This window comes from Tenebrio molitor, chromosome 3 (assembly GCF_963966145.1).
Source record: "Tenebrio molitor chromosome 3, icTenMoli1.1, whole genome shotgun sequence".
In the NCBI taxonomy this organism is placed as follows: domain Eukaryota; kingdom Metazoa; phylum Arthropoda; class Insecta; order Coleoptera; family Tenebrionidae; genus Tenebrio; species Tenebrio molitor.
This window is the reverse complement of record NC_091048.1, coordinates 16,990,214-17,118,849: the sequence shown is the minus strand read 5'-3', so window position 1 is coordinate 17,118,849 and position 128,636 is coordinate 16,990,214. Positions and strand designations below refer to the sequence as shown.

The 128,636-nt window shown below is 34.4% G+C and overlaps 6 protein-coding genes, 6 long non-coding RNA genes and 6 other non-coding genes across 22 annotated transcripts; 6 read left to right on the top strand and 12 right to left on the bottom strand.

Moving 5' to 3' along the window:
* Positions 1 to 9,330: 9,330 nt before the first annotated feature.
* Positions 9,331 to 17,218, bottom strand: LOC138126458 (uncharacterized). Of its 2 annotated transcripts, none has more exons than XR_011157830.1 (3): positions 17,136 to 17,218; positions 9,891 to 10,168; positions 9,331 to 9,673 (listed from the first exon to the last, which is right to left on the bottom strand). It is a non-coding gene; the product is annotated as an uncharacterized lncRNA (long non-coding RNA). The 2 variants fall into 2 exon arrangements; XR_011157831.1 differs by lacking the exon at positions 17,136 to 17,218 and adding an exon at positions 17,007 to 17,134.
* Positions 17,219 to 37,313: 20,095 nt separating this feature from the next.
* LOC138126738 (actin-binding protein IPP-like) lies at positions 37,314 to 60,697 on the top strand. Its single transcript, XM_069042510.1, has 17 exons — positions 37,314 to 37,465; positions 37,519 to 37,586; positions 37,640 to 37,730; positions 37,795 to 37,982; positions 38,033 to 38,129; positions 38,189 to 38,353; positions 38,944 to 39,170; positions 49,157 to 49,277; positions 49,328 to 49,457; positions 49,509 to 49,950; positions 50,000 to 50,288; positions 50,618 to 50,671; positions 50,730 to 50,824; positions 50,874 to 51,133; positions 51,182 to 51,560; positions 51,615 to 51,919; positions 60,337 to 60,697. Exons 1-17 carry the CDS (start codon positions 37,436 to 37,438, stop codon positions 60,429 to 60,431), a joined length of 3,036 nt encoding a protein of 1,011 aa, XP_068898611.1. The 5' UTR covers positions 37,314 to 37,435; the 3' UTR covers positions 60,432 to 60,697.
* On the bottom strand, positions 39,195 to 39,267 carry TRNAA-AGC (transfer RNA alanine (anticodon AGC)). The gene has a single exon. It is a non-coding gene; the product is annotated as a tRNA-Ala (tRNA).
* On the bottom strand, positions 39,345 to 39,417 carry TRNAA-AGC (transfer RNA alanine (anticodon AGC)). Its single transcript has one exon. It is a non-coding gene; the product is annotated as a tRNA-Ala (tRNA).
* On the bottom strand, positions 39,496 to 39,568 carry TRNAA-AGC (transfer RNA alanine (anticodon AGC)). The gene has a single exon. It is a non-coding gene; the product is annotated as a tRNA-Ala (tRNA).
* Positions 48,088 to 48,160, bottom strand: TRNAA-AGC (transfer RNA alanine (anticodon AGC)). The gene has a single exon. It is a non-coding gene; the product is annotated as a tRNA-Ala (tRNA).
* Positions 48,251 to 48,323, bottom strand: TRNAA-AGC (transfer RNA alanine (anticodon AGC)). Its single transcript has one exon. It is a non-coding gene; the product is annotated as a tRNA-Ala (tRNA).
* On the bottom strand, positions 48,403 to 48,475 carry TRNAA-AGC (transfer RNA alanine (anticodon AGC)). Its single transcript has one exon. It is a non-coding gene; the product is annotated as a tRNA-Ala (tRNA).
* A 4-nt stretch (positions 60,698 to 60,701) lies between the features above and the next one.
* Positions 60,702 to 69,117, top strand: arm (armadillo). Of its 3 annotated transcripts, none has more exons than XM_069042511.1 (8): positions 60,702 to 60,841; positions 61,169 to 61,226; positions 65,633 to 66,648; positions 66,721 to 67,332; positions 67,412 to 67,724; positions 67,838 to 67,989; positions 68,192 to 68,288; positions 68,550 to 69,117. In XM_069042511.1, exons 2-8 carry the CDS (start codon positions 61,193 to 61,195, stop codon positions 68,738 to 68,740), a joined length of 2,415 nt encoding a protein of 804 aa, XP_068898612.1. In that variant the 5' UTR covers positions 60,702 to 60,841; positions 61,169 to 61,192; the 3' UTR covers positions 68,741 to 69,117. The 3 variants fall into 3 exon arrangements, with proteins under 3 accessions (XP_068898612.1, XP_068898614.1, XP_068898613.1); XM_069042512.1 differs by lacking the exon at positions 60,702 to 60,841 and adding an exon at positions 60,935 to 61,096; XM_069042513.1 differs by lacking the exon at positions 68,192 to 68,288 and having other exon boundaries at positions 68,550 to 68,698.
* On the bottom strand, positions 68,787 to 71,574 carry LOC138126745 (uncharacterized). Its single transcript, XR_011157942.1, has 2 exons — positions 70,242 to 71,574; positions 68,787 to 70,187 (listed from the first exon to the last, which is right to left on the bottom strand). It is a non-coding gene; the product is annotated as an uncharacterized lncRNA (long non-coding RNA).
* A 2,015-nt stretch (positions 71,575 to 73,589) lies between these two features.
* Positions 73,590 to 88,878, top strand: LOC138126740 (armadillo segment polarity protein-like). The gene is made up of 8 exons (XM_069042515.1): positions 73,590 to 73,812; positions 74,074 to 74,125; positions 74,181 to 75,151; positions 86,777 to 87,388; positions 87,437 to 87,728; positions 87,778 to 87,926; positions 88,060 to 88,156; positions 88,305 to 88,878. The coding sequence occupies exons 2-8, from the start codon at positions 74,092 to 74,094 to the stop codon at positions 88,517 to 88,519; spliced, it is 2,370 nt and encodes a 789-aa protein (XP_068898616.1). The 5' UTR covers positions 73,590 to 73,812; positions 74,074 to 74,091; the 3' UTR covers positions 88,520 to 88,878.
* Positions 88,879 to 89,006: 128 nt separating this feature from the next.
* LOC138126744 (uncharacterized) lies at positions 89,007 to 98,433 on the bottom strand. Its single transcript, XR_011157941.1, has 4 exons — positions 94,271 to 98,433; positions 92,548 to 92,580; positions 91,209 to 91,311; positions 89,007 to 89,205 (listed from the first exon to the last, which is right to left on the bottom strand). It is a non-coding gene; the product is annotated as an uncharacterized lncRNA (long non-coding RNA).
* On the top strand, positions 89,518 to 105,267 carry LOC138126741 (atrial natriuretic peptide-converting enzyme). 2 transcript variants are annotated; one of them, XM_069042516.1, is made up of 11 exons: positions 89,518 to 89,709; positions 93,101 to 93,457; positions 99,021 to 99,207; positions 99,517 to 99,730; positions 99,781 to 100,376; positions 100,443 to 100,649; positions 102,085 to 102,298; positions 102,350 to 102,495; positions 102,547 to 103,079; positions 103,137 to 103,849; positions 105,020 to 105,267. In XM_069042516.1, the coding sequence occupies exons 2-10, from the start codon at positions 93,398 to 93,400 to the stop codon at positions 103,320 to 103,322; spliced, it is 2,343 nt and encodes a 780-aa protein (XP_068898617.1). In that variant the 5' UTR covers positions 89,518 to 89,709; positions 93,101 to 93,397; the 3' UTR covers positions 103,323 to 103,849; positions 105,020 to 105,267. The 2 variants fall into 2 exon arrangements, with proteins under 2 accessions (XP_068898617.1, XP_068898618.1); XM_069042517.1 differs by lacking the exons at positions 89,518 to 89,709; positions 93,101 to 93,457; positions 105,020 to 105,267 and adding an exon at positions 98,563 to 98,617 and having other exon boundaries at positions 103,137 to 103,570.
* LOC138126743 (uncharacterized) lies at positions 104,012 to 105,267 on the top strand. The gene is made up of 4 exons (XM_069042519.1): positions 104,012 to 104,416; positions 104,480 to 104,582; positions 104,636 to 104,707; positions 104,761 to 105,267. The coding sequence occupies exons 1-4, from the start codon at positions 104,280 to 104,282 to the stop codon at positions 105,136 to 105,138; spliced, it is 690 nt and encodes a 229-aa protein (XP_068898620.1). The 5' UTR covers positions 104,012 to 104,279; the 3' UTR covers positions 105,139 to 105,267.
* LOC138126742 (syntaxin-1A-like) lies at positions 104,994 to 106,979 on the bottom strand. The gene is made up of 7 exons (XM_069042518.1): positions 106,344 to 106,979; positions 106,229 to 106,282; positions 106,010 to 106,169; positions 105,631 to 105,959; positions 105,445 to 105,582; positions 105,287 to 105,391; positions 104,994 to 105,233 (listed from the first exon to the last, which is right to left on the bottom strand). Exons 1-7 carry the CDS (start codon positions 106,374 to 106,376, stop codon positions 105,165 to 105,167), a joined length of 888 nt encoding a protein of 295 aa, XP_068898619.1. The 5' UTR covers positions 106,377 to 106,979; the 3' UTR covers positions 104,994 to 105,164.
* Positions 106,980 to 111,815: 4,836 nt separating this feature from the next.
* On the bottom strand, positions 111,816 to 114,886 carry LOC138127122 (uncharacterized). The gene is made up of 2 exons (XR_011158106.1): positions 114,646 to 114,886; positions 111,816 to 113,822 (listed from the first exon to the last, which is right to left on the bottom strand). It is a non-coding gene; the product is annotated as an uncharacterized lncRNA (long non-coding RNA).
* A 6,383-nt stretch (positions 114,887 to 121,269) lies between these two features.
* LOC138127380 (uncharacterized) lies at positions 121,270 to 121,990 on the bottom strand. The gene is made up of 2 exons (XR_011158202.1): positions 121,859 to 121,990; positions 121,270 to 121,808 (listed from the first exon to the last, which is right to left on the bottom strand). It is a non-coding gene; the product is annotated as an uncharacterized lncRNA (long non-coding RNA).
* A 393-nt stretch (positions 121,991 to 122,383) lies between these two features.
* Positions 122,384 to 126,991, top strand: LOC138127379 (uncharacterized). The gene is made up of 2 exons (XR_011158201.1): positions 122,384 to 122,478; positions 122,528 to 126,991. It is a non-coding gene; the product is annotated as an uncharacterized lncRNA (long non-coding RNA).
* The last annotated feature ends 1,645 nt before the right edge of the window (positions 126,992 to 128,636 follow it).

Here is a 128,636-nt window from a genome sequence, read left to right as displayed (position 1 = left end):
CACAAGTAAAAGTAGTACGCTAGAGAAATTTTTTATTTTTATCACTGCGATAATACGTGATGACAAAGAAAGTATGTACATATTTCTTCAAACATGGAAATTGCGGTAAATGCGTCCATTGTCAGCAAAATCATCCCAAAAGCACGAAAATTATGTTTTATTTCAGTTTACCACACTAGCGTGGTAAAGTATGTCATTACGACATGTAAGGAGTTATTTTCCGGTTCTCGATAGATACTCTTGGCGAAAATAGAGTAATTAATAATTAAACAAAATACGAATTCCATCTGCTGGTTGGTATACAACTAAATATATAAATTAATTTTACCTCTTTTTCCATAACTTAGTCGAGTTTGTATGTTTGTAAAATTCTTCCAGTTATTAGGTATAATACATATTTGCAAAAAGAAATAACTCCTCATTAAATGCCATTTCATTGGATGTAAAGTGGAATAAAACATAACAATAATACTTGTGTTTTTCCTTGTGTTTTGGCAACATTCTTGAAAGTGTTTAGAGACAATGAATCAATAAGTGCTATAGATAATTAAGTGATATTCCTGTAGAGTAACGAACTGATGATAAATGATTGAATCATAATATTTCACGAAATTACACACTGTTACGGTATCTTCGATAACAATAAATTTAATATAAGGGTGAGTAATTCAGAGCAAATTTTGACATATCAAGGTGTTATTATTTTATACGACTGTATAACTAGGTAGTCAATATTTTAAATATTCGAATATTTACTTATGAAATATTTTGATACTTGATGAAAATATGTTATATTTATTGCCGAAGCAATAAATCTCTGTCTTCAAGCTAAACGTTTCGATGTCATAAAATACAAATACAAACTTTACATGAAGCTAACATTTATTATCAAAGGTAAATAAAATTGATTGTTCACAAAAGTTGCGTTGAAAAGATGAAATCGCTGTACACAACTAAGACACCTACTTCTGTAATATGACAATTAAAAGACTATCAGCGATGCCTTAAGAGTAAAATGGACGTGCAGATGATTCCACTTTACATCAGTAATTACGGTCCTTGTTAAACGTCAAGATATGAAGCCCAGAATTCCTCTAAAGGTCGCACGCGTAAAACCTTTTGCCCTTTCAAAGTACAAGCAATGAAAATTACCCCTCCAACCCCATCATCACCCCTTATCAGCATTGCTTTATCTCCAGCTTTAATCCTGCCGCGTCTGTAGATGAGTTGAAAAAATGAGCTCTCCTGTGGTTTGCATTTTTAAACGTAATTAATAAAGTTTCTACATCAAACGGTTCACCGGATAAAGACTGCAGTTCCCCTGGGAACTTTCCGAATATTAATTTTTGGCACTGACCGTGATTCTGCTGCCAATTCTGTTCCACCGAAAGGCCAAATTTCATTCGATATTTTGCCAGTAATGCACAGTCACTAGTTTGCGACAGGTAATTGTTGTTTTCAAGCGACAAAATCCGCGTACCTAGTAATGGAACTTATCCACTGTCGTCGTTACATTCATCAGGTCTATTTACTTTTCTTTACTGAATCGATGAGATGACTGTTACAATAAATACCTAGATACCTACCAAATAAAATAAGATAACAAGCACAATGGAGAAAATGACTCAGGGATTGACTACTCTGTTAGCATACGTGGAATTTTTAATATCACGATGACGTTTCACTATCTTACATGGCCGCCACCCGCCATATTTAATTTCTAGTCTTTGGCAGACAATTTAAACATGATGTGCCAGTTTGTGTGGATGTAAAAGGAAGCTTCATACAAAGCACATTTTTGTAGGAAACAGATGATCTGAATGGGTGTTTTCTCTGACGTATGTACCTATCTCCTTGAAATCGCTGATGGCAGAAGCCACGTGATCCGTCGTCGTGATTATATTTGGTCGGCTTGACAACTTCTTTTTATATCTCGAAATACGTCACAAGTTTCGTTATATACGAGGATAATTATTGTTTGCGCTTACGCACCGAGTCTGTAAACGACATTAACGATATTTTCTTTAATGTTAATTAAATCGCGAGGGCTTGCTGTTGTTATAGCAGCCAAAAAAGCGAAGGGAAATATAATAATTTAGTTTGTTTGTAAACATGAACGTTTTATGGTTATGGCATCACTTACATTTTCACTCGTAATTTTTATAAAATATTTGGCAAGATCAGATCGTTACTCCAAGAAGTTTCTTACTAAACAACTCAATTCCACCACGCATTATCAAACATTCAGGAGCATTATTGATTAGTGTCTCAGGGCACTGATATTTTTCCGGATATTTTAACGCCTCCGTCTCTCCGGTTTTTAAAATAACTCGGAGAGAAATTAAGCGGGATGTATGCTCCACCAACTGTGTGCCATTTTGAGCGGAAAACAGATGATGTAAGGCTCGGGCTTGAGAGAACATTATTTTCATTAATTTCCTAGCATTAAAACTATCAAATAATAAAGGATTAATGAGGATTTTTGATAAAGAATATGTATAGTGACACTTATAAATTAATGGATACATTTTTGTCTTTGTCAAAACACCAATCCTAAGATGTAGAAAAATTCTTTTGTATGAAAATGAAACCCTATTGTTTCTACAGGATTATTATAAATGGTTTTTATATCTTAGCTGGCTGTGAAATTTGCCACCTACAATACATAGCGTAACGATGCTATCCTAAAGGTCAGTCGATGTGATTACTTGGTTGCCTGAAAATGAGGGGCTACAAGATAATCTAAAAACATTGTAACAAACATAAATAGATACCTTCCTTCCTCGTCTACCGTCTACTATTGTAACGAATAATTAAAATTAAATCACTCTACAACAATTTTGTTTTTTGAACGTAGAACAAAACAAATGTATTGTTTTCTATCCTTCAGATACTTGATTACTTTCATTTATTTAATTGTGTTGTCACATTGTCAGAATATCCTAATATTGCAAAGTCTTTGTCGGTTGTGTTCTAGTCATTCTTTCAATTCTCAACAGCTGAAAAGCTTCCAGTGGTTTTACTTTTGTTTGCACTTCCAATCTGAACAAATCTGTTGAAGATATCTTTAATATGGGTTATCAAAGACGTTTCTTAGTTTAGAAAATTGAGAAAATTTTTATTGTTGCTAAGATAAGAAAGTGTTTAGGTTCATATGTACATAGAATGTTTAGTATTGACTACAGTCCTACTAATGTCCTCTACGAGATAGCCTTGAAAAACTTTTTGCTACCCTAATTTCCTCAGAAAACCTTAACTAACACTTTGAAAACATAAACAATGAAAACTACAAAGTGATAAGTGTGAGGTATCAAATATCGCATTTACAAATCCAGTACAGGCAGCCAGACACTATGTAGAATATCTATATTTAATAATCCTGTAAACTTCGTCCAGCGAGAGATTGGGAGATTTTAAATTGTATTAAATTAACCCAACACTACAAAATCCACTAGAATACATTAATTAGAGCATAATTTCAAGGCAAAAATGTTACTGCTTGAAGGATATATTTCAAATTTTACGTGCGCTAGCTACTCCTTGCTCTACGTAGAATTTAGTGACTTTTATGTCAACCAATCTCTCGCTGGACAAACTATACATAAGTCATCACTGTGCAATCTCGCATTTAAGGTAAAAACAGTCTGACACTTTCGTTCTTTTTAGGAGTAGAGATTTCAATTTTTGCACAATCGTAAATCATCATGACTTGCATTTTTTGAAATACGGTGCGATCAATTAAAAAATAAATCGAGTCGGCGTGTTACCTATGGCAACCCATGCTATAGCATAGGCTCCAAAACAAACTCGATTTATTTTTTAAATGATCGCTCGGTATTATAGGTACATGTTGTAAACGCAGCCAACGGCAACCTCGCAAATAGAGTTAGTTCTCGAAAGAAGTGATTAGGAATAGTTGTTTAAAACTAAATTCTGACTCCCTGTACCGAGTTTTCACGCAAAATGTTTCATATCATTTGTTTCAATATCGTTTCAATTCCTTTTGAATGGAAAATAAATCGTTTTTATCGCAAGTGAAAATTAAAATTTGGTCTGTGGACTTTCGTCACCATTACTAAAAAATCAGAATCCGAATTTTGCACGGAAACTTGGTACATACATGGGACCAAAATTGGATTCGGAACAGGTTTTCTCAATAGCTTTTATGATATGTTCAACATTAAGGAAAATATTGAAAATTGCAGTTGGTTGTTGGTTAAAAAATAAAAAAACAAAACTCAGGCTCTTTTCATCTCTAATGCGACACGCTGTATAATATGACCTTTTTTATATACTCAATTTTTGAATTATAGTGTAATGTTCTATACCAGTGGCTCTTAATGTGTGATACGTGGATTTCCTGTGATGTCCGGAAGAGGGTACGTGAGGGCTTAAATGAATGTTATGATCTTTTACAGTTGCAATAAAAAGAAACTTAAACCTTAAGTTAAGCTCTGAACATGTACCTAAGTTATTTTGGAAAAAAAATTAGAGAAAGGTTAAGAAACACTGTCCTATACAAGAACATTATGTTTTTTAGTTTGTTTAAATTAATTCAAAAGTGTTGATTTCTTTTTAAAAAACGAAATGATTTATTTTATTAAGAAACGAAACAGAATAGGTGTGACATAAATGTTGTAAGTTGTCACCTACTAAAGCAAAATGTATTTGTGGGTTGCTTGTCTATAAATAATTTAAATGTAACAAGAACTATAATTATGTGAAACTCAACCTTCTGGGTTTCTGATATACAAAAATTGTGTTCTGGGTCAATAATTTTTACAATTCTTGTTGTTTTTTTTTAATCTAACTTGTCTCTAAATAATTATGCAGTCTTCGAATATTGTAAAAGTAAAAGTGTGTGTGTGGTATTGAATAAACAAAATGCAATTTCAGGAAGACTCGTATTTTAGAATGTTTTGTTAAAACTTCTTGTGGTACTTGGAGGTAGGTACTGCGAAGAGCGGAGAACATTTGTAATTTCGTTGACTTGTGATCTAATAAATTCGACATCCAAAAGGAAAACATTTCTCAACTTCACCAACAGAATTTTCTCTTGTTTATTGTAAAAAACCCGCCTCCGCTTAGGTAAGAAAAATAAAGAAAATTTCTTTTCTATTTGTCTTCCATATCCCCGTCCCGTGCCGCTAAAACAACACAACTTCGCGTTGTCAACTCTGGGTCGTTTTTTAATGAAAGTTCAAAATGCGGATCATGCACTCGAATAATTCTTCCGGAGGCCATTGTTGTTCGCCGATATTTATCTGTATTTTATGATGGCATTAATTGCAATGTGAATCCGGGGGTCGTTCGGGCTTATAAATCAAACGGGGTGGAAAAAGTTCCGTAATCTCTCGCATTCCCTCCGCCCGCTTCCCGACCAGTTTGAAAAATAGGCCACAAAACGGAAGAAAATCGATTTGGCCTTGGTGAATTTCGGGATGTGATAAACGAGGGTCGATGTCAGGAGATGAGCACAGTAGAGCTTCCCGGCGGGTGAATCGATTCGCTTTGGGCGGCGGCGTTGGCGGCACAAGCACTGGGACTATAGCCTGGGCCAATATGACCCACTTCCCGATTTAACCCCACCCTGAATTCGTTCTAGCCCGGTAATGAAATGCCCAAATACTCGGTTATTAACGCGTCTCTCTTATTCAGGAAAAGATTATCCTTGTTCGAAGTTAAGCCTCTCTGATGGGATTTTTTAAAGGAAAATCTACTGAAATATTGCATGTTAAGAGGATGAATTAAGTGCTGCGATGCATTATTCTCAGAAAACTGTTCATAGAAATTTGTCAGCAATTCAATTTCTGCTGTTGGCGTGAGAATCATCAATATATGTACAGCTGATCCACCACTATTTCGATCAGATACACGAATTTATTACCAAACGACTAGTTTGCAGGTTGTAAAATTGAGAGAAAATATCTCGCAACTCTCTATTCCATCGATCGATATTCGTCGTTAATTATTACCTTATTATGCTTTTCCTTTAACAAAGATCTCTCTGGGTTAGTTTCAGGATTAACTTAACTGAATTTAACCTTATTTAGTTGAAGCAAATTAACCGCAACTACTTTAATCAAGCCAATTTAAATCAAATAATGCTAGTTCATTCAATTTACATTTTATTTTCTATTTAGCTTCGTTTGGAAGTTAATTCCAGATAGTCAGCATAAGATTATAAAGTTTTGTTAATTACTTTTAGTCTAAATTAAAGAAGTTTGAGTAACTTTTAAAATAATTCCAAAGAAATGCGTAATCTCATCAGTCATCACTTTAAAACTCTAACAATGAAATAAATAATAAAGTAAAGAATAAAGAATAAAAATGTAATGCTTACTTTTCAAAAGATTTATCTCTTAGTGTGTTGCTTCTTCAAAGTATTTTTTACACAGACTTCGTGATCATAATGATATGTTTTTGTATATTCGAATAAGAAAAAAATCTGTTTCAATTTTAAAAATCTTGTTACGAAGAAGTAAATATGTATGTATTTACAAACCACAAAAAAATATACTACGTTTTTTATTATTATTTATATTTTTTAAATTAATGTTGATAATAACTTACCATAAACTAAAAAACAAAAAATTGAAGATTGGTCGTGGTGGAAGGATTCATTTAAAAAATTCTATCATTTCAAAATTTAACGCTCATAAAAAATGTTTATGATCTGTTGTTAGTAAGTATACTGTTGCAATTGGTTGAATATTATTAAAAATTACAAATAATCCAAATCTGGTGGTTTACGGAATATATGAAAATGTTTAACTGAACGTGTGCTGTAACACTTACTATTATATAATATTATGAAAGAATAGCCCCTGGAAAATATTCCGGATGAAAGAAATGTAGTAGTGAAAGGAAATATACTTATGGCTTCCGTAATTAGTGCAGATCAAGATTTAGACAATGTTTACGGAAAATATAGCTAATAATAGCTTCCCACATTCATTCATAAAAAAATCGAAACAGTAAAAACAATTCCACAGGTTTTTCATTAGTACATTATCTTTTTTAATCAATTTGTGGTGAAATATAACTATTGTATGTATTGATTAGGTATACCTATTGGTAACAACAAATGCTAACAACAAAATAGTTAGAGTACTGCTTCGTATTTTCCAGTTGTCCTTGGAGTGGGGGAAAAACGATTTCCCGCACGCGGTGTTTTTTACTTTGCGGCAGAAACTAGGATTGACTTGCATTGTAAGGTTGATATTTAATGACGTAGACAGACGGAAACGTCAATTCACTTTAAAGAAAATCGACGTTTCGTCACATTTGCAATTGTAACATTAATTCAGCAAACCCAATAAACACGTATTCTATCAGTTAAGAATACAATCAAAAAAGGTAAGAGTAATAACAGGGCCCTGAAAATAATTATTGTTGTTTTTCAAGTGAAGAGGTAGAATTTGTTCAATATGTGATCGTGGAAGACGCCACCCACGCTTTAAATTTTAATAATCTAGAAATTAGCGCGGAAGGTGCTACCAACCCAATAAGTAAATAAAAAAGTTATTAATGTTAAATTATTTACTTTTTTAATTTTATTTTTGAATATTTTTGAGTTATTCGTTACAAAATAAATTTTAGACGATTTCAAAGCGTTTGCAATCAGAATGATTTAAATATTTTTATTCCACTCTTTTGAACCTATTCTCTTTTCTAAAAATGTATTTTTAATGATCGGACATTGTGTTGTTGTTGCGTTGATAGATTGGACCCTTAATCCAGAACAAAACAGTTGTCCAGGGTCGGGATGGAATTACAGTCAAACGAAATCTACGATAAGATTGTGTTGTCCAACTTCCATGATACTTTAATTGATTTATTGTGTTTTTTTTTCATCAATAATGTTCATAATGATTTATTTCTTTACAAAAGTGTGTAACCTATTCTAGCTTGTAAACTTAAAATCTACACGTGATGTAGACTGATCGATAGTCGTATTTATATATTTGTTCCAGTGTTATTAAGAAAATTACACGTGCATATCGTTCTATTACGATCGGTTTGATTGTCATAACACGACTATTCATAAACTGCGTTATTTCCGCTAGCTTTGAATCGATGTAACCTCAAATAAACTGGTTTTTCATTTTAGCAAAAGTAAAAATGCGGGCGCGTACCCGAATCAACTCATTTCTCACCTTGCTAATTCGGTAACAATTACACAAAGGCGATGCATAAATAAAATTATATTTGCTCGCATGAGCGCCCTTGGGTTATTTTACCGTCGTAATTTAAACCGTGTCATATTTGCAGCATAAAATACAACGTAACACTTTACACATTCGGGCAAACTTGGCCTATTCCTCACAGCTGTAAACAAAACCAGGGATGTTTGTTTGCTGCAGTCATTGTGCAGATATATTATTTTATGAATTAGTGATGGAGGAATTTCTGCTCTTGCAGACATTACCACATCGGGAAATTAAACCGCATCCAACAATTAAGATTAATTTGTTGATAATTTACACAAGATCAACAGCCCTCGAAACACTCGGTCGGGGGGAGTACCGCAGGCGCCATTTTGATGGCCTCGTCAGGAGCTCAACGGACGGCATATTGGGTTGTCTGATTACGAACAAAGTTCATTGCTTGTGGTGTGTGCTGTACGATTACGCTGTACTCAACGGTGCTTATATCTTCATGCGAGAATATTCTTCCGGATTATTAATTTTGCCAACCTACTTATCAAAATTTGACCCATAAATAGTGTTTTCTAACTGTACCACGTGAATTCACCAAGGTCTATTTTAATATTTTTGAAATAAAAATTATGCAACACATTATACATATTGATAAATGTTTTTTAACATCTTAAAGAAAAACGCACATTTCCAGTAAAAATGCAACTGTAGAAATTCAAACAGTAGCGTGTTAAAAGGTTGTTTGCGTGTCAATTTAGACTCCTTGCCTTCGACCTGATATTATTACGTTATTAAAATTTCATGTAATATTTAAATTTCATTTTTCTCAAACAACTACAAAATGCGAATGAAATCAAAATTGCATGTCCGAAGTTCAGAAACCATTAATTACACTCTTATTTATTGGTGTGTACAGCAACTAATGAAAGCTAATTTACGTGGGATTTTAATGAATTTTAATCAACCTCCCAAGCTTATCTAATAAGAAAGTAGATGTGTAAATAAGATTCAATTGTATGTCGAGTAAATTTGTCGATAACAATAATAGAGTATCTACTGTTGATTCAACCTGTTCTAGAACAGTACCATAACCATAGAGAGACTTTAAACGATTATGACAAGACGGCACCATGTTGGAAATTACGGAGCATAATAAAACTAATATCGCTTTGGCTGTTTATGACTATGTAATAGGTTCTTAACAACTGGGTTGCTAGATGTGTTTAATAAAGCGAGGGGCGAGTAAAAAATCAACAAGAAATAGAGATATAATTAATTTCTTTTATGTGGTATATCGGGGTGGTATGTCCTTTCATAAAATCCAAGCCTTCAGGATGACCGGTCCGTCCTGATTACTCGCCTTTTCAACTGAAGCCCAGACATGGTGGTAGCCATTCTGTTAACGGCGTGTTATTGTATCTGGTGGGTTTTTCGAATGGTCGACGTTCCAGTTTCGATAAAATGCTCGGCCGGTTGCACCACTAAGGGCCATCAGTATCATCGAACTGCCTCTGCAACATTTAATTAAACACAATGTTCATGCAGACCGGCTGGTAATTGAGGCGGGAGATTATTGAAGTGTTCTCGGGAATTCGTCGGAGAGTGAAGAGACAAACAGGGAAAGCCGAGAGGTGGTTTTACGTGAGACCGGAGAGTAATTAACGAAAAGAAGATGATAGGCTGGTGGGTGGCTGCATGTTTTAAAAGAGGGAATTTCTGGAACCTTACTGACGGTGGTGGTGGCTGAACGAAGCTGGCACGAGGGCCCGGGGTGTTGTGTTGGCGCTATATCGATTGCTAGACGCGCTACAGGACGAACTCTGACATTTCAACGCCCGATGGTGACGTCAAGGTAGTTCGTGCTCCAGTGCATCCTCCTGCAGGATAACAGGTCATACTTCGCATAGCTTCCTGACGGTTAGACACGTCCCATTGCACCTGCATCGCCGATCGGGCACAAACGCCCACGCGCCGGGCCTAGCTGCTAGCCCGGCCCAGGCCGACTACTGGAACAAGTGGATTATTTTATTACGAAAAAAACACCAATTAAGATAAAGCTCTTAGTCGACAATGGAGAGCTCATCCCTAATTTAGGAGATTCGCGTGAATCCGCAAGGGTCGCCACCGCAGCCTATACTTTTCACCATATGTGTGCCACTGAAAAAGTAATAACGTTTCACACAAATTATTCAGAACGTGGGTAATGTGGATAATAAAAAATTCATGGATTAACGTGGCCTAGATGTTATTATTATGACATTATATCCTTGGTGCGATACTATTTCTGTTCAAACAACATGATTTAGTTTATTTACCTAATATTCTTCCATTTATCTTACGTCTGATTCATATTGTACAGCGATACGGCTCGTTAATTTATTTTTTGCACTAGACTTTAGTTGTGTGAAACGGTAGCACATGACAATTTGTTCAAATAAATAAAGTATTTCCTTGTCGCTCTCACGATCTGTCATGGGATTTTTTATTAAGGTTTAATAATAATTTATACATGAACGAAATAAAATTTAAAACAAGGGTGATAAAAATGGAAATTCTTGAATGAAATAAGTATTTGAAGCGAGACTTGGCACAGTGATTTTATTAGGGGAATCGTCGCGATTCAAAAATTATTTAAAGTACCAGAACAAAGTTCATAATTTATTTGTTTTCTTAGTTTTCTACATTTTTATTTTCAATTTACTTAATGTTAAACTGAGCCAATTTAAGGTATTACTAATAGAAATTGCTAGTTTTAATACATACATACAGGTAATTTTGAAAGTTGTGCAGATATTTTAATCTGTGATAGAACCCCACAGAAGGTAACGATTGAGTATGGAGTCGATAATGTCCTAGACAAATGTTGATATTTAAAATTTACATTTTTTCAAAAAAAGTTTGGGGGCCACTCAATGTTATTAAAAAAAATAAATAAAAAATCATAGTACAATTCAAAATTAAGTCACTTTGAGAAGAACTTCAATTTAAATCACAAATGGCTTTCACCAACACGAAGAAAATCTATATGGTTTAGATCTATGGCGAAGCCCGTGGACATTCAGAACTAGCACAACGTTTCATCAATGGTCCCAGTGCACGAACCATTGTAAACGTTGGGCAGCATCTTCGCGATTTTGAATATTTGGAAATGAATAAACGTGATTTTGGCCGCCAACAAGATCGCATTTTAGTTACAGAAGAAGACATTCCTCACGAAATCCAAGAGCGTCACTTCCAGCAGTCATTTTCGTATGTGTTGGGATTGTTGAAAATCCTTTCGTAGGTCCCTATGTATTATCTCACCGTTTGAATGGAGACGGTTACCTCTAGTAATTCGACAAGAAATGTGGTACCTTCACGATGCTGCACCGCCTCATTATACTTGGCAGGTTAGGGCAAATCGTTAGGTCTTGATGGTCCAGTTTTGTGGCCTGCGAGGTCCGTATGGGGAAATCTGAAGCAACTTGTGTATGCCAGTCCAGTTAATACCATTGAGGAACTTCAGATATGAATTCAAAATGCCACACAGGAAATTCGTCAAAGCAGAATTATTCTGAATCGAGATCGGTTTTCTTGGACACGTTCTACTGAAGCTTGCGTTGCAAACGATGACAAGCATTTGAGCAACTTCTTTGATGTTTCATTTCATGTTTTTACTCACAATTATTAGTCTTTCTATTTTGTTGTTTAAACCTTTGTTGTTTTCTGAATAAGGGTAATTATACAGTTTAGGTCGACAAATCTGACGCATGCGCAAATGAAACTCCGAAATTCCGAAACTGTGAATCTAAAACTGGTTTCAATATATACGGGTCCAGCATGAAGCATTGTCTGTTTTTAGGTACTTTAAATATTTAAAATAAATTGTTGTTAAACAATCTGGTAACATCGCTAGCAAAATCCGCGCGACATTCAATCATTTGCGCATGCGTCAGATTTGTCGACCTAAACTGTATAATTACTTGAATAAGTTTCAGACACTTTACAAATTTTATCAAAAATTCATGATGCAATTCAAAAACCTAAACAATAAAAATCAAGCATAACCTCAAATGACATAAAAACTTTGCTTTTTTTGGTTGGTCATACATCAAAACTGCCCGTCAAATTTGAAATTTTTCAGGGGTTCCCAAACAAACTGATTTCTTTGATTCTCTTATAAACCATTATAATTAATTTGAATTAGGCATGTTGGGTTATTTTGTCTTCTTTTAACACATTCTACCTCAGGTTGAAATATCTGCACAACTTTCAAAGTCACACTGTATATCTATTATTTCATCTCCCGATTTTCATCTTCTGTACGATTACTTTAATTTTTTTTTATTGAAAATGATTCTTTAGATGAACAATATAATATAAAATAAGACACAATACAAACTTCTGTTGCATGTGATGTCTCTGAGAAATTCAGTAAATATATTTCAATTTTTGTTGTTTGATAATAAATAACCTTTATGCTTATTACAAAATATATTTTGTTCTTAAATTGTTTGCTTTAATTAATCCGAAAGTAAACAATTTTAAATTTAATGGTTATAACTTACGAGTACTTATCAAGTTATACCTATTAGAGAATATTTACTGAAAATATATATGAAAATAAAAAATATATTACATATAACAAAATGTTTTGTTGAAATTTTTTACTAAAGCAATTTACTTTTAATATTTCTAAGAAAAATGTCGACGTATAGAAGCCACAATTATGTATTACATTTTTTAAAGTGTTATGAATTCTTGGAAATTTTCTTTATGTTTATCATAAACTACGCGAGTAGGTTGTCTGGAGATTTATTTAAATTTAAATTTAATTTTTTTCTCAATAACAAGCTATAAAGAGGGAATTCTTTCAAAATACCTTTACAGAAAATTAGAGCGAGTCACAAATGCTGTTGTTGTTATCTTTAGCTTATTTTTACCTTTATAAATAAACAAAAACCTAACTTCACTAGTTTTTGAGACATGTAGAAAAAAAATTCACATTAGGAGAGTTCCCTCTATAAGAGTTTCTTTTTTAAGAAATTGTGAAAGAATTGAAAGGATACGACACATGATTAAACACATCAAAGTTGACTGAAGAGTTTTTTTTTTTTGGTTACATATAAAAATTCAATTACAATATGACAATTAACAGTATAACAGTCAATCAACATTGAAAAATATTTACATTTTAATTTTATACTACATTTTATCTAAATCACTAATTACTGCAATATTATTTTCACAGCAATATAACAAAATAGAGATGAATGTCCCAATCCCACATCTAAATGACACATACGAGGATGGTTCATATTTTTTTTTCCCCGAAATGGATGCTAAAGTCTTAAGTCTAAGATAATTTTAATTTTCAACATATCTTGAACTATCCTTGGAAAAAAATCGTTTGTTTATGCCTCGAAGCATTCTTTTTCCTACCTTAAAACTACAGTCGCTGAGGACTAGATCTGGTCCATGAGTCAGTTTCTCCGATATTAAAACCTACATTATGGATAGCAGCCATTAAAAGTCAGTGTCTGTGAATCGGAACATCTCAGTTTCACCGTTTCTTACTCTGTCTACACGGTAAATTGTCAATCAAAAGTGCTCCATAAAATCCCAAAAAACATTCATCAAACGTTTTCTAGTGAGGTGGTTGCAACATTATACAAAATTTTTGAGGAGGTGATGAACTTCACTTGAGCATTTTGACTCAAGGTCATACTGGTCTATTTAAATTTCATACACCGTAACAAATGTTTCAAAAAATTTGTATTAGTGATCAGCTAAGTTCTAAGTTTAAAATCTTTTAAATATCTACAGGGTTATTACAAATGATTGTCCCATCGCAGTTGGCGTTGAAAACCCACACGAATTTTGGATGTGCCGCAGCCTCGCACATTCAACTACGTCACCAACCCCTACTGCGATGGGACAATCATTTATAATGACCCTGTACATTACTCATAACGTCATAGCCTAATGCATACAGTGCATTTTTTTTAACTGTTGCCATAGGGAATTGCATGGTAAAACTTATACCCCCTGTTAACTTTTGTTCTGATGAAAATATTCAAACCATTTTTGGAACAAAGTTTGAAGATTTTTTAAACTATCGGACAGAATACAATTCAATATCCTAAACTGTCGAAAAAGTTGTGAAAAAAATATTTTCTAGCGCGCCGGAATGATAGTAGGTCGAGCGGTCGCCAGAATAGCGTCCCTGTCGGCTCAACCAGCACCTTACCATCTCCACTTTTGACTTTTGTCACTTTCATTTAAAAAATAGCGAGATCTCCTGGAGGCTATGATTAAATTAGCTTTTGGAAGGCAGAACATGTAAACATTTATTAATTAAAAAAAAACAAAACGTTAACGCACAAATAACTCAACAAATTAACAGAAATTATTAAAGGAAATGTTCAGTGTGTTCCTTCGACTGCTAGACAATGTCCCAAGCGATCTTGAAAATTTCTCCGCGTGTTATTCTTGCCCTTAATTCATCCACAGTTTCTGGTTGACCTCTTATGCGTTTTTTTTTAACTGTTGCCGTAGGGAATTGCATGGTAAAAATTATACCCTCTGTTAACTTATCATCCACTGCAGATTTGGTGCAAATCTTTATTTTTGTAATAAATCATTAATACGACTATGTAATGCATACTGTTTGAACAACGAACGACAAACAGTTTTATTTTACTAATTTTACTCTTCAAAGTTGAAATTAATGAACGTAAATAATTTGACAAAAAACGTAGTAGGCGATATGGGAACAAAAATTAGGTTTTATATTTTAATTTATTATTTATTTTAATCATAACCTCGAGGAGATCTCGCTATTTATTTTTTAAATGAAAGTGACAAAAGTCAAAAGTGGAGATGGTCAGGTCTCAGGTGCTAGTTGAGCCGATAGGGACGCTATTCTGGCGGCCGCTCGACGTACTATTATTCCGGCGCGCTTGAAATATTTTTTCACAACTTTTTCGACAGTTTAGGATATTGAATTGTAATCTATCCGATAGTTTAAAAAATCTTCCAACTTTGTTCCAAAAATGGTTTGAATATTTTCATCAGAACAAAAGTTAACAGGGGGTACAAGTTTTACCATGAAATTCCCTATGGCAACAGTTAAAAAAAAAGCACTGTATACATAGTTAATAGTAAGCATTTTATTCTTTCCTAAACAGGACAAACTTTAGCGACTAATTAAAAAAGGAACTAACCCAATTTCACAGATTTCACTGACAAATGTCCATTCGTTAATCATCACTCAACGACTTGTGCGTGCGGCGTACTAAATAACGATCCACCCTCGTACACGGAACTTAGCGACCAATTTAAATGGAGATGTTTGTTCCGTGATTCATTTTTTTAATTTTGAAAACTGAAAGTGTGTTATTACGATAAAATTATTACAAGTTTTATTACATTCAGGACATTACTGCAACAACGCATCAATTGAATAAAGTTACTGTACACATTGTTAAACGAAATACAATCGTTAAAATTTATTTTAATTTCTGTTGGTTCCAACTTCTTGCATGTGCTTTTACGTGGAAAAAAATGCAATCTCCTTATAGCACAATCGCATTAAGTGAAAAACATGAACTCACAAAGTAAAGGATGGACGGCTATATTTAGCAAACCTTTTTCCCGAAGGACTTTCCCCTTAACATACACACGCTAGGATCTTGTTTTGACCTCACATGCCTCCATTAACTCCGTCGTGCATGCACCAACCTGTATTATAATTAATAGTAGCGACATAAAATACCAAGTTTGTCTGCTTTTCTCGCTATCTTCACTACAAAAAGTAGCAAGTCGTATGTGGTTTTTCTATTCTGTTGAGTGGATTTCAAGTTTAAGTCGTTCCAACCGTTCTGCGCGTTATCCTTTCATTTTTATTGAATAAAAGTCTACGGTCACAGAACTAATAATAACCCTCTCCTTCTCCAGTCTCACCTCATTAACCTTATCCACGTTGTCAGCGGTGGTCGATGTCGACAGGCGTGCAATCACACTTGCTGAGTTATTTTAAAACATTTCTATTTATTCGCATTTTTGCATGGTAGCCGACGCAGGAAAATAGAATAGCATGCACCTGCCTCGACCATCTTTAATAACATCCCGTAAAAATTATTTACCCTCTCTTTACGAAAATATCGCTGATATTTAAAGAAAAGTAAATTAAGGAAACAAGATGCCGAGGGCTGAAACATGTTTTAATAAAAATTTTAAACGTACACGTCCTACCCGCGAGGCCCCTTTTAATGAACCGCTCTCGCTCTCTTTTCAGATCATTTCACAAAATATGCGAATTAGGTGTACAATTAAAATAAAGACAGAGATTTACCTAAACAGTTTATTCTAAAGAAATGAGTTACTTGTATGTTTGAACACGAAACTGCATTACCTCCATTAGGTGGTTTCAAAAAGTAGATCCGGTAGCTCTCCTCCTTAATTATTAGTTAGTTCAGTTTGCCCTGATGGCGCATAAAAATGGTTTCATTAAGTTAATGGAGTGCGTCAGCACTTCTTGTTAAACGGGCGAAATTAAGGAAAAACTACACAAAGCGTGTGATTAACAAGGAAAAAACAAACACATTACGTGTGGTTTTAATTAAATAGGATTATTAGCAGGAGGACATCAATTTTCAAAGGCGGCGACTGTGAGGGCGTTTTGTCGATTATTATCACAATGTAATTAAAGTAGAAGTTGGCTAAAGGATGGCGAGTATTGATCCTGCCCGGACTTTATCCTTTATCTTAACTCTTATATCAATATTTGCGGGCGAATCGGCTAGATTCAGTCTAGATGTAAATTTAGATAATTTTCCGAAATTTCCTAGTTCGTGATGTTACCTTTCAAAGAACCAAATTGGGTCATTTCGAATCCCTGCAAAACCAGCAAAATTGATTCACATTGAAAACGTTACACAGCGATTTAACGAAGGAACGCCATTTTGTATAAACCGAGCATCAAATATTTACCACTAATTACAGCCCCGAATGACAAGCACCATCGAGAGATTCAGTCAAATCTGCAACTTGCAACTGAATCTCATCTACGAAAATCCCATTGGAAAAACAGTCTATTTATAGACCATCTGAATTTAAATTTTAAAGCGTTCGTGTTCTCCGCCAATTAATCACACCACGGTTAAAAATAATTACGACACTGAAATTATTACGCGCAAAATTTTTCTCTTTACCATCTCAGGATTGCTAAATTACCGGACAACTCGATAGCTCACGCTCAGCCGAGTCGATCGTGCCCAGGATCTGAACTTTTCACTTTTGACCTTATAAAATCTAATCCCTGGGCCATTTTGCTAACGCAGATTGACACAAAACGTGCCGTCTCTAATCATATCCCGCCTATTTTTCACCCTTGAGGAGTACTCTCAGATAACGAGTCCAATTTTCACAGAAATCACACCCACATATTGGAAAAGTGGGGATAATTGTGCTTTCGGATGCATCTGGATCTGCAACCGCACGATATGTCGGGAAATTGTCAAGCACACTTTTGCGCAATTGATTTATATTATCGCAGCGACCGATTCTAGCCCACAAAATTCATTCGACCTACAAGTTTCCTAAAGGAAAACTGGCAAGCCGGAAATATTCCCTTCAATTAAATTTTCCATGAATGGTGGATGCGCCGGGATACGGCTTCATTAATTTTTCAAGCGGTTACACATTATTAATGAGCCGCTCACAAATTCTAAAATCGCATTAATTATGTCCGAGAATAACACTTGGTCGCATATTGCTTCACGTCTAAAAATGGTGGATGCGCCGGGTTCATTTTACATGTGACGAGTGGGAGGTCTATCTAAGCCTGCGGATTCATTTATTTGGATGGTGGTTTGTTCAACCCCACAGAAAGGTTATGAATAATGTAATAATCGTAAACAACGCAAAAATGTAATTGAATTTCTTTCCCTTTTCCTTTCGCAACAAACACCTCCTAGCAAATTATTTATAGCAACAATACAATCCTACATTTATGTTATTGATTATTGACTGCTTCAGTTTTCTGATTGGACGTTTGGTTTGTAATTTCGTAAAGCGACACAAAAATCAAGACTTTAATATTTATGAAATTACAAGTTATACCAATGAATCCGGCATATCTGAATAGGCAATAGAAATGATTGGTGATTGGTCTTCCTCTCTCTTTCTCTTTTTCTTTTATCAATAATATCAATACTGAATTTTTTTCTTGGTGTGGTGGGTAATTTAGGGTGCGCTTTATTTTAAGGCGATATTTATTGACAGGGGTCATTAATAATCACGTCACTCCCACTGAACATCGATCTGGTACAACATTAATAAAGCTTTGGGTTCGTAGATTTGCTTCTAATCCTTACAGCAAAAGCGATTCAAATTCGATAGTTGTTATTCAGCTCGTGACAGGGCTTAGGTCGTGTACGCCTCTCAAGATTATGTTACGAATCATTTATGTTACACATCCAAAAATTTTGTATATTAAATGAAAATGTTTAATGTCGGCATAAAAATATTCCTGTTTTTGTGGCACTGATGAATGCAAACTTAGGACTCTAACAAAATAAAGATTGAGAGGAAAAATAGAAATCATCAAGGAAAAAGAAAAATATTATTAAAGTCTGTGTGTGTTTCAAAAGGAAACTTTCTCGACGGTCTTTGATAGATGATGGAAAAACAGACGTTTCATTTATGTTTATTATCTTGTTCTTTCACTTAAATTGATGTCTTCTAGCGAGGTGTCTCATTAGAGAAAGGTTTGCGTCAAAGAAGTAACCCCGTTTCGTGACATAATAAAATTACGGTTCGATAATTATAAAAAATGACATTATGGGAAAGAGTTAATCGAACTCAAGTGTAAAACTTCAAATTCGGTTTTCCGGTTTGTTTTAATTGAGATCAAAAGTAATTGGATTATGTTTTCCCACTCACGACGGCAACTTTCCGACCGGGTGCTGAGTTGACACTTCATCTGTCAGAAAATTGCGATATTTATCACGAACCAATTTTCGAGAAACATTTTTTAAACTGATCGTAACGAAAGCAAAAACTGCATATAAATCGAGGAGTTCATCCCACGGCTTCATGTTTATCTGTCATAAATTTTTCAAACATATTATACCTAATACGGTGAAAGCTTTTAAGCTCAATTCTCATATATCACCAGAGAAGACGTTATTATTCTAATTGTTATTATTTTATCGATGTTGGCGTGTGAGAAGATTGGCACGGAGATTATAACGATTGTACTCGTATTTCATTCCATTTCACTAAATGATCTGGGTTAACTTAAATCAAACCTTATTCAATAATTCTTTTATTTAACGCTATGCACTGCATAGATTGCATACAGAGTGATTTTGAAAGTTGTGCAGATATTTTAACCTGTGATAGAACCCCACAAAAGGTAACGATTGAACCAATACTGCCTTATACAAAAACTGCCCGCCAAATTTGAAAATTTTCAGCGGTTCCCAAACAAACTGATTTCTTTTATTCTCTTCTAAACCATTAACAATTGTGTAAGGCAAGTTGAGTTATTTTGCCTAATTTTAACACGTACTACCTCAGGTTAAAATATCTACACAACTTTCAAAATAACACTGCATGTTCCAGATGTTCATATTCTTCTCGAGATATATTTTATTTATTAAATATATGCCAGTTCTACTTAGCATAACTAAAAACTTTCATAAAAAAGAATTCTTGGTCGTGGAATAAACAATTTTGACATTTTAATAGGAATGATTTAATCATCAGCGGTATGAATATCGGTTTTAGTTAGTACAAGCGATTTTAGGGGCTGAAATAAGTGCGACTGTGCTATTGTTATCTCAATCATGAATTAACCCTTTAAATCCCAAGACTGGAAATTGCGGAGTGCTCCCGGTTTGAAACCCGAGGTCTGATGGTGGGCTATTATTAAAGCATGAAAAGACTAAAGATATTGTCACGACAGTAAAAAATCGTGACGTAAGTGGGTGAAGTGGCGGCGGCGGTGGTGGTAGAATTTAGCCCAAGTTTTGACCCTTTATGTTATAGTGGGTCGAGGTCAGGGCTGGCCTGGCCCGGTCGATGGAGCTGTGCGCGCACGAGCGCCTTTCCTTCGCTATTGCGGATGAATCTACCCCAATATACTTTACCCATCGAAATCGTACAACACTATTAAATTACACCCCCATCTCCGCTGCTTCGCACCGGCGATGATTATCTGCTGGGCCCGAAAAGATAATATCTTGCGGGTCTGCTTCGAAAGCACTTTTTCAACCAAGCCGATAAAGAAGAACTGGAAAAATATTTTTTTAATTCGAATGCACAAGTCGGTCGACAGAGCTGCCGACAAAAAGTTGGCAGTGTTTACATAATGTTCGCCCCAAAGGAGTCGAATCTTGCAAACTAGAACTCGATCAATCAATAAATTGTGTAGGAAGGCTTCATTTATTTTCATTCATTTTTAAATTCCGAACGTCTTTGTACTGTCAGTCTTGCTTTGATGAAATTCCCGTTTCAGCTCAAAATGGTAATTTTTTACAAGCTTCTGTTCACAGGGGAACTGTCGTTTATAATTTACGCCAACCTTCAGGTGATTACAGGATTTGTAATGGCTTTGTCTATTTTTAGCTGGCGTGTTAGTTTTAACGATTTTTTACACTATATGTCCTACTCCCCCATAACGTGCCTTTCCTTATTAATGTTAATTCGTCCAAAAATCAACTTAAGTGTCGTTAATGGTTTTCCTACCCATTTTATTTCGCAAAAAACAAAAACAATATCTTCCCTCTTTCTCTGTTGAACTCGTACACATTCAAGTGTTATCTCGGTGCTAATCTAAAGCCGTGTTCTGGTCCTAGACATCTGTCTCCACACATGGGCGGCATGTCGGTTCATCTCTTCCTTTTTATTAAACCCACACATTCCGATTTTCCAGGAGAATTCACCTTTACTTCCTAGCTTGACGGGTTAGATGGATTTGATCCATTATAACGTTTTTCTTGTGCTTTTTGAGCTGATCCAAATTATAATACTAAGAGTTCTTCTACAATTCGCTAGACTGTGCTGTTTTTGATCTTTGTCCGTCATTGATCGTAAAAATGTCCACGCTTTAGCTCGATGATCTCTGGAATGGCTCTTCCATTGTTTCAATTATCTCTTTAACCTCTCCTTTTAAAGCATAAAACCTTTGAAATCTCTTCTATTATACCGCTAATTCTGGTCTCTTTAACTTGGCTTTATTTTCTAAATTCCGGTTATTTTCTAAAATTGCTTAACGAATTATTTAATGTTATGTTTTCGTTTAGAGCTTTTTCTACCGCAGTTAGTAAAACTTTAAACGTGGACGGTAAAAAAATAAGTTGCATATTCAGTTCTGTACAGGGTATTTCACGAGTGATAATGAGCCCGAAATGAAATTAAATTAATTAAAATATCAATTGCAAATGTATTGTGGGTTGCATTTTCAATTCCGTCGGGCTCATTATCACAACACTATTATTATTCTTTTTATCATCTGTTATTGTTATTCGCACTATTAATTTTTTTTGCTATCCTATTTAGGCTTTGAATAATTTATTCACTTGTTTTAGTTGCTCTAACCAAGTCAACTTGATTTTCAAAATCAAAAACGTTTCCTTAAAACCTGTTAATTTTTTTAAAACTTACAAGCTGACAAAAGTGTCTTCTTTCATAATCTATTAGTAAAAAAAATTGGGTGTCATTAAAAATTTTTAAATGGAGATGTTGGGTGCGCCTCAGGCTGAATAATGACTCTAAACTGGGTTATGTCTTCATGCATACTGACTCAGATGCAAAAATTTCAAATTTGCAACTTTAATCAAAAATAAACCCACCCGCGCTTTACAGCGAACACCCGGTACATATTAGGGTGTCCCAAAATTCGCCAGACAATTCAATGGTATGCTGTTTAACTTTAAGATCAGGAGAAAAATGTTAATTAGCTTAGCTTTATAGACTAATGGAATAACAATTTTGAAGAGTTATAAACCAATTTACTATGCCATTTACAGCATTTTCAACAAATAACATTGTGTCGATTTTACCTGAAAAAAGATTTGATAACATTGCATATGAATTCAGTATAAATTATTTCAACATAATAACTCAAGATCAAAATTAGTTACAATATATACTGCTTGTCAAAGAACATCTTGCTGTCAATATGGTCTTACCTTACTTTCTGTTCCCATTTGTATTTTCAGTTCTTTCCTTTGTCTCTACTTATTATTTCTATTCTTGTTTGTAATTTTGTTCAAGTTTTATGGTTCTTTTTTCTTTAGTAAAAATTTTCTGAAACAATGAGTATGTGAACATGCATTTGCTACCGGCGCTGTTACCGTTTTTACGTGACAGGTATATTCATCAAGAAGACGTCCCAGAATTGCAGTTTTTAAAAGACTAGACTGAAGAATAAGAAAACATGAAACGTACCACCCGCGGGTGCATCCATCGGAATAGAAGTCCTCTAAGAACTCTCTAGAATTAGATGACGAAATGCTTTACTTTTTGCGTTTTCTATAAAACGTTACCTAACTAAAACATGTAGATGTAATTATTAGAGTAGCTCTCAATAATATGAAAATTTATCCTCAAAATTAGCATTGAAGATTGTAAACGCATCACTCGTTATAATATAGTCTACAGAGTAAAAACACAAACAACGCAAAAAGTGATGTTAGATTTAAACAGCTGATCCGTGATCTGTAATCCGTGGTGCGTTCACAGTTGACCCTTCAATGCCAACTTTGAGGAGAAATGAACACCGATATAATAAACCGTGGATTTCATGTATCTAATAAAATAAAATTTCAAATTACTGAAATGCTATTTTGAATTAATAATATATTCTTACAATTAGATTGTAGGTAGAAGAAAGAAAATTGAAGTGAAATTATAATAATTAACTTTTAAATCTATTTTGAGAGTACTCGTTTCTAAAATATTAAAACTGTTTCTGTAGTGATAACAAGCCAAACAACTTAAAATTTTAATTGCGAAAGTTTCAGTTTATAACTTTCTGCAAAGTTTGTACATTAAAGTTACGGAAGTTTATCAATTTGCTAATATTTAAATATTTTTTATAATAATGTCATTTTAGATTATGTACTATAAAAGTTTGTTATCACATTAAAACTTTCACTGAACTAGATATTCGGATGGGACAGAATAAGGTTGAAATTGTGGAAATCGCGATGTGTTCCTTTCGACCCCAAATTCCGGATCTCGGTAAGTTTCAGATGTAATTATTATTTAACGAAATTTAAAAAAGTTTCCGACGGAATGTTGGGCTTTTTCGGTGGAATAAATCCACCAGCTAGCGTTCGGTTAGTCATAAAAGTTGAAAAATATATCAACGGTCCTATGTTGGAGAGTCAGAACTTTAATGCTCTGGTGGAAAATCGATCTTCTTTATTAAGGACTTTTCACTACATTTTTCATTCGTTTATTATGTAGCTGTCCGTATAAATGCAAAAGTTCTCGAGTATAATACATGGATCGATGTGCATTATCGTCTCCATTAATAAATTTTGAATTGAAAGAATAATTACGCCGCTATTATCCTGAAACCCCTCTAAAATCAAATATTGGAAATTTCCACGCAGTACGAAACAATTTTTATCTTTTGTATGCAGGTGTTTGGAATTGCCCCCTGATGAGTATTTCACAGGCCGTCTGGAGGTTTGTAACGTTCGTTGTAGTCTAAAATAACAAGCTCTGAAATACAATTCCCGCAATTTCAATACCAGTAGGAGTTTCAGATGTAAATTAGGACGCTCTTTCTTTGATTAAAAAAGCGATACATTGTGTAATTTTATATTATCGTAGTGTTTATTTTGTGGTATTTTTATATGTATACGTCGGAATCGCATTAAGAATATAGAAGTAGAAAAAACTTGTACATGTCAGAGGTAGATCGTTATCAAACACGCAACTTCGACACAATTTCCGTCCCATTCATACTGAAAACATACTTTTCAGGATTCAGGTATTATATTATGAAGATTCATTGAAAGCAACTTGTCCAGCAAACTTCCACGTCCAGCCAATATCGACTCCTTTGTGGAAGCTGCTGACGTCAACGCCGCCACACACAATCAAACGTCATTAGGTGGCAAATCGGTATTGACAAAACCAAGTTCGCATCCATCTTTAACTGCATTTTATTCTCTCTTTGCAACGTATCTACGAAGAAATGCCGTAATGACTGAAAATGTGTCGCGAAAGCTTTAATTCTCTGGGGCCCGACTGTGATCACAATTCGATTTTAAATCCTTCTTCACTAACGGAAAAGAAAATAAAAGTGTTTCTCTGAAATTGCGCTCGTAATTCATTCCATTTCAAGAAATTGGAGCATTATCGAAACGGAGTTTTCAAATTTCGGGTCTCGCAACAAACTCGAGGGGAAATCTCGTTATTCAAGTACAACCGCCAAATTAGGTATTCAAAATTTTTTAAAAGAGCCACAATTTCATTCTTGCGTCGTCGCTTCCTGTAAAAATTAATAATTACAGTTTTTATTATGCAGGTGGTGTGAACCCAGGTTTTGTATTAAAGTGGAAGGTCGCGTGAAAGTTGTGATTAATTTTTGGTGGCGAGGTACTGAAAGTAAATTAGAACGAAATATGTATAACATACAAACGAAAACTTTAAATTAATTTTGAGACATTGAAATTACAACTCAGATTTACCTTTATAGCATTGTAACTAGTCTGAATGTAGCATTTAAGCACCCGTAATTGCGACCGTAAACGTGCACGTAAAGTAATGGCAACGTATATTAGTGGATGCACGTAGAAGTCTCCGTACCTCAAGAGGCTGATATTATAATTTTAGTCTCGTATTACTCTACACGAAATAAAAATCTTGAAATTAAACCAAATGAAAATGATTAATTATGTACAAGAAGCTTCAATTTATTCTCGTCCCTTAAAGTTCTAATTAAAATGTTTCTTCATAAGTACCTAATTGGTTTTCCATATTTTGTTTGAACTATCAGTTCATCTGTCAATCATGAAGAGTAGTTAATAAAGTGGGAATAGTATATTACACATATAAGTGATGAAAGTGCCTGATTTTTCAACGAGCAATATATGATATACTCTCGAGCGCCAGCGAGTGAGGATAGTATTGCGAGTTGAAAAATCGCACTTTGATCACGAATTGTGTATACTATTTTTTCCAACATCGCTTATGAAAATGAGTCTCAATTTTAAATTTCTTTATAATTATTTTACTACCCTATTTTTTGAATTTTCCGGATCTGGAGTTTCAATTAATGCAATTAACAGTGTTTTAAATTTTTATATTAATAAGTATTTGCTTTTGTTACCGTTAACGTATGGCGTAGCTCATCAGGTATGAAATATTTCGTCAAACAGGAAGTGTAGGGCGAAAGAGTGGAACAGTTGAAAGTTTGAAAGAGAGAGAAATAAAATAAATTGAAAACAGCAGTTGTCAGTTATCACAACAAATGAATTAGGTTACTCAGAAGGATTAGTCAACAAAAAAACGACTTACATTTGGAAAAGAAAGAAAGAACAACGGCTTGCTTGACCACAAATTTATTTGAACACTCGTTAGCTGCAGTTAGCGATGTTGGAAAACATTTTTTCCATCGTCGATTATGAAAATGATACTTTCATCATCCAATTTAGTGACGAAAATAGGCGTTTCCATCACTAGTGAGGAAAATGGAGAAAGTAAACTCACTAGTGAGGAAAATTTATTTAACAATCTACTACATTAATAAACTACTACCTACTTATTAATATAAAAATTTAAAACACTTTTATTTGGATTAATTGAAACTCCAGATCCGGAAGATTCAAAAAATAGGGGAGTAAAATAATTATACAAAAATTTAAAATTGAACTCATTTTCATAAGCGACGTTGGAAAAAATAGTATACGCAATTCGTGATCAAAGTGCGATTTTTCAAATCGCAATACTATCCTCACTCGCTGGCGCTCGAGAGTATATCGTCGCCTGAATGTAAGAACTAGGTAACTTTAACTAAAATAAAGTCCTACAAAGGAAGATCGAGTTAATTCATTTAAATCTATTGTTTCCAGATCATTTCTAAGACCTACATAATAATGTTTTTGCTAATTTCTTAAAACTGTATAAAACAAGTTACCGTGTTCTTACATTCAGGCGGCGATATCATGTATTGCTCTTTGAAAAATCACTTATACAGGGTGTTAGGTAAATGTCCTGCCAAACTTTAACCGCGAGCTACTGGCTTTATGTAGACCTCGGAAAAAATATTTAAAAAATTCTATGTCAAAAAATAAATTGACATTTAATTTTTGAGGTAAAATTTTTTTTAACTGCTTTTAGTCTTCTACGTTGTCCCACAACCTCGTAGGTAAAATTTCGGCATATTTTTAAAATACACCCTGTATATCATATTTTATAAAACGTACGCCAATGCGAAGTAACCTCTAGGAAATATGCTTTAAAACAAGAAAACCGCATTGGTGTACGTTTTATAAAATATGATATACAAGGTGTCTTTTAAAAATGTGCCGAAATTTTACCTAGACAACGTAGAAGACTAAAAGCAGTTAAAAAAATTGTACCTCAAAAATTAAATGTCAATTTATTTTTTGACAGAATTTTTTAAATATTTTATTTTTATTTTTGTTTAAATACTTTACTTATGTTGACAGTTTTCATCTCCTAATTATGACGTCATCAATATACACTGACCGGCACAAAAAACGACTCATTATGATTTCTTCAACAAATGATCTTGAAATTATATTTGTGCTTATTTTTTTTTTTTATTATAGTTAAATTGGGAGATTTTCAATGATCGGGAGTGCTATGGTCACCATGGCAACCGAATTGTTTTGTTTAAATAATTTATTAGAAAATTTGCGCTACTTACTTTCATGTTGTTTTTGTCGGTTGATTTACGTGTTAAAAGATTTAATTTAAAAATACGAGATACCCATTCAAAATGCTGTTCAAATTTTGGCAATTTTTCATATTTTTCAGTGTCAGTGTCGCTTTGATGTTTCTCTGTAGTATGTATCGCGCGTTCAAATGAAATCCTGAGCTGAGTAGGCGTTGGGAAAATTAAACTGTTTTGAACAGTGTAAAGTTTGAATTTTCCGCCGTTTGACACGAATGAGGAATGACATTTGTTTATGATGTTTAATCGGGACATAATTGAATTGTTTGTTTTCAGCAAAGGGTGCCCTTAGATATTTGCTTCGAGAATAGGAATCGTTACCTTATTCTATTTTTAATGTAAAACATTGCAAAGAAAGAAAAAAAGAAAGATTTTTGGGCTCTAAATTTTAGGTTAGCTGTCAACATGCTCCAATTAATCTACGCTTTAAAAAATCACAACAATTGACGGTTTCCAACGCCTTCCCAGCCCAGGATTTCATTTGAACGCGCGATACTATAAATATATTTCAATACTGGGTGCCTCAAAATTCACAGAACAACTCAGTGGGGCACTGACAACTTACTCATGTTAGCAAATTATGAGAAACTGGCCCATAGATTGTTTTAATTATAAACATTCTATGGGCCAGTTTATAGAAAGAGAATTAAATATTTAATTCGAATTAAATGTTAATGTGCGATTAACCCATGAATCCGAAACTTCGATTGGTTCAATCTGATCACGTGTTCAGTTAATCTCGCATTTGATTGCGATTAACTTAATTTCGCTTCTGTAAACTGGCCCTATATCTTTTAAATATTTTAATGACTACTTAACGTACTGCTAAGCCGTTCGGCGAATTTTGGGGCACCCAGTGTCTCACCAACGTTAACCTATATGTGACACAGCCGTAACTAAACGATGCAAATTGTATGCAGTTTTATTTGTCCATCGACTGTACCAATTTTTTTCACTCATCGTTTACGAAGGTTTATCACTTATCAGAAAGAGAAGAAAAAAAGTGGGAGTTGTCATTTAAAAAAAATATTGAGGACGTCATAATTAGGAGAAAAGCTGTCAACATAAGTTAAGTACTGAAGAGTATACACTTTTTAAAAACAAAGTTGACCTATTCGAGGATTTTTCTCAGAAATTAGTACTTATAGTTTTATCGAATTTATTCGGAACTTTACGAACGCATTGTACCTAGATGTATGTTTTTGCAATACTATCATCATTTTGATTTTCTAGCCATTAAATTGTCAAATGTATTTCTGGTTTCATTATTATAGTCATTACGCATTGCTTCTTATTATTATCATCCATTTCTGCGATATCATAACGTTTTAATCGTTGATGGTCTTTTAGATTAGTTATCGATTACCCGACGATATTTTTAGGCAAGAATAGATTATTTTCTTTCTTATTCTGTATCAGGCTCTGAAAGTTTTCATTGAAACGAGTGTAATAAATTAATTTATCTGCGATCGTGTCAAAAGTAGGCACTTTTTGCACTAAAAATCGTTGTCAAAGTTGACGGTTAGTAAACTGACGGATTACTGCCATAAAACTTTTAGTGCACGCTTTTATGCCACAGAACTGTCAGAATACAACAATACAATTTGTTCCTTGTTGGAAACATTATTTAGAAATAGGTTGCTAAACGACGTGGTTCTCAAACGACTTTGGTTATTCATAAAATACAGGATGTTTCTGAAATAGGTGCATTAATTTTAACTGGTAATAGAACTCGTCAAAAGGAACAACTTTTCTATGTACCATTTTGCCGAAAAACGATGTTTAATTCAAAAAAAAAATTGGAAAGATTTTTCACTAAAATAGCCCTACGCCACTAAATACTGGAATGGCTAATTGAGATCAGCGCTAATATGAAAAAAACATCCATTTTCATCCAGAAAACGTGTTTTAACGCCGAAATCGAAATTCAAATAAATCTACCCGTATAGCAAAAAATCCACTTCGTAAGAATCTGGTTGTTTCACGTTTTTAGATAGCTCAGTTTTGGAGATACATATAAACGGTTTTAGGAAAATCTTTCCTAGTTTTTTAAGCCATTACGCAACGTTTTTCGCCAAAATGGCAGAGAGAAAAGTTGTTCCTTTTGATGAGTTCTATTACCAGTTAAAATTAATGCACTTATTTCAGAAACACCCTGTATTGAATCAATAATAATTATTTTATGCAAATTTATGTTGAAACCGGTGCGATGATCTCACGATAGTAGATAAAATGTTGTAAGACATAAGTACGTGTAAAAAGTTCCTTTGTTGCACTCACATCTTTTAAAATACTCCCTCGTACCTCGGTCGTATTTTAAACCCGTCCGTGCAATAAAGGATAACTTTTTACTTTTATATCTTAAATAACTATTAATATGATACTAAAATTAAAAACTGCTTAAATATAATTTTTCAAAAATTAAAAGAAAGGGTGTTTTTTTTAAATTTGGCGTTGAAGTTGGCGTTGGAGAGTCGATTGAGAACGCACCACTTGTGTAAAAGCGTAAGATTTAAACAGCTGATCCGTGATCTGTTATCCGTATATATATATATATATATATTCACAATCAACTCTTCAACGCCAACTTCAACGCCAAATTTAAAAAAACACCCCTTACTTATTACTACTAAAGTTTGTCCAGCGAGAACGTAGTACCTAGGGCACGTGAAATCTGAAATATATCGTTCAAGCAGTAACATTTTTCCCTGAAATTATGCTCTAATAAATTTATTCTAGTGCATTTTGAAGTGTTGGATTAATTTAATACAATGTATAATCTCCCAATCTCTCGCTGACGAAGTACACTAATGTTTTCGAAAAAAAACTGCACTTAAAGAAATATATTTATAGGTTAGATACTTCATTCGACTTGAACAACCTGCTTTTGGTTGTATAAGAACTTTACAGATAACAATATAAAAAAAATACAAAATAGTATATTATGTTATGAGGAGCAAAAATGAGGTTTTATGTGCTGCGGCTGGTAGATTGGCTGCCGAACGCAGTGAGGCAGACAAACCAGCCAAAGCACATAAAACCATTTTTGCTCCGAATAACATATACAGTGCATTTTTTTAAACTGTTGCCATAGGGAATTGCATGGTAAAACTTATACCCCCTGTTAACTTTTGTTCTGATGAAAATATTCAAACCATTTTTGGAACAAAGTTGGAAGATTTTTTAAACTATCGGATAGATTACAATTCAATATCCTAAACTGTCGAAAAAGTTGTGAAAAAAATATTTGTACCACGCCGGAATAATAGTACGTCGAGCGGCCGCCAGAATAGCGTCCTTGTCGGCTCAACCAGCAACTGCCTATCCCCACTTTTGATTTTTGTCAGTTTCATTTAAAAAATAAAGAGCGAGATCTTCTGGTGGCTATGAATGCTATGATTAAATTTCTTTATAAAAAAAAACAAAACGTAAAAACGTTAACGCACAAATAATTCAACAAATAAACAGAAATTATCAAAGGAATTGTTCGAAATGTTTTTCTTCGACTATTTTGTAAATGTCGCACTGTAATGGAATTTGGTCAGGTGCTGGTTGAGCCGACAGGGACGCTATTCTGGCGGCCGCTCGACGTACTATTATTCCGGCGCGCTTTAAATTTTTTCACAACTTTTTCGACAGTTTAGGATATTGAATTGTAAACTATCCGATAGTTTAAAAAATCTTCTAACTTTGTTCCAAAAATGGTTTCAATATTTTCATCAGAACAAAAGTTAACAGGGGGTATAAATTTTACCATGCAATTCCCTATGGCAACAGTTAAAAAAAATGCACTGTACTATTTTTTCTTCAAACCTTCATAACAAATTATTTAAGACATGTTAAGAAACCAGGTAGGAATTTCAAATGATTTAGCTAGTTTACTTTACTGCCGCTCATCAGCTCATCAATAAAACTGTAAGTATTAATTTCTGAGAAAAATCCTTGAAGCGGTCAACTTTGTTTTTAAAAAGTACTTTACTTATGTTGACAGCTTTCATCTCCTAATTATGACGTCATTAATGATTTTGATTTAATTTTTTTAAATAAACAACAAAAGCAAGCATATCTTTTAGATATAGCTGTTCCAAATTCACATAATACAGAGTGTCTATAAAAGAACATATATCAAGAGTCCTGTGGAACTCGAATACATTTGATTTTTGCCGCTTTGTAGCATATTGTGTTACCAAATAAAAAAAAAACATAGGTTATGTAACTCCATTAATGACAGGTTCTTTTATTTTTACAATAAAAGTAATTAAACGCCTTCATGAAGCAGCAATCCACACTCCAACCTTTGTAGGATGCAATCGGGTTTCTACAAATGCATGTGGATTTTCTGAACTCCATATTCTATAGTTTTGTGCTTCGTCCAAGAAAAAATACTGACGCCTAATAAATTGCAAGCAAAGTTAAAAAATTAAATGGTTTAATTCAAATTCATTATTAGGAACCTGCCATCATTCAAATTGTTCAAAAACCAATTGCAGTATCCTAAGCGCCCTTCAGAATCACCTGGTCGAAGTTCTTGAAGTGTTGTTATTTTGTGTGAATAGAAGTTCAGGTTTTTTCTAACAATTTTCTGACAAGTAGAGAGTGGTACATCAGCCTGAAGTAATAACTTCCTGAGGGTTTTTTTTGAACTTTGTTCCATTCGTTGGAGTAAATCTTCAACAATTTCTTCATTCACTGGCGCTCTTCCTACACTTTTATCTTTTTCAACAGTTGCCACAAATCTATCCACAATCCTTCTAATGTGTGGAATTAATTTGCTTCCACGATGTTGTCATTTGGAAAATTTGCGAAAAATTCTTCCTTGCGAGCGTCTATAGAATAAATCCACTTTCCATTCTGCAGGGTACCATTTCGGTAATGAAGATATTTTGCTCTAACGATAAAACCATTGCCTTTTACTAAAAAGATTGCTTATTACTTACTGGAAACATACGAAAATAAATGTCTTACCTTCGCTACGTCCTAACTTGTTTTTGGTATTCATAGTTCCCACTTATGCGGAAAAACGTTTTACTCTTGATAAAGACTGTTGAAGAAAATCACAAGCAAAACAACTAAGACGCCGAACTCACAAACCGACGCTAAGATTTAATTATTAATAATTTGACATTTGTCATTTGACATCTAATTTGCCAGCTTCAACTATTCGACATAGTTCTGCCAAAAAAAATATAGAGCCGCACAATTCCACAGGTCTCTTGATATACACTTGCGAGCAAAGAAATCGACCCACCCACACATACAAATTTGAATGCATTTTTTTTTCAGTGGACAGGAATCAGATTGAAACAAATCATATGTCGTTTGAAAGACTGTTTCTTAACGTTTTCAATGAGCCTATATTCTCTGATAATTGGTTATGTCTTCTCAAGTATAGCGCTTTAAAATGAAATTAAACAAGTCTATAGCAACAATTCTTTAATTTTAGTACCGCGTATTACCTCCCCCCGATTTAACAACAGCTTGCCTTGCATGCGATTGGGCATTGACCTAATCAAATTTACTATTCTTTCTTGTGGAATGTTATGCCACTCTTCTTCCACTGCAACCATCATCAGTTCTGGAATGGACGTAGCAACAGGAACTCTGGCCCGAACTCTTCTTTTGAGCTCGTCCCACAGATGTTCGATGGGGTTTAGGTCGGGGCTACATGCTGGCCACTCGAAGTCCCACTTCCGCAAGGTACTCTGTGGTGATTCTCGCAGTGTGTGGCTTTGCATTGTCATGCATTAACATGAATTAGTCGCCCACAAACCCAGCATAGGGCATCACATGGTCTGCCAAAATCTCTCCGACATACCTTGCAGCTGTCAAACTCCTTCTATTGCGACCATGGGCTGCCCCAACGATGAATACAGGTTCAGTTCGCCCTTCTACAGATATCCACCCCAGATCATACAGGAACCACCGCCATAACTGACACGTTCATCGATGCAGCACTGGGCAAATCGTTCTCTGGGTCGCCGGTACACTCGTCCTCTTCCATCGTTGCCGTTGAGACATATCCTGGTCTCATCGGAGAACAGAAGAGACATCCAATGGTCTAAGATCCAATTCAGATGCTCGCGTGCGAAACGAAGCCGTGCTTGTCGATGAGCTGCAGTTAGTTTTGGACCAGTTGCAGGTCTGCGAGGTGTCAGATTCGTCTCCTGCAATCTTTGCCTCACTGTCCACTCACTAACAGCCACCCCTCGGACATCACCGAGCTGTCGTTGAATTTGAATAGCATTCAGTCGACGGTTCCTCAACGATGTTGATACAATGAAGCGGTCATCTCTCTCCGATGTATACCGACGTCTACCTGTTCCTGGTCTCCGATTGAAGGAACCATAGTCTTGAAATCGCTGGTACACCCGTCGAACCGTTGATCGGCTCAGATTCAGTTATTCGGCAACAAATCGCTGACTATGCCCAAGTTGTATGCAAGCAACGACTTGGGCAGCTACCTCAGGTGTGGTATCCATTATATTCACGGATAATGTGGCTAATGGGGCTGCTGATGTCAAATGTCAACAAAAGTAATAAACATTTCCTGCAGAGACTTAATTTTATTGCCGTAGAAGTTAGGGCATGCACATGTCCGCTACCCAACAAATAGCGATAACTTCTGTTTTAAGGCTCTACACTTGAGAAAACAAAAGGAATCTGAGAAAATTTAAGATCATTTAAAACGTTAATAAACGGTCTTTCAAACGACATATTATTTGTTTAAATCTGATTCCTACCGACTAAAAAAAATGCATTCAAATTCAAAAGTGTGAAGTGGGTCGATTTCTTTGCTCGCGAGTGTATGTTCTTTTATAGACACTTTGTATTATGTGCCATTTTTAATACATCATGTAAATATGTATTGGGTGATTCAAAATGATTGTGGATAAGTATGGCAACTATGTACGAAAAATTTTGTGGGTAGGATAGAGTTGACATTTCTTTGACAGTTCTTAGTCGAACAATTTTTTAGGTAGATTCAATTTTAAAATAACGACACAAAAATCAGGTGGAATAAGCCAGTTATTGTTATTACTGTAGTAACGGCATAAACAAGGGCGGCAAAAACTTTTTCTCCCTACCGGTTAGAAATGTAGGCTGTGGATACCTCATTTGAGGTGAGAAAATTCAACTTTCTCGCTAAGGTAAGAAAGTTAATCATGAAATGTTTATGGTAAAACTGTACCAAAATACAAATGTCAAAAGTGTCAAAAGTGAAATAAGTTATTGATAAATGAAAACCAATTCAATGAAGTAAGTTGGTAGGTCAATCATATAATCTGGAAAATAAACAGATAAGCTAGGTAGGTAGATTACTTTACCCTGTTTATATCAAATTTTCGAACAAACCTCAAATCTTCAAATGCGATGACAAGTTAATTAAACAAATAACACAGCCTACTATTCAATTCTCAAAATTTTCGTTTTAATCACGAATATAACCATCTTTTTTGACTTTTTTCAACAAAGTTGTGCCGGTAGGGAAAAAAATTGTATTCAAACCTTGTTAAGAAAGTGTCCTTGCAGACCTTAGGCACTTACAAACCTCGTCTACGACTCGGTTTATAATCTTTGCCTGCGGTCTGCAAGAAACCACTTTCTTACCTTGGTTTGAAATATACTATTTCTCCCTACCGGTTAGAAATGTAGGCTGTGGATACCTCATTTGAGGTGAGAAAATTCAACTTTCTCGCTAAGGTAAGAAAGTTAATCATGAAATGTTTATGGTAAAACTGTACCAAAATACAAATGTCAAAAGTGTCAAAAGTGAAATAAGTTATTGATAAATGAAAGCCAATTCAATGAAGTAAGTTGGTAGGTCAATCATATAATCTGGAAAATAAACAGATAAGCTAGGTAGGTAGATTACTTTACCCTGTTTATATCAAATTTTCGAACAAACCTCAAATCTTCAAATGCGATGACAAGTTATAATTAAACAAATAACACAGGCTACTATTCAATTCTCAAAATTTTCGTTTTAATCACGAATATAACGTTTTTTTTTTACTTTTTTCAACAAAGTTGTGCCGGTAGGGAAAAAAATTGTATTCAAACCTTGTTAAGAAAGTGTCCTTGCAGACCTTAGGCACTTACAAACCTCGTCTACGACTCGGTTTATAATCTTTGTCTGCGGTCTGCAAGAAACCACTTTCTTACCTTGGTTTGAAATATACGATTACAGCCCTACTATAGTTCATTTTTTAATGCTGTAGAAAAAGTCAGGCAGCCAAATATACACTTTCAATAGTTCACTAGATTCCTATTTCAATTTTGTAAATTACTTCAATCCATGATGCCATATGCCACAATAAATGCATTAATGTCAAATCGTGTCACTGTCAATTAGGTATTAATTTAAAGGCTAGTTTGGTCAAGGGTTTTTATACTTAATTATCGATGGGCTGCACAGAACAAATTATGTTCAACGAAAAAGTAAGTCGCCCTTATTCGTATTCGAAAAAACATGATTTTGAACATTTACAAACATGTCTATGATGAACATGCGGAACTTAAGGTTGGGGATACGGTTAAACTAAAGAAGAGCAGATGTGGGAATTGAATGTGCGTATTGAGGTGACCGTGGAACCACTGATTATACACCTTGGAGAGTCTGATGACGATTCGGATTAACCGGAAGAATTCGAAGATGAGAGTTGATTTTTTAAATCCATAATATGTCTGAGTTATCGTTATTTATTGTTTCTATTTACTAACTTACTGCTTTTTTATTCATGAATTCTAGATTAAACACATTATTAAACACGTTTTCTCATTTCAATTAAATTTTTTTATCGAATGTCAAAACCTTGTCAGACTGACGGAGATTTTGACAAACAGAATTTTTAGCGGCATCGTGGATCCATATCAATTATAAATGAATTTAAGGTATCTAGGCAGCCTTGATGACTGTATATTGGGTTGCCTGACTTTTTCTACAGCATTAAAAAATGAACTATAGTCCATAAGTAGGCAAAAAACGCCCGATCGGATATAATAGCTATTTATGCACCAAGGGCGTTACAACGATGATTACGCCCGGAGAACGATGATATCGATATCGTTCGATGGGCGTAATCATTCGGTGACGCCGTGGTGCATACAAGATTTTATTTTTCACTATATGTGTTCTTAAAAAAAAAAAAATTGGCGTCTGCAATTTTGAATTGATGAGGGCGTTATGAATTCATTACGCCCGCTTATTATTACTACGCCCGCTTATTCTTATTATGCCCTGTATTATTCCCCGGTTGTTATGGACATGTTTACGTATTTCGTATCCTAGGAGTTATCATGCAATTATACTAAAGTGAAAAATAAAAAATCAAATGCACGGTTATGAAATGTCGTACAAATGTCAGCTCTACCCCACCCACACAGTTGCCACATAAATTTTCGTACATAGTTGCCATAGTTATCCACAATCATTTTGAATCACCCAGTATTACATAAACCTAGGTTCAAACCTTGTGATATACGGGATGAAGGATTTTACGAATTGGAAATAAAAATTCCACTTCTGAAATTCTGTTGTTTATTTAGCAAGTACCTAGGATGTAAACGAGGTTTAAGAATTAATTAGATTTTTCTTGTCAAAACACCAAAAAATAAGAAAATTCAATGAGTATCGAAAGTTTTCCAATTCCGTTTCATTGCAAGAATGAGTATACATACTCGTAAATACTTCATTACATTTTGAAACATTTTAAAAATCTGATTCAACTCTGTGTATTTATTTAATAATATGTATCTCGATAACAAGAGTATTTTTACCAGAATTTAGTAGTGAAAGACCGGTTAATAAAATAATGACAAAAACTAATTAATTATAACAGTTTGATCTTTACTAGGTACGAGTGTAAATATAGAATATTTACACTTTTCCCTCTATTAAAGCAAAAACTAGCTATTAAACCTCCAGCGTGCAAACACTGTAAAAAGATGTTAAATTCATTTAGTATCTTCAAGCTTTGAATACACCTACATAGTAATTTGCTCTAAATTATTCTGTCTTTGAGTTCCTCAAAGCACCTAAACTGAAAACTATTTTACTTATCGTGATGTGCAAAGTTCAACTTCATCACTAGAGTGCAGTAGCAATACGATCTTTATCTGAAAAACATACTTTGAGAAATTTCGAGTGATAACATGAGTTTCCTTTTAATGTTTAAAAACACCCGACCATGTTTTAGGTAGGTGTGGGTTTGCAGAAAACGTCAAAATTTTACTGACACTGTCATGGCAATATAAATATGTATTGTTTATGAGTGTTTTATATTTTGAAATATACAAATCAAAATAACGACAATATCCTGTAGGAAATTTGTAGTAGCCGCATATAATGCGTAGAGGTATAACCAATACTACCGAAGTAAGTAAACCGAACCGAATTTCTGACTGAAGACATCTTTTCTCTGCTTGCAGAAAATTAGAAACGAGGAGTCTGTAACTGACAAGCACAATTTAGGCAACTTAGATTTGTTAAATTTACGGTAAATATGCAGAAGTGACTTGAAATTTGAAATCTTATTGAAATTAATTTCAGTTTGAATCTCTTACCAAAGAAACCTAAGAAAAATCTTGAAAAAGAGGCCGGATCCGGGGACAATCAATTAATTCCAGCGACTTCTACTAAAGTAAGAACTTCTGTTATTTTCTGTACTTACCTATTTACTTACTGCAACCACTCAACGTACCCAGAGCAATTTGAAACAGTCTCTTCGTAAGCTCAACTTGACAGAACCAAGTTACCATAAACTGTATCAAGGTTATGGTCATTCAAAAATTCATCGTAAATCAGAAGCAACACAAACAAGAATAGACACGACAGGTTCCATTGACGATTTCTTGTTACCTCCGAAGAAAAAAAACTCGAAGGAACTTTGCACGTAAGTACATAAAGACGTCAGTATCCCATTATAAATTTGACGTGCATCAGGAGTAGGTCCACGTTTCCCTTAAGTAACGCAGGCGACGCTGGAAATTTTCCCTTTAGGGTCACACCCAGCGGAAACTTAAAAGTCAATTCACAACAGGTAACGTCGGTTGAATTACAAGAACCAAGAACTGCATAACTGCATAATTTGGTCCTCAGGTAGTGTTCGAATCGAAGAAGCTTAGTGTCCTCGTGGCCAATCCTGAACGCACACAAGTTAAAATATACTCAGACGATTCCAGTGAGAGAGTGGTCACAAAGAGAATGGCGTACGGTTCGGGAGAGTTCTCCAAAAATTCCGCCATGGACGCCATTTTGAGTCAGGTAACCGTTATAGCATAACTATCTGTATCAAGCTTTGTTAATATTTTGAAAATTCCAAGCCAAAAAGGTCTTTTTGAAACAGCATTGGAAAATAAAATAACCAAAAAATATATAAACAAATTTGTAAATTTGCTCGGTTTATGATAAGAAAATTTTGATATTTAAAAACACAATTTCTATGGTGGTGATAGAAAAGTAAAGTGCGTAGAGGACTAGGTATTCAGATTGTTTTTATTTGGATCTCATTAAAATATTTAAGTAAACTTTTACTTTTATTAAATTTTTATTGGGATATTGAAAACACAATGCTCTATTCTTTTATTCATTCTAAGTATTGTTTTACATATATCCTTTTTTGTTCATCTTAGTTTTTTGTTACTCAGTTTAAATGTGGTGAAACTTCCTTCGAGTTTGAATTTACTTATTTAAAAATAGTATATCAAAATACAATTGTTGCAAAAATTGCGTCTCAAATGTTTGGCAATGATAAATTCGATCGGTGGCACTCTTCAGCATTCAGCGCGGAGCCCTCTGGAGAGGAGTTCCATTAACATAATCTGCGCTCACATTTTGGGGTTCTTGCGTTGCAGGCGGGCATCTCTGGCCTAGGCTCTATCATAGGAGACACTCCGGTTCGAAGCACGAATAAGGTGTCATCGGAGTACGAGAGCAAACAGACGTCGGAAATATTGGATCCGGAACTGAATCTCAGCCGTCTGGGATATACAGGAAATGAACCCATTGACTGGAATAAGGTCGCTTTACCAGATAAAAAGGATTTATATTTGGAATTGTGTAGACGCATCACCAATAAGAAGTAAGTGGTTATGTGCAAAAAGTATGGAGGCGCCGGGCATCGATCCCGGTACCTCTCGCATGCTAAGCGAGCGCTCTACCATCTGAGCTACGCCCCCCGTTACCTTTCAATTCATTAAAAAAAACAGTACCTTTTTTTGACATATATCTGGCGTTAAAAAAATAAAATTTAAAATGGAGGCGCCGGGCATCGATCCCGGTACCTCTCGCATGCTAAGCGAGCGCTCTACCATCTGAGCTACGCCCCCTGTTACCTTTCAATTCATTAAAAAAAAACAGTACCATTTTTTGCTATATATCTGGCGTTAAAAAAATAAAATTTTAGATGGAGGCGCCGGGCATCGATCCCGGTACCTCTCGCATGCTAAGCGAGCGCTCTACCATCTGAGCTACGCCCCCCGATAATCAATAAAAAAAGTTTTTTTGAAATCTGATGGAAAATGGTCTAGATATGAAACCAGTTTGCATAATAGCTGGGTGTTGGCCGGGTCATTATGTTTTTGGTGAGAGGAAAGAGCGCGCCCCTCTATTTGAAACTTTCGCTCGCTGCAAGAATTTATTGTGCTGTCCGCATGCTGAATTTTTCTCATAAATGTCAAAGAGTTTTGATTCAAGTTTTGCGTGTAGGTATCACGAATCAGTTTTTTTTTCAGTTTATTATACCACATCATTTCCTACTAGGTTTTATAAATTTATATTTGATGTTCTGTCATGTCAACCTTTTTCAATTTCGTTACTATGTGAATTGGAAACATTGCAATTTTTTATACTTTATACTACAATAATTTCTTTTTAACTTTTCACATTTTTTGAAAAATGAATACATATTACAAAAATAAGTTCATGCATTAATAGAGAGTTTGATTATGCCCGTTAAACTTTAACGACAACGTCATTTTATGTCGTAGAGATGATGTCGTACGTTTTTAAAAAGAGTTTTTGCAAAACGTTTTAACTTATCGGTAAATGTTAACTTATTTAAAAATAAATAAATAATAAATAAAATAAATAAATTTAAATATCAATCACTGCTATGTCCAGGTGGAATTATTATAATTAATAATTCATTATATTAATTATTATAAGCAGTTTTGTAAATGGCCAACGAATTAAAATTTATGGAGATAGCGCCTATCCTTTGAGAAATCATTAATGTTATAAATCTAATCTTGGAACCTTTACTACACGACAGTTTTTCGAAAATTAAATTTCTAATTGATATACGTTATTCGATTAACGTACAGTTGCGGCCGTTGAAATCTCAGACAGGAAAGATTTAAACACTCTGTATAAATTCCGAAATTTGATTAGCGTAAACAGGATTTTCATCAAGGATTATAAAGTCAGTGTCAGTATTTGACATATTAGGTCAGAATCGCGCGTAACTTTTGAAATGCCGCAATTATCTGATTTGCAAAAATGTGTTTGACCGAGGGACGGTGTGAGTATAAGAGCCATTGCGAGAGAAATTAATGTGGATAATATTTGAGTGACATTTTGAGAAACGTCACTTTCAATACCATTTACAAAGGTAAAAGTCTGGCGTTGTCAAAGTGTCTGAGTTTTCAACGGCCGCAACTGTACGTACTATTCCGGACACGGAATCTTGGCCAAGATTTTTTTGACATTTCTAAAAAAAATGATGTATAGTCCATTTTTTAATTATAGTCCGATGTATCAATTAAAAAGCAGAACAACTGTCATACTGCTATCTCTTTTCAACATAATGTAAAGAAACTATTGAATTCTTGTACGTATTGTATTAAGCGTGTCCCACTATGCATCTCGCTTTAGCATATGCGATTAGACCAAGACGCGAATTGTACGTTTATTCCACTAGCGACGTCAAATTTTTAGGTTACGTTTTAACCACGTTATTTGTAATAATTTTGTTTAATTTTGCTTGAAATGTCCTCCGTATGATGCCAACGAAAAGCATGTGGACAAATCCTTTTACAGAATTTGTAAATTGCAAAAATAATATTGGAATTGCGCGGAAACTTGCAAGACTGGAAGTTAACAGGTAAGGGGGTAAACTAATTCATAGAGAGTTGTTTTGTGTTCATGGCGTTGCCGAAACGAAATCTAGGAAGAAAGAAAGACAGTCTAAACGTGGTTGTTTAGTGCTGTTTTCAACAATTTTTAATATATCTGACCTATTAGTTGATATGTAAATAGTTATCAAAAGCGTTCTGAAGGGCGCGGTTTTTTGAAAGATAAAATTAAAACGGAGGAATGAATTTGCAGAAATACCAAGAAAGCACGAAAGTACACAATATCTGTCTCATGTTGCTTAAATAAATTTTCAAATATTGGTAGAACCATGCACTGCTGTCAAATGTCGAAAGCAGACGCAGGTCATGTCGACTTCTTGATTCGGACTAAGCTCATCGGACTATAATAAAAAAATGGACTATAAACCAATCATTAGTGTCATTAATAAATGACAATTATTAAAAATCACTTTGAAGTTTTTCTTGTGACATCACAAAAGCAGGGAAATGGCATTATCGAGTCAAAAGTTGGGTTATACATATTTGTCAGTTAAATGTCAATTGTGGCCAAGATTCCATGTCCGAAATACAGGGTTATTCTAAATGATTGTAGTCGAAGTAGGCCATGCCCATGTTATTACATTTTTGCCGCTTTCATGTGAACTGTCAGTTTTGTCGCTGTCACTGTCATTTTTTAGGTGAAAAGTGCGGTGATGAGATTTTTATTTATTTTTGTTAAATTAACAATTGAATCCAGAAATATTGAGTTGTTTTGCACCCAATTTAACTCCCGTGTGTACTCACTTATTCACATCCTTTTGATGTTTTTTTATGTGGAGCGGCAACCATAAATTTTACATTGAGTTTTTACGCCTACTTCGACTACAATCATTTAGAATAACCCTGTAGTACGACAACGAACTAGAAAAGACGTAATACGTCTTTGGTTTAACGTTTACGACAACGACAAATTTTTCTGCAGCCTAGCGACGAGAGAATAACGTACGTTAAATTCGATAAAACGGTTTGCAAAAACTCTGTAATAAAACGGTGTTCATGTTGTATGAAGAAATAAAAAATTATCTTAAACAATTTCAAATTAAAGCCAAATCAAAACCAATTTCATCTTTTTCGATAAAGATGAGACTTTATAAAATACCTTCATCCTTTTTTCGTCCTCAAGGTAGGCCATTTTAAAATTTTTCAACACTTTCTATTCACTTTTCCACAAAGAGTGTCAGAAAACGTCAACTCCATTCACATTCAATTTCACGTAAAAATCACGGTTGCTAAGATAACCTAGTTACCTTTGAAAAATATGACATGCGAATTAGAGATATTTTCATATTTGATGGCGGAAACAAAAGACTGAGAAATGTCACAAATTTGTATTGTCAGTGTCAAATTTCTCAAAGACGTTCGTGATTTCGACAGAAATGCAGCAAATTGGCAATAAGAAAGTTATTAATCGTCGAACTGGAGACATAATTTGTAATACGTTTGATTATATGAGAATAACTTTTCCTTTTGAACCACTGACAAAAATTGGTTTCCTTTGAATTTATTTTTTCAATCTATTTAGCGAAAATTTAAATTTACCTAGACATTCCTTTTTACGGCGTTTATGAGAAATTTGACACTGACAATACATTTTTGTGACATTTCTCAGTCTTTTGTTTCCGCCACCAAATATGAAAATACCTCTATAACCAAAAATGTCGGTTTTTGAAAAAGTGAATTTGTAATTGTGTAGTTATGAAGCTATAAAATATAGAAAACCCTGCTGCAGTGTTGGTAAGTGCAAACAATGCATGTTCGAGGTTGTTTATACATCAAAATTTAATCAAAACGTCAAAATCGCAAAAATCGTTGATTAATGAAAAATAGTGTATTAATGAGGTCCATTAATACACTATAATTTAGACAAAAGAATTCATTAATATTGAAATTAACATTAAAATTAATATTGAAATTAACGGAAAAAGTAATTAAAGAACTAAAATTTTTAATTTTAAATTTACTTTTTCTCAAAATTTAGGAACTAGTAATTTCTACTTTTTATTGTAGTCCCGGTGTAATTTTGATTTTAATAATTGAAAACAGAAAGCATCCTCCTTTTGTTTTTAACTCAACATTAGGAAATTCTTATAAGTATGTTGTTTGTATTTATTAAAGTTATATTAATTTAAAAAATAACACTAAGATTTAGACGAATCTCTGCAGATCATATTTTTTATGTGTATCATTGTTCTTTTTGACTAAAGCTAGTTTTTCTTGTGAATTATTAGCCTATTGCGTATTGCGTTGGGCTAACCACTCAACCCCACTGGCCAAGAAACGCGAAAACACCCTATACTCCATTGGGAGTGAAAGGATATACTTATAGTTGACTCAAGTTGCAAAAAACCATTTGTCATTTGCAACAGCATTTTTTCAATATTTTTAAACCAAATAAAGGCACAAAAAGGCCAGAAAATCATTGTTTGGATTGAACATTTTCCACAAAGTACAGTTTTAAAGTAATTTCAATTGACTAATGCCATAAAAGTGCTGTTGCAAATGCAAAATAGTTTTTTGCAACTTGAGTCAACTTTAGAGAGAGGTTAACTTATTATGAATTATTAATTAACATGATCGATATTAGACATACGTTGAATTAAAATTTGTCATATATGTATTTTAACAATTAATCATTACACTACAGGGTGTTTTCGAAGTTGAGGCGTTCCTTTTAACATGTGATAGTATGCGTTGTTCTAAAGAATTTTAGCCAAAATTACCTTAGTAAAATGTGTACGGCAATGAAGATACAATAAGTTAATTTTTTTGAAAATTTTGAAATCGGTCCTGCTCAAATTTGCGCTGATTTGTTAGAAATTGGAATTGACAAAAAAAAATCAAATGAGCATGGACGTTAATCAAAACTACTGCCAGAGTTGTCATCTAATTAGTCGAAATGGCTTTATTATTAGGAAAATAATGAGCTCACAGATATGTTGCAAATGCATGGGCAATGTTATCACGTTATCAGCATGCATCTGCAGCGTCCAGAGAGTATTGCAAAGCGATTTCCGGAAAGACACCATTCTGGGCCAGGTTAGTTATTAATCTAGTACAGCGGAGAAATGGACAGGACCGGACTTAAAATTTTAGAAAACAATAAAAATATACAATCAATTATCTCCGTTAATACAAACATTTTACTAAGAAGATTTAGGCTAAAATTCTTAAGAATAATGTGTAGTACCTCGTGTTACAAGGAACGCGTCAACTTCGAGAACACCCTGTATATTTTTATTTTTAACTAGAAGTTTCATTTTAAGCCATCTGATATTTTATGGCCTCCGGATACGTAGCTGCGGTTAAGTGACAGCAACAATTTGCTAAAATTACCTCACCAATGAATAGCGTCCCGGTTCCAAACGATAACAGAAAATAAATGAAGGGAAATTTTTGTCTGTCTTGTCAGCAATAAAAATGTTCGTATTACAGCTACAGTATCCAAATTATATTTCTCATTTTATCTAATAAACTTAAATAATAAATTATACCGGGTGTCCACTCTCAAAGTCGAACATAGGCAATTAACACTGTGTATTCAGTTTATAGATATTATGCCATTATGTATTTCGGTACATCAATAAAATAAAGAATTCAATTATAATATTAAAGTAATTAACAGTTTAAGCAGTTTTTATTATAAATTCTTTGAAAAAATTACAATGCAGTTCCTACCTTAGTTAATAATAAATCAAAATAATTTGCTGAATTAAAATTTCCCTTTATTTCCAATGTTATTAAAAATTCCAGCCCAGGTATCAATTTTTTGAGGATACTGAGTTCTAGTAGGAATATTTACTCGAGGGTTTTCTTGAGCCCAATATCGCATGTTTTCAACATTTGATTCGTTATTTAGTGTAAAAGTAGATTCGTCTGTGAAGCAAATTGTGGACAGAAAGCGACGATCATGAGCACGCTTCTGTATTTCATAACAGGTTTCACTCTTACTTTCTTCATCAACAGCAAAAATCTGTTGATGACACTGTGTCTTTTCCGTAAATAATTATGACAGTAATTTACCGAAATTCGCTGACTTAACCCAACAAATTGCTAAATTTTTTGACAAATGCTCTTCAATTTGAAAATCATGGCATGTCATATTTAAAAATCGCCAAGTTTTAAATTAGTATTTTAAAATAAAAATAGCACCTTTAATCTTATTATTAGTATCATTTCAAGCGCAATAATTTTATCTTTCTATTGGTACCATTACCTTACCTGTAAGTTCAATTGGCGAGCAGGAATCAGCAAAAACGTTCAATTCAATGTTAATTGCCTATGTTCGAGTTTGAGAACGGACAGGGGGTATAAATAGCTAAGCAGTAGTAGTTAATCGTTAATTCGATACAAAAGATGGTAATTATTCTTAATGCAATTTAATAAACATGATTTTAAGATGATCCAAATGTTCATCTGCTACATTTATACAGAGAGTTTTCGAAGTTGAGGCGTTCCTTGTAACACGAGGTACTTCTTAAGAATTTTAGCCTAAACCTTCTTAGTAAAATATTTGTATTAACGGAGATAATTGATTGTATATTTTTATTGTTTTCTAAAATTTTAAGTCCGGTCCTGTCCATTTCTCCGCTGTACTAGATTAATAATAATTAATAACTGACGTGGCCCAGGATGGTGTCTTTCTGGAAATCGCTCTGCGTACTCTCTAGAGTCTAGACGCTGCAGCTGCATTCTGATAACCTGATAACATTGCCCATACATTAGCAACATATCTGTGAGCTCATTATTTTCGTAATGATAAAGTCATTCCGACTAATTAGATGACAACTCGAACAGTATTTTTGATTAAGGTCCATGTTCATTTCATTTTTTTTGTCAATTCTAATTTCTAACAAATCACCACAAATCTGAGCAGGACCGATTTCAAAAATTTCAAAAAAATTAACTTATTGTATCTTCATTGCCGTACACATTTTACTAAGGTGATTTTGCCTAAAACTCTTTAGAACAACGCATACTATCACATGTTAAAAGGAACGCCTCAACTTCGAAAAAACCCTGTATGTGGGTAGATATTTTTTCATACTATGTTGGTAACTATAAATTATGACATTTATTTGATACAAAATTAAATTAAATTGCTTTGAATTTCGTTCATATTGTTTTATTCGCAGCGCGTTTCATTTATTTATTGATTCTTATTATTTTTACTTAAACATGCCCAGAAAAACAAGACACTTAATAAACATTTAACCTCAAAATTACAAGTCTCACCAAATTTTACTCTAGACTAGACGTTTTCCTTGTTTTAAGGCATATTTCCTAGAGGTTACTTCCCATTGACGTACATTTTATAAAATATGATATACAAGGGTGTATTTTTAAAATGTGCCGAAATTTTACCTACGAGGTTGTGGGACAACGTAGAAGACTAAAAGCAATTTAAAAACATTGTACCTCAAAAATTAAATGTCATTTTATTTTTTGACATAGAATTTTTTAAATATTTTTTCCGAGTTCTACATGAAGCCAGTAGCTCGGGGTTAAAATTTTGCAGATCCATTCTGGGTCACCCTGTATACACTGAAAATAATGGTCAGAAGTGGAGTCGACTGAACAACTACAAATCTACCATTAAACCAGTTGCAACAAAATAGTAGTAACAATTCTTGTTCCATGATACAGAACAGAAAAGCAAACAACAAACAATTGAAGTAACTACACATCTGTTTAGTTTAATTTTTTTTTTTATTGGTATTACATAGTAATATTTTAACTTAAGCCTTAGAGCACGACAAGGAGTTCGTAATGATACCATGTCATTACTTTTTATTCCATAAGAATAGTTTTAAAATAATGAACACAAGCTATAAAACAATTGACAATTATTTTAGCTTACCAAAAATTTTAAAAATTAATAAGATACTTGAATTGATTTTAGAAATCATTAAAAAAATCGCTTTTATTATTTATTTAACGGTGAATTCATTTGTAAATTTTCACTTCTAGTACTCAACCTAAATTCTACACATCTGAAATTCGTCCTGTATCGATTAGATTAAAAATACCTATTGTAAAATTTTCCATTCTATAAAAGGATGTTCAAAGGAAAGACATAAAAATACAAAGATCTTTATCCTTTACTTATAAAAGTGCAGGGATTTCCAATATTTTTTGCCTGTTGGCTCTTTTGTCATTTTTGCCCTTTACTCTTTAGGTGAAAATTGTCTTTTAATCTAAGTACGAGTATGTACTTATAACAGTGTATCATGTGAAGTAACGTACCCAATTCGTTTCGAAATAAATTCACAAAAAAAAATAATGCAGAAATATCCCTTCAGACTATTAAATTTCAAAAAGAAAGAAATTATTGTTCATTACTAAAAATTAATAAAATTACTGTTTATGGGACTGCTGGTATAGATAATAATAATAGAAAGCTAATCGCTCCTCAGGGAGTCAGCAGCAATTCCACTGTAAACATCTATTAAATATTTCACTCCTGAAGTACCTATACATATACATTTTTGTTTACAGTTAGTAGTGTACTTTTGTTGTTATAAATTTTTTATGAAATGAAAGATTATGTATAATTAGACGTTCTCATAAATAAATCATGGATAATAAGTTATAAAAAAGATAATGGATATCAATATACCGGGTGATCAAGAAGGACTGTTTAAGTTGGCAGTACAATTAAGAAAATTTTTTAATTCGGTTATTTATAACACTGCAACCGGATATGTTTTGTTGGTTTATTTGACAAATATCTGATGTAGGTATAGCATTAACAACGACAAGCCATCAACAACCGAAAGTTACTCCTGTTATACGATTTAAAATACAATTCAGTGTCACCAACTTAAACAGTCCTATTTGATCACCCCGTAGATATAAAAAAGACCATGGAGGCGCCGGGCATCGATCCCGGTACCTCTCGCATGCTAAGCGAGCGCTCTACCATCTGAGCTACGCCCCCCGTGGTAATACTTTTTTTAGAAATTGTAGCATCAGACCTCTCCCTTCTCTAAATTTAGGACATGAAAAATATTTGGATTGCAAAAAGTGATGGAGGCGCCGGGCATCGATCCCGGTACCTCTCGCATGCTAAGCGAGCGCTCTACCATCTGAGCTACGCCCCCCATGTTAGCCACGTTTGTAACAAACACAAAGAACAAATTTGTGGTCCAGTTTGAAATTTTTTTTCAAAAAAATTGGTCATGGAGGCGCCGGGTATCGATCCCGGTACCTCTCGCATGCTAAGCGAGCGCTCTACCATCTGAGCTACGCCCCCTGTAACAACAAAGGCGCAAAAGAGAAAAAACTGACAAGAACTGATCTAGTTTTAAAGTTGTCTTATTAAGAAAGTCGTAAAATGGGTGTTGGCCGAATGCCCGCAAGCAACTCAGTCTCGATTCCGAACGACCGTCACACGAGGAACTTTCACTCGGTTTATAGTTTTCAGCACGCGAGGACCTCAGTTACGATGCAGACGTCGGATCCTCGAAACTACTAATATTTTTAGATCGAAAGTGATGATATTTTCCCCAAAAGTACAATTAAAAATTAACGTCTGGCGCAGTAATTACACAGGAAATTTCAGTCGACTTGTAAAACGCACAATTTATTCAGAGGCAACAAGAGCTTTATAGTCCGTCTAAATTTGAAATAGAATTAGCTTAATGGTTTTTTTTTCTCGTCGTGTAAAACGTAACATATTCAGCTTTGCCCCTAAGAGGTCACGGGGAGGACCCGTGACCGGAGTTTTAAACCTTTGTTTGCGGGAATTTATCTGATAAACAGATCCGGAAAGTTTCCTACCCGGCCGTTTAAAAAATCTCAGGGGGTGAATATATGTTTTTCATTAGAATGTATGTAGGAGAATTCCAGTTTTTCTTTTTTCTCAGTCAGATTGGACATATCAAAATTTAAGTGAAATCCCTTAACATGAATAATGCATCCACTTTTGTCACAGAAATACAGATTGCAAAGTGCATATTGGAAGAGAGGAGTTCAGTTGTCATCTCATCGTCTTGCAATGTTACTCTGAACTGTTCGACGGCTACATAGCTATAAAAAAAGTTGAAATTCCTGGGGTAAGTCGCTTGTTGGCGATTAAAGCAATATGTCTGGAAATATATTTCAGGAAAAATGCAGTGCCGCCTCGTTCAGTTTCATATACGACTGGATGGTAAGCGAAGAACAATCGTACAAGTATCTCAACCGAGAAAACGTCCTAGATATTTTCAATTCCGCAAAATACTTGAAAATAAAAGGTTCGTAGTCCCTTGCAGCCGATCGAATTTCAGTAAAACCTATCGCCGCAGATCTAGTGGAGCAATGCTGGGCTTTCGTGGACAACGGCGACGTCTTCAACGAAGACACAGCTTTCCTGCTTTACGTCGACGCGAAAGCAAAAAACGTCGAGGAAGTTCGCGAACTGATGATCCCGCGAATACAAGATTTCTTCTTAATCTTAGTTAGTTCCCAGGATTGGTTAGAGTTAAACGTGGACGACGTCAAAAATCTACTTAGCTCAAATTACATCCGAATCAATTGCGAAATGGAAGTGTTCATGTCCGCCGTTAGATGGCTTAAATACGACTGGACCAACAGAGACAAGAACAAATACGAAGTGTTGAGCTGCGTCAGATTCGGAAATATAGCACCATGGCAACTTGTTGATATCAAACGGAACCCGGAAAATCCTGAATTTATGGAGCTAGCTAAAGATTCCGCCATTTGTAAGCTGATTGATGATGGCCTGGCGTAAGCGCTTTTGCACAAAAAACGATTCAGATTTAACGTGAAATTGCAGTTTCGTTATCATCAAATACTGGTACGGACAAGAAAATGATGATTTTCAACACTGGAATTCTGTACTGGGGCTCCAAGAACCTCCTCCAAGAAACTGGAGTGGTCTCGACAAGACTTACTTCACATACCGGGAATTTCTGATTTATTTGGATCAGTATCGCAGAAATCAACTAATCGAAAAAAGCAAACCGAGAACGAGTCACGATAAGAAAATAGGAGCAGGGTCAGGAACGGTGATGTCGCCTGGGGAACCGGTACCCAGTATGGAAGACTTCCTGTCAAAGAAGAAAGTAAGTCCAAGCAGAAAAAAATTGAGTAAAACCACGTGGTAGATGAAATTATTCCTTGTAATGTGCATGAATATATGTGATTTTCATAAATCTTTATAGATGTTTTTTTCTTTTGTTAATTTTGTGAAAACTAATGAAACGAGGCAGAAAGTTTTAGACAGCAGCTGGTGAGAATTTTGATTACGGGTTGTAACAGCAGTGGTAAAAGTTGCATTGCTTTTAAATCTGATACGTTTTTTATCGTATACTGCAAACTTGTATGCTAAACTCTTACCATTTGTTGTTACCTTAAAATAGACGTTCAACTTTCTATATCTGTATTTTTTCAGATTGTTCTAATGCAAACGCAATCAATCAGACGAAAACCGACTATCACAAAAAAGGTACGTACCTACGTACCACCAAATTCAACAATCATTCTTTAACATAATATGATTTTAGAAAGAAATATTCGAAGAGGTAACAGACGATGAAGAAGCAAGAAACGTGAAGAAAATGTTCACTCCTTCTCAGAACTCTTTGGCTCTGTCATCTCTGTAAGCCTAATCAAATTACGATCACCACTTTTGACTAATTTCGGTTAAGCAATCGTCTGAGTATGTCGTTCCTCAGTCCTCAACCTAAAAAGTTGCTGGTGGAGACGACACTTTTTTTAGCTGAAAGAGAAACTATTTTGGTGTTTGGTGGAATAGATCCCTTTGTCCCTTACAGTGAATCCACTAACGCCGGCAACAACATTTTTCGATACTTACCGGAATCAAACACTTGGGAACACGTTGGTACAATGCCCGAGCCACGAAACCATCACAGTGTGGGATTTTTAAAGGGACGAATTTATTTAGCAGGTGCGACATAAAATGTGACCGTACGAGATGTGAATGATTTTGTTGTAGGTGGTACTGACCCTAGGGAGGACGATGTAACAGGAAAATCTCGAGTGGTGAACACGGTTTGGAGTTTTGATCCGGCTTCTCGGTGTTGGTTCAGCGAAACGAGTCTCGGAATGAAACGCAGAAACTTCGGCTTGGTGGTAATCCAGCAGAGTATGTACGTTATTGGGGGGTGCAACGAGCGACAGCTTTCTCTGGCCACGGTTGAAAAGTTTGATGCCAGACTGGGAATTTGGAAATTTGTGGCCCCAATGCACTACGCACGTGCTGGAATCGCTTGTGCCAAATATCGGAATTACATTTGGGTAGCTGGAGGCACAAGCGATTTGACAAAAAACTACATTTTAGATATGGTCGAGAGTTATGACGTGAAGGCTAATCAGTACATTCTCTTCGCCACTGTTCCCAAGCGATAATTTAAACAATTAATTCGTAGGTGGACTAAGATAAGGAAACTGAATTCTCCTCGGTGTTTTAGTTGCATGTACGTTATGTCAGATAACTTGTATCTCATTGGAGGTGCCGGACCGAAATACAAAGAGGTCAAGTCGATCTGTAGTGTCGGTAATGTAGACGTTTGGGACACTTCGGACATGACGTGGAAGACTATATTGGGACTGACCATACCCCGACATGGACATACGGTAGCGTATATCGGCACTCAAATTTTCATCATGGGTGGAGTCACGACCATTTACATGAGGTGTCTTTCTAACGTTGAATGCTTTTGCTGGAAACGGAGTAAGTTTTAAACATATTCATTTCATGATAAAATATAAAAAATGCTAGTGTAACTTTAGAATCTCAGAAATTCATATTGGGTTATTTTTCGCGCAAATAGAAAATTACTAGAGCTCGTGCCAACTCTCATGATCGATGACGCAGAAACCAAAATGCGTACCGAAGCGTCTGTACTATTCGAACTAAAAACATCAATACCATTTTGTCACGCTTTACAGATTTGTGAGCTAATTTATGTTGATATTTATTTGGCGAGAAGCCGACAAGTCCTTAGATAATGTCGGACATTCTACTCCAAATCCTTGAACAGTGTAAAATGCAAATTTGCCACCACCCTGAAAATTTGAACTAAACGAGCGACGTTTTTACGTTTCACTAATCAAAATTGGGCTGCGCCTTCGCGCAGCTTTTGTCAAGGTCATCGATCATGACAGTTGGCACAAGCTCTAACGGCGACTGTCATTTAAGTGGATATATAGTGGATTCCAAAAACATCCGTGCTGTCACAATTTGTGAAAATTTATTATTCGCAATGTACTTTCGCGAGCAATAAATTTTTGTCGTCAATGTCATTTCAAAATTGGTTAGATTGTCACAAATTTAGAAAAAAATGACAATTAATGTCATACAACATAATGATAGGTTATGAGATTTACGACTGTTTTACAATGGAGCATTTTCAATTGCGTCAAAGAATGACCTTGACGACCAAAAGTTATTGCTCGCGACTGTACCTACCGGGCTGAAAGTTGAAACACAATTTTTGATTGAAAGTGTACTCTCGTGTCAAAAATGGATTACTCCCTAGGATTTAGGGATATTCGTTACTAGGTTGCCATAAATTTGGTTAGGTTGGAGGCTATGTGGTTTCTGGTGACAAACAAAAGATATCCCAAAAATGTAAGACAGCAAATTAATTGTAACAGTTGCAAATGACTAATTTCTTGCTAAGTGATAGATGATTTTTCGTTTCACAATCAATGTTGGTTACTGGCGGCATATTTATTTGGATTTAATCTCTCAATTCAAAGTAACCAACCTTAGGCATTCAAAATAACTTTTGAAAATTCTAGTTACACACAACATGAAAAACGTTATTTCCCTAAAAGTTCGAATTCTAGGGAGTAATCAATTTTTGACACGAGAGTATCATGCTTTATTTTTTGTGAGATTATGTATGATTTGGATGCTTCTGTCAAATTTCGGTCAGATCAAAATTTATTTTGGCTGTTGTGGGGTTATTTAAATTTAAAAAAGACATGCAACATTAAATAGATGATAGAAAGACCAGAAAATCTCATTACAAAGATCAATTGCTTGCTTTTCTCTGGCTTTAAGAACTGTTCTCTTTTGTTTTTTTCGGATTGTTGACAAATTTTACTAAAATTAAAGAATTTAATGATATCTATTGGCCACATGCCACGGCCTGTCATTTTTGATGTAATTGAAAGTACGCAAACTCGCATTTAAAATTTGAACGTGTTAGGAGGTATGGTTAGGGCCGGTTGCACCAACGTGAGTTAAATTTAACTTCAGATTAAAATATACGAAAACATTGTTATAACAATAGGTAACTAAAGTAACGAAGCATTTTAACCTATAGTTAACTTTGAGTGGCGTTGGTGCAACCGGCCCAAAGTACAGTGGGGAGCACGGAATTTCGCACACCAATTTGTATGTCATTAAAAAAACCTATCTAGTCTAAGCTTTATTGTCATTACAATCAGTCATGATATATGTGATCATGACTGATGTTTCACCTAAACTGTCACAAAACTGCCGCCAGTATCTCATTTTAATAAAATTATGTCAGTGAAATGTTCAATGTGTGCGAAATTCCGTGCTCGCCACTGTACCTACCTACAATGGCGGACAAAAAATTTCGTCCACAGCTGTCATTCCACTTACTCGTAAAGTGAGGCATTCAATAAATTCTCAAATCAGTTGTTATTAACTTTACTAACTTGCTGCGCTACAATATCTCCACATAACCTCAATTTTTATATTATGAGTATGACATTTTTCACCCTACAGTCTATTCCATTTAAGTATGCAGTATACAGGTTGTGCCAGAATAAACCAGCATAATTTTAACCACGAGCTACTGGCTTCATGTAGAACTCGGAAAAAATATTTAAAAAATTCTGTCAAAAAATAAAATGACATTTAATTTTTGAGGAATTTTGTGTTTACATTTTCAACAAGATATTATACTTGTTTTTATTATAGCAATATGGAGTGTCACGAGGCTGAAAATACCAAAAAAAGACCGAAAAAGTTACTAAAAAAAAAGTTAATGCTAGAAAAAGAAAGTTCTCGAAATCACGATTTTTAGCGATGGCTTTTTTGAAAAACAAATTACAAAAAAATTAATGTGTTTTGTGCTTGTCCTATTTAAATATTATTTATATACAAGTTTAGTGACGATTTAAACTCATTTTCATAATCATAGCTTCCAAGTATTTTCATCATAAAGCCAAACTTGTAATTTGCTACCTTGGTGATTTTTACCCAACTATCGAAATAAATTTGATTGTTGCAAAGACATAATAATTGAATGTTAGGTCATAATAAATTCTTTCTGACAATTACAATTACAATAGTAGTTTATTTAACGAGTTTTTTGACATGAGTGAGCCCACGAGCTGGGTTGGCAAAAATCATGTTTTTTTTATTTAAAACAAAACATACGGTTTTTTATTTTAAACATTTTTTTTTTGTTGAAAACATGTTTTAAACTTAGTTAAAAAAACATGTTTTAAACCAATTTTAAACACGAATAAAACAGCATTAAACCGGTTGAAATCTTTATTATGTTGCTGTAGTTTTACGCTCGACCACTGGGCATGTGCACTGCAGGGTTGTATTGCAATGCAAACTGCGAATGATCGAAATTTAGATTTCTTATTATTTTCTCGTGTTATCCTCAAGGGGTATAATAGTACACTGACCGGCACAAAAAACGACTCACTTTGATTTTTATTAATATAATTAAGTAATTCATTGTCTTAGAAAAATGTTTTGATATCATGTTGTATTGATAAGTGTTATTTATGTTATTCCTTGTCAAAAAATATCCGACAAACAAAACATTAAACACAGCAAATACAATTTTAATGAAAAAAAAAAAAGTAATTTTCCAGAAAAAAAATTATGTTATGAAAAATTGTCAAAATTTGAACAGTATCTCGTATTGTCACATTAAATCTTTTAACACGTAAATCAACCGACAAAAACACACCGTGGAAAAACGCAAATTTTCTAATTATTTATTTAAACAAAACAATTCGGTTGCCATGGTGACCATAGCACTCCCGATCATTGAAAATATCCCAATTTAACTATAATAAAGAAAAATAACCACAAATATAATTTGAAAATATAGGCCAATCACATGTCTGCCTACAATTTATAAACTTATGACATCTTGCATTAAAGTAAAAATTTACGACCATTGTCAAAAATTAAATATACTTAATGAAGAACAAAAAGATTGTGTTAAGGAGTGTTTTGGTTGTAAAGAACAACTCATAATAGATACAGTAATAATGGAACAAGCTAGAAAAAATAATAGAAAAATACCGCATTCATAGACTACAAAAAAGCCTATGATTCAGTACCACATTCATGGTTAATTAAAATTCTTAAAATTTATAAAATTAATTTGGATTTGATTAACTTTTTATCCCATGTTATGACATTTTGGAGAACTACTTTAAATTTATCAATAAACAATACTAAATTAAAATCCGAGCCTATTCAAATTAAACGGGGAATTTATCAAGGAGATTCTTTAAGTCCTTTATGGTTTTGTCTAGCCATTAATCCTTTGACAAATCTATTAAATAGCACTGGATATGGTTTCAATATTAGACTTAATAATACCACACTATCCAAATTAAATCACCTTTTTATATGGATGACATAAAACTTTATGCATCTAAGAAGAATCACATTTTATCTTTACTAACAATAACTGAAAATTTCTCAAATGATATTGGCATGAGTTTTGGTATTGATAAGTGTAAAACGCAATCAATATGTCGCGGTCATTACGAAAATTTAGAATATATAACTCAAGAAGGAGAAATCATTAAAAATTTAAATAAAGGAGAATTTTATAAATATTTAGGTATTAATCAATCAAATCATATTCAACATTCAATTATAAAAGAAAATTTAGAAAAACAATTTTATTTAAGAATTAAATCTATTTTAAAATCAAAATTAAACGGTAATAATTTAATTAAAGCAGTTAATACATATGCTGTTCCATTGTTGACCTATTCTTTTGGTGTTATAAAATGGTCCAAAACTAATTTACAGAATATAAATATTCAAACTAGAGTTCTCTTTACAAAATTTTGTAAACATCACCCCAAATCTGCTATTGAAAGATTTAATTTACCACGCGAAAATGGTGGTAGGGGTTTTTCAAATCTAGAAATTCTACAACATAATCAAATTGCTTCACTAAAAAATTATTTTCTCAATAGAGCTCGTGATAACACTTTTTTTAATGCTTTGGTTTCAGCGGATAAAGGTTACACACCTTTAAATTTAAGCGATAAAATAATTTCAGATATTGTTGAGCCAAATATACCTGACACTATAGCAAATATAAAACAAAAGTCTTTACATGGGAGATATTTTAAAGAACTAGAACAACCAGAAATTAATATTCAAGCTTCTCATGCATGGCTTAAAAAATCAAATATTCATCCTGAGACTGAGGGTTTTATATTTGCAATACAAGATCGTGTTATAAATACAAGAAATTATAAAAAACACATATGCGGATTACAATCGAGCATTGATAAATGTAGGATTTGCGGAACTGAAGGGGAAACCATTGAACACATCATTTCTTCTTGCACCGTTTTGGCTCAAAGCGAATATGAAAAACGTCATGATATATTCGCAAAAATTATACACATGAATTTAGCAGTTAAATTCAACTTATTAAAGGATACACAACCACATTATATTTATAAACCCGAAAGTTGTTTGGAAAATGACAATTACAAATTATATTTTGATCGTACAGTTTTAACCGACATTCATATTCAGCATAACAGACCAGACATTATTATTTTAAATAAACAACAAAAGCAAGCATATCTTTTAGATATAGCTGTTCCAAATTCACACAATATAACACAGACATATAATACAAAAATTAATAAATATTTAGAACTCTCCGTTGCTATGAGAAATCTTTGGTGTTTAGAAAGAATTTCGATTTTACCATTTATAATTTCAGCAACAGGAATAGTACCGCAATCTCTTTTTAAAAATTTAAAAATTTTGGACTTAGACAACAAATTGGTGGTTGAAATTCAAAAAGGTATATTATTATACTCATGTCATATCGTGAGGAAATTCCTTAACATTGACACAGAACATAAAACACAAAAAAGTCAAAATATGGAGGCGAGACGCCGGTAATTATGTTGATAAGCACTGCACTATTACTTGATAGTATTATCCGTAATAGTGTATGTACTCCGGCAAAATTGCCGTGCCGCCGGGTGGAGGTGGGATACGAAAATTTGAAGATCATTTATTAAAGAAATCATAATGAGTCGTTTTTTGTGGCGGTGAGTGTAGTTTATTTAACGAGTTCGTGTGTAATTTGGGGTTTTTTTGGCACTCGTGGACCTTTAAAACGCGAGTGAAACGAGCGTTTTAAACTGGACCACTCACACCAAAAAAAAGCCCAATTTGTAATGGAAATGTGAATAATCTGAATAAATGAATAAATGAACGTGACTAAAAAAAGTTGAATTCTTGTTTTTTTTTTTTAACACATGGATTAAAAAACATGTTTAAAACGTGTTTTAAACAAGCGTGTGTTTTTTATACAACATGTTTAAAACACTGTTTTAAACTGTAGATTAAAACATAATGTTTTAAACATGCCAACCCTGCCCACGAGTGCCAAAAAATTTACAAACGAACGAGTTGAATTGTTGAATACAACGTTTTTTTTTTTTTGTTCGACGAACCCCTTGAAGGCTCCAAATCGCTTAAAACCTTTAAAATTAGCTTGACGTTTCGTTTTGACAAGTTGTGACATTTATCAAAATCCGATCACACAGGAGAAAATTCTCAAATTCTGACAGTGTCGAACACAAAAATTCATCAAAAACGCTTAATATTTATAAGCCGTTCACGATTGTTTTAAACACGCAGCAGGCCAAGATATTTTTTTGTTAGATTGGCGTCAGGTCCTGTCATATGACGTTTCGTTTTTAAATATTCGCATTGTTGTTTGTTGTCAATTTCGTCATTAATTTAGTTAATAATAATTTACCCAGAACTGCCCTACAAATACGTACAGGGTCAGCAACAATAACTGTTTCAGTTGGCAATAAAAAAATTTACATGAAATTTTCAAGACTGTGAATTGTACCTATATTTCGGTTTGTTTTATTGACACTATTGACAGCTGGTATACATTTCATATTTAAACGTCTTGGTTTTTGTATTCTTTTATTAATAAAATGGTTCTATCGTTGGAACATGACATAAAAGTCACCAAAAGTCACCAGAATTTATCGCCAACTCAATCAGTAATTGTTGTTCACACGGTATATTTCATTAAATTAAAATTTTACGATTATTGTTCCTAATGCGTCAATTGTTTAAAAAATTTAATAACCATTTTTTCAACTAGAATTTGCTTATATTCTGAATTCTGGTTATGAATTTGTGTGTACAATCTGCAACAACATATTTAAAATGACACTGACAGCACGGATGTCGTTGAAAACATCAACATCAACAACAGGATTGGTCAGTTTAAATTGCTTCTATCCTAATCACTATAACTATACAGGATGTTCTAGAAGTTGACGCGTTCCTTGTAACAAGAGGTACTACACATTATTCTTAAGAATTTTAGCCTAAATCTTCTTAGTAAAATGTTTGTATTAACGGAGATAATAAATTGTATATTTTTATTGTTTTCTAAAATTTTAAGTCCTGTCCTGTCCATTTCTCCACTGTACTAGATTAATAACTAACCTGGCCCAGAATGGTGTCTTTCCGGAAATCGTTTTGCAATACTCTTTGGACGCTGCAGATGCATTCTGATAACGTGATAACATTGCCCATGCATTTGCAACATATCTGTGAACTCATTATTTTCCTAATAATAAAGCCATTTCGACTAATTAGATGACAACTCTGACAGTAGTTTTGATTAACGTCCATGCTCATTTGATTTTTTTTTATCAATTCCAATTTCTAACAAATCAGCGCAACTTTGAGCAGGACCGGTTTCAAAAATTTCAAAAAAATTAACTTATTGTATCTTCATTGTCCTACACATTTTACTAAGGTGATTTTGGCTAAAATTCTTTAGAACAACGCATACTATCACATGTTAAAAGGAACGCCTCAACTTCGAAAACACCCTGTATACCTGCAAATTATTTGATAGGTACTGTCAAAACAAATGGACAAGATCAAATTTACATTAGGAAAATTTTCGTTTCCCGATTTTTTTTGCAACCAACTGTACTAATAACTAGTAACTTGTAACTTGTATTTTGTAACTTGTAAATTCTTAATTGTGCAACGGGCCCCAGGTAGCCATTTTTTTTTTTGTGTTTATTGTAAACGCCGAATGGCACACATCATACTTAGGTACAGGTGCGACGTTCGCAGTTTAATCAAGGTAGGATCATTTAAATTACCACACGTGCTTCCCAGGTATGTCTTGTTTCTTTGTTTCACATGATAAACCACGTGTTATGCGAAGAACTATGAGTTAGAAGAGCCTAGTTTCAGGTAGTAATTGTAAATTTGAAATCTTGTTTGTTCTCTCTTTGTTACCTATTGTATAAATTTAACAATTAGAAAAGATTATGGTGTGCCATCGTTTGTGGATTATTTTTGGAGGTTTTATTCATCCCATTTACAGCTGCTGTTATTATTATCGTGTCTTTAGTTTTCTCCGTTTTCTCAGTGCCGTGTTGTTCATTTATTTGTTGTATATGCTTTGTTTGTTCAATCTCATGGCAAGGGTTCACAAATCGTGTTATTTATTATGTATTTCTTTGTCTGGTTTCACATCAAATAGGTACCGCTGTAAATGAAAACGAGAATGTATTTATTCGTGTATTTGCAAATTAAATACAGGCGTCTTTCCACCGACCTATGCATTTTTATTCCTAGTTTTTATTTAGAAGTTTGTACGCTGTCAGTTTTTATTAGGGAATTTTATTTGTTCTGTAGCTACTACCAACAATGTTACTAGATGTGATAGCCACCCATTATCCACATTCATCATGAATCCATTATACATTGTTTTTTTTTTAATTGCTGCCCGAAATTCTGTGCTCCCCACTGTACCTAACAAAAACAAACAAATTCGGCGTTTTAAAAAATCATTACTTTTTCATTTTCAGATGCTTGGGTAAGAGGCATAAGTGAGTTGCCCATAACTTTATCTGGTCATGCCGCAATTACTCTTCCACCTGCAATGCTTATTTCCAGTGAATAAATGCTATTTAACAGAAATTCATTTTAAATGTCACCAACTAAAAAATTTAAATGAAATCATGAAGAATCCTGCAAACACTAATTCATAAGTGTAACAGCTGACCAGTAGAGGGCGCACGCACATCAAGTACTTTTACACCATAACCATAATCGAAGACGACGAACTAAGCTATTTTGTTGTATTTTGTAGTTATTGAAAAGTGTACGTATTTTAAATGTATACATTTACAGTTTTTGATAATTAAAACGCCATTTCGTATTTGAAAATCAACGTCCTTCACTTTGACATTTCAGCATCTTGTGAACAAGTCTTGTAGGCAATCTGATATTTGTGATTGGGTGCGGTGTATGTTTTATTCCACACCAGAAAAGTGATTGATTGAAGAAAAAAGTGCAATTTTGTGTCGAAAGGTGAGTTAATTTACCGCGATATTTGTAATTTCATTCATTTAAATGTGTGGGAGGGGATTGATACGTTGCAATTCACGTACATTTAAAAATGTCGATGAACTTGTCTATATGACAACATGGACCTCTTTGTGAGTGGGTGATTATTTATATTGCAATTAAAACTAGTTTTGCATGTGCACCTCATTATTATATCGGAATATTTCATATTATTTAATAATTGAACCATATTTGCGGGGAGGAGAAGGCGTTTCTTTTGTAAGTTGTCACACTCAGAAATTCCATTGAGATTTGTAATAGAACACTGATTCTGAGAATTCCATGTTTCAGGTGTGGTGTGGTAGGTAATTCGGAATGAGTTACTTGCAATCCAACCAAAACAGACCGAGTAAGTACTAATATTATAAATAATCTAAAATTTTGTTAAAATATCTATATAAATTGATTTAATCTTAAATGCGTCTGATAGCAGAAAAACAAAAACATTAATCTCTAAACAGTAGCTTTCACAATAAAAATAATTTCAACAGGAAATATTTCCAAAATATCTACTATTATAAAAATAGAATTGATTGATCAAATGTAACTTCTAGCAGAGCTTGTGGCAAATTATCTAAATATGTACATACAGTTGACTCAAGTTGCAAAAAACCACTTGTCATTTGCAACAGCTTTTTTTTCATATTTTTGAATCAAATAAAGGCACGAAGGGACCAGAAAATCATAGTTTGGATTGAATATTTTCGAAATAAGTACAGTTTTAAAGTAATTTCAAATGACTAATGCGCTAAAAGTGCTGTTGCAAATGCAAAGTGGTTTTTTGCAACTTGAGTCAACTTTACATGTATGTTATAATTGAGGTTCGATGAATGTCTTCATTTAATTAAAGAATGAATGCTATTTTGGAGAGCATGTTAAAGAGGATTTTAAGCGTTTATTAAATTTTATGTGAAATTCTGTTGAGGATAGAATTGCTTATTGGAAAAAAAGGATTTCTTTTAATAACAAATAATAAAATAGCTCAGCTTTAACACATGCAGGGTGATTCACGAGTAGTCTGATTTAGCACCTTTATTCCTGCAACACAAATTACTCGTACTCTCTCATAGAATACTTCACTGTTTTTCAGTTTGAATAAAATTTTGTGATCATAGTAATCCGATTTCAGAAAAATGAAACAATAGTGTCAATCAAAAGTGTCAAAACAATTATATTTTTGTAAATAAATCAGACTATTCATGAATCACCCTGTATGCACAATGTTATTTGATAGCTGGTCATTGGATAAACTTTAAGTTCGCTTATCATTATTGTTCCCTTTGTAAAATATTCTTTAAAACCATACCTGATTATAACTTGCTTGAGCCAAAAATTAAAGCTTTACGATAAACATAAATTTTAATTGTTTTGAATTAAATTGTTCTGATTCAATGAAGAATATTATTCAATACGATCAATAAAATAAAAAGAAATCATTTGTAACACTTGGATGAAGTTTATTTAAAAAAAAATGGTTTTTACTCTATTTTCGAAATGACAACAAAGAAGGTGGTGATTGGGTTTACCATATACAACTTTGTTTTGACAAATCCTCTCTTCATCATCGCTGGTGCAATAAGTAAAGCCACGCCACGTTTTCGGAAATTTTGCTGTCCATATCATTGTACAGTTGCGGAATTAAAATTTCGGGCACTATTGTCAATGTCATGATATATAAAGTTGACTCAAGTTGCAAAAAACCACTTGTTATTTGCAACCGCACTTTTATGGCATTAGTAATTTGAAATTACTTTAAAACTGTACTTTTATGGAAAATATTCAATCCAAACTATGATTTTGCTTTGTGCCTTTATTTGGTTCAATAATGTTGAAAAAATGCTGTTGCAAATGACAAGTGGTTTTTTGCAACTTGAGTCAACTATACTCTAAAACAACCTTTACGTTAATAACCTTATTTTTTACTCTTGTCATGTTTTTGTCTTTTTGGCATTCAAAAATTGTCATTTGTGGCATAATAACGGGTAGGCAACATATCAAAGCGATGATTTAATGAAAAATAGTGTCCGAAATTTTAATTTCGCAACTACATATATTTTCAAATTTGATTTTCTTCAATCTCCTTTGTTTTCGAATTCAAATTGCTTCCAACAAAGGGTTTTTTTGACAAATTAGTTAAAAATATTTCAGATCGCAGTATACATTTATAAATCATGCCCGTGCTTATTTCATGTCAATTATGTTTAGGTTATTTGATGCAAAGGTAGAAGCAGAAACGACAAAAACTTTTGTGTCAAATATGTAGTAGAATATATTAAGATCGACAGTTATAACAGTGGTTTGTTGACTTATTGAATAACATGGAAAGAAGCTCAGCTAATGAACGTCAATCAACTGTTACTATGAATCAAATTTCAACCCAAAAATGGTTTTTACTCCAGAACATAAAAGATTCATCGTTGAATCTTACTATAGTAATGGTGTTTCCAATAACGGATAATGGACATACACCGCTGTTGCCTGTTTGGCCGTGTTTCGGCAAAAAATTCCAAGTTTAAATTGAAATCGGTATACGCAACCAAAAATACTTCATGCATTCCAGACCATCTGAACCTCCGAAAATCGCAAAAGCTTCTTTGAGCTAAATACAAATGCTTTATTTTGCCTTACGGGCTTTCTGATTCCGAGTTGAGTTGACCTAAATAATTGTTGACTAAAGTAAATGGAAATCTTATAAATGTTTAAGTGAATATCAAAATTACTGATTGTGAGGCATACACAAGTGACAGATAATACACTGGGTTTTTTAAAGTGTACATAGTAAAACAAACTGTGACTCGACGATAACCATTAGGCTAGAGCTAGAGTATTCGATAACTGATAAAATAAGTCAATAAAGCAAATTCTACTAAGGCAAAGATAACATGATTTCATAACTACAAGGAGAGATTACGTACCTTTCTCAATACGAAAATAATCAGTTTTAATTTTGACAAATGTTCTCCAAATATAGTTTAAATATGTACTTAAATTACATTTATACATACATATTTTTTTAATTATTACTAGTATCTAGTATTTAACCAGTAACACATCATTTAAAATTTCACCAAATTATTATATTCGATGTTCAACTGTATAAATGTTAGGTATCAACTAGAAATATTTTGTTTTGTAATAACAACGTAAATAAAATTAGCAGACACCGTCTACAAAGTTACTTTAAAAACATGTTTGTGCGTATTCAATGATCGATAATAATGAATACCGGGTGTCCCACCTAAGACTTTTAGGTCTTATATCTCTATTATTTATGGACCGATTTTTTGGAAATTTAACAGATAGATAACACAGTGCTGCAAAATTTAATTTATAAAAACCTGTTTTGGTTTTAATAAGATGTTTAAGTCTTTTTAGGATGCTGATTTCAGATATGAACTTAATTTTTCTTTATCACGTAAGAGTGTTTTGGAAAAAAATGTTAAAATACGACATACACCTAAATAAATTTTGATTTAAAATCGGCAATAATCGTAAGAAAATGAATAAGGTATACTTTTGCACAAAGTTATATTTCTTTGTTGTTTCTTGAACATTGAGATCAATTTATATGGTCTTTTGTCGACATTTCAAAATTTTTTGTAAATATTTATTTCGACAAGGTTTCTTTGTACAAATACCATCGAGAATAAAACTATAAAAAATGAATTTAAAATTGCAGCAAACATTTTTTTAGTCAAAAAACTTGAGTAGTGAGGGTAGATGCAAAATTTTTGTTCTAGCTTAGTTGTAACGTCCAAAAAGTCTACTCTCTCCTTGTACCAGATTCAAATAAACGACAAACAAAAAAAATTTTTCTTTGAAAACTGGACGTGGAATTTTTTAAATATTTTTGCCGTCATCTACATCCAAAAGTCCATCATATTTACGTTTTGATTTTGAGACAGGTTGTTCATTGTTGACCTGTGTAATTTGAAGGGTGGAGATTAATTAATCTCATGTTAGTCAAGTACCTCCAGTCTTAAGAACGCCATTTTAATTCCATTTATTTGTGAATGAAATCGTTTAAGTTTTATACTAAAGTGTAGAACAACAATAAACAATGACTTCCGCAAAAATTCGACCCCTAAAGGTTGTCATACTATAAGAAAAAGAAAAAATCGTGTCAATTTATTTAATTTTTCGCAGAATTGTTCAATTGTTTCAAAGCGACTTGACTTTAATATCTCAAAAATTTTAGCACATGTTTAACAAATAATTAATGTTTTCTTGAAGTAGAAACTGTTAATTTGATTAAATTGTGTAGACACATGTTTTCTAACGAGTAACAATCGGACACTAGTTTTGTGTAGATTCAAATAAAGGTAATTATTTATTAAAATTTAACATAAAATAACATTTTTAATTTACAATGCGAAAATTTCCGATAATAATGCGGAATCTGGCAAAGTGCCCCGAATGCTTGCAGCGTTTCCACGTTGAATGGCAAGGGAAATCCTCTCAAAAAAAAGGAATTTTTTTAAATTACATTTTTTATTAATCAGGTATTTTCGTAATATTTTATTACCAGTAATATATTCTTCATTCACCAGAATACCTATCTTCCAAATTTCACAAAAATCGGTGCATAAATAATAGATATATAAGACCTGAAAATCTTAAGTGGGACACCTGTATGTCAGTATTGATATAAGTATATTTTGGATTTTTTAGTTCCAAGCCTCAGAAATTATGTATTCTCTTCTTAACATATGAACACTTTGTTATAATTTAATTTTAATCTTAAAAATATCCCAGTCTCACAAGGACATTATCAAAGCGGTCCCGGCGATTTACCCATGCCACCAGCCAAGGAGCAAACCCTGATGTGGCAACAAAATTCATACTTGGGCGACTCCGGCATCCATTCCGGAGCCGCCACCCAAGTACCATCGTTGAGCGGCAAAGAAGAAGAAGAAATGGATCTCTTCGATTTAGATCAAGGTTATTCCCAGGGCTTCACACAAGACCAAGTGGACGAAATGAACAACCAATTAAATCAAACGAGATCCCAAAGAGTTCGAGCTGCTATGTTTCCAGAAACATTAGACGAAGGAATCGAAATACCTTCGACGCAATTCGATCCTAGCCATCAAACAGCCGTTCAGCGACTCTCTGAACCAAGTCAGATGCTGAAACATGCGGTGGTCAATTTAATCAATTATCAAGACGACGCCGATTTAGCGACCCGAGCAATACCAGAATTGATCAAATTGTTGAACGACGAAGATCAAGTAGTGGTTTCGCAAGCTGCCATGATGGTACACCAATTGTCAAAGAAAGAAGCTTCACGACATGCCATCATGAACAGTCCGCAAATGGTGGCCGCTTTAGTGAGAGCTATTTCAAATTCAAACGACTTAGAAACTACCAAAGGTGCAGTCGGCACTTTGCACAAATTATCACACCATCGCCAAGGTCTCTTGGCCATTTTCAAAAGTGGTGGCATTCCCGCTTTAGTTAAGCTCCTGAGTTCGCCCGTTGAAAGTGTACTCTTTTATGCCATTACAACATTGCACAATTTACTTCTTCATCAAGACGGTTCCAAAATGGCAGTACGTCTCGCTGGTGGTTTACAGAAAATGGTTGCGTTGTTGCAGAGGAACAACGTGAAATTTCTGGCGATCGTCACCGATTGCTTACAGATTTTGGCGTACGGTAATCAAGAAAGCAAATTAATCATTCTCGCGTCACAAGGACCAATAGAACTCGTCAGAATCATGAGGTCTTACGATTACGAGAAGCTACTGTGGACCACCTCACGCGTGTTGAAGGTAAGCAACTAGTGAAAAACATTTTCAATTTGTGGGTATTAATATATTTCGTTTTATTTACTTATGTTCCAGGTTTTATCGGTTTGTCCCAGCAACAAACCCGCAATCGTAGAGGCTGGAGGAATGCAGGCCCTCGCCATGCACTTGGGCAATCCGAGCGGCCGACTGGTCCAGAACTGTCTGTGGACTTTACGTAATTTATCCGATGCTGCAACCAAAGTTGACGGTTTGGAAGGCTTGCTCAGTTCGCTAGTGCAAGTTCTAAACTCCCAAGACGTTCACGTGGTCACTTGCGCCTCAGGAATCCTATCCAATCTGACGTGCAACAATCAACGTAACAAAGTCACCGTCTGCCAAGTGGGCGGCGTTGATGCTCTCGTACGCACAATTGTGAGCGCTGGAGATCGCGAGGAGATCACGGAACCCGCAGTTTGTGCCTTGCGACATCTAACATCAAGACATGTGGAATCAGAAATGGCACAGAATGCAGTCAGGTTGAATTACGGCATTCAGGTCATCGTGAAATTGTTAAATCCGCCGTCGCGTTGGCCCCTAGTCAAGGCCGTCATTGGTCTTATTAGAAACCTGGCGTTGTGTCCAGCCAATCATGCCCCACTAAGGGAACACGGCGCTATACATCATCTCGTGCAGTTGCTCATGAGGGCTTTCCAGGATACCCAAAGAGTAAGCAGACTTACCTAAAGTTCTCTTTTTTTTTAGAATAATTAAAATATTTCATTAATTCGATTCTATCTTTTAACAGAGGGCAAGTGTGGCTAGCGGAGGTAGTCAACAAACGTCCAATTATGCAGATGGTGTAAGAATGGAAGAAATTGTCGAAGGAACCGTCGGTGCTCTGCACATATTAGCCCGAGAATCCCACAATAGAGCGATCATTCGACAACAGATGGTTATTCCCATATTTGTTCAATTGCTATTCAATGACATTGAAAACATCCAGCGTGTAGCCGCTGGTGTTCTCTGTGAACTGGCAGCTGACAAAGAAGGCGCAGAAATGATAGAGCAAGAAGGGGCCACTTCACCACTGACAGAACTGTTACATTCACGAAACGAAGGTAAATCTTGCGAGATTCGTAAAGAAAAATATTGTGTCCAAGTTAGCAGTTATTATGTTTTTCAATTCCGTACTTTATAGCTATGTCTTCTGTTAATGTTTCATTACTTTCAGGAGTGGCAACATATGCGGCAGCCGTATTGTTTAGAATGAGCGAAGATAAACCACAAGATTATAAAAAACGATTGTCCATGGAGTTGACCAACTCTTTATTCCGAGAGGAGAATTTGTGGAACCCGGATCTGGGGATGGATCCTGACTTGCAGGTAATTAAAGATGTATTGATGTTGCATCGCTTATAAAATTGTACTACCATACCATTGGAGGTATGTATTACACGTTTATATTTGTAGTAGAATTTAGATTTTAGTGGCTTGAATTTTCACTCTTAGCCTTGAATTTATGACTTTTTGGCTCTTTTTTTTTGTTTGTTTTTGTTGTGTTTGCATTTGTCACCGATCATTTTAGGACATTTTGAGTCCTGACCAACCGTATGACACTATGTATACCCAGGGACCACCTAGCGTGCACAGCAATCACGGTGGACGGTCGTACCCCCAACAAGGTAAATTGTCATGATAATCGCCCTACATACTAACGCTTAAATAACACGTATAGTTGTGTATAAACTAACTTATAACGTAACATTTTTTCAAGAACCGAGAACTTTAACAAGAAACGCAACTTGACGATTTTAACATAGGTAAATTGTGTCGGCATGTAGTAGTGTGTAGAGTAGATTATTAAAAGCATGACGAGTTCTATCAAGTGGCAACTTTTGTCCACAATTCATTTAAATTCGCCTCTGAATTAGAGTATTTCTTAGGCTATGACCAGATACCAATAGACATGCAAGGTCTAGAGATCGGTTCCCACGGTGGCGGCAACGGATCAACTTACAGCCCAATAGAAGCCATGGACGTAACCAACACAGACAACTTTGACCCAATTGATCAATTACCCGCACCTCCCCAAGACAACAATCAAGTTGCAGCATGGTACGACACAGACCTATAAAATATTACCTTCCTCGATGTTTTTCATTTTATTAAAATTAGACGAGTTTTCAATTTTGTTTTGCGATGATAGTCCTAATTACGTGGGATTTTTTATCATTGATATAAAGTAATTATTATAGTATACCTATTAATAATTTATTAGTGACTATAAAGTATAATGTACGTGTATAATTCTGAGTTGATACAATATTATGGATCGAGTTGAGTTTAACTTATTTAAATCAAAATACATTTTATGCTGTCTGATTATGAAAGAGCTAAAACACAATGCTGAATTATTGACTGATGTATTTTGACTGTTTCAAAAGTCTAAATGTGATTGTACAAATTGTCAATGTAATTTATCATTTTTTTTAAATAAAAGTTTATAGCGCAGTATTGTTTTTATTTTTTATTTATAGCGATTTTGTTGTTGACGTGATTATATAGTGTAAAAGGTGTAGTGGATACATTGTGTTTTAATTCTTGTTACAAACATTTAAAAAATTTCTTGAACAGGGTAGAATTTTAAGGCACTGCCTTTAAAATGTATGCATGTCTTTGTAGGAAGGAATAAACTCTTTCATTGTACAACGTATTTTGAATATGTATACATACCTCCAAACCCTCGTTTCATCAAGATTATTTTGATACACATTTTCGTAAAATTCGCATTAAATTTACATTCATACAGTATGGCATTTTGGAGATTTAGGCCCGGTTTATTCACCTTCAAGTAACTTTATTTGAACGGTAATTACCAAGGATCTACCAATAGCAGATTCGTTTCACAAGACGTGATCAAACTCGTTCGACAATAGACTGTCTTGTGCAACTCGTATAACAATATACAGCGTGATCAACAATGACTGAGTCTGTTGGCAATGAAACAATTGAAAAGTACTGGTGTTTTTTCTGTCGTAATTGGGACTGACAGGATTTTTTAACTTGAGACGACATTAAAAAAATTAAGAGGTAAAGTCAAAACGAAATATGACAGGACGGAGCTTAGGATCATTAGTAATCCGTGCTTAGGATGCCGCGCTCTCCAATTTACCTCCGGCAGTGGCGTATCATACAATCGTCAGTTTAGGGGCAAAAACATTTATTTTGCGTAAATTAGTAAGCATAATTTTACATAAATTTTATTTATAAACAAAATGGTTTTTTTTTGTAATAAAACCTTAACCAAAACTCAATTTTCTTCTGATCTTCTTTCATCTGATGAAAGAAATTCTACACCGAGATCATCTACTTTTGTTGTAAAACGTAGAGAATAATGAAAACTGTCTTCATCTTCAGAACATTCCCTTAACACCCTGTATAGCGTAAACAAAAGTAAAATGTTTTTTTAATTTTTGACCCGGGCACTGTCATATACGTAAGCTGAATTCAACTCATCTGCAAATCCCACATTCGTCTTCTGCACAACCCACGTGGTGTCATGTTTCGTTTTGACTTTACCTCTACAAAAATGAACCTTGCATGGTAAATTTCAAATTTGCCAATTTCATTGTTACCAACAGATTCACTCATTCTTGATTACACCGTACCATTGTCTTAGTCTACTTAGACAATGACCGTACTAATAGGGCCCTGTCATTACTATTATTGGGTGATTCAAAATGATTGTGGCCAAGTATGGCAACTATGTACGAAAATTTATGTGGCAACTGTGTGGATAAGGTAGAGTTGTCATTTGTATGACATTTCATAAGCGTGCCAAGGAGTATAGAATAATAGGGAGGGGACATACGGTCGGTCGAGTGAAGCCGCCTTAATGCGCATGTCTCCTATTAGTACGCCCCAAGAAAGTGAATAAAATCAGTTGCGTTGTGATATTTAATGTGTTTTTCTAGTTTCTCATACTCTGAATACATTTGTGATGCAAAAAAAATATATAGTGTTTTATTTTCCTGCAGTTTTATTGTTAATTCCCAACATCTCAAGTAGTGTTAACTGGGGCGTACTATGCCGGCTAAAAAATTTTGGCCGTCATTGCCTGTCAATTTCAAAAAAAATTATTGTAATCCGTACTTTATTGTCATCATGATTACCGTCTTGATTATGAAAGTTATTTTTTGAGTGGTAAATTTCAACACTCAAAATTATTTTGTCATTTCTACTACACAGAACGTTTACCTCAGGTTATCTATGTACGATTGCTCTAATTTTGTTTATTTATGTCGGATTTTTGGAATAAACAGTTTAAATTGATTGTCAAAATGACAAGAATCGAAAGTGGGGTTACGATTCCTTAAGGTTTATTTACACTTTATTTGAATGTCAAGAAAGTGACGGCCAAAATTTTTTGGCCGCCATAGTACAGCTGGTTTCAAAAAAATCGAGAAATGAAAATTTTCCTAATGTAAATTTGGTTTTGTCGATTTGTCAATTAATTGTCTACTTGACAATACCTATCAAGTGATTTTTAAAAATGTCATTGAATTTTGACGTTAAATCTAACCTATCTCTCGTAAGAAGGTTTCACATTATGGAAAAATTGCAAAAATGTGTCAATTTTATTCTGACAGTTCCCGTTTTTTTTGCAACCAGCTGTACCTCACGGGTTGCATAAAATTGCGCCCGTTTCCTTGTCCCTCACCGCTTCAATTTACCGCGCCCATAAGCTAGCTTATGTCCCCTCCCTATTATTCTATACTCCTTGAAGCGTGCATTTGATTTTTTTGATATCATTACACATTGATTTGACAGTTTTCAAAATTGCGCGACTAAATTCGTGTCAAAAATGGATTACTCCCTAGAATTCGAACTTTTAGGGAAATAACGTTTTTCATGTTGTGTAACTAGAATTTTCAAAAGTTATTTTGAATGCCTTAGAGCCAGTTTACAGAAGCGAAATTAAGTTAATCGTAATGAAATGCGAAATTAACTGAACACGTAATCAGATTGAGCCAATGGAAGTTTCGGATTCATGTGTTAATCGCGCATTAAAATTTAATTCGAATTAAATATTTAATTCTCTTTCTATAAACTGGCCCTAAGGTTGGTTACTTTGAATTGAGAGATTAAATCCAAAGAAATATGCCGCCAGTAACCAAAATTGATTGTGAAACGAAAAATCATCTATCACTTAGCGAGAAATAGTCATTTGCAACTGTTACAATTAATTTGCTGTCTAACATTTTTGGGATATCTTTTGTTTGTCACCAGAAACCACATAGCCTCCAACCTAACCAAATTTATGGCAACCTAGTAACGCATATCCCTAAATCCTAGGGAGTAATCCATTTTTGACACGAGAGTATGAACTGTCAAAGAAATATCAACTCTACCCTACCCACACAGTTGCCACATAAATTTTCGTACATACTCTCGTCACAGAATAGAATCAATTGTTTCTATTCTGTGAGTAGTTGCCATACTTGGCCACAATCATTTTGAATCACCCAATACTTTTTTGTATTGTATTCTTATTTGTTTTATATCGCGCGTTCAAATGAAACCCTGGGCTGGGAAAGCGTTGAAAACCGTCAATTGTTGTGCTTTTTTAAAGCGTAGATTAATTGGAGCAGCTAACCTAAAATATAAAGCCAAAAAATCTTTCTTTTTTTTTTTCTTTGCAATGTTTTACATTATAACTTACCGATTTCTATTCTCGAAGCAAATATCTAAGGGCACCCTTTGCTGAAAACAAACATGTTACATATTCAACTATGTCCCGATTAAACATAAACAAATGTCATTCGTGTCAAATGGCAGGAAATTCAAACTTTACACTGTTCTAAACGGTTTAATTTTTCCAACGTCTACTCAGCCCAGGATGTCATTTGAACGCGCGATAATAAGATTACTTATTTATTGTGTTGTTGAGAATTAATTTTACAAATTGCAAATGTGACGAAACGTCCATTTTGTTTAAAGTGAATTGACGTTTTCGTCTCTCTACGTGATTAAGTATCAACGGTAGAATGTAATTTCCCCTAGTTTCTGCTGCAAAGTAAAAAACCGCGTGCGGGAAAAATACCGCACTCCGAGGACAACCGGGAAATACCGATTTTGAAGCCATGAGTACAAAAACAAATATTTGAAACAAAAAGAGTAAGAAATATTTAAATGAACACAAGTAATGGAACAGCTTCAGAAACAAATGCAAACAAAGTGAACCAAGTTTTAGTTGGAAGACTGAAAAAAGTACTAACCCTATAACGGGTGTTTTTTAAAATTTGGCGTCGAAGTTGGCGTTGAAGAATGAAGAGTCGATTGTGAATGCACTATACGGATAACCGATCACGGATTCACGGATCAGCTGTTTAAATCTTACGCTTTTATACAAGTGGTGCGTTCTTAATCGACTCTCCAACGCCAACTTCGACGCGAAATTTTAAAAAACATCTTTAGATTAAATGGAATTTTAATTTTACAAAAAGCAAAATAAAATGTCAGAAAATAAATATTGTTTTTCATTTTAAGGAAAAGAAAACGTCATTTCTCATTTGTTCCTATCATGTTTATAACTGTCTACCAACAGTACCAACCTACGAAGGTAATTAAACATTAAACCAACACTTAAATCATACAATAACAATGAATTAAACATTGTTTATTACTTTATTACATGACTTATACGCAACGGGAATTCTTTAAATCGTTAACTGTTGTTGCAGTTGCAGATAGTATATTCTTGTCTTGTTATGGTCGTAATTCTGACGTAAATGTAAGCAAACACTGACCGAATTGCTACCAAATATATGCCAAAAATAGCCCAGTGTATATGTCAACAACCGATTCAAAAGCTCAATTTACACCAAGACAATTTAAAATTATTTACATTATTTTGTCTTTCATTACACGTATTTGAAGTGTATATAATTGACAAATTAAATATAATGATTAAATGTCATGTATTTATCAATATAATGCTTCATTTATGCTTTACAAACTTACTATTCCTAATTACAGATTAGATGTGGCGGTGGCCATCAATGGCGTTGTACAGTGTAACCGCCATTTTATAACCTTGTTTGTGTAGTTGTGCTGATATGAAAATATAGACGCTTAATTAATTAAGCTAGCGTTTATTAATTAAGCAAGTGCAGTTTTATGGTAATAGGTGTGATAGCTTGTGTGGTAAGTTTTCGACGATTAATAATGCACGACTAGATATTAAGTATTCCGACAAAGAGCCTCCAGTTCGTATTTTCACGAGTCTTATCTCTTTGTGAGTGGGTGCATTTCATTAAATATTTGAGGAATGCACTTGTTGTTTTGTAATCTAAATTGAGGATTTCATAACTGGAGTGTTGCCCCAAGTATATTTTCATATTCAGTACCAGCGAAATTACATCCAATTATTAACCATTTTGAAGTAATTGAATATTTTCAATTCAGGTATAAACCTCTTTCGCCATGAGTTACATGCAGCAAAATCAAAACAGGCCCTGTAAGTATATTTCCTTTACATATTACACGTGAATAAGTGAACGTTTTTGTAACAGTGCCACAAGGGCATTTCCAACGCGCACCTTCTGATTTACCCATAATGTCTGCAAAAGAACAGACTCAAATGTGGCATCAGAACTCATACATGAGCGACTCCGGCATCCATTCCGGAGCCTCAACTCAAGTCCCTTCGATAAGTGGCAAGGATGAAGAAATGGATTTGTTCGACCTTGATACACATCGATTCACGCAAAATCACGATGAAATTAATCAGACTGGGCCACAAACAGTCCCCGCGACAATATTTCCAGAAACTTTGGATGAAGGTATTGAAATATCCTCACCACAATTTCAACAATGTGTACCCGAACCACAAAACGAATCAGTCAAACCAAATGCAGTCAATATAATGGACTATCAGGATGACACTGACTTGGTGACACATGCAATACCACAACTGACTAAATTGCTGAGTGATGAAGATCAAGTTGTGGTTTCACAAGCAGCTATGATGGTCCATCAACTATCTAAAAAAGAATCTTTTCGACATGCCATAATGAACAGTCCTGAAATGATGGATGCTCTAGTTTGTGCCGTATCAAACTCAAATGATCTGGAAACAACCAAAGGTGCCATAGGTACTATACATAAATTGTCCCATCACCGTCAAGGGCCTTTGGCCATTTTGAAAAGTGGCGGTGTTCCAGCATTGGTACAGCTTTTGAGTTCACAAGTTGAAAGTGTGCTTTTCTTTGCGATTACCACTTTACACAATTTACTGTTGCATCAAGAAGAAGCGAAAGTTGCTGTCAGACATGCTGGTGGTCTGCAGAAATTAGTGACACTCTTGAGGAGGAATAATGTCAATTTTTTGACAATTGTTACTGATTGCTTGCAAATTCTAGCCTATGGAAATCAAGAAAGCAAATTGATCATACTTGCATCACAGGGTTCAAGTGAATTGGTCAGAATTATGCGAACTTACGACTATGAAAAGTTGCTGTGGACCACGTCGCGTGCATTGAAGGTAAGTTCCAATAGATGTTGGGTTGAACCAAAAGTTTGTTCGCTTTTCGGACCAAAAATAGTTTTTTACTCCTATTACATTTTTTGTATGTACTCCTATTATACAGTGAAATTTTTTTTATCAATGAACGATAGGGATTTACATGGTACAAACTTTATTTCGTGTTAATGGTTTTTCTACTGCTCTTTTCAGAATTATTCTTTTGCAGACTTTTAGCTTACTTAATTTTTTACAAGCTCTGATAGTTTTTTTTTTTTTAATATTACATTACATTATAGTATATTAAAGAACGAGTTTTATAAGGGTTGATTTGGCGCACGAGTCCCAGGTGTAGAAAACGACCCGTAGGGGAGTTTTCTATGGGATGAGTGCGCCAATACCCTTATAAAACCAGTTTTTTATGTTATTTTTTTAGAATTTGCCCCCTTGTTTTAATTTTTAAATAAAAAAAATAAATTTTCAAGTTCTAGGGGATTTCGTATTAATTGGTAATTCAAGGTAACGGATGCAACTACATCTGCAACCAAGGAGTATAGAATAATAGGGAGGGGACATAAGCTAGCTTATGGGCGCGGTAAATTGAAGCGGTGAGGGACAAGGAAACGGGCGCAATTTTATGCAACCCGTGACGTACGCCCCAGTCAACACTACTTGAGATGTTGGGAATTAATAGTAAAACTGCAGGAAAATAAAACACTATATTTTTTTTTTTGCATCACAAATACAGGGTGATTTACGAGGAATAATGAGCCCGACGGAATAGAAAATGCAACCCACAATACATTGCAACAAAAAGCCGGACATCGAAACGGTAAATGTCCGGGTTTTGCTCCTGATGAATTGCGGGTTGCATTTTCTATTCCGTCGGGCTCATTATTCCTCGTAAATCACCCTGTATATTCAGAGTATGAGAAACTAGAAAACCACATTAAATATCACAACGCAACTGATTTTATTCACTTTCTTGGGGCGTACTAATAGCAGACATGCGCATTAAGGTGGCTTCACTCGACCGGCCGTATGTCCCCTCCCTATTATTCTATACTCCTTGTCTGCAACAGATGTTAAAAAGTAGAGTTTGAACATTAATATTGGAAGTTTTTTGGTGTAATACACTGAAATATTGATAAAAATTTCATTAAAGTACAGTGTACTTTTATAAAGCCATAAACGACTCCTACTGACTAACGTTTATAGACGTATTATAAACGCAAATTCTAATAATATATTAAAAGACAAGTTTCATAAGACCAGTCTTGAAGCACGAATTCAAGATTAAAAAACGAGTGGCGTAGCCACGAGTTATTTTAAAGAATGAGTGCTTCTAGGTCTTATGAAACGAGTTTTTTATACTATTTTTTGTAATTTGCCCTTTTTAAGTCGTTTTTAAACAAAAATGTTTACTTTCTTCGATTTAGGGATTTTTGTGGCGGTTGGTAATGTCTTAATTGTAAAAGTGAAAATTTGATCAAGTCTTCAAAGTCGCCTTTTGTTTTATCCAAATTCTGTCACAAAACACGCATATAGACGATAATCTTTCATGTACGCCCGCTGAAATACGTGAAATTGCCAAAAATACGGTCGCGAATTTGTTGCCTGATAAATCCTGATAAATAATTCTTTGCACATTTTGTAATTTAAACTGACACGCATGACGGATCAAGCTATGCCAACCTAAAAATTTTCGTAAAATGTTCCGTGAAATAATGGCTATAAGGACATCCCAGATGATGACGTCGCGTTCGTTAATATGTCTATTAGAGAATCAAAATGGAGGCAAATTACAAAAAAATAATTAAACAAGTTTAACCCATTTTTAAATTAACAGTAGGCTTTGTCCATTGACATTAAAATAAATTATTAAAAACATTTCCCAATTCGAAAGATAAAAAAGGACCCATGAAAACAATACTACATATTCTGTAATGTAAGAGGTGGACAAATATTTTGCTATTTTAAATGCTTGAACTGTTTGCCAAAAGCGTTAAACAGTAACCTAATCGGTCTCGAAAATTGTCGAATAATAAAATTAATGAAATAATTAATAGTGGTCCAATAATGTGCACCCTCCAAATTCCTGCCCATAAACTCACCTTTTGGGAGTTTTGGGGCCATTGTATGCGTGTTTCTTGAAAAAGAAAAAGCTAGCAGAACTTGCAAAGAATTAAGTACTATTGCGACCAAAAAATTTCGTCCACCCATTTCCTGCCTGGGGGTAGTTTAACTTTTATTGTCATTATGATTGACGTTTGCAAATTACAGTTTGAAATTTATTACTGTCACCTGTCACTCCCAAGAACATTGATAGAATATGTCAACATGTGAAGTGAGGTTATTCGTTCCTAAAGGCTGCTTTAGAGCATACATGAGTGGAATGACTGTTGTGGACGAAATTTTTTGTCCGCCATACGGGCCTATTCTGTAAGACACTTAGTTAAAAGTTAAACGTTAAAACAACAGTTAAAAATTCTTTACCCATTGCGCTATGCTCTAAGTTAAAATTTTAACCAAAAGTCGTTAAAATTTAAGTTGCTAACTTTTAGCGGCGTTCGCAATGAATATTCTTTTTTCTACCGGAGTTTGGAAAACTTTAACATTGTAATACTCATTTGAGTTAGGAAAAGTGAAAAATTTCCTACTAAGGGCGGAAATAATATTTCAACACTAAAAGTTCAATTTTGGTCGTTTCTTGGGATATGTAACGTAAAAAGTGGTATTTAATTGAGAGAAAAGCTTAAACGCCTTCACAATTTTTCATTAATAAATTGTTTCTCTATGGTAACGAAAGTAGGACAATTTTGATTTCGCTTTTTAATTTAGAAATAATTAATAAAATATCCAAATTTTATGTATTTTCCAAACTCCAGTAGAAAAAATCATGTGTGCAATACGTACAATGAGGGACTTGGAATCCTGGGCAGTCTGCTATTGTCATTTCAAAAAGTGTCAATGTAAATGCACCTTTACTCTGTCATTATGATTGATATTTTCAAAAAAACTGTCAAATTAACTTAAGCTTGGTTATGAGTAGCTAAGGTATGGTTTAGAAATTTTGACACCTCTGCCCAGTTTTCCGTGTCCCCAATAGTAGGAAATCCATTTTTTCCGTATACGGCATGTTTTTGATCTCGACTATCGTCTCGATCAAAAATCCCATGCCTAATACGGAAAAAAATTGAATTCCCTAACTTATTGCACAAATAGCTATTACTGCATGAATTGGAAAGAAGGCGACAAATGTAAGTACTATTCCGGACACGGAATCTTGGCCACAACTGACATTTAACTGACAAATATGTGTGAACTGGCCTTTATTGAATATAAGTCAACTTTTGACTCGATAATGCTATTTCCCTGCTTTTTTGATGTCACAACAAAAACTTCTTAATGACACTAATGATTGGTTTACATATTTTTTTTTAGAAATGTCAAAAACATGTTGGCCAAGATTCCGTGTCCGGAATAGTACATATACCGCGAGAAATCGCGACTTCTAATTAAATTAAATTGTAGAAATTTTATACAGTGTGTATCAAAACGACCGCACCAACTACTTGTAATCGTATAAAGTAGTGAGAGGAACGTCAAAAAAAAATAATACAAATGTTCTCCTGATGCTTTTTTGTTTTTTCTTATTTTTCGAAATTTTGATTTTTTTTGTTGACATATACAAGCACATGATTAATTGACTAAGATTTATTCAAAAATTGTGTAAAAAAAATTTTAAATTTCGGTTTTTAAAAAGGCAAACGAACTAAAAGAAAACTAATTTAATTAGTGAATGTTATTGCAATTGAACCAATACTCCGTCTAATGTACCTAATTGGAACAAAAAAATTTTTTTTTCAACATTTTTGATTAAAATTTTCTAAATTTAACACGCTGTAACTTTTAATTGAAGCTGGGAAAAAAATGTTTTCCAATTTTTTTTATATTCTTCTCCCTGTATTCTGTACAACTGCTAATAGTTGGTGCGTTCGTTTTATACTGTATACCTAACTAATTATTGATAAGGTATACAGGCTGATTCACGTAGCCCGTTCAATAGAAACTTTCTGATTTCCCCAAATCATATTAATATGAAAATTGGTATTTGACTATAATCGATTACTTCAAGTTCAAATGAAATATTTTCAAAATGGTGGCACTTCCGGAAATACCGGAAATCGACGCCATCTTTATTCTTTTAAATGGAAAAGCCTCATTTTACTTCACATTTCGATTCTACGTTAAATTTTGAGTTTAGAACGTCTTTTTGTCAACACTTATCTGTCATCGTTTTTGACCTATGTCATCTTTTTTGCAAAAAAGCGAGGTTGCAGGGCTTCATCAACAAATTTATAACTCTTGAACCATTTGAAATAAATAATAGATTTTTTTTAGTTGAATTCCTAAAGACCTGGCCGATCTTTTCCGCCATTAGGGAAATTTTTTTAATGTTTCATACGCCTACTGAAATTTTTCAAAATTGCTAATCAAAAAATGTCAAAAACTTCATTTTTTTAAATGGCAACCACCATTTGTGACACTAGATATAAATGTAAAATTTAATTCTAAGCCTACTTTTATTAACATTGTGTATGCCTATTCCCAGCCGTTTTGGCGTAATTTCGATTTTTTGAGTAAAATATTGTTTTTTTTTTTATCAAACAATTGTTTTATTTGAATTTTTATTCAAAAATCACATGCAATAAACAGTAAATAACAACGAAATAATAAAAAATAAACAAATTAACAAAAAAATATTTTCAATGAATTCATTTACATTAAAATATTTTTTTGTTAATTTGCTTATTTTTTATTGTTTTGTTGTTATCTAATATTTATTGCAATGCTATTTTTAAATAAAAATTCAAATAAAACAATTGATTATAGAAAATAATATTTTATTCAAAAAATTGAAATTACGCCTAAACGGCTGCAAATAGGCATACATAATGTTAATAAAAGTGGCCTTAAAATTTAATTTTACATTTATATCTAGTATCAGAAACGGTACTTGCCATTTAAAAAAATGAAGTTTTCGACATTTTTTGAACATCAATTTAAAAAAATTGCAGTAGGCGTATGAAACATAAAAAAAATGTCGTTGATAGCGCAAAAAGCGGCCAAATCTCTGGAAAGTCAGTAAAGTAAAAATAAATTATTTATTTCTGATGGTTCAGGAATTATACATTTTTTAATGAAGCCCTGCAACCTCACTTTTTTGCAAAAAAGATGACATAGGTCAACAACGATGACAGATAAGTATTGACAAAAACACGTACTAAACTCAAAAGTTAACGTAGAATCGAAATGTGAAGTCAAAATGGGGCCTTGCTATTTAAAAAAACAAAGATGGCATCGATTTCCGGTATTTCCGGAAGTGCCGCCATTTTGAAAATATTTCATTTGAACTTGGAGTAGTCGGTTATAGTCAACTACCAATTTTCATATTAATATGATTTTGGGAAATCAAAAAGTTTCTAATGAACGGGCTACGTGAATCAGCCTGTATTTGAGAATTAAAAAAAAAATTTTAATAAATAAGGCCGTAACAGTTTTATTAGTTTTCTGAAATTAACTGTTAATTTACCTATAAAGTTTTTACACAAAATGAATCTGTATCTGCTAGCGCATCAAACCCTGGTGGCACAATTACAAATTTTGACTTAGTTAGCTAAATAATTCGCTTTTTTGTTTAAACTCAAACCAGACGCGTGATTTATAGCACAATAGTATAATTTCCAACAAAAGGTATTGCCGACCGTTTTAAACCTTTTTGCCATAAAATTGACAGTTTCCATTGTCACCTAAATTTACGACAGCACAAGTAGCAGGTCATAAATAAAAATGATTTTGAAAGTTGAAATGTAAAACTGCGTTTAATTCAAAATCTAATGTTTTTTTTCGCTGATTTCGTAAATAATTATAGGAAGTGAATCTGGAGGTAGGTTAGTATAAAAATCAGAATTTGACTTTTTGGTTGAAATTTACATTTTTTTTTTTTTTGGCTTTGTAAGTGAAAAATTATCAAAAAATTATGAAATGTACCTTACCAATAGCCAGGTAAGTGTGAAAAATTTCGACAATTTTATTTAATTAGAAGTCGCGATTTCTCGCGTGCGCGTATACGATGCCCCACCCTGTACAATATACAGGGTGTAGAATGAATTTTGGTACATAGGCACTCTACGTGCAATAGTGAGAATCCTCTGATATTGGCTCCCCTAATTATTTTCCCACAAAACCTTAAACACAAAAGTTGTAGCGTAAAAAAATGTACCTAAATCCTTTTCTAATTATTTTCTAACACCTTCTGGTTCTGTTAGACCAGAATCATTAAGTATTAAAAATCTACCAATAAAATATTAATAGCACTAATAGCCATGACTCCCGACATCAATAAAGTTCATTTTTTGACAAACGTAACGAGTTTGCTGATTACTCAAAGAATGAACTCTTTTAACAAAGAAGAAAGAGTTAACTTCGTAAAATGATATTACTCCGCATTGTCTTTTAGAGAAAAGCAAGCAACATTTCCTGTATTCTATGCGGAGTGACCTATTCCGTATGACATGTCATACATTGTCATCTTTGGTTGTCACCTCGGTTACACTTTCCAGCTTTTGCTATTTTGACTTTTTACTTTTACACGTGAAGTGCCTATGTACCAAAATCCATTCTACACCCGGTATAACATATTTGAGTTGATACCTACCAATTACTTTCATTTATACAGTGAGAGGCAAAAGTAACGCAACAATTCGATAAATCATAAACTGTTGAGTTTTGAAAAAAAAAAACAAAAACAGGTCGATTTTTAATTTCAATTTCATGTTTATTGACGTAACATATATTATATAGGGTTTTCCTTGTCAAAGTAATGACGTCATCATCTATTTTTTTAAATAACAACGTATATTTATTCGTCATTTTGATAGGTCTTTTAACTGTCAATATGACAGTGTAAAATTTTAACCCCTTACATTTAAAAAACTTGAGAAAAAAATTGTTTCTTTATTAGTGATTAATTTATTAACTAGTTAGTACCGAAAGGCATTGCTATTAGGTCAGTATCATTTGAGCTTGAAGAAATTATTAATCAACAGGAAATGAAATAAGACAAGCAGGATTTTTCTAAAGTAATTTTTTTGTTTGTTTGATTATTGTTGAAAACCTTCAAATGATACTAGTTGCTCTGTGATTTCAATTTGTTTTTTTGGTTGTTTGGGGAGCCCGTTTCTTCTTTGCTTGATCCTTTTCACACATTTTGCTAAATGTTGGGTGGCATTGTATTATTTATAATAAACGTTTTTCTTACCCATACCAATGTAGTCTGCAACAATTAGTTGAAGTTAGGTATAATTTTGCAAATAATTGTTTGACTGTTGTTCTTCCAGCTGACAATGACTTACGACGTTGCCATATGCATTTGTACGCTTCCGTGCCTGAATTCATTCTTCAAAATAACCGAGCCGTTAAAATAATGCATTTTAGCCTACCCGTTAATAATTTGTCTTACAGAATAGAATTTTGGTTATTTGTAAATCAGGTTGTTAAAAATTAATTTATTAGCGGATGGTTAAAATTAACAAAAGCTACAGAATAGGCCCGATAGTAATCTAAAAGTCTGTAAAAAATAATTAGCAGTAGAAAAACCATTAACGCAATAGTTATTTGTATATCAAGGATGCGAAATCGTACTTTGACGAACCGAGAGAAAAATTGTCGCCAAGGCCGCTTTGCAGCCGAGGCTAGACAATCTCGAGATCGTCAAAGGATTTTGTAGCCAAGGTGTACACAACATTTTGTGTGCAACCCGAAAATTTGTAATTATAAAATGGACAAGTAAAATTTCCTTCATTGTCAATAAAAATTAAGTCAGCCTACATGTCGCTATGGAAACGACATAAATAAAACAATTTACTTTGAGAAAAATTGCAAAAATGTGCGAAGAAAATTACGATGTTTCATTTCCGTGTACTCATCCAAAGTTAAAAAAATATTATAAATTGTGCACTGTCGCATTTGAAACCTGAAAAATCGAAACGGCAATATGAAAAATGTTACAGTGACTTTGAGACTGATGTAACAAGAAGAATGTGAAAACCGTGTCTCACAATGTTGTACTGGCTTACCTATTTATTGGAATTTATTTATTGTGGAAGGTAAATGTTAAGTTCTGTTATGCTAGGTTGTATCATCTGCTCCTTTTTAGGTTATTTTAATCGTGGAAATACCAAGAGCCGTGCAAAGACACAAATAAACCAAAATGTCTGTTTATGACATTCAGGAAATGTTACGAGATATTTCTCTTTTTGATCGATGAAAAATTAACCAAAATGAACCTAATTCACATGTGTATGTTTTATATAGATAATAGATTGATAATGGGGATCTTTCTTATCGACTCCTTCTCATGCGGCTGTCTCATTTGAAATTGGCGGAAATTTCAAACCGGATGAAAGTTCTGTACTAATAGTGGCCGTTCGTGACACAAAATCAAACTTTAACTGTAACCAATCCAGATTTTGTAAGATTACACCGGAAATATGCAGATAGATATGTTGTAATTGTGATAACTGATAATAAATAAATATAAAAATTACTTTTACTTTTACGGCCGTCGTCAAGGCAACGGCTGCGAAATTCAATTTCGCGGCCTGTTGTAGGCACGCGAAGTGCTCATTTCGCGTACGGTTGCACACAAAATAAAGTTTATACATACCATGTAAATCCTTATGATTCATTGATATCTTCTCTAGATTTAGACGTTTTTTCTTTAATGTTTTAACAAGGTGCCATCAGAAATCAAAAACCAGCCACAATAACTTTTTCCAACTGACTAGGCAGGTATTCATAATGGTACACATCTGCAATACTTTTTTGTGAATTGTCATTACATAGTAATATCCCGAGTGCATGTCAAGTTGCCGATAATTGCGAAGCGCCCACTCCAGAAAATTATCGACAATTTGACATGCCCGAGGGGTATTAGGAGGACTACGAGTATTTCCCCAACAATATTTACCCAAATGTTATTTTTATGAAAAAGTAGCAAGCAAAAATAAAATTCGGTATTTGGACCACAAAGTTTGCACTCGTGCAAATTATCACCTAATTTGACTCTGATTGGATGATTTTTGAAAATTACCTATTTATATGAAATAGCTGAAAAAGTTTTAGTGAATGATTCCAATCCCGTCAAACATCGAAAATTAGTTATTTATTAAGCATTTTCAGTGAAAAAATAGAGTCTCACGTTGCATATTGTTAGATATTATTCATTGAAAGTTGTAAATGACTCACTTTTTGTAATCTGTCGCTAATTTTTATAAAAAGAAATACGACTCGAAAAATGTCTTTATTGCAATGACATCGTCGTACTGATTTATGTGGGTAACTTTATTTTTTCGAATGACTGACCAGCGGAAGACTTCTTTTGTGGTGCGCCTATAGTACCGTGCAATAAAAAAAGAGTGTGTGCTTAAGACCGCACGACAGAAGTGAAAACTTCTATGACGCCCGTTATTGATTGCGTGTTGCGAATGATCTTCATAGGGCCGGTTGTATAAAGCTTAGTTAACATCGTGTCAGCTAACAGTGCAATTTGATTGGGTGATTCAAATCCAATGTTAAATATCCCCCAATCAGATCGCTTGACATTATGTTAACTTTAACAACGAACTTAATATCGCTTTATACAACCGGGCCTTTGTGTGTTGCGAACGATTTTAACGTGTCGCATGAAACTAATTCACTGCCCGGGAATAAAATGTATGTGGTGCGCCTAAAGAAGTTTCCACTTCAAAAAAATCAAGTAAGCTATAACTATGGTGTCATAGTTTGAATATTGTCAAATACACTACATAATGTGATTTAAAGACAACAGCAGTTTTTTATCGTCACTCTAAAGATGACAGCTTTGCTGTTGAAGCGCGCGTAAGCTTTAACTTTAATGAAAAAGAATGTTTTTCCAAAAGACAATATTATGTGACGTCATATGCCATGTGCTACCGGATTCTGGGCAACCTTTATAAGCGTTCTTATACCGGGTGAGATGAGTTTTATCGTCAGCACGATTAACCCTATTAAAAAATTAGTAAAAATTAAGAAACTTTAGGGTTACATTCCCTTGATATAAGACTTCAAATGTGCGTAATCAATTTTCACTTATCACTAAATTTAGAGCCATAAAATTTAAAAAATCGATTTTGAGCAAAAAAAAATTTTTTTTCGTACACGCTCATAATTCACAATTAATTCAAAGAACACATTTACGAAATTCGCATCAAAAGAAAATTATTCGTTTTTGAATTATTCCAATTTTAACATTAAGAGCGAAAAATGACCAAGATTTACAACTGCAGTGTCATAAATAAATATCTCATTGTTGGGAACATCTGTTGACCACTTTTCTAGTAATTTTTAAGTCCCTAAAGGGTATCATAAATAACCTACGTCAACTTCTTTTGTGGAACTGACCGCCCAATTTAATAATAAATCATAGCTAAATTTTAGGCTTTAATATCAAATTCCGTTTATTTCAAAAACCGGTGATGTTTTCATGATTTCAATGACACCAAATTTTTCCTGAATGTTTGAAAGGACTCTCAGTGAAAAATTATGTAAATTAATGTAGCAGTTATTGAATTAAAACAAAATCTTTACCTGTTTTATTAAAAATTTTGAAATTTTTACAGACTGTTCTAGAGTGATACACAATCATTCCTGAATTTTTTGAGAATTTTAAATTGATTAGAAGTGGATGTTTTCGCACTGACGATAAAACTCATCTCACCCGGTACAATTGCAATGTTTTTCTGCGTTTGTAATGAAAATAAGAGACAATTGAAAGTGTTTTTATGAATATTTCCGCGCAAGAGTTGTGTAACCACGTTTTAAGTGAAAATAGTTTGAAATTAAATGATTGATTATTATTATTGTAATGGCACTTCAAAATTTGGCACGTTTTTGAGATGCTGTTATTTTTGAGCTGTATACTTTTGACGAGAGATGTTTGGCAATGGTACTGTTACAAAAGTGTCAACAAATTGTTTTGTGTTATTTTAATTCACCAGTTTATGGAGAATGAGTTTTATATCGTTTTTGGTTGTACCAACAGAAGTCTGAGGAAAAATAATAAAAAGCGTTTTTCGTTTCTTTGGGCGAGATGGAAGGAGTAGAGATATTTCTGAGGCTATCAAGCAGCGGAAATCTTTGATAAAAACTCTAAAAAAGATAATGGGGCATATTCTGTAACTGCTCCGCTAAATTTTAAAGGCAGTTAAATTAAGTTGTCATAGCAATGACCAATCAGGGCTTGAAAAGATAATGGGGCGTATTCTGTAACTGCTCCGCTAAATTTTAAAGGCAGTTAAATTAAGTTGTCATAGCAATGACCAATCAGGGCTTGAAATTTTAAAGGGGCGTATTCTGTAATTTTTAAAGGGGCTTTAAAATTTTACCGCCCTTTAAAATTCAAAATTTCAAGCCCTGATTGGCCATTGCTATGACAACTTAATTTAACGTTGAATTAAACTAGACGAATTTACGAAATTTTAACCTCATCCTTAGTTATTTTATTGCCATTTCAAGAATCTGACCCATCTTTTTAACATTAATATGTATTTTTATTCTTAGGTTTTGTCTGTTTGCTCGAGTAACAAGCCCGCAATCATAGAATCGGGTGGTCTGTTAGCCTTGGGAAAACACTTGCGCAATCCAAGTCTTCGTTTGGTCCAAAATTGTCTCTGGACATTGCGCAATTTATCAGATGCGGCAACAAAAGTGAACGGATTGGACGACTTGCTTCTCTCCTTAGTTGAGTCTCTCAGCTCCAAAGACATCCAAGTTGTCACATGTGCCTCAGGAATACTATCCAACTTAACATGTAACAACGAATGGAATAAGAAAGTTGTTTATGAAATCGGCGGTATAGATGCTGTCATTCGCACGATTCTAATTGCGAAGGATCGCGAAGAAATAACCGACCCCCTAGTTTGCACACTGAGACATTTAACATCGAAGAGTGGATTTTCGGACGGAGCCAGAAGAGACATCATCGAAAATAATGGCGTCCAGGTTATCATAAAATTGTTAAATTCACCGTGCAGCTGGCCGTTGGTTAAAGCTTTGATCGGTCTCATACGAAACTTGGCACTTTACCCGAGCAACATCGGTCCTTTGAGAGAATGCGGAGCCGTCCACCACCTGATACAGCTTCTGATGCGCGGCTTTCAAGACATTCAAAAGGTAAAATATGATCAGACTTTCGACATTTTTATGATTGCCGCATTATAGAGAGGTAACGGACCTCAAAAGCCCTCAACTGGGGTCCGAATGGAGGAAATCGTCGAAGGAACAGTTAACACGTTGCAAATACTATCACGTGATTCCTACACGAGAACGATAATTCGCCAACAAATGGTCATACCAATTTTCGTGCAATTGCTTTATAATGACATCGAGAATATTCAACGTGCCGCAGCAGCGGTACTCAGCGAACTGTCAGTCGATAAGGAAGGAACTGATATGATAGAGCAAGAAGGTGTAACGACGGTTCTGACGGAGCTTCTTCAGTCTCGCAATGAAGGTACTGGGATCGATGAAATAACAAAACTTACAATTTGAACCTGTTCAAGGTGTTGCTTCGTACGCTTCTGCAATATTGTACAAGATAAACGAGGAAAAGGCGCAAAACTGTTCGAAACGTTCTTCATCAACAATGAGTTCGCTTTTCCAGGAAGAAAACATATGGAATTCTGAATTTGAAATGGTTGCAGAGCTGCAAGTAAGGAACCGAATTATTTTAACTTTTTAATTTGTTACTTTGGACGTGAGTTATTTTACGAAGTGCTTGTTTTAGTGTAGATTTGCACTGTTTTCTTTATTTTTGTTTTGCATTTTTTTATTGGTTATTTTAGGAAATTTTGAGTTCTGACCAAACCTACAGTAGTGTTTATAATCAAGAAACAACCGGTGTGCACAACAATCACGGTAGTCAACCTTTTCAGCAGCAAGGTAATTTTGACAGTAGCGCAACAAATATAAAAAGCAATTTCTGATTTTATTAGTGTCAGTTGCATGTGCTTACCAAGCATGATTTTTAGACATTCTCTATCACAGTCATTACAGACCAAAAACGGATAGTTACTGTAAGTTTTTGTAGGATTTAACCAGGTACCAGTAGAGATGTCTGGACTAGAAATTGGCGCACACAACAACGGAAATGGTCCTAATTACACTGCATTATTAGACGCCATGGACGTGACCATGGTCGAAGATTCTGATTTAAATTACAATATTAACCAGTTGCCTTCCACTCCACAGGATAATCAAGCCACCGAATGGTATGATACCACTATTTTAAAAACTGAATTTTAGTTTACTTCAGTTACATCCATTTGTGATAAGTAATTTATTGCATGCTTTGTAAAAACTGCTATCTGAGAGACTTAAAACAACAGCAATATGTTATATTTTTCATATAATTTCATAGTATTACGGTTCGTTGTATTCCTATAATTTTAGAGTTAAGTAGGATTAACTTTTATGTGACGACCACGTAGATTTGAGTAGCAATAATGTTCTAGACAGCCTTTAGATTTACTTAATCGTAAGTAAAGATAATTATTTATTTTATTACGTAATATTGTAATTATAACTGCTTATTTTAAAAGGAGCTGTTAGCACTGCCTTTCATTTATATGTTCTTATGTTAAAAATAAAATATTTAATCCTAATTGATTATAATTCAATCATCATACTATCCTTCTCATTTATCTTCAAAATTTGAAAGTATAGATAGGTTAACAACATAAAACAATTTTCTTACAAAATAATGTAGAAGATCAAATAGTTTACATTCTTAACTCCCAACAGAAAAGTCACGATTACCCATGATTGATTGGTGAATCTTGTTACTACGGTTTTTATTTAAGAAGTATAGGGAGCAGAGAATAAATCAACAACTTTTTTGCTTACATTTTGTGGAGTTGTAAAGAAGGTTACGGTGATGTAAGCACTCCGGAAAATGAATTCTGCCGAAAGGCTGAATTTGCAGACTTTTCCTGAAATAAACCATAAAGTCACTTTCTGGTGATGATTTTCGTTTGAAATACGTTTTACGCATCACAAAACGCGAAAGAATAAGGGTGCGCAACGGACCAAGACTCCCGTCGTGTTTCGAATTTATAAGACGTTAGTAGTTCACTAGGACACAGGAAAAAATGACGGATCAAGTTCTAGGCCCCAAAAAACTAAAACTGCTTATTCACGTTTAAATTATTGATTTTTATTGATTTGATCGGAAAGCGTCTTTCCTGTTGACGAGAATGATGCCTCAAGCTGAAATAGTGGGGCAAATGATCATATTTGGAGAATGGTGTCGCGAGCCCGCGAAGACTGGTGAAAGAGTGCATTTAATGTTTTGCCAGCTGTTGGTGATGTCTGGCCGAAACGGTAAATTATATTGCGCGGTTCCAGTGGAGAATTTTTGGTATTTTCTAAAACAGAGGCTCGACTGTGTGTCGGTGCGTGCCACGAATTTTGGAAATTAACGAAGACAATTTAAGGTAAGTGACGTAGAAATAGTTAAAATTGTGCAAAAAATGTAAAATTAAAAATTTTAATGAGCGGGTCACTCCGTAAAAACATAAATAAGTTGTTTACTTGAATATTTTTAAATTCTGCTTTATGCGATATCTAGTTTAATTCCTAGAATTAAAAAAAGCGGAAGTGGAAAATACCTAATAAAATACTTAGAAAAAGTTGATTTTTGTTTAGACGCGTCTACGCTGACGTCTCGTGGTACAGTTCGCAATTCATGTTAAACGAATAACAAAACTCAAACCTGCTGGTGTTATTTTTAGAAGAAGCTACATTAATAATGTATATTTCGGTACAAATAAGTGCAAGAACGATGACCCTGCTGCAGTTAAAACCAAAATCTAAATCCAAGAAATTTGCCATTACAATTGCCTGCGCAATTTACCCGCAGAAATATTTGTCATTACAACGATGTGATGAGCGTGGTTGATAAAAAGAATCACAAATAAAAATATGTTTGACGAAACCTTGAAACATAAACTTCACCGCTCCCAAAACAAAAGAATGACATTTTAATTTATGATCCAATTTTTCACATTTACGCACACCAAAAAATCGGATTAATTGCGCCGAGATATTCCAAAAAAAAAAAAAAAATTGGATCGGACGGCAATAATTAATTAACAACAAACAACCTTGTATTATATTTATAGAAGTATGGGAGTAATACTATGTGACAGGTTGAAAGAACGATTTGAATGTATAGGTATTTGCCAATAAGCGCCAAGTAAAAGTTCTGAGCATTATAATAAGGAAGTTAAGGAATTTCATGTAATATAAGCAGATTTGTTCTGGAAAGTTTGCGTTGAATGAAACTTCAAATTCTAATTAATTTGGGCAAATTGTACTAATCATCTGTACCGCGAATTTAACCGGCACCAAATATGCTAAAAGGAAACCAAATAAAATTCAGAAAGATCTTCACTTGGTAGCAAAGTACAAATCGTGGCCGATGCATAATATGTACATAGTTACGATTTTTTCTCATTGTACCATTTCATACCTACTAAAACATTTAATGGTTAATAATATTGATGCAGCAATGATTGCACAATTTGTACGACCAGCAGCACGTCTGTTGTGGTATTTTTTGAAATTTTACGATCCTTTTATTTAATCCATCGGTTTCAGACATCATAATTCTATAATTTGAGAAAGTAATTTCATTTATAGATTATCTAGTGATGCATAAATTATCACAAAATAATTACGCGGAAATTGTGCTTATGCAGCGCTTATTTTTTGTTATAAGCCAGCTACTCTGGCGTTTTTTTGAGGCGCACAGTGTAATGGAGGCACATTTTCTACAGTCATTAATCCAATCAACAAGGTGGTAATGTTTCTAAGCAGAGACTAATCGTTGTAACGCCCTCAGAGCGTATAATAGTTGAAGATTATCCGGTTGAAAATGATGTTCGTATTGCATGGGTCAGGAAAACGTTCGATAGTCTGAATAGGTACCTACCTACTGTCTCGTATTGCAGGAAACTCCAGTCTGCACGGTTCGTAATTATTGTTCTAACGGTGATGACCGAAGAAGTTTGTTCCACTTCTGTTGACACACTAAACTAACAAACAGACAGTGTAGTTTATATATTAACGGAAATTAGAAGCAACGCTGTGTAAAATGGGAATACAATACCAGCGAGACGAGCAAGATTTAAATAAAAAGAGGAGAGTTACTAACGTGGATAATAAAATCCGATCGGATTAAACGAGGTGAAAGTTATTTTATAACAAGAGCTTACAATAAAACCAATTAAAATTATTAAACAGATCGGTCGGAAAAAATGAAAACACTTTCTCGCTGTCGAAAATTTAAGATTTTTTCTCAATAAATACAATGTAGGTTTCTTACACAATTTTCAGGAATTCTAGCAAATTATTTTGTGTTAATTAATGAGTTTCTCGTAATTATTACACGAGAACCAAGCATCGTCATTGTGAATTATCTAGACATTGTCAATTTGTTACAAAATTATTATGTAGGTGATAGAGATATTTTAATAGTAAAATATTCATTCGATTATTTTAAACAATCGCGACTGTTCACCTAAAACATGCAATAGAAAATGTTGAAATTATTTGAGTAATGTTTTAAGTGCAGATTTCGGCTATTTCATGTTTCTTGCAAGGTGAAATTAAATTTTCACAAATCGATCGATTTCGTATTTTAGAAAATCAATGATGTTTGGTGTAAAGTGAGTATGAAAATTAATATTTCACAAAAAAGAAAATGGATAAAAACATTTAAGTATTATTTTATTTATTTATTTATTATATTCGTAAAAGGTGGAAAGAACCGATATTCAGTAACGGTGTGTTAAAGGTAATGGCTACATTTTTTAACAGCACTATCACACATAATGCATAAAACATTAAAGACACGGCATAAACCAATTACACAACTCTCTGTAACAGTTCATTAGTTTTTCTTGTACCATACAATACGATATTATGTCATTTTTAGAATGGTTTACACGGTTAACAGTTTTGCCGTGGTTTTAATTTCGCCGCTAATCTTTGACAGACGTTTTGAAAAGTTTCAAAAATTATACTAGTCGAATTTAATTTAACTAGATGTAAATACATAGGTACTTATAAATAACATCCAGATTTGTTCTTTGAAATCTGAATTCTTTAACATGAACGTGATACTTTCTTTTTTGAAAAAGACTTTGATCCTAATCCATGAACAAAACTGATCACGATAATGTTAAAAAACTTTGAAATAAAATCCAGCAGTTTATTTGTATCACCGACCGCTTCAAGAAATCTACTGATAATGTTTTTTCGATACTTACATAAAATTTGTATCTAGTGTTCCCTTTGAATACCTGAAAAACGGATATTTTACAAGGAAGAAATGTGATATTTTGCGAGAAGTTAATCACTAAAATAAGTTATACTTACACTTACTGGAGGGAATTCTCAGTTTTTTCAAAAAGTGAAAGTAATAAGTACAAATTTGGAACTAATTAAAATATAAAACAAATTTATATTTTGAAAATTAATTTTAATAAAGAGAAAAGAAGTCGTTTTTGAAGAAAGTATGTCAACGAGTTATTTACACTGAAATCACTCCAAGAAATTTTTTAATAACCCGCAATGTAATTCCGCAAAGCGAAGAAGAGTCGTGCGAGATTTCCAGAAAAATTGCACTACCGTCCTCAATCTTTAATGAGTCGTTCACACGAAGCGTCAATTTAAATGCATTATTGTTTTGTCATAGTTATTGTCATCTCGTTGGTAAAAAAATCAAAAATCGACATCATTAAATAGAAAGCCGTATCCAAAATGACAATAATTTCTACAATATCCTCAAGATTCCATTAATAATTTAATCTTCTTTTGCAGGAGAAAGTCGTCGAATGGAAGAAAAAATATTAGAAGTGAAACTGAAGCCTCTCGACAGCGTGATGTGAGAACAAAAATCCGCGTTGCCCACAGTTTATCATCTTAATTAAATTGTGAATTGAGAATTAGAGTAGAGTGAAGAAACACGTTCTTTCAGACCAGTTGCTAGTGGTTTGTGTTACGGGAAATTTTGTACAGTTACGTAAAAACGACGTGACAAAAAATTTAAAATAGTGTTTTTGTGGCCGAGTTAATTGTGAATTGAAGCCGATGAGTTTTACGTGAGGTGTGCACACAATGACTGTCACAATGGAAAAAAAGAATCATCACCATAGAAAAAGCTCGTGGGATTCCAAGGTAGGTTTGTGCTTGATTTATGGTCATGTAAAGTGGACAAATTTGAATACAATTGCCCTTTATTCTTGCTACCTCGATTTCTGGCACGGTAAATAGGGTTTAAAGAATTAGATCTAATCGTGGATTTTGTTGTGGAATTATGAAGTATATGAAATTGGATGTTTTTCTTTTATTTATTCATGAATTATTCAGAGCTTCATCTTCTTTATAGTGACCTGCTAAAGAGAATCACTGTGGGATCAGAGAACAATAGTTTTTACGGGAAAATTGGGATATGAAGATTTTGACATACACTCACGCTGATTAAAATCAGAAAGTCGCACATTTCTTTCTGATTGAAAAACACAACCAATTATTTTGTTTTGTTGTAGATCCTTTCGCTAAGAACTTTCAAATAATTGTTGCGGACGCCTAATAATTTCATTATTCTTTATTTAATTGAAACTAATTTTTAACATGATCGTGTTCCGTTTATTTAGGAGCATTTTCAATTAGACTGAAATTTTGGTTTTGTCAATAGAAAATAATCACAACCAAGAAATTTCCTGTTTCTTTAAACTTGTTTATGAAAGCTTAGTTAGCTGGACGTACAAGTTCGCTTACAAGAATTAAAAGAGAACATGTATTGAGCGTATTGGTTTTAATCATTAAAAAAAACACCCAAGCTTGTTGAAAAGAGAGTAATTCTGCTGTTACAAAACTGTGCAGCCATGATTTAAAAAAAGAAGTTGATAAATATCATACACTCATACAGTGTGAAAGCGCAAATGATACAAAAATTAAACATTTCCTTTAATTAAAGTAATTACTTACAGCTTTTAACCTAGCCAACATATCTAATTATAAATGTACGAGTATGTTTCATGCACGTAATACAGGTTATCAGTGCTACTTCTTGATAAAATTATTTAAAGGTTAATTGCACAAGTCGCTTGCTTTAGATAATTCACACATGTAGCACTTTTAAAAATATTAGGTTAACATATCTACTTATAATTTCCGGTGAAAGCAGAAATAGATATTTATAATCACTTTTTTTTGAACAGGTGGTCGAACCTAATGGCATTTTTGTTTCTGAAATTTGTGTCAAATCGTACCTAAATTTGAGTAAGAATTTTTTGTTGCATTTTTTAACTGCGTAATATACGGAAACCTAAGTTATTTATGTCACGTTGTATAATACAGATATTAAAGGAGAAGAAAGAAGAAGAAATTAGTAATTATGAATTTTTAAGTCAGTAAAGAAATGAGTGCGCTAAATCGACTTGAAACAACAAAAAATGAGCCCAGTTTTATTATGAACTAAAATTTGTGCATCTACAAATTGTGGATGTATCTGGGATTCATTTAAATTTCCAGTCAAAGTTGGCTTTGAAGAGTCGGTTGTGAACGGATTGCGGATCACGGATCAACTGTTTAAATCTTACGTTTTTACAGTGAGTGGTGCGTTCACAATCGACGCCAATTTTGACCGGAAATTTAAATGAACACCCGATATAAAGAAGCAGAAAAAAAGTTGTATTTTATTAAAAATAAAATATAAATGAAACCCTAATTATCCAAATTTAAAACAGAATAATTCATTTTTCTAATAACATTTTAATACAATAACAACAATAATACCATTCGTATTTGTTTTGTAATAAATAATTTATTATTGTTCATTCCCACCAACTGACACGACATTCAGGCTGGACTTCGTCCCCATTACAGTTGCGGACAATAAAAAATAGTACAACTCTTGCTCAAAATTCGCCAAATATTTAGCTGCTTAAATGAGGCTCTAATTTGTCAGCTAATGTCACCATTAATCATTAGTGTCATTCGTCTACCAACTAACATTTACCACCTAACCTATTTCTAGACGTTTGGCATAAATCACAATGTCAAAAAAAAACCCGAATTGTACGATGTAAAAAAAGTGTACGGTTTTTTATTGTCCGCAACTGTACGAGTACAGCTACCAAGTAATAACGAGCAAATAGATAAAGCATGTGAACTAATGACAACCTTCAAATCCTAGTCCAGTTTAACTGCAGACCATCCATTTGTTACTCAAGTAATACAGGGTGACTTTGAAAGTTGTGTAGATATTTTAACCAGTGATAGAACTCCACAATAGGTAACGATTGAGCCAATAATACCTTGTACAATTTTTTATATTTTTCGAAAAAAAGTTTTTCAAAAAAAGTTTGGGAACCACTGAATTTTATGGAAAAAACCTCAATTTATATCACAAATGGTTTTCACCAACCTGGAAAAACCAAAGGATATATCCCAGTGCACGAGCCTTTGTAAACGTTGTGCAGCATCTTCGCGATTTTGAGCGTTTCGAAATGAATAAGCGTGATCTTGGCCGCCAACGAGAAGGTCGCATTCTAGTGCAGAAGAAATTCCTCATCAAATCCAAGAGCGTCACTTCCAGCAGTCATTTTCAATTAACATGTGGGTTGGGATTGTTGAAAATCACCTCATAGGTTCGTATATCTTACCTCGCCGTTTGAGTGGAGACGGTTATCTTCAATTTTTAAACGAAGTTTAAATTATCCGAATTACTCGAGGGCGATTCGACGAGAAATGTGGTACCTTCACGATGGTGCACCGCCTCATTACGTTCAAAACGCCGCTCAAGAAATCCCTGAAAACAGGCAATCTGAATCGACTTCTTTGATGTTTAATTTGATGCTTTTACCCATAATTAGTCTTTTTACTTTTGTTGTTTTCTGAATAAGTTGCAGTTTTATCATATTTTTACTAATTTCATCAAAAATTCATGATGAAACTTAAAAACTACTTTAACGATAAAAATCAAACATACCTCGAATGACAGAAAATGTTGACATTTTAGGTTGGTCGTACTCCCAAACAAACTAATTGTTTGATTCTCTTGTAAACCATTAACATTTGTTTAAGGCAAGTTGTGTTGTTTTGCCTTCTTTTAACACGTACCACGTCAGGTTAAAATATCTTTCAAAATCAGACTGTATTTATTGATACTGTCGGACTGTCCAGAACACTTAAGAACAATAAGACAGGTCCCTAACGTTAGGTCGTCAGCTAAAGTTGTCAGAATCTGTTTCATTTTTTATTTTTGTGTAAGAAAGTTACACAAAATATTCACTTATGCGAATGAGTTATTTATTGCGTATTAGTGTATCGATTTTGATGGTTTGGGACAAATCAGTGTATGAAACATCTAAATCCCGTGTACTGATGTGATTTATCTCGATTGTGCTTCTTGAATGGACGCCACTTGCTCCATCCACTTCTGAGAGAATTGCAAAATGCCTCTTACGCCAAGTTCCAAAGTGTACAGCATTTTGGCAAGACAAAACCATTAGGTAAACTACAACTCAGAATGTAGTTTTTTCATCGATTTTCGAGAAATAATTTTGAACAAAATTGTGACTACACTACATATTTCGTTTATACATTTTGTTATAATTAATTACTTTTTTTATTCGACACTGTCAGAATTTGAAAATTTTCTCCTATGTGAACGGATTTTGATAAATGTCACAACTTGTCCAAACGAAACGTCAAGCTATAGTATTGCCGTTATAACTTTTTATCTGCTCCGCCCACTAAAATTGACCAATCAGAATCAAAGCCAGATTCAATCTGTACAACTTTTCATCACATTTGCCACGTAAAAAAGTTAAGGTTAGAATTTTGCTGTCAAGTCCACAATTATTGTTTTTAGGTTCTAAAAAATAAAATGTCATTAAGACAATTCGAATGTCGGAAATTTTTACTGTGTAAATCAGATCGTCTTAACAACCTATTTGATTGGTAACTAAGAAAATGAAATGGGCGGGGCAGATAAAATGTTACGTTGTCCTTAGTATAATTTTAAAGGTTTTAAGCGATTTGGAGCCTTTAAGAGGCTCGTCGAACAAAAAAACGTTGTATTCAACTCGTTCCTGTGTAAATTGCCGACAAGTTTCATCGAACCGACATTTTTTTTTTTTTGATATGCAGTAAAATCAAGTGCAGAGAGTACTTACATAAAAACTTTTTTTTCTTTATTGCAACAGATTCAGGTTGAGCTCTTTAAAAAAATTATTCACACTGCCTACAAATCTAGTAGAAATACTTATAATTGAATATACGTATCAAAATTTAGGACAGGACAGATTAAAATGAAACATTCTTATTTTATGACTAATAATACAATATTTGATTATTAAATTTTTTGCTTAAACTCATGAAAAAAATTGGGGTCTATTTTTTATATTATAATAATTAAGCATGACACTCTGTCACATTGTGCCACAGTAAATTAGTGCAAATAACATGTTGCAAAGCAAATTAATCGACTAAATATAGGAAATATTTTTTTTTAATATTTAAGGTCATTTACTTACCTACGTAGACATAGTTAAATAATTTTTAACCTTGAAATTGACATAACGGATCACAAGGACGCTTTTAGATTGATACATTCTAATAACAATATATTGTTATTTTATTCGGAACTGAAAGTAGTTCACATATATTATTCAGAAAAAATAATTTATAAATTGTACAAAAAGAAACAACAGATTTCCATTTTTATTTTATTACCCAAATGCTCATTAAACAATCTCTTTTAGAAGAGTAATTTTTTCATTCACTTTTGCCAGCCGTGGTATTTTACCATAAGAGTCTGACATTTAAGGATTGCATACGATTGTTCCTTAATAGTTAATAAACCTGCTATTAGAAAGTCTGCCGTTCTTGTTTCTACATTCTTGACTTAAAAACAATATTCTCGGTTTACAAATCTGTAGGAAATTTCAAACGAGATTTAGTACAAACGATAGATAATCATGATCGAAAAAGATCAATGACAAGCACCTTTTCGGTAGTTCATGGTCCAAGAGTAACATATTCAAATATAATTGCAGCAAAGAACATGTTAAATGTCACTTCAACAGAATGAGACTACAGTTTTTAGTGTGAAATAATCATTCACAGAACGTTAACCAAAGAAATTGATTAATTACAAGTCGTACTTGCGAGACATTTATTGTTGCAGCCAATATAATTACACCCAGACCTACTGACGTGGAATAATTATAGACCACTAACCGATTATTTTAAATTTCTCCTATAATTCCGCAAAGATTTACAGCATGAGTTTAACTGAGAAATGTGCGACGAAATTCTCTCCGATCCGTAAGTCATTGACTGTTTTCGTTGATGTTTAGTAGGTTAATGTGTTAAACAACAATCATCACTTTAAATACCGTTAAGTTTAATGTAGGCAGCCAACTCGTATGTTAATTTACCGTCGTTTGCATTAACACCAGGATAAATTCATTACAGCCACTGAAAATTAAACAAGGAAAAAATGTTTTCGCTATAAACGAACACTATTAGGTGGTAATGATCATCAGCAATTAAAATCTCCTCTCATCTCGCAATGTATCTACCTATGCATCTGAATTTTAAATTACCATAAAGACCTATATAAGCTCATCTTTAACGTATGCCTGCAGTCGAGATTTATTCAAAGACTGTAAGGTACTAGTGTTCGTGTCCACAATCAAGCCTAACAATTCGTTTCCTTTTCTTTCAGATGTCCGTTAGTACCATTAGTACCGGACCAAGACATTTCCGACGATCTCCAAGTTCGATTTTATCGTCAGACTCGGATATCCGTTTCACAAGGAAAAAACTAACTTCACAATACCGATGCGGCTGTTGCATTATTGCAACTTTCCTGCTGCTTCTGCTCGTTGCAGCTGCCGCTGTCTACATAGCGTGTAAGTATCGATTAATAAGGAAGAAATGATAATTTTATTGGTGTCATTACGTGTTTGTTATTGTAATAATTGCGGAGCATGTAGAGCATAGCAAAAATGATACATATTTATGTGTAATTATTTACATTAACTGTATTGTGTTTTGTTGTCCTTGACTGGCACTCCTCTTAACACTAAAGAATGCTTTCTAGACGAGGAAGAATGTCAGGTGTTGTAAGCGATAAACTGTAACACTAGTCGTAATTAATTCAAGGAGTAATAGTCTTTGTTTTATTTAAAGTCGATGTTTAGGTAACTTTGTCTTTGCAGATACATATTTCATGCCGGAATCTCCTCCAGAACAGGTTTTTAGAGCTACGTTTAGAGTAATCAAAGGTGACTCATTTTCACCGGAACTAACAGACACAAACAATACCAAATTCAAAAATCGGTCGAGAAACTACAGTGAAAGACTGAATTTGTTATTCAGAAGGAGTCCAGTTAGTCATGGATTTATGGGTACAGAAGTACTCGCGCTCGATGGGTAAATAGATTTCTTGACAGAATTCCAGCAGTAGTAAAAATACTTTTTAGGACGGACGGCAAAGATTTGGTTGTACATTTTAACATCCACATAGATCCGTCATACACGATAGTCAAAGCAAAAGACGTGGAGAAAATTTTGGCCAAGGAAGTAATTCTGGAAGAGTCGCTCTTTTTTCAAAATTTAACCATTGACGCTAACAGTTTAGAAGTGAAATCGGTGGACGTAATTCTCGAAAGTACCACGACACCTTTGCCTTCAACTGTTGTCTCTCAGGCTGTCACCCAAACCCCCACCCCACCGCGCAAATGTTTCCCCCTTCAGCTCAAATACTGTTCGAAATTAAGTTACAACATCACGACGTACCCGAATCTCATGGGTCACAGAAACATCAAAGAAGTCAAAGATGACGTTATAACGTTTCGCGAACTTGTCGACGCCGAGTGTTACAGACATGCATACGAATTCATCTGTCAGATACTTCAACCCTCGTGCATCAAGGGCGACGATCAGGACGAGATGGTTCTGCCCTGTCGCAATTTCTGCAGGGACTTCATGGCAGGCTGTGGGGGGCGGCTATCCGAAAAGATCAAAGAAGTACTGGATTGCAGCAAATTTCCAGAATACAGCTGTGCGACAAAACCAGGTATGATCGTACCGTTAATCGAAGTAAAAGTTGTATAATAACGGAGCATTTTTTGTACTGTCGCAGGTTGCGTCGAGGAGTTGCAGTCACGTGCGTTGTCTCCACGTGTCTGCGATGGTGTAATCGATTGCCAGGATTTGTCCGACGAGAGATCGTGCTCATACTGCACGAAGGATCATCTTCATTGCGGCGTTGGACGCAGTTGTATCCGCTTGAACCAACGCTGCGATGGGCGGAAGGACTGCCCAGACGGCAGTGACGAGCGCGCGTGTTGTAAGGATTTATTTTATTCTAGTCAATGGTTCATAATCACTTCATACTAAAAAATGTTGCAGGTAACATGTTGCCAATTGTTGCCTTGATATAAGGCCGCCTTTAGATCTGTTTCCCCATTTACCAAGTATTGAAAAGTTTTTTAATCATATTTACTTCAGTATTTAACTGTCAATTTAATTAGAAATGTCAAAATCAATCAATCAAACTTAATTTTTAATATACCGGGTGATCAAGAAGGACTGTTTGAGTTGGTAATACCGAATTTTATTTTTAAATAGCCGCATCATTGACAAGTAACGTTTGACATTTCAAATTACATTAAACATGCTCGTGAATCTGCTCGAAAGCCTAGAAAAAGTGTTAATTTATGTTTAGGGCCAAATTTCAAGTTTAATCTCTCTTTACCGTTAATTTTTACTCTCATCATAACCTACCATTTTGTCGCTATTAAGATATCTGTCAAATAAATCCACAAAACATATCCAGTTGCAGTGCTCCAAATAGCCGAATAAAAAAATGTTCATAATTGTATTGTCAACTCAAACAGACCTTCTTGATCACCCGTATAATTTTTAGAGACTGACATTGCAAAATAGTATATTATGATACGAGTCTTATAAGAAGCATTTTATCGCACGCACGGGTTTAGAGCACGACGAGCGTAGCGAGAAGTGCTCTAAAGGATAAACGAGATGTCATACAGTATTTTTTCTACTTTGCCACTTTTTCAATGAAAAAAAATAATTTAAAATATAAAACCGTTAAAGTTGAAGGATTCCACTCAAGGTCACGTCTGCGGTCTGCCGCGACACCACAGTATCCGTCAATATTAAAAAATTAAATTTCACTGTTTTTAGTATTATTATTATATCACGCCTTTTCGTATTACGATACGCAAAACAGTATCGTAATAGCATCAGTACGAACCCAAAGTAGAAAAAATTATGTATGCAACGCGTGTATAAAGCGCTATTTTTTACTCGTAGGATTAAAACACCCGTTGCGTTCGTGTGTATAAACTTCCCACTTAAAAAATTCGAAGAATACGTTGCATAAAAAACTATTACCTACAATGAATTAAAAATTCACTTTAAATTTTATATTCTTACAGTTAACGCAATACGAAGATTGCTCTTTACATTTTTTAACAATAGTGAATAGTCACTTAATACAATCAATTTTTTTCGTTATGTTGCGCTTTTAAAATTAACCTTAATTCTTAATTAATAGTCTTCGTAAAGAACGGACAATTTTAGAATTAAGCGACTATTACACACTATTACTCCTACTGCAATAAAATAATGGTCGTTATTACTTTAATTTTTTCATTATCTTCCCACTGGCCAGCATTGATTACCGTTCCAAACAAAGAACGATCATTATTTGAAGCATTTCTCTTTCATTTTAGTTACTGTAAATGATGTAATTTCAGTGAGCCTAACCCCGAGCGTTGAAAATACAAGAAAAGTCGAAATCGTGACGCCACACCTCACGCGGTACCACTCGGAAGGATTTGTGGCTTTCAACGAAAAGGGCGAGATCGGAAAGTTATGCACCGAAAACTTGAACCACAGCGTTCCCGTTAATAAAACAACTGAAGTTCTGCACACTGTGGCGTCATCCTTGTGTAAAACATTGTCCTACCAGTAAATTAAATTAAACAATATCCTGCTCCGTCGCTAATCGATTGTTTCCAGAAACATTTTGTCAGTTCGAGTGGAAAAAGACCTGGAAAATAACATGTCTTATGTGAGCATGAAAGATCCGTTAGCCCCCGAAATTAGTTTCGTGCGGTCACCGTGTTTCAGTAAACAGGTTCTCAAAGTGGCCTGTTCAAATTTAGGTAATGATGATTCGAGCTGTATTTTTCAAAAATATAATCTAATTTCAACAGAATGTGGGATCCAAACCGTTATTGGTGAACCAGCTCTATCCAAGATGGCGTCTCATGGCGACTGGCCTTGGCATGTGGCTCTTTTCAAAGAAGACGTACACATTTGTGACGGCACTTTAATATCGTCGGAATGGGTGGTAACCACTACCTCTTGTTTCCAAGGACAACCGAAAGCCGAATGGACGGCTCGATTCGGTTCGGTTCGGTTACTCAGCACTTCACCGTGGGAACAAGAACGCCGAATAGTCGGCATGGTCAAGTCTCCAGTGGAAGGTAGCACGATTGCAATGGTGAAACTAGATCAGAACATACTTTTCAACGATTTCGTGCGGCCTATTTGCTTACCTGACGATGGCTTCTCTTTAAAACCTAAAGTTGAATTGGACTGTAACACATTGGGTTGGGCTCGGAATCGAGAACAGTTGCAAAGAATTCAAGTGAAAATCACGTCAATGGAAAAATGTGAGAACGTCAGTATTTCCACGGTCAACAGCCTTTGCACTGAAACGTACTATGGAAAAAATGATTGTAACGTAAGTACCTAGTTCACTTCTGAGCAAACGGTCGTGTTGAGTTCATTTTTATTATAGGAAGAAGAGTTTGCTGGCAGTCCAATGGTTTGTCACAACTCGAATACCAAGAGTTGGACTTTAGTGGGCATAACTAACTGGAGAATAGCCTGTTCTAATAACAGTGTTCAAAGGCCTAGAATGTACGACAAAGTCACATCGAACATTAACTGGATTCGGGACACAATGAAAGCCGTTAATTCTTGAAATTTTGAATTGGATAAGCTGCGAAACCAAGTGCCAATTAAATTTCATGTTGACCTAAGAGACTGAAGTTGTGAACAGATTTGACATGCTTATGTGTTTGTGACATTAATTAAGACTTAACAAAAGTACATACAACTGTACTATTTTAATTATTTGTGAGACTATTTTTTATTACTATGTAAAGAGAAATGAAAGTTAATATTTTGCTAAGATGTTATTATGATTTTAAAATTAAAATTTTAACAGTTCTTATTTATTTATGACAGTGACGTTGATTCTATTTCGGATTTTTACTTTAAATGTGTCCTCGTAGATGTGTTAACGCATAACGGGAAAATTCAAACATGCAAAATGTGTTATTAAAACAATACTAAGTTACACTAGTTTTTTCGAATTTTAATGTTGTTGTTATCCCCCATCAGCGCAGTTGGTAGCTTGCAAAGACGTCACACGTTTACAGCAGGATTCAGACGAAATATTTACCAAATAATTTAGTAATAAACGAAAACATATCAGCAAATCTTATGGTAAGGATATTTTGATTCAAAGTGAGTGGGTGTGTCCAATGTCAAAATTTTCTTATCAAGGCGGGGTGACTAATGATTGTGGATATTTGATTTAGAAAATTGTAATGGCATTACCATACATATATTTAAGAATGATTTGGCATTAAGTAAATATATAAATAGTTGTTAGTTTACTGCTAAAAAGTTGTGGAATATTTTGTTTATTGGTTTGGGGCTTGGATTTTTATGGGTAATCTATGCAACACACATAACACCTGTGTATAAAGATCTGCTGCAGTATACATACTAACTAAGATACAGCTTCTTTAGCAATCTGCTATCTATTTAATAATTTGTTTTCTATTTTTCGTTGTGATAAGTAAATATTACAAACTTTTAGCTTCTTGTGTGTCGTCGTGTTAATAAAAGAGTTTTTCGAGCTTGTTCAAATATGGACGCCCTTTCAAATTTGTCGTTTATTGAAGTAAAAGATACAAAAAACCCTACTACTTTACTGAACGAATGGATAGCAGAGGGCAAACAGTGGGGCGCACATTCATCACTAATGAATTTAGCCACGTCAACAAAGTAAGTTAAATAAGTGATGTGATACAAAGCAGATGATAATAAAACAATCTTTATGTGATAAAGAAGTGGAAAGGTCAGCAATAGAACTGCAGTCATAAGAGAAATTATGGCAGATGCATCATTAGCTTTCGTAGCACAAGAGCGTAGTAATAAAATCAAAGAGATCGTAAGATTCCCATTAATTTTTAGATTCATTTTTAAAAATAAAAAAAATTATAGAATGAAAACCCACAAGTAGCGGCTACCATCTTGCTAATTTATAATAAAAGCGAGGAGAAAATTACAAGACAAGTAAGTGAAAAATGTTAATAAATAAATACCCATTTATATTCAATTTAAAACAGATAAGATTAACGGGAATTGCAGAAAGACTTTCCGCAGAACAGTGCAAACTTTATTTTGAAAAAGAGAGTCTTTCAGCAAAAATCCGTTCCTGGATATGTCAAGACTGTAGGACAGTTGATTGGAACGAATTAAAAATGAAACACGATCAGTTACTGAAGGAAGTTGTAGAAAATAAAAAAGTACTTGAAATGCCGGATACTCAGTATATAGAACATGAAATATTATGTAAAAGTACTTGTATATATTTTTTATTTTTAGAATGGCCTATAAAATTGTTCCCTACGAAATTGATTTCTATTCTTCAGTTGGTGATCAAATCGCCGATAGAATATTATTCAAACGTGCCAAATCACCGGAATGGACATATGAAAGATTGATGGCATAATTTAGCTAGTAAAATGTATTATCTTACTAACATAATTAACAAAATTATAATCAAAAGAACGACAATTATTATTATTATAAATTTTGTCTGCAAATAAAAGGATTAAAAATGTTGGACTAGATTTTGAATATATCTTTTACCTTCAAGTATTTTCTCTTGGACCTCCTAACAGCTCCCAAATCAACAGCGCCGATATAATTAGTCGCGGATTGCGCTTGATATTCAATCCTATCTACCAGCTCTTGCTAAAATTTTAACTCAGATTATTAACAAATCAAAAATTCATGCTGTATCATACTTGACTGTCAATTATTATGGACATTTGCACAAACAAATCGCGCACTTCCGTTAGCATTCGTTCGATTTGCAGCAACTGCTGATGCCGTTCCTCCACGCTAGCCAAAATGCGTTTAGCTTCTGCTGTCTCAGCTAAAATCTATAAAATTTTACAATTACAAACTCGACTGTGCTATTTGATACTGACATTTTCTGTGAAAAGTTGAATGTCGGTGCCTTCTTCCAACAGTAACGCAACTTCCTCATCCGTCACCTGGAAATAGCCTTTAGCCTGCAGTTGCGATTTTATTATTTGTTTCTGGATAGATTTATAATTCTCAAGTAACTTATTATTGTCCAGGAAAGCTTTTTCAAACCGTTTTTTTAATGTATCGTACTGTATATTTTTTATTCTTCCTTCTGCGGATTCCACCGTTATTCCTTTAATTTCGCTATCCACTTCTTTCAGTTTATTTGAAATTTGCTGTGCCACGCTCGTATTGTTTTGAAAAAATGATTTCAATTTCTCTTCGACATCTGAAAAATGTGATATGAGTCATCTCAAAATTTCTCTTTTAGAAAGTGACCTTTTTGGTTGTACTTCATGTCTTCTAGCCTTTGTAAAAATATTCGAACGTCTTGATTGTTTTTCTCGATTTGTTTTATCCATTGTCCAATAACTTCCGCCCTTTCAAAAGTTTCTCGTAACTGTTTACTTTTATATTCGCTGTCATTCTGGGTGTTATTCTATTTGTTAAGGCGTTGTAATGATAACGAGAACATTCCACATTTTAATTTATACTCACGTTTTCTATTCCAATAGTCACCTTCTGATTATTATCTCCACGTTCATTTTGATGCTACAAATTTACATAATAAAAATGTACAGACAGTTTTGATTACAATAAAAGGATGTTTTACCCGCTTAAGTTCGCTGAGCCTATCTTTAACCATTGTAATTTATTTTTACGATAACGGTTCTTATCAGTAATTTTTTTTCAAGGCTTATGAAATACACGTCCAATCCCACTACAGTATATCACAGGTATAGGTATGTACACCCACTACAGATAAGTTGTATAATAACAGATTGATATTTATCCGTTCAAAAAAATGATGGCAATTATATCTCAAATCAATAAAAAATCTTTTATTTTCTTTCAGTTTTTACTTCCAACTGACGAATATTATTTTCATAAACAATAAACAGTTGACCACTTTATTTATTTACTGATGATTTACTTCAACTAATGGCCATCATAAACACAAATGTTTTAGGTACTGTAATGTTTCGAAAATCACTCATTTTTTCCCACGGAAAAAATGTTACCAAAAAGAGCAAATATTTTAAAAAAGAAAACATTCAATAATGATCCTACTTTGTTTTTTTTTTTTGGTGGTTTAATTGAGGTTCTACGAGAGGCCGCACTGACACACTTCACTGAGGTTTTATTTAACAAGGAACATTTTTTGATTGAATTTGGTCCAAACAAAACTTATTTATACTTTAATAAGTTATTTAATGTTTTAAGGCACTCGAGACATCTGCTTCTCGCTGCAGCAAAATGTTGTATTTGGATTACAACTGACCTTAGGAACTTTGGTTATCGGAATAGTAAATAACGTTATCTAAAAGAATAACATTATTTTGGGGTAGCTTTGATAACAATTTTTTCCTCAATATTTCAAAAATTTCAGCCGTCATATTGTGATAATCTAATTTAACATCTCCGACATTTTTTGTTGACAGAAGCAGAACAAATTTGTTTAAGATGTTATTACGTTATTAGTCCTGAAAGAGACAGATTTTGTAGAGAAAATATAAGAGATCAACAACTAGATAGGATTAGTACGGCAGAACGTCTAGTGATTAGTGAATATTTACATAATTATTTACCTATTTAAATATATTTCAAGTTTTTAGATAGGTACATATTTAATACATACCGCAGCCGTCGGTTTATTGATTTTTTCGACAAACCGTGATTAAGTCGTTGAAAACAACTTTAAAAGACAAGGCTAGAATCGCACTTTAAGTTATCAACAGTAGTAGGTATTGTTTGTTACTGATTTTCCAGAGATCCTACTTTTGCGCGAACTTGACCAAACGTTCAATCAACTCTATTAAATTCAAAATTCGTTTTTTTTATCACTTTTACTTTTCTACTTATTCACTTTTTGTTTCCGTTTTCGCCCTAAAAATACAAAGGAAAAATAAAATTGAATAATTAAATTATTTGATAATTCTATAATAAACAGACCCCAATTTGTTGTTACGCAAAGGTTAAAAACTTTTGCATTGTACCGGGCGATAAACAATTTCGAGTACTTAGATAAGGGGCGGCTATGACTTTGACAGTGTCAAATTTTTCGTATCTTTGCTAACTCAGCTAATAAACGTCAAACAACTCTCACTATTAATCAAATTTTAACGGTTTTTTCTGCAGAACATAACAAGAGTCATCATTGAATCTTACTTTCGTAATGGTGTTTTCAATAACAGAGAATGGACAGACATACTGTTGCCTGTTTGGCCGAGTTTCGGCAAAAAATTCCAAATTTAAATTGAAACAGGTATATGGAACCAAAAATACAGGATCATTATAAATGATTGTCCCATCAAGTTCCACAGTTGGCAGATTTCCACTACCGCCAAGGCGCCACCTATCGGCGATATTAGTCTCATTCATGTTATGAGGCTTGCCGCACATTCAACTACGTCACTAAAGCCTACTGCGATGGGACAATCATTTATAATGACCAGTATTTCCATGCATCCAGAGCATCTGAACGTCTAGATTCGCACATACAGTATGTTATTGAAATGCGTTAAGAAAATTTAAACGGTGATAGAACTCATCAAAACAAATTACTTTTCTATTTACCATTTTTTCGAAAAATCTTTCTAAACCCAGATAAAATTTTAATTAGTTTGATCGTAAATTCTAGTACCCGCCAATGTCTCCCTGCGTACATTAAAAGCGAAAGAAGATAAAAACTTAGATAGTCGAGCAAAAACCAATTCTTTATTCATAGTAAGTGAGAGTGACATTCAAGTTACGCACCACACTTGATCAAGGGCACTAACCTTCAAATTAAATGTTCGAAATGACGCCCTACGTTTACGTTATCGATGCACGCTTGTGCCCTTCGAGCCATAGAAGCTTGAGTTCTCACCAACATGTCGGAATTTCGTCGAATTGACTCGGCAGCGTTATTCACACGAACAGTTAATTCTTCGACGGTGTTAACTGGAGTCTCATACACAATCTGTTTTAAATGGCCCCATAGAAAAAAGTCACAAGGATTGAAGTCCGATTGTCCGGTGAACGAGCTGGCCATAAAACTGGTCTATTACGACCTATCCACCGATTTTCTAAAATAGAGTCCAACCAATTTTTTACACCTCGTGCACTATGAGCGGGCGCTCCGTCATGTAAGTACCACATATCCCTCCGAATTTGCAACGGCACGTCATCCAAAAGGTCACTCAGCTCATTTAAATTTAAATTTAAATGTGGAGGTAAGACATGTGGCCCGATCAAACGATTCCCAATTATACCTGCCCACACGTTAATCGAAAATCTTTGTTGGAAACCACGTTCTCGGATTTGGTGTGGATTTTCTTCTGACCAGATGTGAGTATTATGGGAATTGAAAACTCCATTTCGAGTACATCCTGCTTCATCTGTGGTTAAGACGATGCTTAAAAAATTGGGTTCTTCGTCGATTTTTTGAAGAAGCCATTGACAAAATGCAATTCGACGTGGTGGATCTTCTGGTTTTAAGTGTTGGACACGTTGAAGATGATAAGGATGTAATCCTTGTTCGTGCAGTGTTCTCCAAATTGTGATTTCGGTTGACAGGACTAAAAGTACCATAATCCCTTAAATGCTGGACAGCATTCACAAAGGTACGTTCACAGGCAACTTGGCGACCGGGAAATCTCTCCATGTACAAACGCCTGGCTGCACCACCATTCGATAAAGCTTCCCCGTAGATCAGCACCATGTCTGTTAACTCCAGATTAGTGTACTGCACCATTTTTGACGATAATTACGGGAAATTCACTTTCCAATAAATTGTAGGTAAACACGGCCGCATGCAGGTGAAGGACGTGACCTATCCGCCTGGGTTTTTGCCGTATTCACTTTTTTTGCGTTAACCTTTTTCGTACGAAGCCGCTGTTCTTCCACCGTGCCATCCATAAACGACTTGATGACACGGAATACGTTGAAAATAAATGTAAGTATAAATTTGAGTTTTCGAAAAAATGGTAAATTTATAGAAAAGTAATATGTTTTGATGAGTTCTATCACCGTTTAAATTTTCTTAACTCATTTCAATAACACGCTGTATAGGCCGTGCCAAAACCAAATAACCACGACCGGTTGCATTAAGTTGGTGAAAACAAAATTACATTAAGTATTAAGTGTACCTACTAATCGGAATTTTTATATTACCCACAGATCACCCACTGTAGAGGGTGATTCTGAAATAAGTTTGGAAAAAAAAAGTGGAGTATCCTTGACACAAAAGAATTCTGCGTAAAAGGATGGAAATTACCCTATATCCTTGTATTTATTTTCAACGCCTATGAATAAGGAAAATTTGTCCGAATTAGTTCATTTCATTAGCAACCATGGTTCCAGCAACTCCACAATAAAGTCGTAGGTACACCTTTGAGTATTATTGTTGCTAAACTACCAAGATAATCAGGTAATCACCTTTAACTCAGCAGCGTATATACTAGGAATTTTGATCAAATTTTCAATAATTTTAAAGGTCTTAAGCGATTTGGAGCCTTTAAGGGGCTCGTCGAACAAAAAAACGTTGTATTCAACTTGTCAAATAAACTATTTTCTACTTTGCGTTCGTACTGATGCTATTACGATGCTGTTTTGCGTATCGTAATAGGAAAAGGCGTGATATAATAATTTTACTAAAAATAGTGAAATTTAATTTTTTAATTTTGACGGATACTGTGGTGTCGCGGCAGACCGCAGACGTGACCTTGGGTGGAATCCTTCAACTTTAACGGTTTTAAATTTTAAATTATTTTTTTTCATTGAAAAAGTGGCAAAGTAGAAAAAATACTGTATGACATCTCGTTTATAAGGCATTTTATCGCACTTACTCCTTTAGGGCACTCCTCGCAAGCTCGTCGTGGCCTAACACCGTGCGTGCGATAAAATGCTTCTTATAAGACTCGTATCATAATATACTATTAACACGGTAAGTTATAAAGAGCAATTTTTAATCAAATTAGCTTCCACTAAAAACGTCACTTTTAATGTCAGTTGTATAAAAAATAAAATTATTCATAGAGTAATAAATAGTGTTAAACTATTTATAAGATTTCAGGTTGGGGTAGCTGAACTCATGGAAGTAAGTCAACCAATTGTATCGAATGTTGTAAAATATGTCACGGGAAAAATTATAGACAAGGCACCACTTTGGATACATTTTCCTGGCGCCTTGCGTTGAACGGCAAGCAATTACTTGTCAGGTCACCAGCATATGCTTTCGTCAAGAGGATTTCTTTATTAATACCAAAACAAGCAATTGCTAGAAGCAAAAGCTTTTACTTTAAAGCAAATGCTAATGCTAAGTAGCAAATGCTTGGAAGCATTTGCTTATTTTTATTAATATCACCCACTGTTTTGCTCGCCAAACAAAAACTTTAAACCTTTGGTAACATTGTAAGAAGACCAGGCTCTGGCCGTTCAAAAGTTACCACAGATAATGAAGATTTTGAGATGATAAACTTTCTTCATTTACATCCATTTTAAACCGCCATCAGAGCTCGACAGGAGACGAATTTTCCTGCTTCTTTAAAAACAAGAAGAAGAATAAAGAAATCTGAATTAAATAATAGATGTGCAGCAAATAAAATCTTTTTAACTGCACAGAATAAACAGCAAAGAGTTATGTTTGCTCAAGAATATGTATATTCATCAAAATAAACTAAGCAAAAATGAATAGGGAATTTTTCCATTTTTGAATTTTTGTAAATACAGTTTAAAATTTATAATGAAATGTGTTAGAAATATATAAAGATACACATTAGATGTAATGTTCCAAGTACCTGTAACATTTTAAATTTATCTAGTGTTTAAGACGGTGTGTCCGAGTTGGGCCCGCGCGTTAATGCCCTGTAATCCGATGTCCGAGTTGGGCCCGGCTACCTGTAATAATCCTCCGCCGCGCCGCGCCGCGCCGTCTTGACGGCATCGGAGTTCAGTACCTACCTACTTGAGGTAATCGTTTGACAATTCTATCCATTTACGGTTATACCATAGCAAAAGAATGTTTCAAAATTAACATTTTTATTTCAGAAATATTTACATTATTTTACATAAGAATGAACAAAAAACATTACATAGATACTCGTAAACTCTGTCCACTGATAGATTGCTTGACATAAATGTTACTAAAAGTATTCACTCTACGCTACAACAAATAGATCCGGCGCGAAATTAAAAAAAAATGAAAGAACAGGTTTACACGTGATGTTTTATTATTATTCTGCATGTTTGCACTTAGGAAAGACGAAAGAAAACTTCAGTATAGCAGGGGTAATATATTAGGTTTTATTAATACAGGGTATTTCACGAGTGATAATGTGCCCGACGGATTTAAAAATGCAACGCACAATACATTTTCGAATTTCCGAAAAAAGCTGGCTACTGAAATGAAAATATCCAGCTTTTTTCGGAAATGGCTAAAACAAACAAGAGATTATTTAATATTTAATGCATGAACAAAAATTACCTCTGTATCATTTTCGATGTTTGTAATGTCACTTAAAAGTGTTCATCATGCTAGATTCTTGAGACACGCACTCACTTCACAAATTCAAAAAAATCAACAAAAATCGCAAAACAGCAACACGCTCAAAACTAATAACTTTGAAAACCAGAGGAACGCAAAACAAAGCTCTAAAGATGAAAAATCACAAATCTAAATGCTGAAATCACTTGACAGCATTGACAATTTCAAATTTGAAATGTCATATAATTTATTTTTCGCCTGGGTTTCATAAGAACCAATGAGAATCAGTGGCGCGAAAGTTTCAAGATACATACTACCAACACAATCTATGATAGTTTGTTAATATTTTAATGTTATGGTTTGGGGATTTTTGTTATCTACGGATATTTAAAAAAGTGCATTCTATCAGTGGACGTAGTCTAGACAAAGAATAAGTACGCTATACGAACGTATAGCGTACTTATTCTTTGGTCTAGATACAAACAAACAAGTCAATTATTATTTCTTAATTACTGTTAGAGCGTATTATAACAAACAGCATAACGAAATCTAACCAGGATATACTCGTAGAATTACTCGCTTCAAGTTGAGTTTTTGGGAGAGGAAGTTGGACAGATCTTCTGGCGTGCCACAAATTCTTCCGCGCACGATCCACGTAATAAGTGAAAATCTGATCCAAAAAAACATTTTGTCGCAATTCTTGACGCAATAGTTTTGCAGGTTTGTGTGTTAAATTGTCTAGAGCTTTTCTTTTGACGCCATTACTCAGTGCTTGCCTCTCTATAATTTCTTCTTCCGGGTGATTATGAATAAGATCACAGCTGATCACATTCGTTGGTTCGGAACCGAAGGTTTACACTTTTGCAAGGCAGTTTAATATTTTTGTTGACACAACCCCACCGAATTTCATCGTCGTTTAACTTCCTTGTCACACAAAACTTAAAATTATTCACTACAAGCAACTGTTTCCCTTCTTCATTCAAAATTGATTTCACTTCCATTTCTGAGACTAGGTAGGTATTTAGAGATTCACTAGCAAATATTCAAATGGAACTAAAATTAAGGTTCATTTTTATAATTATTTGTTGGCCGGGTGGCCCTACTCCTTATCGGATTAGGCGGTGCCCGGATTGGGGATACTTGGGGGCCGATAAATTTGAGCGAGGATTATCTCAGGTACCGGTCCCAACTCGGATACGTCCGTTTAAGAATACGTGGGAGGATTGGGGCAATTATTTTGCTTTCTAAGAAAAATTGTGGAATTCCCTATTCAGTTTTGGCTAGTTTATATGGGATGCGGTAGTATGGGAATGCATCAGCATTAGGGGCCCAGGAGTTTGTGCAATTGTGGAGGAGAGGCTAAGAGCACCGGTCTATGTTAGAATTCTGAGGGAGATAATGCTTCCCTCAGTCACACATGTGTTTGGTGAACGAAATTTTATATTTCAAGACGATAACTGTCGTGTCCATAGAGCCAGGGTTGTTAGAGAGTTCTTGGATGAGCAAGGGGTGCGTACTCTACCGTGGCCTTCCAAGTCACCAGACATAAATCCGATAGAAAATATTTGGGGCCGTATGACCTCAATTATGTATAAAAATGTGTTTCGTCCAAATACTGTCGAACAACTGCAACAAAAAATTGTTGATACTTGCCACGAGATATCACCCCGAATATACCAGGGAGCAAAGCCAGTCGATTAATAAAGTACCGACACGATTTGACGTTTATATAAAAGGCAACCGTAACGATTTTTTTGCTACAAGAGGCGCTGATATCGCTATTGTGACTGGCTTTGGCATGAATTTATTGGTAATATATTACTAATTATTACTAATAAATTACTAATTATTACTAATAAATCCATAAAGCCAGTCAAAATAGCGATATCAGCGCCTCTTGTAGCGAAAATATCGTTACGGTTGCCTTTTATGTAAACGTCAAATCGTGTCGGTACTTTATTAATCGACTGGCTTTGCCAGGGAGTTGGTATCATCAATGCCACGCCGATTACAGATGGTCATTGATAATAATGGTGCAATGACGAAGTATTAGGTTTAGGTTTTTTGTTCGTTAACAACTTGTTTTAAACAAATATGCAATATACAGGGTTATTCTAAATTATTGTAGTCGAAGTAGGCGTGAAAACTGAATGTAAAATTTATGGTTGCCGCTCCACATAAAAAAATCATCAAAATGATGTGTTAAATTGGGTGCAAAACAACTCAATATTTTAAAAATTGATTGTAGAACAACTCAATATTTCTGGATTCAATCGTTAATTTAACAAAAATAAATAAAATCCTCATCACCGCACTTTTCACCTAAAAAATGACAGTGACAGCGACACAACTGACAGTTCACATGAAAGCGGCAAAAACGTAATAACATGGGCATGGCCTACTTCGACTACAATCATTTAGAATAACCCTGTATAAGTATTCAATTTACCTTTACCTACGTGTTTTTATAAATTGTGTGGATTTAAAAAAGGAATTGAAAACGGATGAAATCTAAAATCCGATTTGATGTTTGTAAGTGTCACACGTGGCATTTTTGTCTTATGTCATCATTGGTCATCATATCATAGTTAACCTATTTGTTCGCAAGCCTGAATTAAACGGTGCAAATTTGCCAAATTTCGATTTGAATAGTTGTCATTTTTGTCCCAGTTTTTTTTGTCCACCAACCGTACCTATCGATCTCAGACAATTGTCTACTTCTTTATACTTAATACATATATTATTTTGAACAGTACTAGATAATGACATCATCGCAAATGGGTAAAAATTGGACTCTAACAACTATTTTTGCGTTAAAATTTGATTAATAGTGACAATTATTTGATGTTTTTTAGTTAAAGATAGAAGAGATATGAAATAGTTATTTAATAAACTAGTTTGTTAATGAAGGCGATTAATAATCGAAACTGTTTAAAGCACGAACGAGTGTAGCGAGTGAGTGACTTCAATAGTTGAGATTATTAATCGCCCATTAACAAAAGAGTTGATTACAAAATTTTTTCGTTGACCGCAAACTTTTTTTTTGTGACAAATTTTGAAATTAAAGCCAAATTAAAAACAATTTCATCTTTTACCATAAAGATGAGACCTTATAAATACCTTCATTCTTTTTTTGTCCTCAGGGTAGGCCATTTTTAAATTTTTCAACACTTTCTATTCACTTTTCCACAAAGAGTGTCAGAAGACGTCAACTCCATTTACATTCAATTTCACGTAAAAATCACGATTGCTACGGAAACCTAGTTACCTTTGAAAAATATGACATGCAAATTACAACCAAAAATGTCGGTTTTTGAAAAAGTGAATTTGTAATTGTGCAGTTATGGAGCTATAAAATATAGAAAACCCTGCTGCAGTGTTGGTAAGTGCAAACAATGCATGTTCGAGGTTGTTTATACATCAAAATTTAATCAAAACGTCAAAATCGCAAAAATCATTGATTAATGAAAAATAGTGTATTAATGAGGTCCATTAATACACTATAATTTAGACAAAAGAATTCATTAATATTGAAATTAACAAGCGGTCAACGGAAAAATATATAATGATATGATATGACACTGTCAAAGTCATAGCCGCCTAAGTATGTAACTCTTGATCGCACGGTATTTAGAATTTGTAACTTTACATTTATATTTATTTATATTATCAGTTATTTCCTTCAAAAAAAATATCTGCAAGTAACAGTTTCAACCACTAAACTACACGAAAATCTAAAATTTGGCAACAAATTTGTTCACAGTAGGAAGATTTAATGCTCTTGTAAAATGCTAATTTTATGACTGACGGGTCTCGAAAGGGTACCTGCTGGCAACGTTAGATTGATCCAAGAATTCTGAATACTTCTGCAACTCTAAATACACCTAAAACTTCGTCCATAAGAGACTACCTGCTACCCTCTGCCCTGTTTCTAAATTCAGAGCCAGTTTACGAAATTTCCCCTCGGAATTCCCCAGAATATGATTTATTTATAAGTAGGAAAATACATTTTTTGTAATTATAAATTAATTTATCTTCAGAATTAAATAAATACATGGTTACATACCGGGACATTTTTTTAACTCTGAACATAGTCCATACTTATTCCCTATGTTCAATTTTAAAAAACACAGATCAATGCATTGTGAGTTGCTCTGCAACCAACTATACCGAACACCAGAGATTTTGAAATAATGTTAAAAATTGTTCCGATTGATGGAATTGGTCTATCATGTGTTGCATTGGAAATGTCACGCACATTTCTAATGCTCTGATTGCCATAGAATAACTGCATTATGTGTACTTCTTCTTCAAATAACTTAACCATTTTGTTAAACTTATTACTTATTACTTATTTTCGTTACCTTGGTTACGTGATTACATACATTATTGAACTGTGTTTTTTAAAACTGAATATAGGGAATAAGTATGGCCTATGTTCAATTTTAAAAAAATGTTTCGGTATAACTACTAATTGCAATTAAAATTATTCCATGTCACTGACTTCATCAAAAATATTGCTGGATTAATCTTCGTCGATTTTAATAACAAATTCTTGGAATTGGGATGGCACATAGGATTTTTCAACTTCGATGACATGTTTAATGCAATTCTTCTACAAGCGTCGTCTATTCTTTGATTTTATATTCATTATACCGTGTGAGCAACAAGTACTGATTGAGTTGGCAATAAATTCTGGTGATTTTTGGTGACTTTTATGTCATGTTCCAACGAGAAAACCATTTTATTAATAAAAGATTACAAAAACCAAGACGTTTAAATTTGAAATGTATACCAGCTGTCAATAATGTCAATAAAGCAAACCGAAATAGGTACAATTCACAGTCTTATAAATTTTATGCAAAAATTTTTTTTGCCAACTGAAACAGTTATTGTTGCTCACCCTGTATTTACCTCTTAACTATTACATAATGCCTTCATTGTTCTTTTTATACTTTATTTCATACTGTCCGGTAGGTGAGTTATATGTATTATAATAGTATCAGAGGCAGAAAGTGTCACTAGCAACACCTACCGGACTGTTTTATTTTTATCCATCAATTCTGACATTGAAAAGTGAAAAAGTCAAAAAATATTCAGAAACAATATCACAAGACTTCCCATTTTTTCGGAAAATTTTGATTTTATGACAAACTTTGAGTCTAATAAAATCAAAATTTTCCGAAAAAAAAATGGGAAGTCGAGTTATATTTGTCTAGACAAATTCCCGAATGAACAATTCAAACAAACATTCGGAACAACATCAAAAAACGGATTAAAGGTTAGTTTATATTCATCGTGGCACTTTTCCTGCAACAATTTACCTGTTGTATTCCAAATTGTTTTCACACTGTAGTCAATATCACTGCTGGAGTCGTTTCTAAAACGATTTTTTAAATCCATTTCGGAAAACGTCAAAATAATTTTCTGACATTTTGTTCATTAATTTGTGTTGCCAACAAAAACAAAAGCCTTGTCAACGTGGTTTTTCACCAGAAGGGAGACTTTTGTCAGCGGAAGACGCATTTTCTGACCAGGACTAGATTTTTTCGCGATATTCGGCACACTATTGGTCAATATCCACTGTTTTCATAACATGATGAAATTTGTCAATCCAAAAAAGAAAACAATAGCAACGGCCGTTGCCACAGGAAAAAAGGTGATGCTATTTTCACAGTATAATGTGATTTTTTAATTTTTGAAATAAAATAATGATGCACAAGTGACTACCAGTATGAAATAATAGACAAGACAAGTTTCATAAGACCAGTCTTGAAGCACGAATTCAAGATTAAAAAACGAGTGGCGTAGCCACGAGTTATTTTAAAGAATGAGTGCTTCAAGGTCTTATGAAAGGAGTTTTTTATACTATTTTTTGTAATTTGCCCTTTTTAAGCCGTTTTTAAACAAAAATGTTTACTTTCCTCCATTTAGGGATTTTCGTGACGGTTGGTAATGTCTTAATTTTAAAAGTGAAAATTTGATCAAGACTTCAAAGTCGCCTTTTGTTTTATCCAAATTCTGTCACAAAACACGAATATGAAAGATAATCTTTCATGTACGCCCGCTGAAATACGTGAAATTCCCAAAAATACGGTCGCGAATTTGTTGCTTGATAAATCCTTTGCACATTTTGTACTTTAAACTGACATGCATGACGAATCAAGCTTTGCCAACCTAAAAATGTTCGTAAAATGTTTCGTGAAATAATAGCTATAAGGACATCCCAGATGATGACGTCGCGTTCGATAATATGTCTATTAGAGAATCAAAATGGAGGCAAATTACAAAAAATACATTACGATATACATCCGGTAGTACTTGTAAATGCATCTATCGATATTGTAAAACGACTTTTTAATCACTAGTTAACATTTTCGAATTCTGGGTCGTTTACGATGGTCTCATTACTAGGGGATTGTTTACCTACCCTGTAAGAAAAACTTTCCAACGTTCAAGACTTGTAAAGTGCGTCTATCGATATTTTAAAACGACCTTTTGCTACCTTCAGTGGTTTATTGCCCGCTAACAAAGATTGTCGTAAAAGTGGTGAGTAACCGATCCTCAATAATCCGCAGATACCATCGAGAGTTTTTGTTACAGGGTAGGTAAATAATTCCCTAGTAATGAGACCATCATAAACGACCCAAAATGTTAACTAGTGTTTAAAAAGTCGTTTCAAAATATCGATAGACGCACTTTACTTGTGGATTATTGAGGATCGGTTACTCACCACTTTTACGACAACCCTCGTTAAACGGCAATAAACCACTCAAGAATCAAAAGGTACATTTTAAATTTTAAAATATCCATAGACGCATAGACATTCTTGACTCGGCTCCTAACGTCGCTTCATCCATAATGTCCAGCTTGTACTGTTAAATTTTATGGTTTTAACATCTAAAGTACTTTATGAGGGATTTTAGGGTTGTTCACGACAAATCCATCACAACAGAATATTTAGGTACCCTGTCGTAAATTTTGCAACGCGTGCCTGTCTTTGTTAAACGAACAGCTGCAGATTTGGTTATTCCCACCTTTACAACATCCCTCATAAAGTACTTTAGTTGTTAAAACCGTAAAATTCACTTATGTTTAGACAAACTTTTTTTTTACAAGTAACCTACCCGACTAACGTAAATTACAATTTCCTGCGATTCTTTGCAGAAATCTTATGTTTGCCATGAACACCCATTTTTAAAACTCGGATACTAAGTCACTACGATGTACTAAAAATAAATTGAAATAAAAACAAGCACGGCACTTTTATACCGGGTGGGGCATCGTATACGCGCACGCGAGAAATCCCGACTTCTAATTAAATAAAATTGGCGAAATTTTATATACCTGGCTAATTATTGATAATGTATATTTGAGAATTTAAAAAAAAAATTTTGTTAATAAATAAGGCCGTAACGGTTTTATTAGTTTTCTGAAATTAACTGTTAATTTACCTATAAAGTTTTTACACTAAATGAATCTGTATCTGCTAGCCCATCAAACTCTGGTGGCACAATTACAAATTTTGACTTGGTTAGCTAAATAATTCGATTTTTTATTTAAACGTAAACCAGACGGGTGATTTACGGCACAATGGTATAATTTCCCAACAAAGGTATAGCCGACCGTTTTAAACCTTTTTGCCATAAAATTGACAGTTTCCATTGTCACCTAAATTTACGACAGCACAAGTAGCAGGTCATAAATAAAAATGATTTTGAAAGTTGAAATGTAAAACTGCGTTTAATTCAAAATCTAATTGGTATTTTTTTCCGTAGATTTCGTAAATAATTATAGGAAGTGAATCTGGGTAGGTTAGTATAAAAATCAGAATTTGACTTTTTGGTTGAAATTTACATTTTAATTTTTTTTAGCTTTGTTTGTAAGTGAAAAATTATCAAAAAATTATGAAATGTACCTTACGAATAGCCAGGTAAGTCTGAAAAATTTCGACAATTTTATTTAATTAGAAGTTGCGATTTCTCGCGTGCGCGTATACGATGCCCCACCCGGTATGTATTGAAAATTCTATCATCTGAGATTTTTTCAATTTTCATGGTTTATTTTGAAAATACAAGGCTAACTTGATTTTTTTTTAATGACACGGGAGTCAAATTTAATATCTTTAATAAGAGTATTTTTTTGTGAACTCAATGATGTAACACATGCATATGTACCTTTTAATCGAAACTTTATAAAAAATTATCGGATAGTAGTTATATAGTGCTGGTTCTGGCTCACTCAAAAATCACGTTTTAGAATCATGTGTTTTGCGTGACCTTCAACTGTATCAGTCATGTCGCGATCAAAACGCTAGTTTTAATTTGCGTTTGTAGTTTATTCAAAACATAGTTTTTGATTCAGAGTAAATTATCTGATCATTACATCCGTTTTGGTTCCATCAAATACATGGTTTTTGATTAATGTAAGTAAGCGGTATTTTGCGTGACCTATATTTTTCCAAACAGGTGTTGTGTGTATGTGTTCATGTACATAACATTGAGGTAGGTAATGGAGTTTCATATCTCTGTGCGTGCATTGCATTTTATAGTAAGTAAATCATAAAAAAATATTTTCAATCTAATTGTTGAATTCTAATAAAAGATAAAAAATTTGCATTGTTTGTGACTTGGAAAAGTGTTTTGTTTGAGGGTAGGGTATTGCGTAAGAAATAGTGGGCGTTATTTTGTTAACAAGGAGGGGATATGGAGTATTAATTAAGGAAGATTTATCGTTTGATATCAGTTTAATATCAACAGTAAGAATATTTTGCTAAAGACTTTTAATATGAGTTCATTTTTGCAAAGTGTTAATGAAGCAACTTTTTTCGTGCCGTTTGTAAAATCAAGCCAGCTGGAAGTTAATAAAAAATTTCAAGTTAATCGGTTTAGTAAAGAGGATTCACAGTTTGGTAAACAAGTTGTGGTTGATTGTGGGGATTTTAAAACATCCTTACCCCAGCGTTTTACATCGCAATTCACTGAAGAGGCCATTACAACTCTCAACCAGGAGTTAAGAGACGGAAAAACAATTTTTATGATTAGTCGGGGGAACGTTGGCAAAACAACAAATATATCTTTTGTAGCAGGTCAAAGTGCCACTATTCGTTTTGGCCGGGGTAGGAGGCCAAGAGGTCCTACTTATGCTCGCGGGACAATAAGATCGCTGTTCGAAGATCAGGAACAAGCAACACAACGCACGGCATATGACGTCGCGACGCGCCCACCCTGCCGTAACCTTTTTCGGGACGCTCATTTCGAAATAATTCAGTTTGTTTGTGCCGTCAATCAATTCATTTTCAGTTTATCGGGTCAGGGTTCATTTTTTGTTTATCGTTTCACTTTCAGTTTTGCTTTCAGTTTTGCTTTCAGTTTCACTTTCGGTTTTCGTTTTTTCCTGTCGCGTTTCATTTACAGTCCATTTTGTAGAGTCTGGGTGCCAGCCGTATCGTCGTTCTTCCAGTTTCGTACCGTCGTTCGCAGGTGGTCCGTTTTGTGGGGACACGTCAGGATCACGCTGTGATGCCGCGCCTGGTGTCGCCAGCGTAGTAGTATCTCGGCGGGCCCCAAGCGCATCGGGATCATCTGCGGATATCGTTTTTGGGATCGAATTCTGGAAGCAACATCTCTCGTGAATTACGCGTGGACTCACCGACACATTACCGCTTCAACATCTGAATTTTCGGATCGGTGACGTCCAACGTAAACAAACCGGCGCCATGTTCGACCATCTGTCATTTAGCGCGCAAGTGTAGGATCGCCGGAAGTTGTCATCAAGATGCGCGGTCAGTACAATAACCGGGACGCCTTATCGCCCAACGGAATAAGGTCCAGATCTTTCGGGTTGATCTCCTAGAGCAGGGGGTAGCCAAAAAAAAAACCGATCGCGAGCGGAAATTAAAGAGGACTCGGTCGGCGACCGCCGAGCGGGCGGCAGGTGCCGCAAGTCGCGAGCTGCGAATCACGTGCGTGGCGTTCGGGATCCGCAATCATCCCTGTGGGTGGATTGCCGAACGCCATGGCGCTTATCGTCCGGCGCTGCCAGCCTTCGGGGCCGTCGAGGAGCCCGAAGATTTACCGTTTTACCGTTTACCGTTTTGCCGTGGTCGAGAAACCCCTCGTCATCTAGCGAGATAGAGGTAATTATCCTTCATTAGCGAATTCACTTCACTAATTTTCGTCCGTTAGGGGTAGTTCGAGCCAGATTACCGTTACCGTACCGCGAAGGAGAACCGGAAAGTCCTCCTTCGAATTATCGAGAAGCAACCCCTTTCAGCGGAAAGGTAATTACCGAATCGATTGAGTTTCGCAACACTAACGACAATTCGTTAGGGGTTGTTCTTTAGGGTCAGCCGGACCAGTCATCGTTATTTGGGGCGATAGTTCGGACCAGGAACGTTGTTCTTTAGGGTCAGCCGGACCAGGAACGTTGTTCTTTAGGGTCAGCCGGACCAGTCATCGTTATTTGGGGCGATAGTTCGGACCAGGAACGTTGTTCTTTAGGGTCAGCCGGACCAGGAACGTTGTTCTTTAGGGTCATTCGTCGCCGCGTCGCTTTTAGGGTGATTGTTCACCAGGACTATCGTTATATGGGGTGATCGTCGCCACATCGTTCGTCAGAGTGGTCGTCGCCAGACCGCAAACCGTCCATTAAGGTCATCGGACCACGTACCGTTTCACCAAGGACTAAAGAAAATCGTCAAGGTCACACCACGTTACCGGCGTAAGATAAGTCGCACAATTTAATTGCGGATTTGCGAAAAATCAAAGAACGCCTCAAATATCCCGCTTCTCAATATTTAGAACCGTTTCAATCTGTAAAAATCTCGCATTTCAATAATTTCAAATTTTTAGAAAGACTTCACAAAGCTCAAGTTTTCAAATTTCACATTTCAATTATTAGTAGCAGTTCTTCTACTTCCAGTAAATTTGCAATTTTTTCAATTATAGAATCGATGTTAAATTAACGTTGTAAATTTATGAAAGCAGAAGACTGCGCTTCATTCTTGTTTCACGCATGCAACAGATTTTCCTTTCGTTTTTTTTTCATCGGAGTTGTATTAATTTTAAGTTTATTCACAAATAAGTTACAAGGTCACCTGTAAAGGAAAGCTTTCTTGATAAGACCAGAATAAGGTATTGAATAAGATCATTAATGTGAACTGGTTCGAAATTTCAATTAACAAAATTACGTAGAGTAACGTTGCCAATTCCACGGACCAGTGCACACTTAAGTAAGCATTTCGAATTTCCTGGACTGTTGGACAAAAATTGAATAAACCAATTATTTAATTCGCAAGGAATTAAGTTCTTTCGTATTGACTCCGAAGCATCCGAGAAACTGAGCACTTGTCCCGGCAGCTGGACAAGCTTAACAACCAGCTCAAGACAATAGCTGCCTGGCGCCCATTTTTTTATAATCCGAACCCACGCCCTATGCCCCGAAAACCCCCTGAGAGCCCGGAGCTGTCACTGGCCAACTTTTGGTCACACAAATTTTGACGCCCACAACGTGGGGCCCGATTTCCCGACTTTTTGGAGCAACCACAAATTTTCGTTTATCGCTCATCTTCATTTTCGCGAAATTTGTAAACCAATTTGGGCCTCGAGGGCTCGCTTGCATTTGACAGCCACAAATTTTGACGCTTGGATTTTCGAGGGCCTGTCAAGTCAATCGAGCCGCCACAAATTTTGACGCGATTTGTTAGGGGTGTGATTTGTCAACTTTGTAGCAGTCACAAATTTTGACGATTTTGCTTCCTCGTTTGAATTCCGCAAATTTGGTCAGTTTGGCTCATTCAGCTTTGTTTATCGTGTTTGTGACTCAACTACAGATTTGGCAAGATCACAGATTTTTCATTGTTCAACAATCGGAGCTTTGGGTTTGGGTTTCAGAGAAATTTCAGTTTTCAATTTTTTTACCGTGTAAGAGAAGCAGGAATTTTGCAGAGAAAATTAGCGGATTGTATTCAGTCTTATCTCGTGTCTTCACAGATAAGAAATTTTTTGAGAACGTTATCGCGCTGCGAAACACTTTTTCGGGTGACATGTTTGTTTGAGTTCCATCCTTGTCGCACAATCGGAGAAACGGTGGACATTTCGCCAATGTCAAGGTCAGACACTCGAAGACCTCCAAGTGTCTCTATGAGCGATTTTTTTGCGGATGACGTTCCGTGGAATCGTGGAAAACGCTTCGTCGCATTTTCACTTTCCGTTTTCGAGCGCTGCAGCGAAAATTGCGTTGCATTTTTTTTCGTCGAATTTTTTGAAATGATCGAGACCAAAAATTTTACCGTGGAGTTTGTTCAGGAAAAGTTTATTTGAAAAACCCCATTTATGACATATCCCGAATTCGACTTACATCATACCGCAGTACTCAAGTACTAATTGACATTGAGATTCAGTTTTCAATCGTTTGATACGCGCAGATATCAACTAGCCATTTTGTGGCGGAATCAAAACTTTTCCATTGAACAAATTTTGACGTTTTTGAGAAGACTTCATCTTCGTTTTGTGTAAAAAGAAAAAGGCAACCGCGTTACCTTTTCTTTTTTCTTTTTGAGGAGGGGGGTAGTGTAGCAGGTCAAAGTGCCACTATTCGTTTTGGCCGGGGTAGGAGGCCAAGAGGTCCTACTTATGCTCGCGGGACAATAAGATCGCTGTTCGAAGATCAGGAACAAGCAACACAACGCACGGCATATGACGTCGCGACGCGCCCACCCTGCCGTAACCTTTTTCGGGACGCTCATTTCGAAATAATTCAGTTTGTTTGTGCCGTCAATCAATTCATTTTCAGTTTATCGGGTCAGGGTTCATTTTTTGTTTATCGTTTCACTTTCAGTTTTGCTTTCAGTTTTGCTTTCAGTTTCACTTTCGGTTTTCGTTTTTTCCTGTCGCGTTTCATTTACAGTCCATTTTGTAGAGTCTGGGTGCCAGCCGTATCGTCGTTCTTCCAGTTTCGTACCGTCGTTCGCAGGTGGTCCGTTTTGTGGGGACACGTCAGGATCACGCTGTGATGCCGCGCCTGGTGTCGCCAGCGTAGTAGTATCTCGGCGGGCCCCAAGCGCATCGGGATCATCTGCGGATATCGTTTTTGGGATCGAATTCTGGAAGCAACATCTCTCGTGAATTACGCGTGGACTCACCGACACATTACCGCTTCAACATCTGAATTTTCGGATCGGTGACGTCCAACGTAAACAAACCGGCGCCATGTTCGACCATCTGTCATTTAGCGCGCAAGTGTAGGATCGCCGGAAGTTGTCATCAAGATGCGCGGTCAGTACAATAACCGGGACGCCTTATCGCCCAACGGAATAAGGTCCAGATCTTTCGGGTTGATCTCCTAGAGCAGGGGGTAGCCAAAAAAAAAACCGATCGCGAGCGGAAATTAAAGAGGACTCGGTCGGCGACCGCCGAGCGGGCGGCAGGTGCCGCAAGTCGCGAGCTGCGAATCACGTGCGTGGCGTTCGGGATCCGCAATCATCCCTGTGGGTGGATTGCCGAACGCCATGGCGCTTATCGTCCGGCGCTGCCAGCCTTCGGGGCCGTCGAGGAGCCCGAAGATTTACCGTTTTACCGTTTACCGTTTTGCCGTGGTCGAGAAACCCCTCGTCATCTAGCGAGATAGAGGTAATTATCCTTCATTAGCGAATTCACTTCACTAATTTTCGTCCGTTAGGGGTAGTTCGAGCCAGATTACCGTTACCGTACCGCGAAGGAGAACCGGAAAGTCCTCCTTCGAATTATCGAGAAGCAACCCCTTTCAGCGGAAAGGTAATTACCGAATCGATTGAGTTTCGCAACACTAACGACAATTCGTTAGGGGTTGTTCTTTAGGGTCAGCCGGACCAGTCATCGTTATTTGGGGCGATAGTTCGGACCAGGAACGTTGTTCTTTAGGGTCAGCCGGACCAGGAACGTTGTTCTTTAGGGTCAGCCGGACCAGTCATCGTTATTTGGGGCGATAGTTCGGACCAGGAACGTTGTTCTTTAGGGTCAGCCGGACCAGGAACGTTGTTCTTTAGGGTCATTCGTCGCCGCGTCGCTTTTAGGGTGATTGTTCACCAGGACTATCGTTATATGGGGTGATCGTCGCCACATCGTTCGTCAGAGTGGTCGTCGCCAGACCGCAAACCGTCCATTAAGGTCATCGGACCACGTACCGTTTCACCAAGGACTAAAGAAAATCGTCAAGGTCACACCACGTTACCGGCGTAAGATAAGTCGCACAATTTAATTGCGGATTTGCGAAAAATCAAAGAACGCCTCAAATATCCCGCTTCTCAATATTTAGAACCGTTTCAATCTGTAAAAATCTCGCATTTCAATAATTTCAAATTTTTAGAAAGACTTCACAAAGCTCAAGTTTTCAAATTTCACATTTCAATTATTAGTAGCAGTTCTTCTACTTCCAGTAAATTTGCAATTTTTTCAATTATAGAATCGATGTTAAATTAACGTTGTAAATTTATGAAAGCAGAAGACTGCGCTTCATTCTTGTTTCACGCATGCAACAGATTTTCCTTTCGTTTTTTTTTCATCGGAGTTGTATTAATTTTAAGTTTATTCACAAATAAGTTACAAGGTCACCTGTAAAGGAAAGCTTTCTTGATAAGACCAGAATAAGGTATTGAATAAGATCATTAATGTGAACTGGTTCGAAATTTCAATTAACAAAATTACGTAGAGTAACGTTGCCAATTCCACGGACCAGTGCACACTTAAGTAAGCATTTCGAATTTCCTGGACTGTTGGACAAAAATTGAATAAACCAATTATTTAATTCGCAAGGAATTAAGTTCTTTCGTATTGACTCCGAAGCATCCGAGAAACTGAGCACTTGTCCCGGCAGCTGGACAAGCTTAACAACCAGCTCAAGACAATAGCTGCCTGGCGCCCATTTTTTTATAATCCGAACCCACGCCCTATGCCCCGAAAACCCCCTGAGAGCCCGGAGCTGTCACTGGCCAACTTTTTGGTCACACTTTCATTGAAGAATAAAGTTGACAACAATGAAAAATCAGAAGAAATTTGTTCAAGATCTGAAAGTAGTGAATAAGAAGAAAAATTTGTTATTATTGTCACATATACAGTCAATAAAAAACTTAAAATATTTAATTGCAATGTATGAAATTAATAAAAAAATTCAAAGTGTTAAAATATAAATAAACTTTTATAAAAGTGAATATGTGGTGTTTTGTTTGTTTATGAGTGGGGAATAAAATTTGATTATTTTATCTTAATTAAATGACAAGAGCTATAATCACAATAGAAAAAACAATCAATAATGAAGAAAGTTAAATTTAGTGATAAAGTTATTATTCATAATTTAGATGACACTGATGACTTTCGAAAATCGGCCTGGGAAATGCATGCTAGAGATAGATTAAGATTTCAAAAACGAATTAGTGAATTAAGGAAAATTATCGATCCTGTGTTAAATAATCTATTAATGAAACAAAAAATAAAGAAAGATGTCAACAAAACACTGTGTTAAATAAGAGCCACAGCATCCGACTGTGTTGGGTGAAATAAAAAGCGATGACAACAAAACATCACATGAAATAGGAGACACATTATCCGGTTGTGTTGTTTGATTTTCTTTTATATTTTAATAATAATTTTTAATTGAAAATTCTCTGTACTTTAGGTTACAAACAATGTAAAATAAAACAAATTTATTTTTTAAGTATATTTTTTATTTATACATAAAACTATACACTAAAACACATTTTATCTACTATTTTTTCTAATTTTTCTAATTCTACTAAATTTTGTTTTTTTTTCCTAACTAATTGTTGCTTTACCACTAAATATTTGTTAATTTTTTGAATTTTTATGTCAATTTTTTTATTAATTTTTATAATATCCTGATACATATGCTTAACTTTAGTTTCAAATTCTTGTTGAATTTGATCAACTGAAGATTTTTCATCCTCCATATAAAATGAGGAAGTCGAGGAACATGGAGACGCCTCTGGAGGTGTTGTAATTGTTTTACCCTTGCCCTTGCCCTTGCCTTTACCCCTAGTTGGCGGCTGGGTGGTAAAGGCCTCCGCTTCCTCATTGTCGTCCACCTGTTCCATAAATCCAATCTGAAAATAATTAAGTTTCTATTATTAATAAAAATTACAATTTTAATAAATATAAACTTATCAATAATCGGAAAAATTTGAATAAAAAAATTACCTCTTGCAACAATGATTCGGAATCAATCAATGAAGGTAGACTAAAGTTAGTTTCTTCATCCTCCATAGGCTGTTGATAAATTTTATTATTAGTTATTAATTTAATAATAATTAAAAAATACATACCTTAATAACTTTATTTTGAAGGATGTTCACTTTTTGAGTAGACATTTTTTTTTTCGTGAAATTACCAACAATTGAACAAATGAAAACTAGTAATTGAAATAAACAAGAATCATGATTTATATAAT

What these genes read in the sequence shown, in the direction of transcription:
- LOC138126738 (XM_069042510.1), top strand. Translation starts at nt 37,436, where the DNA reads ATGCGTAGAGGTATAACCAATACTACCGAA. An exon ending in CTGATTGATGATGGCCTGGC is followed by an intron (nt 49,951 to 49,999) that starts GTAAGCGCTTTT and finishes GTGAAATTGCAG; the next exon opens with TTTCGTTATCATCAAATACT. An exon ending in ATGCTTTTGCTGGAAACGGA is followed by an intron (nt 51,920 to 60,336) that starts GTAAGTTTTAAA and finishes TTTCATTTTCAG; the next exon opens with ATGCTTGGGTAAGAGGCATA.
- arm (XM_069042511.1), top strand. Translation starts at nt 61,193, where the DNA reads ATGAGTTACTTGCAATCCAACCAAAACAGACCGA. An exon ending in GGATGGATCCTGACTTGCAG is followed by an intron (nt 67,990 to 68,191) that starts GTAATTAAAGAT and finishes CGATCATTTTAG; the next exon opens with GACATTTTGAGTCCTGACCA. An exon ending in ACGGTCGTACCCCCAACAAG is followed by an intron (nt 68,289 to 68,549) that starts GTAAATTGTCAT and finishes AGTATTTCTTAG; the next exon opens with GCTATGACCAGATACCAATA.
- LOC138126740 (XM_069042515.1), top strand. Translation starts at nt 74,092, where the DNA reads ATGAGTTACATGCAGCAAAATCAAAACAGGCCCT. An exon ending in TCTTCAGTCTCGCAATGAAG is followed by an intron (nt 87,729 to 87,777) that starts GTACTGGGATCG and finishes AACCTGTTCAAG; the next exon opens with GTGTTGCTTCGTACGCTTCT. An exon ending in AAATGGTTGCAGAGCTGCAA is followed by an intron (nt 87,927 to 88,059) that starts GTAAGGAACCGA and finishes TGGTTATTTTAG; the next exon opens with GAAATTTTGAGTTCTGACCA.
- LOC138126741 (XM_069042516.1), top strand. Translation starts at nt 93,398, where the DNA reads ATGACTGTCACAATGGAAAAAAAGAATCATCACCATAGAAAAAGCTCG. An exon ending in AAAGCTCGTGGGATTCCAAG is followed by an intron (nt 93,458 to 99,020) that starts GTAGGTTTGTGC and finishes CTTTTCTTTCAG; the next exon opens with ATGTCCGTTAGTACCATTAG. An exon ending in AGTGGCCTGTTCAAATTTAG is followed by an intron (nt 102,496 to 102,546) that starts GTAATGATGATT and finishes TAATTTCAACAG; the next exon opens with AATGTGGGATCCAAACCGTT.
- LOC138126743 (XM_069042519.1), top strand. Translation starts at nt 104,280, where the DNA reads ATGGACGCCCTTTCAAATTTGTCGTTTATTGAAGTAAAAGATACAAAA. An exon ending in AATTTAGCCACGTCAACAAA is followed by an intron (nt 104,417 to 104,479) that starts GTAAGTTAAATA and finishes TATGTGATAAAG; the next exon opens with AAGTGGAAAGGTCAGCAATA. An exon ending in AGGAGAAAATTACAAGACAA is followed by an intron (nt 104,708 to 104,760) that starts GTAAGTGAAAAA and finishes AATTTAAAACAG; the next exon opens with ATAAGATTAACGGGAATTGC.
- LOC138126742 (XM_069042518.1), bottom strand. Translation starts at nt 106,376, where the DNA reads ATGGTTAAAGATAGGCTCAGCGAACTTAAGCGG. An exon ending in CATGAAGTACAACCAAAAAG is followed by an intron (nt 105,960 to 106,009) that starts GTCACTTTCTAA and finishes CACATTTTTCAG; the next exon opens with ATGTCGAAGAGAAATTGAAA. An exon ending in CCATAATAATTGACAGTCAA is followed by an intron (nt 105,392 to 105,444) that starts GTATGATACAGC and finishes TTAAAATTTTAG; the next exon opens with CAAGAGCTGGTAGATAGGAT.